Source organism: Vulpes lagopus, chromosome 12 (assembly GCF_018345385.1).
Source record: "Vulpes lagopus strain Blue_001 chromosome 12, ASM1834538v1, whole genome shotgun sequence".
Lineage (NCBI taxonomy): Eukaryota > Metazoa > Chordata > Mammalia > Carnivora > Canidae > Vulpes > Vulpes lagopus.
Genome location: NC_054835.1, coordinates 43,111,297 through 43,253,926, shown reverse-complemented (window position 1 = coordinate 43,253,926; position 142,630 = coordinate 43,111,297). Strand labels below are relative to the sequence as shown.

Here is a 142,630-nt window from a genome sequence, read left to right as displayed (position 1 = left end):
CTTCCTGCGGGGAGCCCAACGCGAGACTCGATCCCGGGACACCCAGGTCATGATCTGAGCCGAAGGCAGATGCTCAACCACTGAGACACCCAGGCGTCCCTATAATTTTAATTTTAAAGGACTGCAGAGACTCTAGTGATCATTTAGTCCAGTTGTTTTCAGACTTAAAAAAAAACCCCACAAACAATGAGCAAACAAAATCTAACATAGAAGCTCAGTAGTAGGACAAGTCATGGCTGATCCAGTTAAAGTGTAAATAGGGGCTCTGAGCTCCCTGGACTGAGCCTCCTTCTCCCCAAAACCTGCCCCCCAACTTCCTGCCATCTTGTGATATCTGACTTTTGAAAGTCCTGCATCCCAAGAAATCCCTCAAACATGGGTAAATTGCAGCAGTCGGTTGCCCATATTTGGGAAATGGAGTAGAGTAAAAAAACCACTGATAAAATCCTTTTGGTCTACTGAAGACACTGAGGCCAAGAGAGGTGATGTGGCTTGAAGTCTGGGTCATGGGTAGATTTCCCCATACCTTGTGGAATAAATCCTGACCCTCTGCCCTGTGCCCCTGTGAGAGGTAAGATTGACTACCTTCAAATCTCTCTTCTCTTTCAATACCCTTTCTTATGCAGTCTTCCTTGATTCCTCTAAAGAGTTATGTTCTCTCTTCTAAGTCTTCTTTTAGAGCCCCTTCGGGTAGTCTCTTTTACTTTGGGTCCTTCTCCTCATTTAGACTTGAAGATCTTGATTCCATGTTGTATTTATTTCATGTTCCTCAGTGACTAGTACAGTATAGTACAGCAGCAGGCATTCAAAAGATGTTGATAGATAGATAGATAGATAGATAGATAGATAGATAGATAGATACATGTCTTGAGGGATAGATGAATGAATGGGTAGATGAATGGATGAATTGGAAGATGAATAGATGGAACAAATGAGTGGATAGAAAGATGGATGGATAGAAGGCTGGGTGTTGTGTTGAAGCCCTGGGATGGAACAATTGGGCAGCTTCTAGGCAAGTTCCTCTCGCATCAATTCCCCTTAAATGGCCATTTTGCTTGAATTAGATTTTTGGAGTATCTAACGCACCTATATTCAGATGCAAGGACCAAAGTAGCTTCCCCATCAGAAGTCATTTAAATCGATCATTTTTGGATTATTTGTGCCATTGCTTTCCTTTAGAGAGTTATGGTTTAAGTACACAAATACAATATTTGATGAAAATACCTCAAATAGGCAGCTGATGGCAGTGACGAATACTGTCTGAAAATAAAACTGTTTAAAAATATCAGACAAGGGAGAGTGTAGGAGGCAAGGAGAGAGGGTGAGCAGTTGGTGAATGCAGCGAGCAAGGCAATCAGGACTCAGGACTACAAAGGCTGGAAGACTAATAGGAGGGATTCGAGGTGGGCGTTCAAAGGACTTCCCAATTATCAGGATCAAGAGACAATAGGATAGAAAGTCTTGAAAGGAAAAGGGGAATGTTGTTGATCATGTTTGGAAGTGAAACATCAGGCTAAATAATTATCCAGGACTTTTTCTGGACCTACTATTCATTCAACTACAATTTTTTGAGCATCCATTCTGACCCATGTGTCAGACTTATGTTATCTCAGCCCACTGTGCCTGTGGGCAGAAAAAGGATGTCTACACATTCTCAGACATGCGTATTCTCCTTGGGCCATTTCATCCATATCCATGGTTTTAACCACTGCAGCTACACTGACTCCCGAGTGTTCATCTCTAGTCCAGACTCCTTGAGTCCCATACCTTACTTCCACTGCATTGCCAAATCTCTCTCCTTGGACGTCTGCAGGTGCCTTAAACTTGAGAGACATCATGCTGAACTCATCTGCTTCCTGTCCAAACCTCCTTCTTTGCCCAGATTCCCCATACCCATTATTTTGACCCATTCAATACCCAAGTCAGAATCTGGGCATCACCTTCTTCTCCCTGTCCCCTACTCTGTCCCTTCATGCAGGTCACCTCGTCCAGTCATTCTAGTTCCCACATACCTCACAGATCTGTGTCTTCCTCTTCCTCTCATGGGAATGTCCCTAAGTTCAGATCACCATTTGTCACTGGGCTATCACCTTATCTATCCTCCTCAGTGGTCTCCTACTCTCCCAACTTGTGCCCTGGGGATCCATCCCCACTTAGTTGACAGTGGGGAATTTTTTCCCCCCAAAATTCAAATCTGATCAACCACCTCTTCCTAAAGTCTAATGATAAAAGCCCAATTGTCTCTAATTTTTTTTTAAATTTTATTTAAGTAATCTCTACCCCCCAACATGGGGCTGGGACTCACAACCCTGAGATGAAGAGTTGCGTGCTCTTCCGAACTGAGCCATCGGGCGCAGATGTTCAATCACTGAGCCACCCAGATGCCCCAAGTCCCGCTGTCTTTCTTTCTTTCTTTCTTTCTTTCTTTCTTTCTTTCTTTCTTTCTTTCTTTCTTTCATTATCTTTCTTTATTTTTCCTGCTGTCTTTAAAATAACATCCCAACCCCTTCGCAATTGTGACCAAAGCCCCCATACTCTGACCACTCCTCTCCTTCGCCCTTCCCTAGGTTACACCAAATCACGGGTCCTGCTGGCAGTTCTGTTAGCTTCATTCCTTTGCACCGGCTATTCCTGCTGCTTCAGGGTGCCTCTCCTGTCTCCACTGATCTAATTCCTCCTCTTCTTCACGACTCAGTGTGTTGAATGCCACCTTCTAAGGGCAGACTCTCTGCCCGCCCTTTGCTCCTGAGTCTGGGTGAGGTGCTCCTCCTCCGATCTCTTACTATGTCTAAGGCTCCTCTCTCTCTTGCCACTGATTGTGCTACAGTCGCCTTATTGATGGGCCTGTCTCTCCCACTCCAGAGTGAGATTTCCCAGGAGCAGGTATGCTGTCTTTCACATCTGCCTTCCCTGGGCTGAGTGTGTTGCTTGGCACGTAGTGTGCCCAGTAAATGTTTGTGGGCTGAACGTGTGACCTCCTGTAGTTCTCTGTCATGGGTAGACTTTTGATCTCGTCCTCTCTCTTGGGGAGGCCCACTGGGTACAGTTTAAGATAAGACTGTGAGATAGGGCTCAGGATGTGCTGTAGCAATCAGTACATTCTCTTTTTCTCCCTCCCATCTCTCTCGGATTTTGCTGGTGGCCACACCCTTGGCACGGACACAGACAGCTCAGTCTGCAGAACGTCAGCTGGCAGCAAACAGCCCTTCCCTTCCTCCCTGGCTCTGTCTTTGCTCAGCACAATCATTTTTTCCTTTTTGGGTGTTCAGAGCTCTGATAGCAGAGGGCTGGGTGGGAGGGTGGCAGCATCGGCTGTCTGCAGGGAGGCAGAAAAGGGGGTGCAGGAGAGCCAAGACGTGGGTGGAAGCATGCTATTGGGCCCTTTCGAGGGAGAAAGAAAATTGCGTTCTTTGGGACTGACCTGGCTGAGCAGCTGGGATGCTCTTGTCCCCTTTTGCTCCCTGGGAGCTGAAATTGCCCTGTTGATATTTAGACTTCTAACTATTGGTGGGCTTTCTAAGGAGGGAGGGAGGGAGGGAGGGAGAAAGAGAGACAGAGAGACAGAGAGGGAGACAGAGAGATTTTCAGAACTGGTCCCATACATTCCCTTGCCACCAAACCATAAGACAGAATCCTGAATCCTTGGTTTCTTTCTTTTTTTTTTTTTTTTAAGATTTTATTTATTTATGAGAGAGAGAGAGAGAGAGAGAGAGAGGCAGAGAGACACAGGCAGAGGGAGAAGCAGGCTCCATGCAGGAAGCCCAATGTGGGACTCGATCCTGGGACCCCGGGATCATGCCTTGAGCCAAAGGCAGATGCTCAACCACTGAGCCACCCAGGCATCCCTGTTTCCTTGTTTTGAAGAACACAGGAAAAGAAAATTTGCCACCTACCTCATTCATTTTTTCACTTGTTTCCTGGTTGATGCCAGATGCTGGGGCACAGGGATAAGGTTCAGGGCTCCTGGGGGGTCACAGGTGAAGGGGATGGGCCTATAAGTAAATATGTCATAACCTAGCATCCTAGTATAGCCTGGGATGGCTGTGAGAGTAAGGTCTTGGTGAGACCGGAGAACAGGTCACTGTCCACAGAAAGGCAATGGCCAAGAAGGTGACATCATCAGTCCACCAGGAGACATTTCTTGTTCTCGCAACATCTCCAACTTCAACTCCTCAGAGGAGACTGTTGAACTCTGGCTGAGGACAGCAGTATTACATATGATAGAAACAGTGTCGGATTCAGAGAAACAAAAGGCATATTTCAGGTTCTGGTTCACCAACTCATCCATCCATCCATCTGTCTGTCCAATATCCAAGGGTATTCAGTAAATACCCTTGATCAGCTGTGAGACCTTGAAAAATTGACATTAATTCTCTGAGCTTCAGCTTTCTCGTTAATATAATTGGGATACTGCGACACCCAACTCATCATTCTTTCTGGAGGATTATACACACTGCTGTAAGTGACAAAGCTTTGTTAGCTGGAATGTGCTTTGCAATTGTGACCTGCTATTTATCCTTCCACTGATGTACTCATTCGGTGAGCCAGGGACTATGGAATGGCCTCTAGTAGGGTCTAACAAGCCCCTCCTTGAGTCAGGAGCCTGTTCTGCACATGTGGGTGTGTATGCGCGTGTGTGAGGGTCTGTAGTGTGCCTTCATCAGCAACAGCCATCTGTTCTGTCTGCAGGGAAGTCCTAGCTTTGCCAGCCCCCAGCCCTCACCCCCGGGGGTGCAGGCGGGAAGGGACATTTTCTCCTTCCTCTCCCTCTGCCATGGATGCTGGTGAGTGGAGGAGGCCAGCAGGGGCGCCTGACTCACCAGCCTTAGTCACGTTGCCGATGGGGCTTCCCTTCCTACAGGTTGAGGACCCAAAATAAAAGTGTGGCTGGAGAGCGAGGTAATGTTCCAGGCTATGTCTCTGCAGGGCATCTGAGCCACCAGGAGGGGAGCCGAATTCATCATTTTGCTCCTCCCTCAGCCTCCCCACCACTCACATCAGAGGCATCTGGAGGAACCCCAGGGTTGAAGGGTGGTGGAGGAAGAGGCCCTCTGGCTTCGTGGTGGGTGGGAGACTGGAAATTGCTTTCCCACCGCCTGTCATGGTCTCAGCAGATCTAGGTCAGCCACATCATCAGCTCCCATGTTTATAAAGCGATTTCACATACTTTCTCTCTTTGGATTCCCACAAGAGGTTGTTACCGGAGAGACCAGAATAGCATAGAGGTGCAGCCTGTGGCCTCCTGGAGTCAAGCTGCTGCATCTGAGTCTGGCTCTGCTGCTTTCCAGCTGTGAGACTGAGCAACCCCCTTGACCTCTCTATGCCTCAGATTCTTCATTTAAAAAAAAATTTATTTACTTATTTATTTGAGAGAGAGAGCACAAGAGAGGGAGCATGAGCAAGCAGCTGGCGGGGCAGAGGGAGAGTGAGAATCCTCAAGCAGACTCCTCACTGAGTGCAGAGCCCAATGCAGGGCTCGATTTGAGGACCCTGAGACTGTGATCTCAGCTGAAATCGAGAATCAGATGCTCAACTGTCTGAGTGCCACCCAGATACTCCTCAGGTTCCATTAATTAATTAATTATTAATTAATTAATATTTTAAATTTGTAAAAAAAGATTTTTAAAAAGATTTAAAATTTTTAAAATAGATTTTATTCATTTATTTGAGAGACAGAGAGAGAGAGAGCACGAGCAGGGTGAGGGGCAGAGGGAGAAGCAGACTCCCTGCTGATCAAGAAGCTGGACACAATGCTCATGGTCTGGGATCATGACCTTAGCTGAAGGCAGATGCTTAACTGACTGAGCCACCCAGGCATCCTATTTTATTTTTTATTTTTTCTTCTTTCTTTCTTTCTTTCTTTCTTTCTTTCTTTCTTTCTTTCTTTCTTTCTTTCTTTCTTCTTTTTCTTTCTTTTCATCCTTTCTTTCTTTCTTTCTTCTTTCTTTTCTTTTCTTTTCTTTTCTTTCTTTTTATTCATGGGAAAGAGATATATATAGAGAGGCAGAGACATAGGCAGAGGGAGAAGCAGGCTCCCTGTGGGGAGCCCGATGTGGGATTTGATCAACCCACGCATCCCATATTTTTATTTATTTTTAACTAGGCTCCACACAGGAAGCCAACATGGGGCTTAAACTCACAACCCTGAGATAGAGACCTGAACGGAGTTGAGTTGGATGATCAACTGACTGAGCCACCCAGCCTCCTATAGATTCATCATTTTAAAAATGGGGATCATTGGGGCACTTGGCTAGCCCTGTCAGTAGAGCATGGGACTCTTGATCTTAAGGTTGTAAATTTGAGGCCAATGTTTGGTATAAAGATTACTTAAAAATAAAATCTTAAAAAAATTAAAAAAATAAAGAAACATATATTGGGGATCAAAAGGGGCACCTAGCTGGCTTAGTGGGTACACCATGAGACTCTTGCTCTTCGGGTTGTGAGTTTGAGCTGTGAGTTGGGTGTAGAGATTACTTTTACAAAAATTAAAAGTGGGGATCATGACAGTACTTACTCTATACAGTTTTTTGTTTTTGTTTTTTACTCTATACAGTTTTTGTTAAGACTAACAGTTTACTTGTTTATTGTCCCTGTCTCTCCAAATTAGAGCACACATTTTAGAAAGAAGGGATCTTTGTCTTGTTTGCTGAGTGTCTGGAGTGTTTAGGATAGTGCCGGACACAGAGAGGTTCGCAAAAGATACTTATAGAATGAATGAACGAGCCCAGTGCATGGTATGTCCTACATGTCAGCTATTGCAATCAGTTTAGGCTGCCATGACAAAAATGACATAGACTGGGTGGCTTCAATACGAAAATTTATCCTTCACAGTTCCGAAGGTAGGTGAGTCTAAGACCAAGTTGCCCACTGATTTAGTTCCTGGTGAGATCCTTCTTCCAGATAGCAGAGGGGTGCCTTCTTGCTGTCTGCTCAGGAGGCAAAGAAAGAGCTCTTGTGTTTTCCTTTTTAAAGGGGCCTTAATCTCATCATGGGGGCTCCACCCTCATGACTTCATCCAACCCTAATTAATTCTTGTAGGCCTTCAGATACCCTTACACTGGGGACTGAGTTTGGACATTTGAATTTGGCCTGGAGGACATGAACATTCAGTCCACAGCAGCTACTCTAATAGGATTTTCCCTGTTTGGAGGCTGTCGAAACAGTCTTTTTTTTTTTTTTTTTTTTTAAGATTCTAATTATTTATTCATGAAAGGCACAAAGAGCAAAGCAGAGACATAGGCAGAGGGAGAAGCAGGCTTCCTGAGGGGAGCCTGATGTGGGACTCAATCCCAGGACTCTGGGATCACAACTTGAGCTGAAGGCAGATGCTCAACCACTGAGCCACCCAGGTGCTCCAAAATGGACCTTTAGAGCATTGAAGTGAGTTGCCCAAAGTCACAAAGCTAAGACACAGGGGAGCTGGAGCTCAAAGTGGGGCTGGCTACTCCAAACTTAGGGTCTTTTCTTTTCCATGGTCACTGCTTCAACTTCTCCTCCTCTTCCTGCAAGAGGTCTCTTACCTCTCCTCTTGCCCTCCCCAGGCAAAAGCTCATCAAAGTTGGGTTGCTTGAGTTAACCCAGTTCCTTTTTTATTTCTGTATTTCTAAGCAATCTCTATGTTCTCACCCTATTTCTTTTCTGCAGAGAGCTGTAGAACTTGCAGCCAGTCACTTAACTTCTGTGAGAACAGTTTATTTCTTCAAAGGACAGCATAATAGGACCTACCGATCACTTCTCTGTCTTTTGGCTAAGATCAAGCGCATCATAGAACCCACCTCGTCAGTTCCAGTTTTGTGAGGATTAAATGACAATGTACAGACAGTGACAGGCACATAGTAATAGCTTGTACATATCAACTGTTTATAATCGTTTTCATTATCTTTTGGGGCCACTAGGCAGGATTTAAAATATATCTGAGATTTAGACTCATAGAATGTTGGAGCTGCAAGGGATCTTAAGGAGAATAGTCCAATCTTTTTATTTCATATGTGAAAAAATAAAAACCTAGAATCATTTGACTTGCCCAAGGATATAATACTTCTTTAAAAAAAATCTCCCCAAGGGGCACCTGGGTGGCTTTGTCAGTTGAGCATCCAACTCTTGAATTTGGCTCAGGTCATGATCTCTGGGTCATGAGATCAAGCCCTTAGTTGGGCTCTGTGGTCAGCAGGGAGTCTGCTTGTCACTCTCCCTCTGCTCACCTCCTCCCCCTGCGCACTTTCTCTTTCTCTCTCAGATAAATAAACAAAATCTTAAAAAAAGAAATCTCCCCTAGAGGAAACAGGGTAGAGGGACTCTTTTTATTGTTATAATTTTACAACTTTTTTGTAAATATAAAAATATTTAAAATAAAAACAACAGCAACAAAAAAACCATTGCAACAACTTCTGAAACATAATCATGGAAATGATAAGGTTGGGAGAGGACGGAGGGTGGGTAGGGGTTGAGAGAGAAGAGGTGGGGAGGCATTTAAGAATATTGTTCTCCAATTGCCTTATTTCTCCCCAAAGAGACTGTGATTGTATTTTAGTGCACTTATCCCATCTCTGCTGTAGCCCATCTGTTAAACTCATCCACTGCTTTCTTATTTTCAGGGTCAATTTGAATTTTTCTTATAAAATAACTGTTTGATTTTTTGTTCTTATTCTGTTGAAGTTCTCCATTTTCATCCATTTTGTAATCTTTTCCTCTATTCCCAGAACAGATATATATGTATATGTTCAGAATATATAATATATATATATATTTTTTTTGAAAGGAAAGTGGGGAGGGGCGCGCGCGGGAGTGGGGCGGGGGGAGAGAGAGAGATTGAGAGAGAAAATCTTAAGCAGTCTTCATATCCAGTGAGAAGCCGAACTCGGGCTCGGTCTCACCACCCTGAGATCATGACCTGAGCCAAATTCAAGAGTTGGATGCTTAACCGACTGGGCCACCTAGGCGCCCCTATTTTCTGAACATATTAGTAATAATTATTTAAAAGTCTGTCTTAGGAGCACCGTCTGGCTTAGTCAGAAGAGTGTGAGACTCTAGATCTCGGGGTCATGAGTTTGAGCCCCGTGATGGGTAGAGATTACTTAAATAAATAAAACTTAAAACAAAACAAACAAAAAAACCAAAGGAAGACCTTCAGGAAGATCATTCACAAGGAAATGCCAACCAAAATCATTTATGGGGATGACCGGTGTCTTGCTTCCCATGACATTTCCCCTGAAGCTCCAAGACATTTTCTGGTGATACCCAAGAAACATATATCCCAGATTTCTGTAGCAGAAGATGAAGTGAAAGTCTTCTTGGACATTTAATGATTGTTGGCAAGAAACATGGTGCTGATCTGGGCCTGAAAAAGGGTTATCAAATGGGGGTAAATGAAGGTTCAGATGGAGGACAGTCTGTCTATCATGTTTGGTTTTTTTTAAGATTTTTTTTTCATTTATTCATGAGAGATACACAGAGAGAGAGAGAGGCAGAGACACAGGCAGAGGGAGAAGCAGGCTCCATGCAGGGAGCCTGATGTGGGACTCGATTCCGAGTCTCCAGGATCATGCCCTGGGCCGAAGGCAGGCACTAAACTGCTGAGCCACCCAGGGATCCCCTATCATGTTCATTTCCATGTTCTTAGAGGACAGCAGATGAATTGACCTCCTGGCTAAGCACATTTTAGGGATAATTTTTCTCTTCTCTAGGCAATGAGCAACATTTGAAGTTCCAATATGTTAAACAATATGCTTATTTTTGCCTGTGTATGGAGAAATTGAGAAAATACTTTAAAAAACCCATGCATAATAAGGGAATGTTGCATGATTAAAAAGTAAGTAAGTAAGTAAATAAATAAAATAAAAGTTCTTATTTTATAACTCCAGTGTCTATATCACCTATGGACCTATTTACAGCACATATTTTTATCACTGGATTATTGCTCATACATTCCTGTCTCTCCACATTCTTTTTTTTTTTTTTTTTTTGTCTCTCCACATTCTTTTTTTTTTGTGTGTGTGTGTCTCCACATTCTTAATAATTTTTTTTTTAAACTAAGCTTTATGCCCAACATGGGGCTTGAACTCACAACCCTGAGATCAAGAGTCACATGCTCCACTGACAGAGCCATCCAGGGTCCTCATACTTAGTAATTTTTGATTGAATGTTAGAAATTATATATGAAAGCATTGTAGAGTCTCCATGAGATGGTTATTTCCCACCAGAAGCAGTTCATGCTGCCTTCCGAAAGATGTGTGGCTGATCCTCTTAATCCAATCAAGATCTCAGCTGGGTCCAGGCTGTATCACAGGTTGGGTGAGCCTTAATATGTAAGAAATTTCTCAGATAGAGTGCTGGAAAGGCTCATGGACTGAATCACATTAAATAGGATTACAGTTTTTCTTGTCTCTTCTTTCTTTTTTTAAATTTTTTTGTTTAAGATTTTATTTTTTAAGTAACCTCTTCCTGCAGTTTGAGGCTCAAACCTACAACCCTGAAACCAAGAGTTGCGTGCTCTACCAACTGAGCCAGTCAGGAGTCCTAGGATGGCAGTTTTCAAGGTTTATTTGTTTACAGTTTTATTTTAATTTTTAATTTTTTAAAAATATTTTATTTATTTATTCATGAGACACAGAGAGAGGGAGGCAGAGATATAGACAGAGGGAGAAGCGGGCTCCTCACAGGGAGCCCGATGTGGGACTTGATCCCCAGACCCGGGATCACGCCCTGAGCCAAAGGCAGATGCTCAACCTCTGAGCCACCCAGGTGTTCCTGTTTACAGTTTTAAATGCTAGTTAACCAAACAATTCTACAAAGTCTAGATTGATGATAAAATAACTATTCTTTTGCCTTATATTATCATTTAAAGGTTCATAAATGTTTCATGGCTCAGAAAGGCTATCCTGTTTTCTGTCAACTTTTCTAGCTCATCATTACTCAGTGTGGGTCCCTCAGACCGACAGGATCATTACCAACTTGGAGCTTGTTAGAAAGGCCAATTCTTGGGCCAGTCCAGAGACCTAGCAAATAAGAATGTTCGAAGATAAGCCTCCTGGAATCTGTATTTTAATTAGCTCTCTAGGTAATTCTGATTGTCTCTAAGTTTAAGAAACACTGATCTAGGGGTGCCTGGCTGATTCAGTTGGTAGAGCATGTGACTCTAGATCTTGGGGTTGTGAGTTTGAGCCTCATGTTGGGTGTAGAGATTACTCAAAAATAACGTCTTAAAAAAAAAAAAAAAAAGCACTGGGGCGGCCAGGATGGTTTAGTGGTTTAGTGCCGCCTTCCACCCAGGGTGTCATACTGGAGGCCCAGGATCGAGTCCCACCTCAGGCTCCCTGCATGGAGTCTGCTTCTCCCTCTGCCTGTGTCTCTGCCTCTCTCTCTCTCTGTTTCTAATAAATAAATAAAATCTTAAAAAAAAAAAAAAAGCACTGACCTAGCTAATACACTGTCCTTATATTTACATAGTTGTCTATTTCTTTAGACCACCATTTTGAAGTTCTACAGTTTTTGTATATAAAACTGCCAGTTTTCATGTTGTTAAAGAATTGTTAAAGCATTTTTACCTTGAGACAGTAATTTCAACACATAGGGGTACCTGGCTGGCTCCGTTGGAAGAGTGTGCAACTCTTGATCTTAGGGTCTTGAGTTTGAGCTCCAACTGGGGTAGAAATTACTTAAAATCTGGGGGTGGTGGTGCTTGGGATGCTCAGTTGATTAAGCCTCTGACTTTGGCTTGGGTCGCGGTTGGGGTTCCTGGGATTGAGGCCCCCCCTACTCAGCAGGGATCGAGTCCCACCTCAGGCTCCCTGCATGGAGCCTGCTTCTCCCTCTGCCTGTGTCTCTGCCTCTTTCTCTCTGTGTCTCTCATGAATAAATAAATAAAATGTTAAAAAAAATCTTTGGGGGAACCTAGGTGGTTTAGTCAAGTGACCGACTCTTTTTTTTTTAATGTTATATTTATTTATTTATTCATAAAAGACACACAGAGAGAGGCAGAGACACAGGCAGAGGGAGAAGCAGGCTCCCTGTGGGGAACCCGACGCGGGACTTGATCCCAGGACCCCAGGATCACAATCTGAGCCAAAGGCAGACGCTCAACCATTGAGCCACTCAGGCGTCCCAAGTGACCGACTCTTGATCTCAGCTTAGGTCTTGATCTCAGGATTGTGAGTTCAACTCCTGTATTGGACTCCACATTGGGTGTGGAGCCTACTGTATAACAAAACAAAACTTAAAAAAAATAATTCCAATACATAGAACACAGAAAGAGATTTTCACTCCCAGTTACACTGGGAATACTTGACTGCATAGAAATTGAATTTTCACACGTATCAATAAATTGGAATGACATGCCCTGCTTGTACTACTGATGGTGTTGTACTGGGAAGATATGATGGCAAAATATGTGGCCACATGATGTCCAATCACATACAAGTTCAAAAATGCCATTGACGGAGACATTTCACAGTTCAGTCTTCCAAAGGCCAAGAATGTAGCTGAAGCAGAATAGCAATTTTGGTCCTATATTGATATCAAAGCAGAACTTTGAGGCATCCTAGTAGCTATTATTAACTAACAAGGTGACATCATGCTATTCAGGGGACTGGAGGGGGTTCAGTATTTTCAGCACACCCACCCCTGCTCCGCCAACTCCAGCTCCCAGGGAAGTTGGAGCTCTTCATCTCTAAGTGGCACTTCCATCTATTTAGGTGCCCGAGCCAGAAACTTCTAATTTGACACTGAATTCTGTGAACTTCATGTCTTAACTTTCTTTTTGCTGCATCCATTTCTCTCCCTGAGCCCAGCCCCGGTTATTTCTTACAGCTTTCACTCTTCCCATCCTATAATCTACTTTTCACACAGCAGCCAAAGCCAAAGTCTATATATAAACCAGATCCTGTTATTGCCCTGCTTAAAACTCTCCATTGGCTTCCCATACTTTGAATATGAACTTCAATCTATGTACTCTAGCTTATCAGGCTCTCCTAGCTCCTGCCTACCTTGTCCATCTCCCTTGGGACCACTCTCCCTCTGAATCAGAGGCTGAACAGGACTCTTTTGTTCTATGAACACTTCCGAGTGCTCTCCTGCTCTGATACTGTGCTCCCCTCTACTTGAAGGCTCCTCTCTGCTACTCTTCTCTTTGCTGAGTCTTCTTGCTGACTCCTTGCTGACAGGATGGGCCAACATAACATCCTTTTCGTCCTTCAACTCTTTGTTAAATGTCACTCCCAGGGTGCCTGGGTGGCTCAGTCGGTTAAGGGTCTGCCTTCATCTCAGGCCATGATCCTGAAGTCCCAGGATCGAGGCCCATGTCCTGCTCTATGCTCAGCGGGGAGACTGCTTCTCCCTCTCCCTAGGCCCCTCCCCACTCATTCCCTGTCTCAGATAAATAAATAAAATCTTAAAAAACAGTCATTCCCTTCGGGAGGTCTTTTCCTTTTCTGATAATCCACTGTCTCCCCACTTAGTCAATAAGTGCCACGAGGAAAGAAACCACTTCTCTTTCGAGCTTTACTGTGCCTCCAGTACCCAGCCCATAGCAGATGTTCAATAGATACTTGCTGAATGTTGGAGGAGCCCCTGTCTCCAGCCTGGAGCATTGTGGGTGGTATCAGGCTCTCTGTGGAGACAGTGCCTCCGCCTCTGAGCAGGTCTTCTTTGGTCTTGGAGCAACATCCCACACTGTTTCAGGTCAAATGCCCCTTCCTCTGAGAGGCCTTCTTCATTATTCTCTGTGATAGTACCTGTTTTTTTGAAATCCTTTACCATAATCTGAGATGATCTTGTTCATTGATTTGTTTATCTACTTGCTGTCTTTCTTCCCTGACTGGAAGGAAAAGTTTGGCTCAACTTTGTACGCTAAGCATCTAAAATGTAGTACGTGCACATAGTATCTGATTGTTTCTACATCATCTGACCTTCCTAGATTTTTCTAGGTATATGTAGGCTTAGGGAGAACTACTTTTATTATACGAAAAGTCAACAAAGCCATTCCACTCAGCAAAAGAGGAAGGATACAAAATTGTACATGATAACATACTGTTAACCATGTAACAAACACATAGAAAAAGACTGGAAGGAAATATGCTAAAATGTTAATAGGGATTTTCTCTGGGGGGTAGGTTATGGGTGATTGCTGCCTTTTATTGTTGTTAATTATTTTCTCTGCTTATTCAAATGGTTGAGGTTTATAAGAAAAAAAATCTGAAAAAAATTGAAGTGGATAAATAAAATTAAAAAGAAAGTGGACCCAGCAACAAGTGCGGAGACCTACAGCTATTTCTGCCCTGAGAGGCTTGGGTCTTAAGAATCTATTGCTCCACCATCTCAGTGGTGCTTAGGTTGACTCCACTGCCGCAAGCGGGAGTGTCTCCAGGGAGGATGTGCCAACATGACATCAGGAATCTTGAGGCCAGATATAGGCTCTATTCTGAATGTCTGGTCAATTGGGGCTGGGAATAAAGAAACCTAGGCAAAGCATTTGGTTGGCCCGAGGATAGGTTCAAACTCTATACCCAGCAGCTTTGCTTCTCCTTGGGATGTGTAGTGTTTTTAGAGGTGAAGATGGCTTTGCTAAATGGAAGTAGTGTGTTAAGGGAAGCAGAGGATATTCAGAGAGGCAAGGGAGTAAAGTAGAGGGAGGATTGGGCTTGACTCAGGGTCCAGTCATGGATTTTTATTTACTTGTTGTGCAAACATAAGTAGGCATTTTGTTCCTTTGAGCTAGTTTGTTTGAGTTTTTGTTTTTTAAATCTGTGAAATGGGAAATGTAATCCCTGTTGCAGGATTAATTCATCACAAATGGGAAGGGGATTCTCTGTCTTGATTACATCCCTGACAAAGGGAGGAAGTTCCTTACTGAATCTGTTTAGGATTTCATTTGGTTTATTTCCTCTTGTTTCCTGACCTATTAAGGTGATTCGGAATATTGCATGTGATACCAGGTGTGAAGCGACTTTGTAATCCAAAGGGGATCGGGAGGGGGGCCCAACCAGTTACCTTTCTATCAGAAGGCATGATCCCAGTGGCACACCATCCACACCTCCCCTTGACCCAAGGACACATGGTGGTTCCTGAAGAAATGCCCTTGGTGGAGTGTTTTGTGGTCAGAATATATTCTCTACACCTTCTCATTCTTTTTTTTTTTTTTTTTTTTTACACCTTCTCATTCTTTCATTCATTTGTTTGTTTGTTCACATGGCCAACACACCTTGAGTATAACTCTATGTTAGTCCCTATCCTGCGCACTGGGCAGAGTAGTGTGAAAAAAGGCAAATGTGCTCCTTACCCTCAGGCAGCAAACAGTCTATGAGACAGAGAATCTCAGAGGATTCCAATGCTGTGTGATTGATGCCAGGGTAGAAGGACACATTGGGGCTCTAAGATCACAGAATCTTCATATCAGTCCTTCTCAAATTACGGGTGGGGGTCTGGTCAGCACCGCCTGCCCTAGACAACCCAAGATATCCTTTTGCTCTAGATCATGGGTCCAGAGTGAACAGCAGATGAGGAAGCTCTAGGAAGGCCCCACAGTAGGAACCCAAGCTGGGCACATTCCTGCTATAACCCTCCTGCTCAAGACACCTGTATTTCCCTCAAGATGTCAGAGAGCAGAGCCAGTCACACCTTTGCCTTCTGCAATTAAGCATTGCAGAGGCAGGGAGATTTGGAGTGCAGCCTGGCCAGTGGATTATTTATTCCATCACTTGAATCACAATACATCTCCAAATTTCCCTTGATTTGGCTAATTCAAGAGATTAAGGCCCAGATGTGATGGGGGCAGGGTTGCCACTAAGTGTCACAAACCCTTCATTTTGTACCAGCTGATGGGAGACCATAATTGCCCAGATGGTAGGAGAGCATGATTTAGTCTTTCTTTTATGCCAAGTCCCAAGGGAAATGGAAATTAATCATGGAGCCAGGGTGGAAGGAGCTCTACTATCTCACTCTCTCTCTCAAGCTGGCAAGAAGGTCCCTAATGAATATGCAGGAGAGGAAGCTGGTCAAGTCTTCCTGCTTAGCTCCAGTCAGGTCTGGCTATATCGCTCAGGATTTTAGCGACTCTGTGCTCAATATAGCTTTTCCCTCCAAGGTTTTTCCCTCTGGCTGCATATTCTGTTTCTTCCATTTGCTTGCACACTTCACTTCTTTACCTCCCACTCACCCCTTTCAATATGTTTTTATGTTCTTGGCAACACTCTTACCAAGGTCAAGAGTGACCTCCTACTCACCAAGACTAATGGCCTCCAGGATTGTCCTCAACTATTTGACCTCTCTATAATGTTTGAAGCTGTTGGCCACTTCCTCCTGGGAACTCTCTTTTCTTGGCCCCTGGAACTCCTGCCTCCTGCTTCTCTGATCTTTTCTCTTCCATCTCTACCTTTCCACCCCCATCCTGAAAATGTTGACAAGTTCCCAGTTCTCTGTCTTTGGCCTTTGTCTATTCTCTTGGCTCCTTCAGGGAGAGGCAGATAGTGTTGGAGGCCCATTCCACATTATCTTTTCTTCTTGTTCAGGGAGGAAGACCCCTCCTCTCTGCCAGAGGATGAATCATGATTCATCATGATTGGCCCCCCCAAAAAAATCACAATGAAAAATTTATCTTTGCACGTGATGTGTTTAAGGGTGACACATGACATAGCCTTGGACAATGGCTCATGAGTAGGAGTTTGGATGGGAGGGATTTCAGGAGATCAACGTGCAAGGAGAAGCAGCCCTTACTGCTTTTAATCAAGTGATGAAGAAAGGGGCACCTGGTTGGCTCATTCGGTAGAGCATGCAGCTCTTGATCTCAAGACTGAGTTTGAGCCCCATGCTGGGTATACTATTACTTTAAAAAAAATCTAAAAAAAGAAAGTTATGAGGGTATAGTGCCTGAAGCTGCAGCATCTATCTTTTGAACTGTGGAGAAGACCCACAGGATCAATCACAGCCATGCTGCCCTAGAGCTGTGATCTAGTTAAGGCAATGAATGCCCCAGTCCTGGCCTGGCCCTGCTAGTCTCATTTTTAAGCTGCCAAATTATCCTTGACTTATATACTGAGAAATGCTAACATCTCCCATGATGTCAACTACTGGCTTTCCACTGATACCCTCCAAGTTTGTATGTTTAACTCAGACCTCTTGCCACAGCATCACAGACATCCTCACCTGGATATTCCTTGAAGCTAATGTCTAAAACAAAATGCCATCTATATATCCTTTTATTCTCAGACCAAGACTTTGCCTTCTGTCATCCTGCAGTACTTTATTCTTACTTCTGCTAGAGCACTTCTTCTGTGGGTCTATTTTTTTTTCTGTTTGTTTTGCCTGTCTGTCTTTCCATCTAAAATTTATGCTCCCAGAGGGCTGATAACTCATTCATCTTTAAATCCATGGTATCGGGGATCCCCGGGTGGCTCAGCAGTTTGGTGCCTGCATTTGGTCCAGGGCGTGATCCTGGAGACCCGGGATCAAGTCCCACATCGGGCTCCCTGCATGGAGCCTGCTTCTCCCTCTGCCTGTGTCTCTGCCTCTCTCTCTCTTGCTCTGTGTCTCTCATGAATAAATGAATAAAATTTAAAAAAAAATCCCTGGTATCAAGTAGGAGCTCATTAAGTTTTTGTTGAACAAATTAATTTGCAAATGTTTAGAATGTTCAGCCCTAAATGATACATTACCTAAAGAACAGTCACTCAAATTGTTTTTTTTAAAGAATTGTATTTATTTATTTATAAGAAAGAAAGAGAGAGCATGTGAGCAGGGTGAGAGGAACAAAGGGAGACAGAGAAGCAGGCTCCCAGCTAAGCAAGGAGCCTGACATGGGGCTTGATCCCAGGATCATGACCTGAGCTGAAGGCACATGCTTAACCAGCTGAGCCACCCAGGTGCCCTCAGTAACTCAATTTTTTTTTTTTAATTTTTTTTATTATTTTTATTTATGATAGTCACAGAGAGAGAGAGAGAGAGGCAGAGACACAGGCGGAGGGAGAAACAGGCTCCATGCACCGGGAGCCTGATGTGGGATTCGATCCCGGGTCTCCAGGATCGCGCCCTGGGCCAAAGGCAGGCGCCAAACCGCTGCGCCACCCAGGGATCCCAGTAACTCAAATTTTAAAGGCATTTATTTATTTCACAAAACGTGAGGTCTGGAGGTAAGCGGTTCCAGGATTAGTTAAGCCTCTCAGCAAGGTCAGGGCACTGAGTCAGAATCTCTGAGATTCTCTTGGCTCAAGATCTCTGAGGATCTGAAATTCTTCATGGTTTTAAGGTAGCTGTTGCAGCTCATCCTCACACAACAGCCTCCAAACAGGACACAACGATGAGGATGGTCAGGTCTTGGTGGCAGGAAAATGGCTTCTGCCTCACATACTTCTCTCTTATGGGCAAGGCAAATCCATTTATTGTTGATAGCTATGACCATGTATATGCTCTCTTGGACCGATTGCTGGCAAGGGGACAGAAAGTAGCAGGAATGACTGAGACCAGTTCCAAATCATCCTTGGTGCTGGACACACTGCTATGTGGGAAAAGCAGGGTTCTGAATCAAGGCAGAAGAGGGAGTATCTGCTGGAAAAGTGATCAGTGATGCTCACCACTGATGTGTTGTGTCCTGGTCCCAGGTCTTCCGGGACCTTCCCTGCTTTCTTGGGTGCTTCCAAAATATACATAGCTCTGCGATGAAACTGTTCCTATGCTGGAACAGTTCCTACATGCTCCATGCTTAGTGACCCATAGCTGAGGTTGATTATGGGTGTTCCTACAACTTTGTGGACTTGCCATATAGTAGGATGCTGCAGATACTTGTTAAGATTGGTTGTTGGTGTCAGGGAGAGCAAGACAGGGTTGAAAATCCAGCTTCAACTCTGCTTGCCAAGCTATCCTCTCTGGCATGGGGGTCGGTCTACTTGGAGATAGGGCATCTTGCTCCAATTCTCACAAAGGCACCCTAAGGGCTAGGGTTGCTTTGCCTTCTGGAAAGGCTGTGTTTATTTATACACCCACCAGCAGTCTGAGAATGTGTGTCTCTCTGCACCCTCTCCATACTTTAGAAAATGTTTAATAATCTCTTATTTGGTCCCCTGGCTCCTCTATAAGCTTGCTGTCTACTCTCAGATTTATCTTCCTCCAAATCTTAAATCAGTCACCTCCTTGCTCAAGATCTTCTATGACTATCTCTGAGGTTTATGTTAAACCCCTCGTTTGGCATTCTGGGCCCCTCGAGATCGGGCCCCACCCGATGCTCCCAGCCTTATTTCTCATGACGAATCTTTTGCCTAAGCCAAATGTGTCCTTATGGCATTCTCCACCCTCAAATTCCTTTCCTCTTCTCTGCTCATTCTTGAAGCCATGGCTCAGATCCCATCTCCTGCAGAAACATTCTTGGGCCACTCCGGCTTATCCTCTTATCACCTTTGAATTCCATCAGTTCAGTGATTCTCAGCCTTGGCTGCACGTTGGGGTCACCCAGGGAGCTATAGAACCTTCAATGTGGGGCACCTGGGTGGCTCAGTTGGTTAAGCATCTGCCTTCGGCTTGGGTCATGATCCCATAGTCCTGGGATTGAGCCCTGCATCAGGCTCCCTGCTCAGCAGAGAGTCTGTTTCTCCTCTCCCTCTGCCTGCCGCTCCCCCTGCTTGTGCTCTCTCTCTCTAACAAATAAAATCTTTAAAGAAAAAAAAAATCAATGCTTGGGTTCACCCACAGACATTCTGATTTAATTCTTCTGGGTGCCAGACTGGAGACTGAGATCTTTACACTCTCCAGGTGATTCTAACATGCAGCCAAGTTCCAGAACCACCTCTTGAAATCACATGGACTATTGCCTTGCATAACGGAGAGCTCTCTGGGGTAACTTTATTTTATTTATTTATTTAAAGATTTTATTTATTTATTCATGAGACACACACACACACACACACACACACACACAGAGTCAGCGACACAGGCAGAGGGAGAATCAGGCTACATGCTGGGAGACCAACGTGGGACTCAATCCCGGGTCTCCAGGATCAGGCCCTGGGCTGAAGGCGGCACTAAACCACTGAGCCACCCAGGATGCCCCTGGGGGAACTTTAAAAATCAAATTCCTGGGGTGCCTTGGTGGTTCAATTGGTTACGAGGTTAAGCATCTGCCTTTAGCTTAGGTCATGATCTCAGGGTTCTGGGATCGAATCCTGCATTGGGCTGCCTGCTCTGCGGGAAGCCTGTTTCTCTCTCTCCCTCTGTTGCTGCCCTTGCTTGAGCTCGCTCTCTTTCTGTCAAATAAATAAAATCTTTTTTAAAAGCCACACATTTGTTTGTCAGTAAATATTCTTCTAGAACAGAAGTAAGCAAACATTTTTAAAGATTTTATTTTTTTATTTATTTAGAGAATGTGTGCTTGTGCCTCAGTGTAAGTGAAGGGGCAGAGGGAGAGAGAGAATCTCAAGCAGACTCCCCACTGAATGCAGAGCCTTCTCAGATTCTGTATCCCTGAACCCATGAGATTATGACCTGAGCCAAAATCAAGAGCCAGATGCTTTACTGACTAAACCACTCAGGAGCCGCTGAACTTTTTTTTTTTTTTTTAGGATTTTATTTATTTATTCATGAGAGACACAGAGACAGAGACACAGGCAGAGAGAGAAGCAGGCTCCATGCAGGGAGCCTGACGTGGGACTCAAGCCCAGGTCTCCAGGATCAGGCTCCCGGCCGAAGGCGTTGCTAAACCGCTGAGCCACCCGGGCTGCCCCTCGCTGAATTTTTTTGATAAAGGTCCAGATAGCAAATATTTTAGACTTTGCAGGACATAAAGTCTATTGCAGCTACTACTTACATGCAACGTAGCACTCATAGACAAAACACTCATAGACACACAAATGAATGAGCATGGCTGTGTTCCTATAAAACTTTATTTACAAAAGCAGGGGCAGGTCCATTTGGCCTGTGGGTGTGGTATGCCAACTCCTGTTCTATGACACTATATTTTAAGAGCTTACTAAGATCTCTTTACATGTCTACTCCACAATTTTTATTCTCTTGTCCTTGGACATTTTAAAATACTACAAATAGGGATGCCTGGGTGGCTCAGCGGTTAAGCATCTGCCTTGGGCTCAGGGTGTGTTCCTAGGGTCCTTCGGTCAAGTCCCACATCCGGCTCCCTACATGGAGCCTGCTTCTCCCTCTGCCTGTGTCTCTGCCTCTCTCTCTCTCTCTCTCTTTCTCTTTCTCTCTCTGTGTCTCTCATGAAAAAATAAATAAAATCTTTAAAAAATAAAATAAAATTCTGCAAATAGGGATGCCTGGGTGGCTCAGTGGTTGTGCATTTGCTTTCTGTTCATGATCATGATCCTGGGGTTCTGGGGTCCTGGGAGTCTCACATCGGGCTCCCTGCATGGAGCCTGCTTCTCCCTCTGCCTATGTCTCTGCCTCTCTCTGTGTGTCTCATGAATAAATAAATATAATCTTAAATAAAATAAAATATTACAAATATCACTGCAAGTAGTATCTGTGCGCCTTTGATTCCCCACCCCTGCCTCGGGATAAATTCCTAGATGTGCGATTGCTGTGGCATTGGGATTTGCCTAATTTTTAGGGCTTGTGACACAACCTGTCCAGTTGCCCTCCAGGAAGTACAGCAGAAGAGTGGGCTGCCTACTTCTTGCATTCTTGCCAACACTGGGTGTTAGAATTCCTTTTAATTTTGGTCAGTTTGATAGATTTTTTTTAAAGACTTTTTTTTTTTTTAACTGCAACTGTAATTCCATCGTGTCTCCACTTAATGGTTTGTTTCCACCTCAAAACCAATGTTTGCAGGTCATGGTGTAGAGATACACTGTGGTTTACCAGTCCTTTGTCTCCAAGGCTGTTGCTTCTGACACACTGTAAACCTGCAGTGTGGACAGTTAGATAAACAAATGACTTGATCTGGGTTGAGAGTCCTCAGATTCCTGCTCACAAATTGAGAGTGAGGTATTTGGTGGAGAGTAAGGTAGGAAGATTGCTAGAAGTCTGAAGTTAAATATCCTCTCACTCCTCCTCCAATAAAGGGAGGAAATATTTTGGAACCTACATAAAAACATCTTTGTGATTTTGCCTAAGCAAACAAACCCGATTCCCAATTTTAAGTCCAGGACCTGGTGATCCACCCCCAGGGTAGATGTCCTGTCCTTTCACACAGGAAATGGTGCCTTTGTGTGGCTTCCAGGCTTGGCTGGCGATTTGGGAGTTTGATTTGGCAAAGACGGGAACAAAAGATGACTTAAATTGCTGCCCTCTATCCCCAAGATGAATGGCTACGTGATGATGCTGATGAACAATTTGCATCTAAGAGGCGGTTTGGGAGTTTGATGAATAGCCTATGATTGCAGATAAACACCACCTGCCATGCTGGCCCCCACAGCCCCCCTTCTCCTTGGGAGGGAGAGTTTTCTTCTGGGCAGAAAAGCTCTGCTCCTTTTCCTCCACTTTCCAGTCTTATATGCTAATGATTTGGAGCTCTTGGAGAAAACTAGATTTACAGGAAGTCTAGCCGGTTTGTCTGGGGAGAAGGAAGAGCCGTTTCCAATGGAGGCTTGTCTACATTTTGATTCGGTTGCAAAAGTGGTGGTTGTGAGGCCTTTTCCAGTCCCCAAAGGTCACCTTTGTGTGCTCTGTGGACTGCTTGCCTGTAGCGATGCACATCCCGTGGGTCCTACACCAAGCCCCAGGTAGGCAGGGGGAGGGGCAGAGGGAGAAGCATACTCCACTGAGCAGGGAACCTTATGCGGGGCCCAATCCCAGGACTCTGGGATCATGACCTGAGCCAAAGACAGATGCTTAACCGACTGAGCATCCAGGCGCCCTAAAGCAATGGGTTCTAAATTTAGGTGATCCTCATAATTACCTGGAGGGGTTAAAAACCCTAGCTCCTCAGGCCCTAAGCCTTGAAGATTCTGATTTCATAGACCAGGAATCTGTGTATGGAAAGTGGGAAGTTTTCTCCCAAGGGATTTTGGGAAGCAGCCAGGTCTGGGAATCACAATCCTAAGGAATATATCAGAAGTGAAATACTGGAGCAGCTCCATCATTCTATAGTATTTGGAGCCAAAAGGCAGGGCAGGAGCCTGAGGTGCTGGGATCCCCTGTGGTGGCTCTTTGCCTACCCTACTTCTTTGACCTGAGCTGATTACTCGGAGTGAGATAGTTGATAACTCCAGAGCCTCAGAGGCCCTCTGCACCAGGGCCTTATGTATTCTTAGGTGGGAACTACGTTCTACAAGCTGGTTTTAGCACTGAGCATATCTGAGCAGGGGGAGGCTACGGGGTGGGCTGAAAAGAGCACTGAACTAAACAGGTAGAAAACTTTCCTTCTAAGTTTGACCAACGCCATGAACTTGGGCAACTTTAGCTCACCTCTCTAGTGGAGTTTTCACGTTTAAAATGAAGATAATAATTACCATTCTATTTTTAAAAAGATTTTATTTATTGATTCATGAGAGACACATAGAGAGAGGCAGAGACATAGGCAGAGACAGAAGCAGGCTCCCTGTGGGGATCCCAATGGGGGACTTGATCCCAGGACCCTGAGATCACGACCTGAGCCTAAGGCAGACTCACACCACTGGAGGCCACCCAGGCGTCCAATATTTACCATTCTACACACTGTGCACAATTATTAATATAAGGAGGAATGCAATAATAAGCAGCAGCCAGAAAATGCATGAAATTAAAGAAATTTAAGCCAACTTAAGATACCACCACTTCACATATGTGGACAATATTTTTTTTTAAGATTTTACTTATTTGACAGAGAGAGGGCACAGCAGGGCGAGTGGTAGGAGTGGTAAGCAGAAGGAGAGGGAGAAGTAGGCACCCCACTGACCTGGGAGCCTGATGTGGGGCTCCATCCCAGGACCCTGGGATCATGACCTGAGCCAAAAGCAGATGCTTAACCAACTGAGCCACCCATGTGCCCCGACAATTATTTTTTTAAATGAAGAGTCCTTGGGGCATCCCAGGGGCTCAGTTGGTTAAGTGGCTGACTCTTAATATTAGCTCAGGTCATGATCTCAGGGTTGTGGGATCGAGCCCCACAGGGACTCCGCTCTCAGCATGGAGTCTGCTTGAGATTCTCTCTCTCCCCCCTGCTCATAGTCTCTCTCTGTCTCTCAAATAAATAAGTAAATCTTGGAGGACAAAAAGAAGAGTCCTTAATACTGGTGAAGTTGTGAAATTAGTGCACTCATAGACAGTCAGGAAACAATGTAAATTGGTGCTTATTTTTTGGAAAGTGATAGGGAATTTTGTTGCAAAAGCCATAAAGATGTCCACACACACTGCCTCAATAATCCCATTTCTGGAAATTATCTGAGTAATTAAAGCAGAAGCAGAGTTATGCGCATAAAAATGTGTATTGCACATTGCTGATAAAGCAAAACACCAAAACCCAGTAAACCTGGAAATTAGCTAAACATTTAGCACTTGGAAGTTTGCTTAAAATTAAAGTAGATCCTTTAAAAATGCTGAAAAAAGATGTTGCTAAGGACCAAAATCATCATGATCAAAGTAGATCAGTGTGATGGAACACTATGCAGAAGACCATGTAGCAACATGGAAACCATTTATAAATTTCAGCTGAAAACAACAGAAGCCCAGATGGTTGCTCTTTGACTATAACCTGTACACTGTGAGAGGGAGTGTGGATAGCAAATGGATGTAACATGCAAAACAGAGTATTTTTTTTTTTAAGATTTTATCTATTTATTCATGAGAGAGAGAGGGAGAGAGAGAGAGGCAGAGACAGGAGAAACAGGCTCCATGCAGGGAGCCTGATGTGGAAGTTGATCCTGGGACCCCGGGATCACGCCCTGAATTGAAGGCAGACACTCAACCTCTGAGCCACCCAGGCGTCCCCAAACTGAGTAGTTATTCAGGGAGTAGGATTACGAATATTTTTCACTTTCCCAAAATTTAAAAAGAAATTTTTTTACTGGTGCATTCTTTTTTCATAATAGAAATGACTAATTTATGAATTGTGAAAGCTGTTGTATGTTTGTGAAGGGCTGTTGGAGGTGAATCTACCATGTATGACTTATATTTTCATCCCTATTACTTTAGGTTGATAAGACTGGACACCTTCATTCATTCAATGCTCAGCCATATCCTGGAGGTGAGGACGGTAGGCACCTTCAGGCTCTAGGCACAATGCATGCTCTACACTGTGGAGTTAGTACATACACAGATCCTTGGGACAGTTGCTAGGGGAGGAGGAAAGGAAGACACATGGATATTAGGTCTCAAGGGGCTCACAAAATAGAGAGGTAGACATTTTTTGGGGTTGTCTATTCCAGTGGTTCTCTACTGAGGCTGGTACTCTCTCCTGGGAGCATTTTGATTGTCACAATGATTGGAATGATTAATACTGGCATTTAGCAAATAGAGTTGAGGAAGCCCAGTACAGTAAATTATCTGACCCTCAATCCCCATAGTGCCCCTGTTGAGAAACATTGGTTTAGTCCTATTCCACAGGCAGGGCTACTATATATGGATATACAGGTTGCCCGCTGCACAATTCTTTAAAAGCTTCATTCATGGGCAGCTCTCAGGGCTTAGCGGTTTAGCGCCGCCTTCAGCCCAGGGCCTGATCCTGGAGACCCGGGATGGAGTCCCACGTCTGGCTCCCTGCATGGAGCCTGCTTCTCTCTCTGCCTGTGCCTTTGGCTCTCTTTCTCTGTGTCTCATGAATAAATAAATAATCTTTAAAGGAGGGGTGGAGTATCATTCACATGGTGGTTAAATATGTGGATTCTGAAACCAAACTGCCTGAATTTATTATTTATTATTTTTTATTTTTTTACTGCCTGAGTTTAAATGCAGGAAGTTTCAAAGGTTGGAAGACTTTGGACATCTTCTGTGTATCTTAGTTTTTTCATTTGTGAAATGGCAACAGTAATAGTAATGTACCTCATATTAATAATGATGATGATGATGAAATAATAACCTCATTGGATTAACATGCAGGATTTAGAACAGTGGCTGGCACACGGCAAATGTCCAATTAGCATTAGGTGATTATTATTCTCTGAGTCCTAACTTCCCCATCCACTAGGGTGGGGCCCCAGTTTTTACTCCCTGATCTTATATTCCCGGATTCTGCTCTCCTCAAGGTTTACCTTTTCCTAGTCCCATCTGTAATCTTATTGTAAACTCCCTCATTGCTTAATCTTGAGTTGGTTTTTGCAATCTGCAACCAAAAGTCTTAATAACTAAAACAGGGAGAGAAGACTCACCTGCATCAAACAACAGTGGATAATACAAAAGTGCCTTCAATTAAGTGTGGGATTACTTCCCCAATAAAGTCCATAAATACCACAGGCAATAGCAAATCATAACTGAAATTTCAGTTCAAACCAGTCATTAAGCGATTGGAAGGCTGCTAGCTACGATCTCATTCTCTGTTCTGATCCTGGAAAACAGGATCCAAATGATCAGGACCTGTACAGACACATGCCTGAAAAGTCAAGGGAAAGAGACTCTCTTCTCCCAAACCACCCTTACTAGCATCTGAAATTCTATCCTTAGCCATTCATGTTTTTGTTTGACATCTGGTCTTCTTTGAAAATGTGACTGTCCCTCGGAAGGATGTTGAACAAAGCTTGCTACATCCTACTGAGAATGGGTTTATTAAGTGGTTCCTCCCCTCCTCCTCCACATTCTCATCACCAACTACCATTGGGGGCAGTGAGAGAGCCTGAGCAGGATGGAGGAGGCATGGCACTGCAGAACATACTCTCCTTGAATTGTTGATGGTCTTATCAACCACATGTTTGTGGAGAGAGCAGTGGCCCTTAAGGAACTGGAAGGAATGTTCTAATTTGTTTCTGTCCAGCTTGTGAACAGCAGGAATGATTGCATTTGTTCTTTTGGCCAAGGACAAATCCGATCTGACTTCTCTGAAGTGAATTGGGGGAGAGGACTGACTTTTGGCTCCCTGGAATGATTGTTCATCAAGTATTTGCTAAGCCAGTGGTTCTCAAAATTTTTTAAAAGATTTTATTTATTTATTCATGAGAGACACGGAGAGAGAGAGGCAGAGACACAGGCAGAAGGAGAAGCAGGCTCCATGCAGGGAGCCCGAAGCGGGACTCGATACCCAGTCTCCAGGATCACGCCCTGGGCTGAAGGCGGCGCTAAACCGCTGAGCCTTCCTGGTTCTCAAATTTTGCTACATGTTAGATCACCCTGGAATCTTTCAAAACTCTCAGTACCCACCTTGCACCCCAGATCAATTAAATCACAATGTCTGGAGGTGGTTGCCAGACATCAGAAGTTTATAAAGACCTCCAAGTGGTTCCAACGTGTAGCTACTTGGGCAACACTCTCTTAAGCATTTAGTGTGTGAGACACAAAACAGGCGAGAGCTTGGTTCCCTCCCTGCAAACACAAATGCTACTTTTATTAAATTTAATTAAAAATGTTTTCTGTTGGGCACTTGGGTGGCTCAGTGGTTGAGCATTTGCCTTTGGCTCAGGTCGTGATCCTGGGGTCCTGGGATCGGGTCCTGCATCGGGCTCCCCACAAGGAGCCTGCTTCTCCCTCTGCCTGTCTCTGCTTTTCTCTGTGTCTCTCTTTTTAAAATTTTTTTTTAAATTAAAAAAAAATTTTTTTTTCTGTGTGTCTCTCTTGAATAAATAAAATCTTAAAACAGTGTTTTCTGTTGGTGTACATACAGTTCTATGAATATTTTTGTCCATATAATTCACATACTATGAAATTTACTCTTTTATGGGGAAGAGGCAGAGAGAGAGAAAGAGAGATAATCTCAAACAGTCTCCATACCCAGCATGTGAGCCTGATGTGGGTCTCGATCTCACAACCCTGAGATCACAACCTGAGCTGAAATCAAGAGTCAGATGCTTAGCTGACTGGGTCACCCAGGTGCCCCTTACCCTTAAAAAAAAGATTATTATTTTTAAGAAATATCTCCACTCAAAGTAGGGCTCAAATTCACAACCTCAAGATTGAGAGTCATGTATGCCACTGACTGAGCCAGCCAGGAAGTCCAATTCACCCTTTTAAAGTACATAATTCAATGACTTTTAATATGTTTGCAAAGTTGTGTAATCATTGCCGCTAATTCCAGAACATTTTCATCATTCCCAAAAGAAACTTTGTACCCTTTAGTATTTACTCCCCATTTATCCCTCCCCACAATCCCTGGCAAATATGAGTCTATTCTCTGTCTCTATGGATTTGCCTGTTCTGGACATTTCATATAAATGGAATTGCACCACATGTGATCTTCTGTGTTGGGTTTATTTCACTTAGCATGTTTTCAAGACTCATCCATGTTATAGCATGTATCAGCACTTCATTCCTTTTTATTGTCAAACAATATTTCATTGTATGGGCATACCACATTTTGTTTATCCATTCGTCGGTTAATGGACACTTGGGTTGTTTCCACTTTTTGACTATTATAAATAATGCTGCTATGAACATTTGTAAGCAAGTTTTTGTGTGAACATATTTTGATTCTCTTGGGCATATATCGAAGAGTGGAATGATGGGGTCATATGTTAACTCCATATTTAACTTTTTGGGGAACTGCCACATTATTTTCCAAAGTGGCTGCATCATTTTACATTCCCTCCCTCCATGTATCAGGGTTCCAATTTCTGTACATCCTTGTCAACACTTGTAATTCTCTTTCTTTTTGCTTATAGCCATCCTAATGGGTAGTTCTTTCTTTTTTTTATTTGAAGGATTTTATTTATTCATTTTATAGAGAGAGTGTGCAAGTAGGGGGAGCGACAGAGAGAGAGGGAGAAGCAGGCTCTCCACTGAGCAGGGAATCAGAGGTGGGCCTGGATCTCAGGACCCTGGGATCATGCCCTGAGAGGAAGGCAGATGCCTAACTAACTGAGCCACCCAGGTGCTCCAGGAAGTTTCTTTCTTTCTTTTCTTCTTCGTCTTCTTCTTCTTTTTTTTTTTTTTAAGTTTTATTTCTTTAAGTAAGCTCCCCAACATGGGGTTCGAACTTACAACCCCAAGATCAAGAGTTGAATGCTCTTCCAACTGAGCCAGCCAGGCACCCCCTAGTGGGTAGTTCTATAAATTTTGACACATATATAGATTTATATAACCACTACCAAAATCAGGATACAGGATTGTTTCATTGTCCCCCAAAACTCCCTTGTGTTATCCCTTTATTGCTGCCCCTCCCCTACCCCTATCCCTTGGCAGCTCCTGATCTTTTCTCCAGCCCTCTAGTTTCACTATTTGAGAATGACATGCAAATGGCATCATACAGCATGTAACCTTTTGAGGCTTGCCTCTTTTCCTCAGCATAAATGCCTTTGAGATTCATCCAAGTTGTGTGTACCAAAAGTTTGTTCCTTTCTATTGCTGAGTAGGATTCTATCGTTTGGATGTTCTACAGGTTTTTAAAATCCATTCAACCACTAAAAGACATTTGAGCTATTGTCAGTTTTTGGCAATTATACATAAAGATGCTATAAATATATGTTTACAGGTTTTTGTGTGGACATAAATATTCATTTCTTCAGTGTAAATGCCCAAGATTGGGAATATTGGGTTGCAGGGTAAATGTACGTATGCTTAACTTTATAAGGAACTGTGAAACTATATTCCATTTTGCATTCTCACCAGCAATGGAGGAGAGAGCTCCATATCATTGCCAGACTTGGTTTTATCTGTAGTTTTTATTTTAGTCATTCTAATAGTTGTCATGGTTTTATTTATTTATTTTAATTTTTTAAAATTTATTTATGACGCAGAGAGAGAGAGAGAGGCAGAGACACAGTCAGAGGGAGAAGCAGGCTCCACGCACCAGGAGCCCGACGTGGGATTCGATCCCAGGTCTCCAGGATGGCGCCCTGGGCCAAAGGCAGGCGCCAAACCACTGCGCCACCCAGGGATCCCTAGTTGTCATGGTTTTAATTTGCATTTCCCTAGTGACTAATGATATTGAAAATATTTTCATGTGCTTGTTTCCTGTCTTTATAATATCCTCTTTGGTAAAGGATTCATGTCTTTTGCTCGTTAAAAAACAGATTTATTTATATGTATATATTTTTAAGATTTTATTTATTTATTCATGAGAGACAGAGTGGCAGAGACAGAGGCAGAGGGAGAAGCAGCCTCCACGTAGGAATGGGACTCGATCCCGGGTCTCCAGGATCAGACCCTGGACTGAAGGCGGCGCTAAACCGCGGAGCCACCGAGGCTGCCCAATTTATTTATATTTTAGAGAGAGAGAAAGAGAGAGAGAGAGCGTGTGAGTGGGGGAGAGGGGCAGAGGGAGAGGGAGAGAGAGAAAGAATCCTCAAGCTGACTCCTTGCTAAGCATGGAGCCCAATGAGGGGCTTGATCCTACCACCCTGAGATCATGACTGAGTGGAAATCAAGAGTCTGCCACTTAACCAATGGAGCCACCCATGCACCCTTATCTTTTGCTAAATTTTATTTTATTTATTTATTTTTTTCTTTTGCTAAATTAAAAAAAAAGATTTTATTTATTTATTTTGAGAAAGAGCATAAGCAGAGAGAGGGAGAAGCAGGTTCCCCACTGAGCAGGGAGCCTGATGAGAGACTCAATCCCAGGACCCTGAGATCATGACCTGAGCCAAAGGCAGACACTTAACCAGTTGAGCCACCCAGGCACTCCTCTTTTGCTAATTTTTAAATTGAGTTGCCCTGTTTGTTCAGTTATGAGAATTCTTTATATATTCTGGATACAAATCCTGTGTTGGGTATGTGACTTGTAAATAATTTTCCCCGATCTGTAGCTGAGACACAATCTTCTTTGTACATATGTCTGAGTGAAGAAAGGAATGGCGTTAATATTTATTGAGCACCTACCACCTACTAGACTTTGTACTGGGTTGCTGGAGAAATGGAGGTATGAGTAAGTCCTGGGCTCAAGGGAGCTTTCTCAGGTGTGGGGGTGGAGAGGTGATGCTGGGACACTACCAGCCATACCACAAGTACAAATGTCTGAGCCACCTGAGAGCACAAAGTGAAGCAGAAGAAAGAAATGGGAGTGCCTAATGGCTCAAAGCGAGGGCTCCAGATTCAGGCTGGTCCCAACTGCACACTTGTCCCCTGTGTGACCTTGGGCAGGTTACTAAACTTTCTGTACCTTGGTTTCCTCCTTTGCAAAACTAGGGCAAGTAATAACGCCCACCTGGAAGGGCTGGAGGCACTAAACGAGATGATGCAGGTGGCATGTGGGAAATTCTCCACCAATGTTAGCTATTTTTTCTTTTCTTCTTCTTCTTTTTTTTTTTTTTAGAGAGGGAAAGAAAGAGAGAGGGAAAGAGAGGGAGAGAGAATCCTAAGCAGGCTCCATACCCAGCACAGAGTTCGACTCAGGGCTTGATCTCACCACCCTGAGGTCATGACCTGATCCAAAATTAAGAGATGCTTAACCACTGAGCCACCCAGGCACCCTGCTGTTATTTCTTCTTGTAGCAACACGGTTCTGTGGCAATCAGTGAAGTCTTCCTGGAGGAAATCCTTCCCTCAGCAGCCTCAAGGACAGGAAGGACTTCCAGAAACTGGGATGGGATTGGTGAAATGTGAAAGCTGCATCTTGAAACCACATATTTTGTCCCAAAGCTTCTATTTCTTCTTTTGGTTGATCCTCTCCCCTCCCTCCTTTGCCTACCTCTCCCCTCTTCTCCTTCTTCCCCAATGACAGCCTCTGTGGGCCACTCTGGTGTCCTTGGCCTCATGAGGTCGCTGATCGCTGGACTGCTGCTCTGAGGCTGCAGGGCCGCCTTTGACCCCTTGATGGGGACCCTGCACCCCCACTGCAAAAGGAGGCTGGACACTTTTGCCCCTGTAGCCAGGGGCTGGCACTCAAGGAGACATGGATTTAGCCCTGGGTCCGGTCCAGTACAAATCATTGAGCAGTTTTCCATGTGGACGTCAGGCCGATGTTGGAACAACAGCTGTACCAGCTCAAGCTTGTTCTGTTAATAATTTACTGCTGGGGAAATGGGAGTTAAATGAGCCAGGAGACATATTTTGTGTGAACTTTGAAATACCTCTGACAGCAATTTGTGTAATTTTTCCAGGAAGATACTAAAGCTGTCTGAATCCTAATGTTCGGTCTGCCACACTGACCCTCTGGATCCACTTTATTAACATGGTTGGTTTTGATTTATGTTTATTTTATTGCTTTGGTTTCTCTTCTGAGCTCATGACCATGGCAGCAGTGAGCATGGAAAATGACTCTGTGAGGATGTATATTCCCAGGTGTCCTTGTTTGAGGAAACCTACTAACAGCCATGGGTTTTGTCGGCTTTGCAGGGCTGGCTGGCTGTCTTGTGGCGAAACCACCCCTTCTTTCATGCTTTATTTAATGTTCCACAGCTACTCCTTTGAAATTCTTAATATTTTATGAATAAGGAGTCAACATTTTATACTGGGTCCTGAGAATCATGTATCTGGTCCTACTTTGTACCATGTTTTTTTTTTAATATTTTATTTACTTATTCATGGGAGACACAGAAAGAGAGGCAGAGACATAGGCAGAGGGAGAAGTAGGCACCATGCGGGAGTCCAATGCAGGACTCAATCCAAGGACCCCGGGATCATCGCCTGAACTGAAGGCAGCTGCTCAACCTCTGAGCCACTCAGGCTTCCCTGTTTGTTTGTTTGTTTATTTAAAAGATTTTATTTATTTGTTCATGAGAGACAGAGAGAGAGAGAGAGAGAGAGAGAGAGAGAGAGGCAGAGACACAGGCAGAGGGAGAAGCAGGCTCCATGCAGGAAGCCTGATGTGGGATTCCATCCTAGAACTCCAGAATCATGCCCTGAGCTAAAGGCAGACGCTCAGCTGCTGAGCCACCCAGGAGTTCCTGTTTTTATTTTTTATTTTTTTATTTTTAAGATTTTAAAATGTATTCATTTGAGAGAAAGAGAGAGACAGTACGAATTGAGGGGGGTGGTGCAGAGGGAGAGGCCCTGTTCCCCGCTGAGCAGGGTGATCATTGCAGGGCTCCATCCCAGGACCTCACCATCATGACCTGACCTGAAGGCAGATGCTTAATTAAGTCACCCAGGTGCCCCTATGCCATGGTTCTTGATGTTGAACTCAAGTGACCCCCATCTCCTGCCTCTGGGAACATCCTGAAATCGTGATTGTGGAAGACGCTCAGGGAGGCTATGAAGACTCTGTCCAAGAATCTTACAGTCCCACGAGACAAGGTTTTTTAAAACACACACACACACACACACACACACACACACACACACACACAAATAATTTGTTTAAAAGGGATCCCTGGGTGGCGCAGCGGTTTGGCGCCTGCCTTTGGCCCAGGGTGCAATCCTGGAGACCCGGGATCGAATCCCACATCAGGCTCCCGGTGCATGGAGCATGCTTCTCCCTCTGCCTATGTCTCTGCCTCTCTCTCTCTCTGTATGACTATCATAAATAAAAATAAAAAAAAAATTAAAAAAAATAATTTGTTTAAAAATAAGTAATGTATGGGGGCACCTGGGTCATGCAGTGGTTGAGCATTTGCCTTTGGCTCAGGGTGTAATTCCAGGGTCCTGGAATTGAATCCCGCACTGGGCTCCCCGCGGGGAGCCTGCTTCTCCTTCTGCCTATGTCTCTGCCTCTTTCTCTGTGTCTCTCATGAATAAATAAATAAAATCTTAAGAAAAGAGTAAGTAATGTATGGGTAGATTTCAAAATGCAGAAGGTGCAGAAGGGTATACATTGTGGCACCCTTGTAATCCCCCAGTTTTCTTGTACCCCTTCTGTAGAAACAAGCACCTTCCATGGACATATATGTACATATCTCTATATCTCTTTCTTTACCAGAAGGTGGGATCATTTGTACACTATTTCAAGCCTTCCTCTTTTCACCTAACTACGCATCTTGGAAGTAATTCCAAATCATAATATAGACCTACCTTATTATTTTTTTGGTAATAATTTCCTATGGCTTGGGTTTACCATAATTTATTTAAGTCCCCTGTTGATGGGCACTTAGGTTGTTTCTGAACTTTTTCTCTTACAATGTTCTTTGAATTTTGTCAGAGAGCAAATTAAAATACAGCCTTCCCAGTTAAATTTGAACTTTAGATAAACAATGAATATATATTATTAAAAATTTATTTGTTTTATTTTAGAGAGAGAGCGAGAGAGCGAGAGAGAGAGCACGTGCATAAGAGCAGGCATGGGCCAAGGGAGGGCACAAACGAAGAGGGAGAGAAGCAGACTCCCAGATAAGTCTCCCAGATAAGACTCCCAGATAAGTGAGGAGCCCATGATCCCATGACCCTGAGATCATGACCTTAGGCAAAATCAAAAGTTTTAACACTCAACTGACTGAGCCACCCAGACACCCAACAATGATTTTTTAAAAAATGTAAGTATCTCCTATATTTATGCCCTAAGAAGATAGGACACTGGGACATAGTTATACTAAAAAAATATTGTGTTTATCTGACGTTCAAATTTAACTGGGCAGGGGCACCTGATTGGCTCAGGAGGAAAAGCATACAATTCTACATCTTGGGGTCATGAGTTTGAGCCCCTCCTTAGGTGTAGAGATTGCTTAAATGAATAAACAAATTAAAACTTAAAAAAATAATCAACTGGGCAGCCTGTAGTTTATCTGGCAATTCTCTCCTAGAAAAATGCCTGGCACAGAGGAGGGGTCAGTAAAGATTCATTGGCGGGATGAATTAATGTTTTCCTCTCTAGGATGAAAGCTCATGAGGGCAGCTATTTTGGCCTGGTTCCTACCATATCCTCAGTGCTTAACAGGTATTTGTTCATTAATAGATATTTGTAGCAATACAAATGCGACGATGACTGTCTTTGTGAATGTTTCCTTTGGCCCGGGAGAGAATATATTTGCAGGACAAATTCAATTCCTTTAAAAGTCTGGTAGATTCTACCAAATTGCCCTCCACAGACCTCTGAGACTTCTCGGCTGAGTTGTCTCATTGTACTCCTGCTCATCACCTAAAGCCATTTAACCTTAGGAGAACTTCCCCCTTGAGGTTGCCCTAAATGGAGGTCAGAAAGGAGCTGAAAGTACCAACCTCGTTACATCACCCCTTTATGCTTCCTCCATCAATCCATGCCAAGAAATGAGGAATTTTAAATGTAAATGGCGGTAGATAACATCTGGCTCATCAGGGTCCCCGGGCTGTCGGGTCCCCAGAGACATTGGAGGAGTCCATCGGGCCCTGCCAGCAACTAGTAATGGATGACTCTCATTGGTTGGTCTGTCCCTGAGGCACTCTTGGGTTCACAGTCCACCTGCCTCCCAATCTTCCAATCTGTCACCAACATAGGACGATTTAATCATTGTAACAAGGCTGTCACTGAGGATGCATTGCCATTTCTCAAAGCCGGGTCCATATCTTCTGTGGCCAACCCAAGCACATGTGGTCTCTGTCTACCATCCTCCAAGATCTGGGTGAATCTGAAGTTAATTGGAGCAGAGAGGACAAGGTGTTAAGATTTTGGAACTAGGAATCTGGATGCTTGGATCTGTGGCTCTATTTCACCACTTCCTGTATTAGCTGGGTGACCTTGGCCAAGTTACTAAACCTCTCTGAGAATCAGTTTCCTCTGAAGTAAAAAAGGAGCCAATAATCCCTACCTATTACCTGATGGGTTTGTCATGAAATTCAAATCAGTAATTTATGGGGGACGGGGAGTGAAAATTATGATGCACTTTGTAAATATAAAATATTTTGAGGTTGGCAGTGTGGATGGCAAAGGGTCAGAGTGGTTTTTGAGTTATTATTATTATTATTATTATTATTATTATTATTATTACTGTTATTATTATTTTAACCAGCATGGCTTCAAAATTTCTCTCCAAGAGGGATTAAAGGGCAACCACATGGACAGTGGGAGTAGGGGCTTGCCCTTTAGAAAAGACTAGAAAAACAGTCAATGTCAACATCCCCATCAAGACCAGGGAGCAGAGCAAATCGCTAACAGGGAATGGGTGAAGCCTCCCTAAGCTGCCCTTTGGGGTCCCCATTGTCTCCTCCTAGGACTGGGATCTGGGGTGCCTGTTCCTCTGGGTTCCCTGTTTCTCTATATAGAAGACCATCTCAAGTTTGTTCATCAGGATAGACGACACTGACTCTGCCATACTCTAGCAACTTGCCATTTCCAGAAAGGCAACTGTCCAACCTCATCTCAGACGGAGCTTCTTCGAAGTTCCTACCTTGACACCTCTCAGTTCCTGGCAGCAGCTCTTGTAGGGCCCAAAAGAAGCCAGTTTGTCAGCACTTTGAGGTTAGGAGAGTCTTCCCAGAAGTGGCTGAGGAAGTGCTGAGCCCTGGGGCAAGGGAGGGTAGTTCGTTCTTACACCTGGAGGAGTGAAGTCCTGACCCTCCCCTCTCTGCCTGCCAGCTCTTGGTTTGTGTCTCTGAACTGGTTTTTTTCCCTCTGAAGTAAAAGGTGGCAAATCACAGTGCGTGTGTGTGTGTGTGTGTGTGTGTGTGTGTGTGAGAGAGAGAGAGAGAGAGAGAGAGAGAGAGAGAGATGCAAAAGGCATTACTGCTCTGGCCCCTTACCATGAGAATCAGCGACTTTTGTTACCGTGTGAAGTGCCAGTGAACTGCAAATTAAGACCGATTTCCCACATCTACTTCCAGTGCAAATTACCCCCCAGAGCACCATGTTACACCTCTGAGGCTGTCCTTGTAGGGATGTTTTTCTTTGCCAGTTGTTGGGCCTGACAGCCTCACACCCTGAGGTGGGAAATCCACGAGAATGAAAGTGGGTTTGTCCAGGCCGCTTGGGGTGGGGGCGGGGGGATTTCCCCAGAGATAGCAAACCCCGGAGCCGACCAACGCTTCATCTCACGTTCAGCACCTGGGGGCAGAAAATAGATTCTGAACTCTAACAAAACAGAGAAGTAAGAGGTGACTGGCACTTGGATGCTGGAAAAATCTAGTCTAACCATTATAGCACTTGTCCTGGTGCCTCCATTCCCTCCAGCAAGGGAGGTGTGCATCTGGCAGAGGGAGTCTCCCAAGTTTGGAGAGGGTGATTGGGTCCTGCCTGGTGGGTGGTGGCCCAGCAGTGTTTCCTCACCGGAACTCTTACTTCCTTGGGGGTTCAGATTAGAAGGCTGGATGAGTCCCTTTCAGGGTTGTGTTCCAGGCAGAGGGAAATGGGCAAACGGAAGAAAGAAGTGAAAACCTTCCCATCCTCCAAACCCATTCCCATACCCAGTGTCTCAGGACTCTCCAGCCTACCTGTAGTTCTGAAGTTTGGAAACCTGTGGACTTTTCCAGAAAGTGTCAGTTCCCTCCTGCTTTGCTTCAGCTTCACTGACCTCCTTTCTCTTTCTAAAGCTGCCTATCTGCCTCAGGGCCTTTACATCTGCGATTCTCCTGCAAGGTTCTTGGAGAGACTTCTTTTTCAAATCAAAAGTCCCTTAAAGAGTCTTTCCCCTGACCATTGCTTCTAACAAAGGATCTCTCCTTTTATTCCCGCACTCTTTATCCTCAGGAGCTGGAACTTAATGTCCGTTGGGTAGGGATCTCTGTCAGGTTTTGCTCATTGCCATATCTCCAGCACCTAGCAGTGCCTGACCCATCCCACGTGTTCCTATGTCTTGTCTGAATTGAACACTAGATGAATTGATCCCCCTGCTTTATATTCCCCATAGCCCTTATTTCTATAAAACATCTTCCAGGGATCCCTGGGTGGCGCAGCGGTTTGGCGCCTGCCTTTGGCCCCGGGGCGCGATCCTGGAGACCCGGGATCGAATCCCACATCGGGCTCCCGGTGCATGGAGCCTGCTTCTCCCTCTGCCTGTGTCTCTGCTTCTCTCTCTCTCACTGTGTGCCTATCATAAATAAATAAAATTAAAAAAAAAAAAACATCTTCCAGTTTACTTATTTATCTGTTTGCTTGTGTGTTGTCCACAGGCACTATTATTATCTCACTTCACAGATGACAAAGTTGAGGCTCAAAGGTGTTAGGAGAACACTTGCAGCAGCAAAGGAAGTAGCCGGCCTTTGGGCGGGAATGGGGATGTAGATCTATACCTTTTCTTGGCTCAAAAGATTTTTCTTTTTTCTTTTTTAATATTTTATTTATTTATTCATGAGAGAGAGAGAGAGAGAGAGAGAGAGAGAGAGAGAGGCAGAGACACATGCAGAGGGAGAAGCAGGCTCCATGCAGGTTGCCCAATGTGGGACTCGATCCTGGGACTCCAGAATCAGGCCCTGGGCTGAAGGCAGGCATTAAACTGCTGAGCCACCCGGGCTACCCTCAAAAGATTTTTCAAAATGTTTTCTCCTTATAATTTTTCTAGAATCTCTGAGGACAAAAGCATTTTTTCCAGACCTGTAGTCTACCCACATTTGAACTGGAAATCAGGACAAGGACTGAGAGCCAGCCTTCCCCTTTTACTCACCCAGCATCTTACTAGCCTGCAGTTAGTAAACCTGTCTTATATGCAGAACCTGCCACATGTCCCTGGTTTTCCTGAGTTAGCCAGAGTCAGGCATCTCTATGTGACAAGGTGAGGCAATTGGATGCTACCGAGTGACTGAGGAGCATAGGGATTACCTGCAGGAGTTGCTGCTGGGATGTTTCTGCTTACATCCTTCTGGGAGGGCTACTGTCTCATTTTAGGCATCTTGGTCCATTGTTCATCTGTTACCCTCAAGGGCTCCCGATTAATTTTCAACTGTCCTGATGCTTTATAAGAGGGTTACAAATGCCTCCCTTCCTAGTGTCCTGCAAAAATCTTTCCTTTTTAAAATAGTACCCTGTCATGGAGAAAACAGCTATTTATTTATTTATTTATTTATTTATTTATTTAATTTTATTTATTTATGATAGTCACACACAGAGAGAGAGAGAGAGAGAGAGAGGCAGAGACACAGGCAGAGGGAGAAGCAGGCTCCATGCACCGGGAGCCCGACGTGGGATTTGATCCCAGGTCTCCAGGATGGCGCCCTGGGCCAAAGGCAGGGGCCAAACCGCTGCGCCACCCAGGGATCCCAGAAAACAGCTCTTTAGAGCTGAGTAATAGATGAAGGACTTTTTGTTTTGTTTTGAGGAGGGAGAGGGTCTAATTTACCAAAATTCCAATGGCTGTTATTGATTCTGCTTTCAGATTGAATGCCTTCCAAAGTGGGTATTTGTTTTTGTTTTATTTTATTGTTACCATTTAAAAAATAAACTGTGGGAAGCCTGGGTGGCTCAGCAGTTGAGCACCTGCCTTCAGCCCAGGTCATGATCCTGGAGTACCGGGATCGAGTCCCACTGCTTCTCCCTCTGCCTACGTCTCTGCCTCTCTCTCTGTGTGTCTCTCATGAATAAATAAATAAAATCTTTTTAATAAATAAATAAAAATAAAAAATAAACCGTGATCTGATGGCTGCGTGAAGCATAATTTAGTAACTTGTGGTTAAATGCACCTAGAATCAACCATCTTAACCATTTTGAAGTGTAAGGATCAGCGGCAGTAAATATGTTCGTTGTTGTGCAACCAGCACCACCATCCACAGAACTCTTTTCACCTTGCAAAACTGAAACACTCTACCCGTTAAACAATAGCTCCCCATCCTACCCCCACCCTTTCTTTTGACAGTATGTTTTAAGATGGTCAGAAGGAGTATTAACAATGTGGATTTGTCCCCCTTAATTGGTTCAGGTCTCTTGTTTATCACTGTTTCTAGGAAGAAATGATTGTACAACCACATGAATCACCCACCTATAATGGGGTCAAATGATTGAACATTTTCCCCTTATAGATGTGGCCAGGGAAGGGACCTTGGAGTCACAATTCACAGAAGCCTATCAAGTTCAATGGCAAGCTCACTGGGAAATTAATGGTCCAGACAATGGTCAGGTGGGACAGATGCTGGGCTGACATCATTCTGAAAAAAGACCGAGGAATAGAATATATTTAAAAAAAAAAACAGTTAAAAAATTGAAAGATAATGGGAGGATGGGGTAACTGGGTGATGGGCATTAAGGAGGGCACGAGATAGAGCACCTGAGTGGCTCAGTGGTTGGGTATCTGCCTTTGGCTCAGGTCGTGATCCTGGGGTCCTGGGATCAAGTCCTGCATAACGCACCCCATGGGGAGCCTGCTTCTCCCTTTGCCTGTGTCTCTGCTTCTCCCTTTGCCTGTGTCTCTGCCTCTCTCTCTGTCTCTCAATGAATAAATAAATCAAATCTTTTAAAAAAAAAAGAAAGGAGGACATGTGATGTGATGAGCACTGGGTATTATATGCAATGGAGTAACTGAACTCTATATCTGAAAATAATGATGTACTACATGTTGGCAAATTGAATTTATTTTTTTTTTGAATTTATTTTTTTTTTTTAAGATTTTATTTAGGGCAGCCTGGGTGGCTCAGCAGTTTAGCACTGCCTTCAGTCCAGGGCGTGATCCTGGAGACCCAGGATCAAGTCCCATGTCAGGCTCCCTGCATGGAGCCTGCTTCTCCCTCTGCCTTTCTCTCTCTGTGTCTCTCATGAGTAAATAAATAAAAGATTTTACTTATATATTCATGAGAATCACACAGAGAGAGGCAGAGACACAGGAAGGAGGAGAAACAGGCTCCCTGTAGGGAGCCCGATGTGGGACTTGATCCCACGACCCTGACATTATGCCCTGAGCCAAAGGCAGACGCTCAACCACTAAGCCCCTCAGGTATCCCAGCAAATTGGATTCAAATTAAAAAATTTGTGGGTGCCTGGGTGGCTCAGTCAGTTAAACATCTACTTTCAGGTCATGATCTCAGGATCCTGGGATCAAGTTCCACATCGGGTTCCCTGCTCTACGGGGAGCCTGCTTCTCCCTCTCCTTCTCCCTGCTGCTCCCCCTGCTTGTGCTCTCTCCCTCCCTCTCTGTCAGATAAATAAATAAAATCTTTTAAAAAAATTAAAAATAATGCTCTAGCTTAAACTGAATACAAGGATATCGAAAAAATTAGTTGTCCTTTCTTAATTCTCTCTCCTGTTTCCTGTGCTTCTTTCTAGATTAGATATGTATAAAAACATATGTTTCTAAGTGTGTTTATATCCATCTGTATCATCTATTCTTTAAGAAAGAAAAAAAAATGATGGTATCATACCCCTCTGCCAATTCATGGCTACTCACCATATGGTTGTACTGCAACTCATTTAACCATTTCCCTGGTGATGGGCATTAGGGTTATTGGTAGCCTTTCACTATTCTAAGCAGTGGGGCCATGAATATCTTTTGCTTTTGGAAATGTAGCCTTGCATGCTTCTGTGCACATGTCTATAGGATATATTTGTAGAAACACGATTTAAAAATTATTTGGATATTGCCAAATACTGAAACAATAAAGTTTTTAAGAGAACCGCTGGCCTTTTGAGAAGCATTCCTCAGGACCTCAGGACTCTATAAACCTAAGAGATCCTCACCCAGTAGGTCAGGACCATCCAACTGATAGAGGTGCCATGTGGTCCAGGCACCTGCATAATTTCAGACTGGAGTACTCCTAGCACTGGGAAGGTTCGTGCTCATTGTAGAGGGTCAACTCTGGCCTCATTCGGTCAGTCTCTTGGTGACTTGGGTGAGTATTTTTTTTTTTTTAAGATTTTATTCATTTATTTGAGAGAGAGAGAGAGAGAGAGAGAGAGAGAGTAGGAGTGGGTAAGAGGAGGAGCAGAGGGAGAGGGAGAAGAAGGGGCAGGCTCCTTGCTGAGCAGGGAGCCTGATGTGGGGCTCCATCCCAGGACACTGGGATCATGACTTGAGCTGAAGGTAGATGCTTAAGCGACAGGGACACCCAGGCATCCTGATTTTGGTGAGTATTAATAAATTCTCTGGATGCTGTTCACCAACGTAGGTGGACCAATGCCATTTACAATCTCCTTCCTTCACTTGAGGTTTGAGGGGGTCAACCACAGGGTAGCTGCACTGCTAAAGCGTTTATCCTGCACCACTCAGTTGCTTTGCTGCATTGCTGGCTTGAATTATGCAGTGCCTGGAACTACCCTGGGACCTGTGATAAGTCTGAGTGCTCATTTTCTCCAGAGCCCAAGAGAATACCAAGTTGATTGTGGCTGACTGACCTCCAAAGAGGCTGCCTTAAGAAACAAATCATCTTCCTCTGGGATTTATTCTATTTATTTCCTCGGGATTGGGTCAAGTTGGAATCTAGCCAGGTACTCTGATTGTCCAAGACAGATTTGAGTTGGAGACTCACACCCAGCTGATCCTGCCTGCCCAGGGAACAGAAGCATCTGTCGGCGCAGGGGGAGTCAGTGACAGATGGCTCCCAGGGGGTGCAGGAAGAGATTCTGCAACTTCAGCTGGGGGAGACTCCCCAAGTGACAGCAACGCCTTCATCTGCATTTAAATTTTGATCTAATTTTTGCATGTGATTTCTGAACTGATATTCTTCTGGTGACAAGGGAATAAAGCAATGACAGGCCTCAATCATCTTCACGTGCTCAGCAGGAGAAATCACGTTTTCTGCTTCTGGGTTGCCTACCATAGAAGGGCAAGGTTTTCGCCTCCCTTTTAACACAACTTGGGCAATGGAATGTCCTTCTGCCTCCTCGAATTAGCTTCGCATGCCACTGAGAGTAGCAGAAAGGGAATTGGGACTGCACGCTGATCCATAAATCACTCACTAGCTCCTACAGTAACCGCTCTTTTTTTCTTGAGCATTTTTGTGCTGCAGTCTGAGGTTTCTGAAACAGTTTGCTTGGGAAACAAGACCTTTCAATGCTAGGAGGTCTAATATTGTCTACTTTCTGTAGGGCTGGCCAGCCTGAGAAGTAACAAAAGGCACTGCCTCTCTCATGCTGTGGAGAATTAAAGTCTCTGAACTCGCACTACATGAATTCATGAAGGGTGTAGAAATGCTCACAGCATCTTGTAGGCAGATGCAGAGCAAGACAACCCAGGTTTCAGTGTCTCCTCTGCCCTTTATTAGCTGTGGCACATTGGACAAATCACTTCACGCCTTTGTGCTACATCTTTCATTCATCAAATGGTCACTGAACATCTGAACATCAGCAGCACATAAAGTGAAGGAATGAGTTTAATGAACACCTACTATGCTCCTGGCACAGGAGTACATATCTTTTCATAGTCTTCTTCTCTGTCAAGTGTAGGTTAATATGCGCCTGCTCTCTATCCCTCTTGGGTTGCCATGGGACCCAACACAAGATGATGCGTGGGAAGGGACTTTGGGAGCAGTAAAGCATATAACCATGGAGAGGCCTGTTATCTTTGCCTTTAGCTCACATTTTCTGCTTTAAAAATATATTTTATTTATTTATTTGAGAGAGAGAATGAGAGAATATGAGCAAGGGGGAGAGGTAGAGGGAAGAGGGAGGAGGAGACTCCTCCTGGAGCACGGAATCCCATGCGGTACTCGATCCCAAGACTCTGGGATCATGACTTGAGCTACCCAGGTGCCCACCTTTTCTGCTTCCTTTATTTTCCCTTCCCATTCTTTCAAGCCTACATGAGTTTGTCTGGGTGTGGCTCCAGAGGGCTGATTATTCACCAAGCCACCCAAGTCCAGTGTAGACACATAGCTAGGAGTATAATATTTCCTTGTGAGCCATGCCCTTAGGTGAACCTGTCATTTTTAAAGGTACAACATCAGCGGGAATCAGTGTGGGCTTCCCCCACACTGTGGGAAACTGAAGTTGAATATGTGTACGAATCATGCAAAGCTGAAGGTCTGGGTTTGGTGCCTTTGTGCTGTTGATTCTCACATTGTTTAGGGACAAGATATGAGCAATCGAATGTACTTGATCTACTATAGCAAACAGAGCATGGGCTCAGGAGTCAATCTCTTTGTTACTTACTAGTTACCAGTTGCATAAAGATGACTTGACTCAGCTTAGGCAAAAAGGAGGAATTTAGTGGAAAGATCCCGAAGCATCTAGAAGGGGATAACTGGAACCAAGGACTTATTTTTTTTAAAGATTTATTTATTTATTCATTTATGATAGACATAGACAGAGAGAGGCAGAGACACAGGCAGAGGGAGAAGCAGGCTCCATGCCGGGAGCCCGATACGGGACTTGATCCCGGGTCTCCAGGATCACACCCAGGCAGGCGCCAAACCGCTGAGCCACCCAGGGATCCCCTGGAACCGAGGACTTCAATGGCTCTAGGACACTCTCTCCCATGGATTTCTTTCTTTCTTTCTTTCTTTCTTTCTTTCTTTCTTTCTTTCTTTCTTTCTTTCTTCCTTTTTCTTTCATTTTCTTCTTCTTCTTCTTCTTCTTCTTCTTCTTCTTCTTCTTCTTCTTCTTCTTCTTCTTCTTCTTCTTCTTTTCACCCTCTCTAATGTGTTTGGCTTTATTCTAGTAGCTCTTGTGTCTCATGGATCATAACTTTACCATTAGAGCAGGCCTGGTCTCTTTTCTCTATTCCAATACCAAATATCCTAGAAAAGAAGTCTGATTGGCCTGGCATGGGTTAGGTGTCTGGTGCTAGACCAATCAAATGTGGCAAGGTTGGGGAGGGAGGGTGTCAAGCAGCAGAGACAAAACCATTTCCAGAGATCTGGGAGATTCACCATAAGCCTGGCTGATAACCCAGTGATGCAGTTACTTCACCTCTGAGGCTCAGTTTGCTCATGATGTAAAATGAGACCTGTCATACCATCCAACACCACGTTGACATTTTGATGCTTCCATCCTGCCCTTAGATCTAGCTAGGACTGGGAGCAGTAAAATAATGAGACAAACCAGAAAATGTATTAATATAAAGAAATCTGATGACATGCAATATTTACTTTCACAATCCAAAAGTATGCAGTTACTTAAAAAAAAAAGATTTTATTTATTAATGCGAGAGAGCATAGAGGGAGAGGGAGAAGCAGACTCTCCACTGAGCAGAGAGCCCAAGGAGGGGCCAAATCCCAAGACGCTGGGATTCCTGGGATCATGACTTGAGCTGAAGGCAGATGCTTAACTGACTGAGCCACCCAGGTGCCCCTCAAAGCAGTTACTTTTAAACAAATTATTTCCTGGGCAAGACCTAAATTCTAGAATCCAGTGATTCAGTGTCTAATTAAACAATACCTTTTAAAAATAGGGGATCCCTGGGTGGCTCAGTGGTTTGCGCCTGCCTTTGGCCCAGGGTGCGATCCTGGAGTCCCGGGGTCGAGTCCCGCATCGGGCTCCCGGCATGGAGCCTGCTTCTCTCTCTGCCTGTGTCTCTGCCTCTCTCTCCCTGTGTGTCTATCATGAGTGGATGAATAAAATCTTTAAAAAAAACCCCAAAACACAATACCTTTAAAAATGGTGGATGGAATTCTGTGACTATTAATAAATGCAAACTAATCTGAAGTGTATTATTACAGAATGGACAAAAAGACAAAAAGCACTGGTGTACGTGTAAAAGAACATAACTGACTGAAAGTGAAATCTTTCTGTTTTATGTAAACCAGATTTAAATCGAGTAAAGGTGGGCGGGTGGCTCAGTGGTTTAGGGCCGCCTTCAGCTCAGGGTGTGATCCTGGACACCTGGGATCGAGTCCCTGCATGGAGCCTGCTTCTCCCTCTGCCTGTGCCTCTGCCTCTGTGTGTGTGTGTGTGTGTGTGTGTGTGTGTGTCTCATGAATAAATAAATAAAATCTTTAAAAACAAACAAACAAACACGAGGAAATGTTAAGGTAAAATGTAGAAAATTATAGGGAAGGGACGCCTGGGTAGCTCAGTGGTTGAGTGTCTGCTTTTGTCCCCAGAGTTCCAGGATTGAGTCCCGCGTGGGCTCCTGTACAGAGGCCTGCTTCTCCTCCATCTGCCTGTGTTTCTGCCTCTCTCTGGGTCTCTCATGAATAAATAAATAAAATCTTTAAAAAAAAAGAGAAAATTATAGGGAATAGTTTTTTAGTGAATCAGAAATTTAATTTTATATATGCAATTTGTAATCTATAAAAATATGTGCCATTAATCAGTCTTTCTTTCATATTCATATAAATAGCTAGTGATACCCAAAGAGCATCTTCCCTTGTTCTCTGGAGGAAGAAAGGTCTCCTTGTAAGCTGGAGTGATAATAACATGAGCACCGTCTCCTAAGTGGCCAAAGGGATAGTTTCTTGATCGCAAACTCAGCTGGAATTTACGTGTAGCTCTGAATGACTAGTACAGGCCAAGGCAATTGGGGCAAATAGCTTTTAGAAAGAGTTGGAAAATATAGTTCAAGGCTTAAACCAGCCATGCTTAAATCTACTTCCAAAAAACAGTGAAAATTGGAGGCTCCATCATTTGAAGCCTGGCCAAATGGCCCTGCTGCCTGCCTCCCCACTTTCTCATATCTTGCAGTCCCTACTTATCTCCCAGGGCTCTGATGATAACCACTGGAGCATTTAACCACATGCCTAAGTAGATACTCAATGAATACCAATTCTCTTTCTTTTTCTATAGCTCAAAAATCTTTAAAAAAAAAATCTTGGATACATAAACAAGGTTGGCTACAGCATTCAATTGTAAAAGCAGCCATAGGGCTCAAATATTGATTATGGTATCTTCTGATTTGCTTAAAATTGCCCTAGAGGATCCCACAATGATTCTTTTTTAAAAAAGATTTTATTTATTTATTCATGAGAGATACACACAGAGAGAGGCAGAGACATAGGCAGAGGGAGAAGCAGGATACCTACAGGGAGCCTGATTTGAGACTTGACCCCAGGACCCTAGGATCGTGATCTGAGCCAAAGGCAGACACTTAACCACTGAGCCACCCATGTGCCCCCCATAATGATTCTTAATTTCAAAAATATCTCAGGATTCTAAATACTTCCTGGCCTACAAAGAATTAGGCAGGCTTGAGCATGTTTGGGTGAAGAGTCACATCTACTCCATGAAAATACATGAAATGCTTATATTGTATCTTGTATTACACAGACACACGAATATAATTATAGTGCATGGTATGCCAAAGGCTGAAATTGGCAGAACACTTATTTAAATTGTAGTTTAGAATTTCTCAAATCACTACCTTTTCCTAAGAAAGCCTGTGTCCTCATGACATTTTCAGCCCCATAAAAATCCAGGAAGTTGTCTATCATCTGAATGTGCAGTTTCTATCATACAGCAAAACATTTCTAACTAAATGTGTGGCTTTGGGCAAGCCACTTGATCCCTTCAACTTGAGAAACTTTTTTGTGCCTACCACATGCATGTCTTTGGGTTGGACTTCTGTGGGATGACTCAGATGTGCCTTTAAGATTTGGAGCCCAAGGGATGCCTGAGTGGCTCAGCGGTTGAGCCTCTGCCTTCAGCTCCAGGGGTGATCCCGGGGTCCGGGATCCAGTCATGCGTCGGGCTCCTTGTATGGAGCCCTCTTCATCCTCTGCCTATGTCTCTGCCTCTCTCTCTGTGTCTCTCATGAATAAATAAGTAAAATCTTAAAAAAAAAAAAGATTTGGAGCCTCAGTAACTTGAAGAATGGGATGCCTTTTAAGCAGCACTAGCGAAAATAGCAGGACAAGTTAGTGAGAGGTTTAGATATATAAAGTTAAAGATCCTAGTTGGGTATCCAGTTGCCACTCCCTATAGATAACTGAAATGTGGACTCAGACCTTGGCAGAGTTGCAGCGGCTGGAGACAGATCTGAGAGTTGCTGGAAGTGATAGTTGAACTTGACTGAATCTGTTTTGATTAGGTTGCAGGTTCAGCTGATGTAATAGTGACACCCAAATAATGGTAGCTTAAGTCAGACAGAAGCGTATTTCATTTTTTTAAGATTTTATTTTCCAGTAATTTCTATGCTCAAAGTGGGACTCAAACTTACAACCTCAAGATCAAGAGTTGCATGCTTGATAGTAGCCAGCTAGTCTCTTGAGAAGTGTATTTCTCTGTCACATAACAATTTAGGAGTAAGCAGTCTAGAGCTGGTATGATGGCTCTGGGAGGTCAGAGGTCTTCTTCCATCTTTTTGCATCAGCAACCCTGGAGTCATGACCTTGTTCATATGATCCAAGAGGACTCAACACTGCCACATCTGCATATCCAGCCAGTGGAAAGGGGAGAAAGTGGAAAAAGACATGATCATAGTATTATAGTACTATAGGACCAGTCTTTAGCTAGACATGGCTGCCACAATGAAGGTCACATTTCTTATCTCCCTTGCAGATAATTGGTTAAGAGAGGTGAGCAAAAGACATGTGAGCAACTTCTATGTCCACTCTGTAAACATGTTTTGAATACCAATATGTCCTTATACTGAGTCAGAGGGCAACATTGAGAAAGCCAAATTAAGGAGAGTCTTCTTAGGGAGGGTTTTTACAATGCTACCCACCGGTCAAGGAGGGTAGGAGCCGAAGACATTAGGGGGGTGGCTCTTAACCAGACTGATTTTGCTCCCTAGATATTTGGCAATCTCTGGAGACATTTTTGATTTTTGTGAACGAGGGGCAGGGGATGCTATTGGCATCTACTAGGTAGAGGCCAGGGATTCTGCTAACCATCCTACAATGCGTTGAAAAACCCCCAACAACAAAGAATGGTCCTGGCCCCAAATATCAATAGTGCTGAAGTGGAAAAACCTTGCATTAGGAGATTAGGGCAGTGGTTCCCAAACTTTGCTATTTAGTAGATGCATCTGGGAACTTTTCACACTCAGACCAATTATCTCTGTATCTCAGAGTGAGTTTGATTACATTATTTCTTAAATCCCTTCCAACTCTAAAATTTCATGAGTAATACAAATGATTGAATACTGCATTTAAATCCAAATTTCTGACTAGCTGACAGGGTGACTCCAACTGCTCTATGTCCAAATACATGGGGATAAAACAGAATGGGGATTTCTGCATGTGCTCAGTGGTGAGGATGACCAATCAATATCAGATCTCTATGTCTTTCAAAAAGCTTCATATAGGGTAGCCCTGGTGGCGCAGCGGTTTAGCACCGCCTGCAGCCCGGGGTGTGATCCTGGAGACCTGGGATCGAGTCCCACGTCGGGCTCCCTGCATGGAGCCTGCTTCTCCCTCTGCCTCTCTCTGTCTCTCATGAATAAATAAATAAAATCTTTAAAAAAAAAGCTTCATATAAATTCTACTCATACCAATATTTGACTTATTTCTTTTTTTTTAACTAGGCTTCACACCCGGCATGGAGCCCAACTCGGGGTTTGAAATCACAACCCTGAGATCAAGACCTGAACTATGATCACAAGTCAGACGCACAACCCACTGAGCCACCCAGGTGTCCCACTCATACCAATATTTGAGTGTGGGCTGTGGAAGTTAAGGAAGATCAGTCTTTCTGGGTCATGTAAAGGCAAATATATGACTAAGAGAAAAAATATCTTTGCCCCACACATACCCATGTGAGAGAGGTTTATCCTTACTTCCCCCTTCCTCTCAGAGATTTGCAAGAAAAGAGGGTAAAACAGCTGTCCTGGAACAAATGACTTTGAAAGGTGGAACCACAGGCTTGTGTTTACAACAGGACTAGGGGCGCTATAGAGGGGCAAAGGGGATGCCTGTTAGGACTTGTGATCATTATTGAACCAGGCAGGGGAACCTGGACCCCTGAACTCTGTCCCGTTCTGCTGAGCTCTGAGAGCAGGAGCTCGGCTCTTTAATTGCCCCATATGCTCATTTTATTTGGTGGCTCAGCTGGGTGGAGTGAACTCTAGGAAGAGATGCATTCATTTTTAGTTACCTCACCAGATTGCTAATTTTCACTCCAGAGGCATAAATCACCATAATTGCTATAAACCCCAAATGGAGAGGCAGCTCTTCTGACACCAGGGCAGCAGCTACTGCTCTCATCAAAGCTCTTTTACCAGAGGCTCAGCTTCTGGGGAGTCAGGGAAGGAGTCTTGTACGGCTTGCTCTGCCAAGCACTCCAGGTTTTGGATGGAAGCCATGCTAGAAACTCATCCTCCTTCATTTGGGGGAAGAAGTGGAGTTTCCAGAGGAGCAGTTCCTTTGAGTTAGTGGCAAGAACATGCAGATTAACCCAGAGTTTTGGTTCTGGACTAACTGGACAGCTGTTTACATGCTTGGCTTGCAAACGGAATGTCAACCCTTTTATTCTGGTCTCTTCTCATCAATACACTTCTTGGCTGTGCTTGTTTTTTCCATCACTTCTGAGGAAAGCCTTTAAAGTTCCTAAAGAATTACCTCAAACAGAAACCAGAGGCTATAAAAATCACTAGAGAAAAAAGAAGTCTTTTTTTTTTTTTAAAGATTATTTATTTATTCAGAGAGAGAGAGAGAGAGAGAGAGAGAGAGAGAGAGAGAGAGAGGCAGAGACACAGGCAGAGGGAGAAGCAGGCTCCATGTACCGGGAGCCCGACGTGGGACTCGGTCCCGGGTCTCCAGGATCCGCCCTGAGCTGAATGTGGCGCTAAACCCCTGCGCCACCGGGGCTGCCCGAGAAAAAAAGAAGTCTTAATGTAACTTGTCACTTTTTGCCCATATTTGTAATATTCACTTATAAAAATTTCTTTTGGGGTGCCTGACTGGCTCAGTGGTTGAGCGTCTGCCTTTGACTCGGGTCATGATGCCGGGGTCGGTCCTTGGGTCAAGTCCCACGTCGGGCTCCCTGCATGGAGCCTGCTTCTTCCTCTGCCTGTTCTCTGCCTCTCTCTCTGTTTCTCTAATGAATAAATAAATAACATCTTAAAAAAATAAAAAATAAAAAATTCTTTTTAGGGGCGCCTGGGTGGCTCAGATGATTAAGCATTTGCCTCTGGCTCAGGTCATGGTTCTGGGGTCCTGGAATCGAGCCCTGCGTTGGGCTCCCTGCTTGGCAGGAAGTCTTCTTCCTCTCCTTCTGCGTGCCGCTCCACTTGCTTGTGTTCTCTCTTTCTCTGTCAAATAAATAAAATCTTAAAAGAAAAGAAAAGAAAACTGACCTAGGAGTGCCTGGCTGGCTCAGTCTGAAAAGCATGTGACTGTTAATCTTGGGGTCATGAGTTTGAACCCCAAATTGGGTGTAGAGATTGCTGAAAAATAAACAAACTTAAAAAAAATAAAGAAAACCAACCTAAATTAATTTTAAGAAGCAGGGTCACTTAAAGGATGATTAACTCATAAATAAATATGTGAAAATTCCTTGCCATTCTCACAGAAGATAAGGATGTGGAGATGGGAGAAATTTTTTTTTAACTAAGCTCACATTATAAGGGTGTTTGGGTGTCTGATTTTTTTTCCCTTTTTCCTGATATTTAAAGATAGCCCTGAAAGTGAGGAAGGAGGAAACTTGATTTTTTTTTGGGGGGGGGGGGAAGCCTGTTGAGAAGAAATATTTTTTGCCTAATACTATAAAGCTTTGGAGAATTTGTAGCCAAAGCATCCATTATTACTGATGGTAGGTTGATGGCCTAACAAGAGGTGGAATTTCAGGTCAGGGACATTTAGGGCAAAATTGAGGCTTTGCCTGGGCATAAAAAGATAAGCTGACAAATAATAGATTGCAGCAGGAGAAACTGCCCTGTGAGATGGCTCTGGCCCTGGTCAGCCACCTCCCCTCCCCCAGCTGCCCCCAGATGACAGGGAGCAGACCTGCTTTGTTTTTGTCTTCCAATCACCTGCCCTCATGTTTAGGCAGCAGAGACCAGAGTTATAAACACAGCTCTGCCACCAGCCACGAGTGCAGCATTTTGAGTATTCTAGTTCTTTCCTGATAGGTTTCTACCACCTTCCAGATCCCTGAGGGTCCTTTCCAGAAGCTACTAAAGTGTTGAGACCCAAAGTAGATGTTCCATATGCATTTGATGAATTGATTCAAATTTGGAGAAGAATTTGTGGGCAAAATCAAAGAGGTGTTTCACTACCTCGCTTTTTCTGGGGTCCTGTCCCTATCTGAGAGGACCTCAGATGAAAGGGTTTATTAGGCCATTTTCGTCAATGTCTTTAGACTAGGTCAGGGCTCCAGTGGAGTAGTGAAGAAGGTGCCATTTTTTTCCCCTAAAGTCCCCCTGCATTAATAACAATAATAGCGGGATCCCTGGGTGGCGCAGCAGTTTAGTGCCTGCCTTTGGCCCAGGGCGCAATCCTGGAGACCCGGGATCGAATCCCACGTCAGGCTCCCGGTGCATGGAGCCTGCTTCTCCCTCTGCCTGTGTCTCTGCCTCTCTCTCTCTCTCTCTCTCTCTCTCTCTGTGTGACTATCATAAATAAATAAATGAAAAATAACAATAATAGCTGAGTGGCAGTTAATATGCTTAGAAGCAGGGACACCTGGGTGGCTCAGCGGTTGAGAGTCTGCCTTTGGTTCAGGCCATGATCCCAGGGTCCTGGGATGAAGTCCTGTATCAGGCTTCCCACAAGGAAGCCTGTTTCTACCTCTGCCTATGTCTATGCCTCTGTGTGTCTCTCATGAACAAACAAATAAAATTTAAAAAAATATATATTTTTTGCCTTCCAGAGCAGAGGTGCTTCCCCTAAGATCGGAGTTTTACCCCAGTAGAAACAGCTAGGACTGTCTTGATTGTAGCAATACCTTTTTTTTTTTTTTTTTTTTTTGTGACAGGAAGTCCTGTGATTTTCTCTTCCCAACTTCCCAGAGGATGCCACCTTTCTGCTTCACACACTTAAGTGATTTCTGCCCTCTTCCATCCAATCTGGGGTTGCTAAGGGTTCAGTACCTTCTTCTCTGCTTCCTACCTTCCCCCACTTCTTATCCAAATGCCAGCAGCTGTGACCAGTTTGGGGACAGAGCAAAAATAATGTGGGGACTGCGGTTAGGGCCGGACACATACATCAGTCTAGGAATAGGCATCAAAGCAAAGTCCTTGTTACAACAAAGAAGGTGGTGGAAAATCATTTCTTACCACAATGGGTGGTGTGGGTGGTCACTAAGCATAGACTATTTGTTTTAATATATTTTCTGGTGAAGGTAAATTATTTACTGGGAACTGTCAATGGCTGTGTTACAGGGACCACATGGAAGCTATCCAAGGAAAGCAATATAATAATAACAGGCAATTAATTGTATCTCATATATTAAAAAATATATATTATAACCAAAAGACAATTAGAATGCATTCACTCTTGGTTCACTCTTGGTTAGTCACTCTTGCATTCACCAGAGCCTGCATTTAATTCAGTGTCTCTTAAGGGGAGAAGAGGATTCCATGTGCATCCATGTTTGGGCTGTCAAGTTATCCATTATCTATGCTTTTATTTCTTTTCCCTTGGCTTCAAAAAATTCCTTGGTGTTATAGGAAATATGTGTATTATGTAACAAACTTGGACTCCTGAAAACATTTATGTGTAAATAAAATTTATTAAGTTTTGCTGTTAGTATTTACTATTAAGTTGTATGTTCAATATTTCCCCGAATAATTCTAAGAGTGCTAAAAGTTAAACTTTATTTTTAATTTAATTTTTTTGAGAGAGAAAGCGTGCTTGGGGGTGGAGATACAGAAAGAGAGGAAGAATTTTTTTAAAAAAGATTTTATTAATTTTTTTAGAGAGAGAGAGCACAAGTGGGGTGGGGACAGAGGGAGAGGGAGAAACACAGCCCATACCCAATAGAGAGCCTGATATCCCAGGACCCCAGGATCAAGACCCGAGTCAAAGGCAGGCATTCAACAGACTGAGCAACCCAGCCACCCCAATCCTAAGAGTTCTTACAGTATTTACTGCTACTACTACTACCACCACCAGTTGTAGTTCTAGAGCCTTTTCCCCGATAGCTTTTTCTTTTCATAGCACTTTTAAAACAAAACAAACTCCATGTTTCCCTTCCCTTCCAGTTAAATACTGGAGAAAAGCAGAATATAAATGCAAAAATTTTAAAGGCAAAAAAAAAAAAAAACAGAGAAAGGAAGTGAAATGGAATACATCCCTAATATCCTAACTCCACACTCACCAGTTGAGCACATTGAGTCAAGAGCAGGATTTTCTTTTCCATTCAGGAGGAAGAAGAATCAGTGCAGTACTGATTCCTTAGGAACCTGGAAACATGGAGCTCTTGGAGTCAGTGGGAACGACTGCTCAAGGGGTTTCTCTGTCATTTTTGCAGTCCATGGGGAGATGAGGGAGGGACAGAGTCCAAAGGTGCAGCAGTGTAGCCTGAAGGTAAAAGCTAAAGGGTCTGATTTCCTCTCTCTTGCTAGATTGGAGGGCCACTCACTCTGGGGTGCCTTAGATTACTTATTCATCACACAGCAGTGCAGCGTGGGAAAATTCCTCACCTCACCTTAGGGTTGTCGCAAAGGAGAAAGGAGATCAGAAGCAGAAGTTGGGAGACCCGAGCCTAGGACCCTAGGTTCACAGCACAGGGGCTACTTGGTGGGCACAAGTTCTGAGGGTACTGGCACGGGAAAATCCGGAGTTGAGAAGCCGTCTTCACAAGAGATGAGCCACGTAGCTCCCTGGGATCTCAGACTGAGGGGATCTGTACCCGACAGACGAATTTTACAGTGATCATTGTCTCACCTTAGGATGATAGTAACTGGCATTTATAGCATGTTTACTATCCCAAGGTTTCTTGCACAATTAAAAAAAAAAAGATTTTATTTACTTATTCATGAGAGGCACACAGAGAGGCAGAGACGCAGGCAGAGGGAGAAGCAGGCTCCCTGCAGGGGAGCCCCATGTGGGACTCCATCCCAGGACCCCAGAACCACGACCTGAGCTGAAGGCAGATGCTCACCACTGAGCCACCCAGGTGCCCCAGATTCCTTGCACAGTTATCTTATTTAGTCATCACCTAAAACCAGTTACATTATCAAAAAAACTAAGTCCCCCCCCAAATTAATTTGGCCAATGTCACTTAGCTAGATAGTCGAAATGTCAGTTTCCTCACCTATACAATGAACTACTAACAGAACTAGACTATCGCCTGATGGTTTGTCACAGAATCGCTCGAGATGGTCGCGAGCCACGAAGAAGCAAAAAACCCGGGGAACAGAGAGAGCCGCTGTAAAGCCAGTTCTGCGTTTCCCAGGATTGAATGGAGATTCCTTCTTCAAAGCGTAGGCGCAGGCGCGCCAGGGGTGGGGGGCGTGGCCTCCCCGGCGCCCCTTGCGCAGGCCACGGTCGCCCTCTGCCGACGTCGGGCGGGAGAGCGCGAAGACGGAACGTTCCCGGGTCTGAGAGTCGACGGAGAAGCTTGCCGGCCAATAGAGGACGCTGCCGGCCTGCAGCGTAAACCCCCTGGGCCGTCCTTTCCTTAAGCACTTCCTGTGTGATCTCTATGGCTCTTCGGTTGCGTCCTGGGAAGTTCCTTTAGTTTATACTGTACTGTAAACAAAAGGCGGCCTGCGCCGACCCGGAAGTGGAAACCGGAGCAGGCCCGGAATAGCTCCGGAGGCCGGCAGTCAAGTGGGGTGGCGGCGGCTGTAGCCATGGCGGTGGCGGTGGCCGTGGCGGGAGCCGTAACCGGCACAGAGCTGGGTCCCGCGGAAGAACTCGCCAAACTTGAGTATCTGTCTTTAGTGTCGAAAGTTTGCACCGAGCTGGACAATCACCTGGGGATCAACGACAAGGATCTGGGTAAGCCCGGAGAGGCCCCTGCGAGTGGAGAAAAGCGGAAGCAGAAATGGGGTTGATGGGCTGAGTACGTGTGTCCCTGTGAGTCTCTTTCTCTCTCTGTCGCAGACACACGGGCCCAGGGAACCCGCGGCCGTGGCCACACATGAGGACTCTCCGGGCTGAACTGTTAGAAACTATTGCCCAGAGCCCTCGGTGAAACCGAGCGGCTATCGCTCTTGCGCTTTCCCCTGTCCCCGTCCCAACCTAGTTAAACAGCGCTAACAGCAGCCGCCGCCGCCGCCGCATCGTAATGCTGACAATAATGGCCGACATTTGTTGACAGGGCAGATATTATGCACAGTGCTTTACTTATATTATCTTACTTGGTCATCACGCGACCCTATGAATGGTTATTTTTTTTTTTTTCGGTGAAGAAAACAAGACTCTGAGTGATTAATCCCTCTCAAAATTACATCTCAAATGTGAGCCTGATCTGGAATCCCCCAAGTCTTTTGAAGTCAGCCTTTAACTGTTCTCAACCACTTTTTAGGGGTCTGGGGACAGAAAGTTCATGTGGAGAACCCAAAACGAGGAACTGAGAAAGGCTAGGGGCCCAGAGCTAAGGCCACAGGCAGGTGGAGTCCTTGTGAAAGCAAAGGGATAGATAGAATCAAGGGTATGAGTGGAGGGATTGACCTTTGATAGGTAAAGGGATGCTTGATCCATTTTAATAGGACAGAGAATGTGATTGTAGATGCAGATAGGTTTAGGGATTGGTGGTAGGAAAGGTGAGGGAGAGACTTCCATTTAATTGTTCTATTTTTCTAAATGAAGATGAAATCATCATCTGGAGGGATGGAAGGAAAGGGCTTGTGATGAAAGGGGTCAGGGAGGTTAGATGTGTGACATTGAGTAATTTCTCTGAAGCTGTTTTTCTCATCTGTGGAATGGAAATGATGATTTTTTTTCTTGAGGTTACCATGTAGCACACAGAAAGATGCCCTGCTGCCGGTATGTTTTAGTTCATTCTTTTCTTGCTTCCCAGTCAAGATACGTTTGTCTTGTATTCTTTTTTCTTATTCTCCTTCTCTTTTTATTTTAAAGATTTTTAAAATTTATTTATTCATGAGAGACATACAGAGAGAAGCAGAGACACAGGCAGAGGCCGAAGCAGGTTCCATGCAGGGAGCCTGACGCGGGACTCGATCCCAGGTCTTCAGGATCAGGTTCTAGGCCCAAGGCAGTGCTAAACCGCTGAGCCACCTGGGCTGCCCTTCTCCTTCTCTTTTAAATGGTGATAAGTGGCACTCTTGTCGTTTGCTACCTAGGTTGTCTGTTCCTTCATTCAGCAAACATTTACCAAGCCAGTGTTAAATTGTTTTGATGTTAATCTCATTATATACAAAAATAAAGTGAGGTATAAACTCCAAAATTTTCTAGCTTGTGTATAAAGACTCCATTTAATTTGGAAATAAACCACAAATAATGCTTTTTTTCTGTTTGTAGTTCTGACACTATTTATTTATTTATTTATTAAAAATATGTATTTAAGTAATCTCTATGCCCAATGTGGAGTTTGAACTCACGAACCTGAGATCAGGAGTCTCATGCTCTTCCGACTGAGCCAGCCAGGCACCCCTGACACCAGTTATGATGTGTTTTCTCCAGTATTGCTTAGCAGTGCTATGACACTAACTGGTACTACATTGAACTGTGTTTTGATACTGTCTTCCTGAAAATAGCATCAGATGCCCCAGGTTAAAGACTCAGACCTGTAATACTGCCCCACCCCAAACTTCAGTTGCTATTTGCAAGATCGGTTGTCAACTTGTGCTGACTCAAGTCACTGTAGATCAGAGGTTCCAATGACCCCCTCCTTGGGTTTGATTAATTTGCTAGAGCAGCTAACATTTTACTTCCTAGATTACCAGCTTATTATAAAAGGATATAACTCAGGGACAACCAAATGGAAGAGAGACGTAGGGCAAAGTATGTGGGAAAGATTGAGGAGCTTCCATGCTCTCTGAATGCCCCACTATCCTCAAATCTTCGTATGTTCACCTACCCAGAAGCTCACCAAACCCAGTCCTTTTGGGTGTTTGTGGAGGCTTTGTTATAATAGGGATAATTGAAAAAAACTGGCATAGTTGATTAAATCATTGGCCATTGGTCATCGAACTCAATCTCCAGCCCCTTCCCCCTCTCCAGAGGTCAGGGGTAGGGCTGAAAGTTCCAGTCTGTAATCTGCTAGTTGGTTTCCCTGGCAGCCAGGCTCCAGCCTCACCCTTATATAGGGGTTTTCCTAAAGTCATCTCCTTAATGTAACAAAAGACCTTTTTCACTCTCTGCACTGCAGAAATTCCAAGTTTTAGGAGTGCTGTGCCTGGAAAGGGGATGAAGACCAAACACATATTTCTTCTTATAATAAATCACAATATCACAGTGTTGAACATAGAATTATAAAATCAGTAATGTTAAAATTACTAAAGTTGGAAAAATGTGATAGTATTGTTCTGTTGAAACTAAATTGCCAAAGTGGATTTAATAACAAAAAGGTATATATTTGCTACTTTTTTTTTTTAAGATTTTATTTATTTATTCATGAGAGATACAGAGAGACATAGGCAGAGGGAGAAGCAGGCTCCATGCAGGGAGCCTGATGTGGGACTTGATCCTAGTACTCCAGGATCACGCCCTGGGCTGAAGGGAGATGCTCAACCACTGAGCCACCCAGGCGTCCCTATATTTGCTACTTTTATATTTTATTTATTGACTTCATTCTTTTGATTTTGGTCTTAATATGTTATCTTTTTAAAATTAAATTTTTTTTAAAGGGAAATAAGGGGCAGAGGGGAGGGAGAAAGAGACTAAAGCAGGCTCCACACCCCCCATGTGGAGCCTGACAGGACTTGATCTCACCACCCTGAGATCATGACCTGAGCCAAAATCAAGAGTCAGATGGTTAACCCGAATGAGTCACCGAGGCACCCTGATGTATTGTCATTTATATCGGTGTCATTATTTCATTATTGTTCCTGCTTTTCAGCATTGAACTTGTTTTTAATCACTGATTGATCTTTGGGGCACCTGGCTAGCTCAGTTGGTAGAGCTGTGTGACTCTTGATGTCCAGGTCATGATTTCTAGCCCCACGTTGGGTGTAGAGCTCATTTAAAAAAAAATCTGACTCACTAATTCATCTTTGATAGTTCAGTTAATTTAATGATATCCCCTTATAATTCTGAAAATTTAAAAACCCTGATTAAAGACAGCTGCAATATGAATGTGCTGCTGATTGCTTTGGAATAGTCTCTTGAGGGGCACCTGGGTGGCTCAGTGGTTGAGTGTCTGCTTTTGGCACAGGGTGTGATCCCGGGGTCCTGGGATCAAGTCCTACATCAGGCTCTCCGCAAGGAGCCTGTTTCTCCCTCTGCCTATATCTCTGCCTGTCTCTCTGTATCTCTCATGAATAAATAAATAAAATCTTAAAAAAAAAAATCCAGATGAAATCAGTAACCATTTTCTTGTGGGGTTCACCGTGTGAGGCTTATCTCAGCCCTCATAAAATGCACTTCTCTCCCAAAAGTCTCTTAATAAATAGCTCAAATATTAGAAATTTCAGACACTGGGCAGGTTTCTAGAGAAAAATCTGGGGGGCAAGTGAGTCTTTGATCCACTTGGAGATTGTACCATCTAGCAGCTGCCTGGCTCTCATAGATGGATTGGGTCAGACCTACCTGAAAGCATCCTACCGTGTGCATCCATGGCAGTGGGAGGGAGAGGGACCTTGCTTTTGGGCATTGATACCTCTGGAGTCTGTATGGCAATGCACACAGCTAGTAGTCTCATGAGAAGAGTACGATGATCTGGGACAGGGAGATATTTCTCCCTTAGATGCACTGAAGGGCCCACTGAGCCTTTCTGTATTAATATCTTTGCATTTTGAAAAATTAACTGGAACATACGTAGATAATCTTGGTACTCTAAATTCTCTTATTTGACTCTCACTTGATGGGACTCTTTGGTTTTTATGACTGGTAGATAGGCTAATTGGTTTTGCTTTTAATGTACTTGAAAGTAATTTTTTGCTTGTCTCCACTCCAGTTTTAATTCCTTTTCTCCTCTGCAGCTGAATTCGTGATCAGTCTGGCTGAGAAAAATACCACTTTTGATACTTTTAAGGCTTCTCTGGTCAAAAATGGTGCTGAATTCACGGTATGTGTTCTTGGAGACCCCGGTTTCGTTTTAATGTCACTATTGAATTTAAATTTTGATAGGATTTCACATAGGATTTTAATGGAAAAGGGAGATAATTTGTACATACCAATCAAAGAAACCATTAAGTGTGTAATGTTTCATGCCACTGAGCAGTGGTAATATAACCGGATTTCCTGTGACACTTTTCTAGGAAAATGGGGCAGGATTTCCATCGTTAAGCCTTTTATGAGTGTTTATATTCTTGTTCTATGAAGTCAAAAACAAAAGAGTCTAGGTTTTGGAGGTAGTTCTAAATGGTGGAAAATAAAAACGGTTGACTGGAACTAAATTACTTTCCCCTCCCCCAAAGAGTCCTAAATATTAGCTTTCTCTGAAGCTACTTTGCTAGGTTCATGCCTATCAAGTTGAAACTCTGTGTTTCATTGTTTCAGTTGCTTCCATTCAGGTAACAATCACCTTTTCTTAGTTTTTTTTTTTTTTTAAAGATGTATTTTATTTATTTATTTATTTTTTTTTAAAATTTTTTTTTAAAGATGTATTTATTTTAGAGAGCACTTGAGCTGTGTGTGTTGGGGGGGTGGGTGAGCAGGAGAGGGCCCCCAGGGTTAGAGAGAGAGAGAGTCTTAACCCTGTGTTGAGCATGGAGCCCAGCATGGGGCTCAGTCTCCCAACCTTGAGGTCATGACCTGAGCGGAATCAAGAGTCAGGTACCACCCAGGTGCCCCCTTTTTAAGTGTTTTTAAGCACTGATTTAAGGGTTGATAATTTTTGTTTTGTTTCTTTTCAAAGGATTCTCTTATTAGTAACTTGCTGCGCCTCATACAAACCATGCGGCCTCCAGCAAAGCCTTCTACTAGCAAAGGTGAGTAGAACATCTGGCTGTGCTTAGCCTCCAGAATGGTTTAGAATGTGTAGACTGTGTTCCTTTTTTTTTTTTTTAAGATTATTTATTTATTCATGAGAGCCACAGAGAGAGGGCAGAGACAGAAGCAGAGGGAGAAGCAGGCTCCCCACAAGGAGCCTGATGCAGGACTTGATCGACCCCAGGATCACACCCTGAGCTGAAGGCAGACACTCCACTGCTGAGCCACCTAGGCGTCCCTGTAGATTGTGTTCTTTCCCTAGCAGCTGCTGGGCCAAGTATACAATCTAGTAAAAATTTCCAAATGATTTAAAATTAAACTCATAAGACATAATAAACCAAATGAATTCTGATGTATCCCCTCCATACCCCCACCACATGTGCAGATAGTTTGTTGAGGGTTTTGTCATCAGTGTTATTTTTAGGAAATTAAATTATGTTTATAGTAATGTGTATGAATAATATGTAGAAAAATGTCATGTTCAGTTTTTAGTTGGATGCAAATCTGATATTGAGGTTCTTTGTTTAAAATATTAAATCTTTTTTTTTTTTTTTAACTTCTTTATCTTTGATGAAAACAAGATCCAGTTGTTAAACCCAAAACCGGAAAAGAAAAGCTAAAGGAACTCTTCCCGGTCCTTTGCCAACCAGACAACCCTTCTGTCCGGGTACTGATCCCATTTTGAGAATCTCTGCTATCACTGGGTATTTCTCCTCCGTGTCCCTTTGCTTTGTCTTATTAGTTCCTAGTTTTAAGTTTATGTTCATTATATTTTTCAAACTAAAAGTGTTGGGCTGTTCTCTGAGCATGTACTATGTTCAGAGAATGATGTTTCAGGGAAGTGGTGTTGAGAATTGTGGGAAGCCATAATTAGGGATATGGAATAAGTATAAAACAGCTTAAGGTACTAGAACAGATACCTGATATGTGAAATAAGATTTTTTTTCTCTATTACATGTTAAAGGGTCTAATTTTTTAAGTGTTTTGATTTTTATTTAGCAAAATTATTTGTTTATTTATTTATTTGGCTAGTGCTCTTCTTTCATACCTGTGATGAGCAGAATTTCTTTTATCACTGGGGATTTTCACATATTATTTTCTAAGATTTTATTAATTTGAGAGAGAGCTAGTGTACTAGCCAGGGGAAGAGCAGAGGAAAAGGGAGAAACAGACTCCCTGCTGAGCAGGGAGCCCAATGTTGGGCTTGCTCCCGGGACCCTGAGTTCTGACCTGAGCTGAAGGCAGATGCTTTAACTGACTGAACCACCCAGGCACCCCTTAACATTTATTTTCAATTTATAATCATCACACAATGCTTTAACAGGAGAGATGATAGCTAATTGCCCTTTGTGAGCTTGTATGAAGGGCAAAGGGAATTTGCTAAATGTAGCAATGACTTCTAAGAGCCTTTGCGCATTCCTTTTGCCTCTCTCTCAAATTGTGTTGGAAATCTCCACCTGCTTCTGCTTCCTTCCCATAAGTGGTTAGTGATGTAGGGGCTGTCAGGTTTATAGATGGACCTAGAGTGCAGATTCTCACATGATCATCTTCTCTCCTTCTAACTTTGCTGGCCTCTGCTGTTGTAGACCATGCTGGATGAAGATGATGTGAAAGTTGCTGTGGATGTCCTGAAAGAACTGGAGGCCTTAATGCCCAGTGCAGCGGGCCAGGAGAAGCAAAGAGATGCTGAGCACCGGTTTGTCCTTAGTGTCTTATCCTTTGGAGGTTTAGGGTACTGTAATAGTTGAATTTTGTGGACCAGCTAAGCAAAATTTTGGGCAAGTTTACAGAATCTAGGCTGCCCATGTACCACATAGTTAGATGTATTTCATTGCTCCCTGCAAAGAGTACTTAGGCAGGAGATGCCAAGTCATTCATAAGCTAGAAATCTGGCTTGAAAGAGGCTGAATATGTTTGTGACTTCATCTTTTACTGGACTGTAGGGGTTGTTGTAGTTAGGGAAACTCTCATTCAGTTCCACACTTACTAGGCACCTGATGTGTGTGGCACTGTGCTAGGTGCTTGGGGATGCAGAAATGAAACTGCACTGGTTTCTTTTTCAAATAGTTGTTTGTTGATTTGTTAGGGACAAGGCAAAGAAGAAGAAGCGGAGCCGAAGCCGCGACCGTGACCGAGAGCGGGAGCGAGACCGTGATAGAGAACACAAGAGGAGACACCGGTCCCGCTCTCGGTCGCGTTCCAGGACCCGGGAAAGGAATAAAGGGAAGTCGAGGTATCGGTCCAGGAGCAGAAGTCAGAGTCCCCCCAAAGACAGGAAGGACCGGGACAAGTATGGGGAGAGGAACCTGGACAGATGGCGGGATAAGCATGTGGACCGTCCTCCCCCAGAAGAGCCTGCCATCGGGGACATTTACAATGGCAAAGTTACCAGCATAATGCAGTTTGGATGCTTTGTGCAGCTGGAGGGATTAAGGTAATGGCTGGTGCTCTTTCACACCTGTGATGGGCAGAATTGCTCTGATCACTATGGATTTTCACATTATTATTATTATTTTTTAAGATTTTATTTATTTGAGAGAGTGAGAGAGAGAGTGCACATGCACAAGCAAAGGGAGGCAGAGAGAAAGGGAGAAGCATACTCCCTGCTGAACAGGGAGCCCAACATGGGGCTCAATCCAAGGACCCTGCCATCATGACCTGAGCTGAAGGCAGATGCTTAACCGACTGAGCCACCCAGATGCCTCTGGATTTTCGCATTCTAAAATGTTATGATTAATATTGCTTTAATCAAATCAACCATATCAGGTTGTTAGAATTTGACCTTTTTTTAAAAATAAGATTTAATTTATTTTTATTTATTTTAGAGAGAAAGAGTATGTGTACGGAGGGGAGGAGGATGAGGATGAGGGGATGAGCAGAGGGAGAGGGATAAGCAGACTCCATGCTCAGTGTGGAGCCCAACACAGGGCTTGATCTCACAACCCTGAGTTAAGAACCTAAGCCAAAACGAGTCAGACGCTTAACTGACTAAGCCACCCAGGTCACCCTACTGTTTTATTTTTTGACCAGCTTTGGGTACTTTCCTCTCAAATTTTTGAGTTTAACACTATTTCCTTTTGTTGAGTTCCAACAAGGGTGGAAATCCATTGGGGAAAAGGTATTTTAGGCATGCTCTAGATGTGTGTGACTCTCCCTTAGGAAGCGGTGGGAAGGCCTGGTGCACATCTCTGAGCTCCGACGAGAAGGTCGTGTGGCCAATGTCGCTGATGTGGTAAGCAAAGGCCAGAGGGTGAAGGTCAAAGTACTGTCTTTCACTGGGACCAAGACCAGTCTGAGCATGAAGGTAGGTGAGATATGCAGTCTGTTTCTACATCTGTTGGCCAAAGAAACAAAAGAGGGCAGCAAGTTAGTTCCCTTGTTTATATATGTGCCTTAGGATGTGGATCAAGAGACTGGAGAAGATCTAAATCCCAACCGACGACGAAATCTTGTTGGGGAGACCAATGAGGAGACTTCAATGAGGAATCCAGATAGACCCACTCACCTCTCCCTCGTCAGTGCCCCTGAAGTAGAAGATGATTCACTGGAGCGCAAGCGCCTTACCCGCATTTCTGACCCAGAGAAGTGGGAGATCAAACAGGTTGGGGCCATTTGCCATGGTGTGCTAGGCACTGAGTAGATGCTAGGCTACTGAGGCAAATATATCAGGGTGCCTTACTCCTGAGGGACTGAGAGTCCAGTGAAGGAGAGGGATGGATACCTAATTGTCAAAGTTGGATATTATGTAATCTGGAATATGCACCATGCTGGGAAATTCCCTGGTGTCCTGGTAGCACTTCCTGGGGTGAAACCCTTGCCCTGAGTCCTGTTTGTAGGCACCATGTTGTGCCCCCTAAGAATGAGATGTGTGATGTTTGAGGCCCTGCAGTCCCAGGTCAGAAGACGACAAAACCTTGGTTTCCTATGTGGAACCTCTGTATTAACTCCTGTAAAACAAGGGTTTCTATCCTAGCAGGTTACAAATGATGCCTTCTCTCCTTTTACTAGATGATTGCTGCCAATGTCCTTTCCAAAGAAGAGTTTCCAGACTTTGATGAAGAGACTGGCATTCTCCCTAAAGTGGATGATGAAGAAGGTAACTGACCACTTGGATCAGGCAGGATCATGGATTAGGACAGTGGACAAGTTGAGCAGTTGGATAGGATGGTTTATTTTTTAATTTTTTAAACATTTTATTTATTTATTCACGAGAGACCCAGAGAGAGGCAGAGACACACAGGCAGAGGGAGAAGCAGGCTCCATGCAGGGAACCTGATGTGGGATGGGACTCGATTCCTGAACCCTGGGATCATACCCTGAGCCAAAGGCAGATGCTCAACCACTGAGCCACCCAGGCATCCCGGATAGGATGGTTTAGATGTACTTTAACCTACGTCTAAATCTGAGTGGTTAGATTTAGCTCATTTGTTCCTTAGGGCTTACCACTCATTATCTCTGAGAACCAGGGTTCTTCTGGGATGGAAGCAGAAAATGCATTTTCGTTTCATAGACATTTGTATATTGTAATGCTTTTTGGTTGTGATACTTTATTTTATTTTATTTTATTTATTTATGATAGCCACAGAGAGAGAGAGAGAGGCAGAGACACAGGCGGAGGGAGAAGCAGGCTCCATGCACCGGGAGCCTGATGTGGGATTCAGTCCCGGGTCTCCAGGATCGCGCCCTGGGCCAAAGGCGGGCGCCAAACCGCTGCGCCACCCAGGGATCCCCATGGTTGTGATACTTTAAAAAAAAAAAGATTTTATTTATTTGGGAGAGAGAGAAAGCATGCACACACAAGTACGGGGAGGGGAAGATGGGGAGAGAGAATCTCAAGCAGATTCCCCCTGAGCATGGAGCCTGATGCAGGGCTCAATCCCAGAAGCCTTAGATCATGACCAGAGCTGAAACCAAGAGTTGGATACTTAACAAACTGAGCTACCCAGGCACCCCTGTGATACGTTTTCAGGTTATAAGAAGCTGTAATTGTATTTTGGGTAGTAAATTTCATCTCATGTTCTTAGTAATTGTTCTGAAAACCTGGGATCCAATTAGATTGCCTCTGAGTTGCCAAGGAAACCATTTTTAACTCGACCTATTAACAATTTCTAAAATAAATTCAACAACGAGACTTAATTATGTAGCAGTAATAAATGAACGCTCATGTACCTACTACCCGGGTTACATAGAATTTTATCTGTACATTGTTTTTTGTTTGTTTTTCTTTTTTTTTAAGATTTATTTTTATTTATTTATGATAGACAGAGAGAGAGAGAGAGGCAGAGACACAGGCAGAGGGAGAAGTAGGCTCCATGCAGGGAGCCTGACACAGGACTCGATCCCAGGACTCCGGGATTGCACCCTGGGCCAAAGGCAGGCGTGAAACCACTGAGCCACCCAGGGATCCCCTTTGTTTGTTTTTTTAAAGTTTTATTTATTTATTCATGAGAGACAGAGAGAGAGAGGCAGGGACATAGAGTGAGAAGCAGGCTCCTCACAGGGAGCCCGATATGGGACTTCATCCTGGGACCCCAGGATCATGCTCTGAGCTGAGCACTCAACTGCTGAGCCATCCAGGTGTCCCTTAATTCCTTTTTGTAAATCATTGTTTTGATATTTGTCTATGATGATTTTTATTGATTTTTGTTTTCACTGCTGTAGTGTTTTCTGTATATAAACTTCCTGTTATTTATCCATTTCACTTTTGATAGGCATATAAGATATTTCTATTTTACAGATGTCTTTTTCTTTATTTTAAAAATTTGTTTATTTTTTTAAAGATTATATTTATTTATTCATTCATGAGAAGCACACACACACAGAGAGAGAGAGAGAGGCAGAGACACAGGCAGAGGGAGAAGCAGGCTCCATGCAGGGAGCCTGATGTGGGACTCGATCCTGGGTCTCCAGGATCATGCCCTGGGCTGAAGGCGGCGCTAAACCGCTGAGCTACCCGGGCTGCCCTATTTATTTTTTATTTTTAAAGATTTTATTTATTCATGAGAGACACAGAGAGGCAGAGACATAGGCAGAGGGAGAAGCAGGCTCCTTGCTGGGAACCTGATGTGGGACTTAATCCCTGGACCTGGGATCACATTCCGAGCCAAAGGCAGATGCTCAACTGCTGACCCACCCAGCTGTCCCTTTTTTCTTTATTTTTTATTTTTAAGATTTTTATTTATTTGAGAGAGAGAGAGCATGAGCAGGGGCAGGGACAGAGGGAGCCCAGACTCCTTGCTGAGCAAGGGCTTAATCCCAGGACCCTGAGATCATGACCTAAGCCTAAGGCAGACGCTTAACTAACTGAGCCACCCAGGCACCCCCCTTTTATTTTAAGATTTTATTTACTTAGAACATGAGTGCAGGGAGGGACAGAGGGAGGAGGAGAATATTAAGCAGACGCCATACTGAGCACAGAGCCTGACAACAGGACTCAATCTCACAACCCTGAGATCATGATCTGAGACTAAATCAAGAGTCAGCTGCTTAACTGACTGAGCCACATAGGTGCCCCTGTTTCTTGCTTTTTGTTTACCTTTATGGACAATATTATTAGGAAATTCCTATACCTGTCTCCTAATGCACACATGCAAGACCTTCTCTTTTCCCTGTATGTATAAGAAAAGAATGGATAGTAGGAAATGTGTATTTTCAAACTTAGCAGGCAGTCCAAATTGCCTTATAACATTTTTATACCAATTTACACTTTAAGATTTTATTTTTAAGTAATCTTTATACCCAGCATGGGGCTTAAACTCACAACCCCCAGATTAAGAGTCTCATGCTTTACCAACTGAGCCAACCAGGCGCCCCTAATTTATATTTCTATCATGAGTGTGAGCTCCTGTTGATCCACATCCTTGCTGATATTTGGTATTATCCAGTTGTCCAATTTAATTTTTTTGCCAGTCTGTTGTGGGTTAAGTTACACTATAATGAAGCTGATGGCAAATACCTTAGTACCATTTAGAATGTTAGACTACATTTTTCCACAGGCTTAACTTCTTTTGAAAGTAGCTCCCCCAGGGTGCCTGGGTGACTCAGTTGGTTAAGCGTCTGCCTTTGGCTCAAGTCATGATCCCAGGGTCCTGGGATCGAGCCCCATATCAGGCTCCTAGCTCAGTGGGGAGCCTGCTTCTCCCTCTCTGCCCGCTGCTCCCCCTGCTTGTGCTCTGTCTCTGTCAAATAAATAAAATGTTTTAAAAAAAAAAAAAAGGAAAGAGGAAATAGCTCCTCTGATCCGTTCTTGAGCTGGACCATAAATGCCCAGAAGCATCTAGAGGGCAGGGGAAACAGTCGTCTTCATTAGAGTTTCATTTGAATTGCTGTCTTTTTTGACTTTGGAAGGTGTCTTTGTGTGTGTGTGTGTGTGTGTTTTTTTTTTTTTTTAATACTGTTTATTCATGAGAGACACCGAGAGAGAGAGAGAGGTAGAGACACAGGCAGAGGGAGAAGCAGGCTCCATGCAGGGTGCCTGATGTGGGACTTGATCCCGGGTTTCCAGGATCATGCCCTGGACTGAAGGCGGTGCTAAACCACTGAGCCACCCAGCTGCCCTGGAAGCTGTCTTTGATAAGGATCGCTGGTGCCCATGGAAATCAGTTGTTTTGGTGAAAATGATTGCTTATTTCTCTCCTGTATTTTTCCTAATTCTTCTTTTGGGGGGACTTTTAGATGAAGATCTTGAGATCGAACTGGTTGAAGAAGAGCCTCCATTCCTAAGAGGGCACACCAAGCAAAGCATGGACATGAGCCCTATTAAAATTGTTAAGGTGAGAAATGCTGGGGCTCTAACCTGGATGTGTCAAGTGAATTTTTTTCCTTAAAGTAACTAGTTCAGCTAGTTTCTCAGAGTAGGTTATTACATCTGTGGAAGCAGAACTCAGGCTAGAAGGTGTATTGGCTATTGGTCAGGGTCTAGAATATTTTTGTTTTAAAGGGTGATTGACTTGGCTTTGTTACTCTTGCCTTTTTAATTCTTTTGTTCTCATTCTGCTGTATTTCGGGATGAAAGAGGGAAATGGAGTGCTTGATATATTACCACTGCCTTTGCTCTTGTCTTAGGCTTGAATCATTCATTACCTTGCAGATTCAAAGGCAGTTTTGAAGGGTTCACTTCATCAGTTGGGACTGGCCTTCACTAGAAAGCTGTAGCACTGGGTGCTCTGGAGGCCAGAGCTGTGAAGAGAAGAATTCCTGGAAAATTAGGATAAATTATTAGGTTTGGAAAAGGGTATTTTAAAGATCTCCCAGCCCAGTCACCCATCATTGCTTATAATTCACTCATGTGTCCTTCTGCAGCACTCTTTCCCTGTGGTTTTCTGTTTGCTTGACCTTGTTGGTAACAGTAATTCACCAGCCGTTAAGGAGACCCATTCCATCTTCACGGGGATCTGATCATAAGCTTTTCTGTAGTTGGAGCTAAAATCTCTCTTACTGAGGCAGCCATGTTAGTCTTAATTTTAGTTCTTGGGATCATCTAGAGGAAGTCTTACCCTTTTCTTGTGTGTCCCATCTCTCTTGGGGTTCTCATCTGCAGGCCAAACCCCTCCAATTCTTTTATAGTCTGGTACATGGAGATGAACATCCTTTTAGGTGGGTCTCATTTCTTAGATTCAAGAAGTTTAACCTCTGCATTTTATTTTCTGGACATTTAATGCATGGTGAGATCTCATTCTGATGTTGCATGTCTTCTGTTGCACTAGAACCCGGATGGTTCCCTCTCCCAAGCAGCAATGATGCAGAGTGCCTTAGCCAAAGAAAGGCGGGAACTCAAGCAGGCCCAGCGGGAAGCTGAGATGGATTCTATTCCCATGGGGCTCAACAAACACTGGGTTGATCCTCTGCCTGATGGTAAGACCTTGGGTGGGGTGTGTGGACTTTTCAAAAACAATCTGAGCTTTCAGTGGTGGGTTAAGTGTCCGACTCTTGATCTCAGCCCCACATTGGGCATAGAGCTTACATAAAAGAAAAAAAGAATTATTATTTTTGTATTTTTAAATATTTTATTTTTAAGCAAGCTCCACACCCAACATGGGACTTGAACTCACAACCCTGAGATCGAATCGCACACTCTTCTGTCTGAGCCAGCCAGTTGCCCCAAGAATTTTCTATGCTAAAGATAATACAACTTTGAAGCTTCTTTTTTCACATAATTCTTTGTGCAGTAAATGCTAAGTCAGTGCTAGATACAGTCATAACGAGTACTTAGTAATTTGGGTGAGGCAGTTGGGGAGCTTGAGGCATGCTGTGAATTAAGTAGATGTGATCCCTTCTCTTATGAGGCTTATAATTTAGTAGGGAAAATGAAGATTAATGAAATAGTTACCAGCTAACTAACCACATCACGACCAGTGCAGTGTGAAGAAGTACGGGTAATGTGTGTCACTTCTCTGAGAAGTTGAAACCTGAAGCATAAATAGGACTTTGTCAGAGGGGATGAGGAGTCTGACAGGTTGTCCCAGGCTGAGGAGTAGCCTGGAGTAGGGATGTGAGGTGGAAAGCAAGTCTGTATGGCTGGAATGGAGTGGTGGGCCGAGTAGTGGGCATGAGGTGTGGGGCACTCAGGTCTTAGGAATTGGGACTCACTTCTAGAGTTCACTCAGAGGTGTTGCCAGGTGCTAAATGGGAGGGGCACGATCAGAGTTGCATTTCCAAAGGATTGTTGAGCATGCCCTGCAGAATGGATTAGATGGGGTGAGTGTAGACACCTGAGCTGACCTTGGACGCTTTTCTGATATAGGAGAGAGGATGGTGACTTGAACACAGAGATAGCAGACAGGAGGGATCAATTGGGGAGATGGGGTTTGTTGAATGTTGGGGGTTGGGCACCGAGGTAACTGGAGGGTAATACCGTCCCCTGTTTCCCTTTGCAGCGGAAGGCAGGCAGATTGCTGCCAATATGAGAGGTATTGGGATGATGCCCAATGACATTCCCGAGTGGAAGAAGCATGCCTTTGGGGGCAACAAAGCTTCTTATGGGAAAAAGACCCAGATGTCAATCATTGAGCAGAGAGAGAGCCTGCCCATTTACAAACTGAAGGAGCAGCTGGTCCAGGTGAGAAGCCTCTTTATGATGTACTGGTATGGCAGTAGTGGTGTTTTCTAAAAGAAAGATGATGGGCAGCCTAGGTGGCCCAGTGGTTTAGCACTGCCTTCAGCCCAGGGCATGATCCTGGAGATCCAGGATCGAGTCCCACGTCAGGCTCCCTGCATGGAGCCTGCTTCTCCCTCTGCCTGTGTCTCTGCCTCTCTCACTCTCTGTCTCTCATGAATAAATAAATAAAATCTCTTTAAAAAAATAAAGATGATATGTTTGAATTAAAATTAGCTGGACGGGTATGTGTACATTTGAAGTGGCTTTTCCAAAGAGGATAGGAAAAAACAACATGTGCAAGTACTTTAAATAAATATATATATGTACACATATACATATGCACATATATATATGTTAGTATATACATTTTAAAAATTTATCTAAGTAATCTCTATACCAGTGTGGGGCTTGAACTCATGGCCTTGAGATCAAGAGTCCCATGCTCCACTGAGTTACTGAGGCAGCCAGGCACCTCTACATTTTTTTTTTTTTTTCCAGTGAGGAAATAAATCTGAATGAGGAGCTCCTGGAGTGGTTCTGAGTGGGCAGGGGTGTTATGTTGCACAGAGCAGCATCTCCTGCCAGTAAGAGAAATGGGCATGCTTGGCCAGGGATCCCATATGGGCAAGATTTTGCTCTGGGTACTTATTTCCATTTTTTAGAGATCGGATTTGAAGACCAGCAAACTTTCCCTAGGCAACCGAGTTTACTAGTACCTAGTGAATCCTTTCTGTGTGATCTCAAACATACATAAGCAAGTACAAATACATATGTACACGCATACATAAATGTCATGTCTTAGATATACTGTATGTTTCTAGATGGCAGCATATGATGCATATGTTCTGCATCTTGCTTTTCCCCTTAATGATATAGCTCAGAAAATCTTTTGTTTTTTTGATGGTGCTTCATTATGTGGATGTTTTCTGGCTTACTTAACTAGTCCCGTACTAATAGACATATAGATTATGTCAATACTTTGCTATTATAAATGGTGTAGAAATAAGATGACTTTTGGGGTAAAGTACTAGAGATTTGGCAGTGGAAGGGAATGCTTTATTTTATTTTTAAAGATTTTATTTATTCATGAGAGACACAGAAAGAGAGGCAAAGACATAGGCAGAGGGAGGAGAAGCCGGCTCCATGCAAGGAGCCTGATGTGGGACTCAGTCCCAGGAATCCGGGATCATGTCCTGAGCCAAAGGCAGGTGCTCAACTGCTGAGCCACCCAGGTGTCCCAAGGGAACACTTTATGTACCCTTTCTGTTTACTGTTGAATTCTTTAACCACATGCATATAGTACTTAAAATATATATATACATAAAATCAGTGATAGCTAGGTGGTAGTTTATTTATTTTTAAAGATTTATTTATTTGAGAGAATGCACGCACACAAACGGGGAGGGGCAGAGAGAGAGGGAGAAGCAGACTCCCCACTGAGCAGGGAACCTGATGCCGATCTTGATCCCAGGACCCTGGGATCATGACCTGAGTCGAAGGCATCTACTTAACTGACTGAGCCACCGAGGTGCCCTTGGCTGGTGGTTTATGCTTATAGCATCACCTTTATGTTTTTATGAATGTGAGAAAACCAATAACATTTTAAAAAATTAAGTTGAGTCAGTTAAAAAAAGAATACCTGTAAAATTTCAAGTTTTTGTTTTTTGTTTCTTTTTTTTTTTTTTTTTTAAAGATTTTATTTATTCATGAGAGAGAGAGGCAGGGACATAGGCAGAAGGAGAAGCAGACTCCCTGTGGGGAGCCTGTTGCAGGACTCGATTCCAGGACCCTGGGATCACAACCTGAGCCAAAGGCAGATGCTCAACCATTGAGCCACGCAGCCACCCCTCAAGTTTTTAAGTTATACTTGCAGTTCAAATAAGGAAGAGCATTGCGCATAGAAAATCACCAGTAGGGACCACCTGGGTGGCTCAGTGGTTGAGCATCTGCCTTCGGCTCAGGGTGTGATACCGGGGTCTCGGGATCGAGTTCTATGTTGGGTTCCCTGCAGGGAGCCTGCTTCTGCCTCTGCCTATGTCTCTGCCTCTATTATGAATAAATAGATAAAATCTTTAAAAAAAAAAAAAAAGAAAAAGAAAAAGTTGCACAAATTAAAAAAAAATCACCATTAATATTTTTTCTTTGCATGATTAAAAATAACCTGGTTGTAATTTAGCATGTGTACATTATTATATCTCTTCTTTCTTCTTTATTTTTTTAAGTTTTTATTTTATTTATTCATGAGAGAGAGAGGCAGAGACACAGGCAGAGGGAGAAGCATGCTCCATGCAGGGAGCCCGATGTGGGACTCGATCCTGGAACTGGGATCACACCCTAAGCTGAAGGCAGATGCTCAACCGCTGAGCTGCCAAGGTGTCCCAGCCCTCTTTCTTCTTTAGTATTAGAACGTAAACATTAATTATTTTCCTTTTGAGTAATGTGTGGGAAGTTTTAATGACTGTATTTACATTCTGTTGCTTTCAGGCTGTCCATGACAATCAAATCCTGATTGTTATTGGAGAGACAGGATCTGGGAAGACAACGCAGATCACCCAGTACCTGGCAGAGGCAGGCTATACTTCCCGGGGCAAGATTGGATGTACCCAGCCCAGAAGAGTAGCAGCCATGTCAGTGGCCAAAAGAGTGTCGGAGGAGTTTGGTTGTTGCCTGGGCCAAGAGGTACGTGGGTAGTGAAGCTGTTCTCAAAATACCTAAAGAGAGTGTAAAGGCTCAGATCTCTGTACAGTGGGAATAGTCTTGTCTTTCTTCAGGTTTCTCTTGAGGGGCAGAGGGTTCTCGTCATCAGTGATCCACTCAGGATCAAGCCCAAGGCAGATTCACTGTGAGGAAATCACTACGAATCTTGGTTAAATTCTTACCTCTTAAGATTACAGGTAACAGTCTGACCAGGCTGAAGTCTTGCCTGGTGATTGCAGAAGGAGAGGTTTGTGTCTAAGGTTTTCAGCTTCACCTCTGCTTTAGGTGGGCTACACCATTCGATTTGAGGACTGTACCAGCCCAGAGACCGTGATCAAATACATGACAGACGGGATGTTGCTCCGCGAGTGCCTGATTGACCCCGACCTCACACAGTATGCGATCATCATGTTAGATGAGGCTCATGAGAGAACCATTCACACTGATGTGCTGTTTGGATTGTTGAAGAAGGTAACTATGTTCTCTTTGGTTGCCCTTCCACCTGTTGGGGACTGAATCCTGGGAATCAGATTTGAGGTTCCTGTGCCTTTTTGCTTAGTCCTTAGTGAACCACATTGCATTTCCCTTTAGACGGTTCAGAAACGGCAAGACATGAAGCTAATTGTCACCTCAGCCACGTTGGATGCAGTGAAGTTTTCTCAGTACTTCTATGAAGCCCCCATCTTCACCATTCCAGGTCGAACATACCCAGTGGAAATACTATACACGAAGGAACCTGAGACAGATTATCTGGATGCCAGCTTGATCACTGTCATGCAGATCCACCTAACAGAACCACCAGGTAGGAAGAAGGAGCGTTTTCCCCTCTTAGGCCAAAAGTCCTGATGGGGGGGGGGGTAGCTTTTCTCTCATCTTTTAAAAAATGCCTATTAAGGATCAGTCTCTCTGTAAGCCTAAGTCTTGCATGTTTGAAGCAGCAGTAGAGATATAAATAATGGTTTACAGGGTTTAATTGTACTCTATTTAAGCATGGAGACACACATGCAAATAAGAATGGACACAAACTTTTAAAAAATAAAAAAATATTAAAAATAACACTAAAAATGAAAAACCAGAATAAACACGGACAGATGAAAACCTCTTGATTTATTACGGATTGGAATAGAGTATGTTTTCCATCATCTGGCATTCTTTTCAGGTCTCTGTGGCAAGAGTGCGCACACAGGAAGTAAATGTTCTTTTCTTAGGTGATATCCTGGTCTTCCTCACTGGTCAGGAGGAGATTGATACTGCTTGTGAGATCCTATATGAAAGAATGAAATCCCTGGGACCGGATGTTCCAGAGCTGATCATCCTGCCAGTGTACTCTGCTCTTCCCAGTGAGATGCAGACCCGAATCTTTGACCCAGCTCCACCTGGCAGCAGAAAGGTAACAGTGGGCAGGGATGAAGCTCCCGTGTGCTCTGGAACCACACAATGTGTGTACCTGGCCCTAACAGGGATTGCCTAGGTGCACACACACACTGTGTTTTCTTATGTCTTAGAAAATAGTCCAACCAGTTTGTTAAGGAATAAGGATCTTGTATATAGCCCCTGCTCCTCTTCCTCTCCTGTATTCGACAGATATTTTTTCAGCATCTCCCAGGCTTTGGGGTACACAAAGCTGCAGTGTAAGGCCAGGCCTCTCTCTGCTGTGGGGCATCCACCAGTAAATAGGCCGTGAACATATGGTATGAAAGAGCTGCTGGGGCTGTGGATACCCAGGAGGGGAGCCCCATGCCCAGAATTCTCAGAGGAAGTAAGGATCTAAGCTTGTCCTAAAGAGCATGTGGCTGTTCCTCTGGTTAAGAAGGGCTGGAGGACAAGCATTCTGAGAGGACAGCATGTGATAACCTAGGGACAAGAGAGTGTGGCCATTTCAGGGAGCTGCCTACTTCTGCAGCTGGAGCTAACTGCATGGGTATGCATGTAAGACAGTGGGAGAGGAGACAGATGGATTTTTTTTTAAATAACGGCCTTACCAGGATACAATTTACATATCATACAATTCATCCCTTTAAAACATACAATTCAGGGGGCAGCCTGAGGGGCTCAGCGATTTAGTGCCACCTTCAACCCAGGGCATGATCCTGGAGTTGCGGGATCGAGTCCCATGTCAGGCTCCCTGCATGGAGCCTCTTTCTCCCTCTGCCTGTGTCTCTGCCTCTCTCTCTCTCTGTGTGTCTCATGAATAAATAAATAAAATCTTTAAAAAGTAAAATAAAATACACAATTCAGTGGCTTTTAGTATATTTACTGGATCGTTTGACCATTAATTGCCATTTTTCATGGGAATTAATCATTAACCATTAATCACTATGGTTAATTTTAGAATAATTTCATGACCTCTAAATGAAACCCTGTACCCTTTAACAGTGGACCCCCCCCCCATTCAGCCCTGTGCTCAGTCCCTGGAAGCCGCTAAGCTACTTCCTGTATTTCTGTATTTGCTTATTCCTGACAGTTCATATAAATGGAATCCTTTTTTTTTTTATTGTTTTTTTTTTTTTCAATTTTTATTTATTTATGATAGTCACAGAGAGAGAGAGAGAGAGAGAGGCAGAGACATAGGCAGAGGGAGAAGCAGGCTCCATGCACCGGGAGCCCGACGTGGGACTTGATCCTGGGTCTCCAGGATCGTGCCCTGGGCCAAAGGCAGGCGCCAAACCGCTGTGCCACCCAGGGATCCCTATAAATGGAATCCTAATGCTATCCTAGGTGACTGGTTTCTTTCACTTAGCACATTCTCAGGTTTCATCATGTTGTAGCATTTTTAGTGCTACTTTTTTTTTTTAATTGCTGCATAATATTCTATCATAGAATGATATTCTGTATCCAGAATGTGAATGTACCACATTTTGTTTATCTTTTCCCCAGTTGTTGGATATTCAGGTTGTTTCCATGTTTTAGCTATTATGAACAATGCTGCTGTGGGCATTTGTTTACAAGTTTCTATGTGGACATGTCTTCATTTCTCTTGAGTACATATACCTAGGAATGGAAGACTTGGATTTGAATAACACTGAAGAGTTAGAATGGACAAGACATAGTGGGTGGTTGGAGGGGTAGGAAAGAAGGGCAGGGAGAAATCAGAGTGACTCCCTGCTTTCTGGCATGGACAGCTGGATGGAAGATAGTGCTGAGAACAGAAACATGGAGGAGGAGCAGGTTTTCGGGGGGCTGGAAGGAGAGAGATGGCAATTCCTCCTCTGTTTTGTTCCTGATGATTGGACTTCTTTTTAAGAGGGCTCTGCAGCTCTGTGGCAGGTGGAAGCCTTTCAGGGCCAGTGAGATGCTGGCATGATGCGAGATGTTCTGGTGCTTCCTCGCAATGATTTTTCCAAGCAATTGTGTTTTATTAGCTGAACCTCTGGGTAGAAGAACAGTGGTAGTGCCAAGCCGAGACCAATAATCTTCTAGACCACACATACTGCTACATACACACAAACTGTGAAATTCCTCTGCCGCCTCGTTCATTTTATGATCAGAAAAAAAAAAAAAAAAACAACAAAAACATCTCTCTCTTGTTCCACATACACTAACAGCCCATTTTGTAGTCCAGATGTCCCCATGGGGGAAGAAAAATCTCATTTTGCACTGGCACATGTGATGCCAGGAAATCTCTGCTTTCCCAGGGTGCAAGAAAATTAAAATTGTAGTAATCAACGTTGGATCTAGAAAATGAGATATGTGGCCATTAGCACCAAATGAAATTGGCTTTGATTGGCCTTTGCTTTTTCCTGTTCTCCTTCTCCTCTCAGGTACCGCTACCTTGTCCCCAATTTGACCTTTAAGATGAAGGCACTTCCCCTTCCACCCATTTGAGGCCAGATTAAGTGCTATCTAATCTAGAGAGGGAGAGAATGGCACACTCCTTCGAGAAGATGTCTGAAGTCAGATGTCCTAATTCACACCTCAGGGCTGAGCCTGGGCAGCTTAATCCAGCAGTGTCCCTTTTGTCTGTAGGTCGTGATTGCCACCAACATCGCAGAGACCTCGCTGACTATTGACGGCATCTACTATGTGGTGGACCCTGGGTTTGTGAAACAGAAAGTTTACAATTCCAAGACTGGCATTGACCAGCTTGTGGTCACTCCGATTTCTCAGGTATGGTGGCTTCTGAAAATCCTTGTTAGGGTGTCAAAATTTTTTATGGTTTTGTATTTTGAACTTCATTGTTTCTTTTATTTTTTTTAAGAGATATTCTTTTTAAATATTATTTATTTGAGACTGAGTGAGTATACAGGCAGGGGGAAGGGCAGAGGTAGAAGCAGAAGCACACTCCCTGCTGAGCAGAGAACCTGATATGGGGCTCGATCTCAGGACCCCAAGATCATAACCTGAGCCAAAGACAGACGCTTAACCAACTGAGCCACCAAGGCGCCCCTGAACTTTATTGTTTTCAAAGAGGATCCTTTAAGATAACTGCTTTTGTGAGATAAAGGACATTTTGTGTGTAGTTTATGTTCAATATTTTGGATAGTGTTTCAGCATTAAAAAGCTTGCTAAAACTGGAACTTAAAAAAGTTTCAATTCTAGCACCCTAGATTATAAAACTGTATAAGGACATATTTTTAAAAATATTGTACTTATCCACAGACATCTGAGATAGTAATAATTCATGAGATGTTAATGGATTTCTTTTGTAATTGTGTAATAATTTCCTGCCCAAATTATATTTAAAAATGAATAACTTGATCAGCCTTTTTGAGGGCATTTTGGCTACAAGGCATCCAACATTTAAAAGTTCATTTTTTGAAGATAACAGTTCCACTTCCAGGAATACATTTGAAAGTTTAGCAAGCATACATCTGAAGGTAAGGGAAAAGGATGTTCAACAAAGTATTATTTATATGAAAGGAAACCTGGGAAAATTCTAAATGAACTCCAAAAATGAAGTCGTTTAATAAAATATGGTATATGCACGCCGTAGAATGTTGTGTGGCATTAACATGGTGGTGGGCATCTATATTTAATGACATAAGCATATAATTGTGATATATTATTTGAAAAAAGTAAACCGAAGCATAGTATGAATAGTAGAGTCCAACTTTTGTTTAAAAATAAATGGTGCATGCTTGTGTACAGCATATGTGTGCATGCCTGAGACAGAAAGTGTGTAGTCGGCATGGTAGTTGGGGTTACTGGTCGGTGGAGCTGCTGGTTACTATGCTAAGGGGCGAAGTGCATTATTTTCTTTGGCTTTTACATATTATTTTAATATTTTATAAGAGGGATGTGTGATTTTCATAATCCATAAAAATCATAAGGCTGTTGTCATTTTGGGCCTTAAGAGATACCAGCTACCATTTGCAGAGTGCTTACTAAATGCCAGTCACTAGGTACTTGCACATACATGAACTCATTTGCATTCTCTCATTCATTCTTAGTGGTAGATGTTGCTGTTTTCACAGATGAGAATGAGGCACAGAGAGGTTAAGAGACCTGCCTAAGGCTACACAGCTGGTGGAGCCAGGATTTGAAGCTGGGCAGTCTGGCCCCTGCCTGTGTGCTCTGTACCATTTCTTGGGGTGGTGCTTGCCACTTGCAGTGATTGAGAAATAAGCTGTATTTGTTCTCCCTGATTTGGAGAGAGATGTCTGTAGAATGCTATTTGTGATTGCTGCCTGCCTTAATGTGGTTAGTGACCTTTGATACTCTCTCCTTTGGTTTGGGACTGGAAGAGGAATTTGTAAAATCCTGAATTGTAAGACAGATGGTTTTGTCAGCAAATGGCCGTCTTCAGATTGCCGTTCATGGTTTCCTAGCAATCTATGGCTAAACTACATGTATTTTAAATTAAAAAAAAATTTATTATTTTTTTTAAGATTTTATTTATTTATTCTTGAGAGATAGAAGGAGAGACAGAGCCAGAGACACAGGCAGAGACAGAGCCAGAGACACAGGCAGAGGGAGAAGCAGGCTCCATGCACCGGGAGCCCGACGTGGGATTCGATCCCTGGTCTCCAGGATCGCGCCCTGGGCCAAAGGCAGGCGCCAAACCGCTGCGCCACCCAGGGATCCCCCTTTTTTTTTAATTTAAAAGTTAGTTGCATTTAATTCAGAGCGCTGGCTGGTTTGTTGGAAGAGGGTACAACTCATGATCTCAGGGTCATGAGTTTGAGCTCCACCTTGGGTATAGAGATTACTTAAATAATTTAAGAAAGAAACACTTGGGGATCCCTGGGTGGCTCAGCAGTTTAGCGCCACCTTCAGCCCAGGGCGTGATCCTGGAGACCTGGGATCAAGTCCCACATCGGGCTCTTTGCGGGGAGCCTGCTTCTCCCTCTGCCTCTCTTCTCTCTGTGTCTCTCATGAATAAATAAATAAAATCTTAAAAAAAAAAAAAAAGAAAGAAACACTTGAAAAATTAGCATCCCTCTCCCCTACGTAGTGTAGAGAAGTATTATATTATTTTGGGGATAAAGAAGAAAAAAATTTAAATTGCTCATAATTCTATTGCCACCACTTTCTCATTTTGATGCTTTTCTTGCCCATCTTTTGTTTGTTTCTTGTTATCAAGTCTAGTAGTCTTGCTAAGTGTGCAGTTTTGTGCATTTTTTTGTTTAAATATTTAATTTTCTTGATTATTAAGGTATAATACATGTTCAATACCAGATATTTGATAAAAGTAAATAGAACTGGTCCGCAAGCCTACCATGAGAGTTAGTCACAGTTTTAGCGCTTTTTGTTCCCAGTTTTTCCTTCTGGTAGTTTTTTTGTTTTGTTTACAAAATTAGTATTGTTCTGTATCTTGCTTTTTCACCTATGTACATGAACATTTTCTTCTGTTATTGAGAGTTCCGAAGCTGATTTGGGAGGGGCACCTGGATGGCTCTGGCCTCGGATTAGGTCTTGATCTCAGGGTCTTGAGTTCATGTTCCACTTTAGTCTCCATGCTGGGCCCTGGAGTAAGTGGAGCCTCCTTAAAAACACACAAAAGAGCTGCAGAGTCATCACTGGTAGGATCAACACTACCTTTCTTTAGTTCACTTACATTTTTGATCCCAACTGTGGGGATGGTGTTTCTCATATTTTCTTTTTTTTAAGATTTTATTTATTTATTCATGAGAGAGAGAGAGAGGCAGAGACACAGGCAGAGGGGAGAAGCAGGCTCCATGCAGGGAGCCCGACATGGGACTCGATCCCAGGTCTCTAGGATCAGGCCCTGGCTGAAGGCGGCGCTAAACCACTGAGCCACCTGGGCTACCCATTTCTCATATTGTGTTACGCTTTTTCTCATATATTGTGCCACACTATTTTTAAATGTGTATTTCTGCGATCTTTCAGTGTTTCTTCCATTCACATTGCTTGTATCTGCCTCACTTGAACAAACTTTCCTGAAATGCCGAGTTTTAGAAAGGGGATGATAAGAGCCTCAATAGTCTTGGGAATGGTCCTAAAGGAAGTGAAATAAACCCCATTTCGGGTTCTGCCAGCTGCTAAGCGCCCCGCTTTTAGCAGATTTCCTGGGTAAAGCTGTTAAGCAATGTTCAACAGATTCGTTACTTTTATATGCCCTCCCCTCCAGGCTCAGGCAAAGCAACGAGCTGGCAGAGCTGGGCGGACGGGCCCAGGGAAGTGTTACAGGCTGTACACTGAACGTGCCTACCGAGATGAAATGCTGACCACCAATGTGCCGGAAATCCAGAGGACCAACCTGGCAAGCACGGTGCTCTCGCTCAAGGTAGAGATCACTGTCTTGTTAGGATGGGCTGGTGGAACAGTTTAATCGTATGTCCATAGTAAAGGAGTGTCGGTTTTATGAACCTTGTTAAATACTTTAGTAACCTCATGGAACCAGTCCCTTTGAATGGAATGCAAATGGCTGTGATAACAGCTTCTCTGCTGTGGGGCTAGGGCTAAGTTGGCATGTCTACTGTGAGCACACGTTTTTTTTCTGACCATAATAACCAGCAGGATATTTGGTTATAAAAGATTTGGTTAGGGGCATTTTCTAAAAGGATATTAGAAAAATCTAATTCATGCCAAACCGTGGTCAGGCAGTCACACTTCCTTCAACCCTGATCTAATTCTCTTTTATAATGGAAGTGAAACCCCCAATCCAAAAAACGTTGCAAGGGAACTATCAGTACAGGTTTCAGACTGACCCTCAGGGGGGCTGGGTTTTCATTCTGAATCATTGCTCTTCCTCTCTAGGTCCCCAGTGAGGACCCTCATTCTCTTTTGGCAGGGGGAGCTGCATGAATAATTTCCCAGCTGATGGCATCCCCACCCCCTGACACTGATGCTGCCCTGGGGCCCTGGCACTCTCACTCTGCTGGTGCAGAGTGCTCTGTTATAATTTATTATTCATTCTCTGTAAGAGAGGCTAACACAGAGCTTCAGAAAAAAAATTCTGCTTTAGTCTTTGGAGTGAGAACAGAGAGGCATCTGTGGCTCAAACTTTTGCTCTGAGCTCTATGTCCTTGGCAAATTTATCTGCTCAACCGACTTTTCTATATTCTCCTTTCTAGAAGTGGGCTATTAATAGTATCTATTTTGAAAATAAATGAGATAATACAGGTAAAGGCCCTTGGCACAGTGCTCGCTGATTGCTAACATAATTCCTTGTAGTTATTATTCACACAATAAGCATTTATTGGACACCTGCTGTGTTTATAGTCACAATCACTTTAGGGAAAAGAAACAGAAGGCTTAAGTCCTACCACATCCCCCTTAAACATGCTTGGATAGTGCATCACTCATTTGTTTTTTCAATTCATCAAATTAGCCAACACACATATCAAATGCCGACTCTTTGCCCGGCATACAGCCTGCACGGTGTTACTGGTGTTTTGTGTCTGTGTATCTCACCATTGTGAACTCTCTGGGAGCCAGGCTATGTCTTAGTCATCTTCCTATCCCTGCCACCTGATGCGATATGAGGCACTTCCTCAATGCAAGGTAGAAATTATGTGTGCAAGAGATAGGACAAGCTGGTATGTTGTCCTTTTTAAAAAATATGGTAAAAGACACAACCTATTACTCTTGTAACCTTTTTAAGATGTACAGTTCAGCAGCAATAAGTACTTTCCCAATATTGTGCAGCCATCACCACCATCTATTTGTGGAACTTTGTCATCATTCCATAGAGAAACTCATTACATGGCGCCATCCTTTCTCTCCACCACCACCACCCCAGCCCCCATGACCATTATTCCACTTTCTGGTCTCTCTGAGCTTGATTTCCATACCAATGGAATCATGCAGTGTTTGTCCTTTTGTGTCTGGCCTATTTTGCCCAGCATCGTGTTTTCATAGTTCATTGTGTTATATAGCATGTGTTAGAATTTCATTCCTTTTTAAGGGTGAATAATACTCCTGGTGTGCATATACTGCATTTTGTCTATCCCTTCATCTGTTGATGGATATTTGGGTGGTTTCTGTCTTTTGGCTTTTGTGAATAATACTGCTATGAAAATTAGCGTACAAGTATCTGTGTCCCTCTTTTCAGTTCTCTTGGGCATATCTAGAAGTTGGAATTGTTGGGTCATATGGTGATGTATGTTTAACTTAACAAGAAGTCACCATTTAACATTGCCACTGGCATTGCATAAAGGTCCCTGTTTCTCCACATCCTGGCCAACCCTTGTTCTGTTCCTTTCCCTACTATAGCCATCCTAGTGGGTAGGCTATTATCTTGTGCTTTTGACTTGCATTTCCCTGATTTCCGTTGAGCATATTTTCATGTGCTTTTTGGCCATTTTTATCACTTATTGGGAGAAATGCCTCTTCACATCCTTTGCCCATTTTTGTTTACTTGTATTTATGTTTTTTTTTTTTTTAAAGATTTATTTGTTTACTCATGATAGAGAGAGAGAGAGAGGCAGAGACACAGGCAGAGGAAGAAGCAGACTCCATGCCAGGAGCCCTACGCGGGACTCGATCCCAGGACTCCAGGATCGCGCCATGGGCCAAAGGCAGGCGCCAAACCACTGAGCCACCCAGGGATCCCCGTTGTGTATTTTTTTAATGATTTATTTATTTAAGTAATCTCTACACCCAACGTGGGACTAGAACTCAACCTTGAGGTCAGAAGTTGCGAGGTCTTCCAACTAAGCCAGCCAGGTGTCCATTTGCCCATTTTTAAATTGTCATTTTTTCGTTGTTGAATTGTATCTGCATTTACTTTGAAGGCGCCATTTTTAAAGTTTCCTGAGAGAGTATATACTTTCTACCAGTCTGAGTTTTGTGTGACTCAGCCCTGGAGATGACTGCTAATCTTGTTGATGACTTCCTCCTTGTAATAGAAGAAATAGGAAAGAAATGGACAAGTACTCTCTCTCCATGTTAACACTAGCAGGGCTGACTGTCCAATCACATGCTTTCTTTCCTTCTGTTCTAGGCCATGGGCATCAATGACTTGCTGTCCTTTGACTTCATGGATGCCCCACCAATGGAAACCTTGATCACAGCCATGGAGCAGCTCTATACGCTGGGGGCCTTGGACGATGAGGGCCTGCTCACTCGTCTGGGCCGCAGGGTAGGAGCCAGACTGAATTTCATGTTTTTTTAGTCCCTGGCCAGCCTTCCATTCTCTTCTTCTGTGCACAATTAAACTCTGAGGCCCTCAGTAGGGGCCTACTCTACTTTGAGTAGAATTCTAGATGCCCGTTTTTATTTATTTATTTATTTATTTATTATTATTTTTTATTTTTTTATTTTTAGATGCCTGTTTTTAAACTGGGTTTTCCACTGTCGCTTAAAACTATTACAACTTTATAGGAAAACAGATTTTATCCATAGTCAGTTTTATTTCAGGATATATTATTGAGTCTAGCCTTAATTTTAAAAGATGTCTGCAAAATTCTCATCCACTCCTGGAGTAGTTAACATTCTTGGTCACATACATTTTGTTGACGTTGATTTGGGAAAATAAAAGACAACATTCTTGTGATAGAGACCAGCACTCACGTTGTTGTGCTCAGGTGAACCGTCCTGTGGTGTGTTACCCACTCTGCTCGGTGTCTGTCACTGACATACAGATGGGTCTTCTGAGGGCAGCAGCTGTAGTCTCCTCTTCTCCCTCTAGATGGCAGAATTTCCCCTGGAGCCAATGCTGTGCAAGATGCTGATCATGTCCGTGCACCTGGGCTGCAGTGAGGAGATGCTGACCATTGTGTCCATGTTGTCAGTGCAGAATGTCTTCTATAGGCCCAAGGTAAGGAGTTCAGACTTGTTCAGGTACAGGCGTGGCAAAGTTGGTAGAATCAGCCTCTTGCCACCGCAGTACTTCACATAACCACTCGACAGGGCCAGTTGGCAGTTCTCCGGAACTGCTAGGCTGTCACTTAGGAGCCACTGGACAGAGAGTGATCCTGTCCCACCTCTTGGCAGGATAAACAAGCCCTCGCAGATCAGAAGAAAGCCAAATTCCACCAGACCGAAGGGGACCACCTCACCCTGCTGGCCGTGTACAACTCCTGGAAGAACAACAAGTTCTCCAACCCATGGTGCTATGAGAACTTCATCCAGGCGCGCTCCCTGCGCCGGGCCCAGGATATTCGCAAGCAGATGTTAGGCATAATGGACAGGTAACGTCTGGTGACTGGCCCCATGTTTGAGTTGAGTCTGCCTGACTATCCTGTCTGTTCCTCTTTTGGTGTACCTGAGAGGTTATAGGCTTCTCTCATAAGCCTTTTCCGTCTTTGTTATAGCTCTCCCCAGGCAAGGGTGGAGCTGAGAGTGACTTCAGAAAGTTTCTAAGAAGTTTACGTATTAATAATAGAAAACTGCTTTGTTTATAAGCATCTGGAACATTACAGGTTGAATTGAATAAAATCTCTGGCTCTTCCTGCATCCATCCTGCCCACGATGGAGCTGCCCCTGTGGTACATTTAGGGCTGGGAGAGGGGAACCCCAGTCAGTCTCTGGGGACCTGAAGTGGGGGTGTGGGGTACCATCATTCTGGAAGATAGAACCTCTGAATGCAGAGGTGTCTCATATATTTATCCTCTCTCAATCTGTTCTGTTAGACACAAGCTGGATGTGGTCTCCTGTGGCAAGTCCACAGTGCGAGTGCAGAAGGCCATCTGCAGTGGATTCTTCCGAAACGCTGCCAAGAAAGACCCACAGGAGGGCTACCGGACACTGATCGACCAGCAGGTGGTCTACATTCACCCTTCCAGTGCTCTTTTCAACAGACAGCCCGAATGGTAGGTGGGCCGATTGAGGTCTGGGGGCAGTCGTGTACAGAAAGAACCTGTAACTCTCCTGGGCCTTAGCATTTGGGTCTTTGCCCAGCCCAGCACTTTCTCCTCCAACATTGCTTCCGTTTCTAGAGCAACAGAAGCCTGAAGTAGGCACAGTATCAGGCCCATTTGATAGAAATAAAGTCCTAGGGTTGGGAGCCAAGGAAGATCTTAGAGATTGTCTAGTGAGATGGTTTAAATGAGTTTTTTTTAAGTAGCACTTAAAAAAAATTGCAGTCTTACCCACTGTAACACTAAACTGATCTAAAAACCACACAGTGTTGTCATACTAGGAGGGGTTGGAGATGCAGAGCCTTGCTGGTTGGCCTTCCCCAGTGCCTGTGGCAGGCCCCAAAGCTCTTCTTTCAGAGCCCCAGAATTCTGTGGAGACAGCCTTAAAAACCACCCTCCCGGTCCACATAGGAAACCCAGATCCAGAGAAGGGGTGTTACTGGCTTCATGTCACTTAACTAGTTAGAATCAGGACTAGTTAGAACAAGGACTAGAATACATCCTGACAGCTTTCTTATAGTTAGAGGTGTGCAGACTCCTCAGTATGGGAGTGTGGCTCATGAACAGAGACTGCAGCCTCCTGAATGGTCACACAGGGGAGGTAAAGGGGTAAAGTGCAAGCTCCTGCGGCCCGCCAGGGACCATGGGGACTGTGAAGTGAGGCCTGCACAGGTGGCTTGAGCCTTATCTCTGTCCCCCCACCTAGGGTGGTGTACCATGAACTGGTGCTGACGACGAAGGAGTACATGCGTGAGGTCACCACTATTGACCCCAGGTGGCTTGTGGAGTTTGCTCCAGCCTTCTTCAAGGTCTCCGACCCGACCAAGCTAAGCAAGCAGAAGAAGCAGCAGCGTCTAGAACCCTTGTACAACCGGTATGAGGAGCCCAACGCTTGGAGAATATCCCGGGCCTTCCGACGGCGCTGAGAGGCGAGACTTATCTGCCTGCCTCTCTCCTGCAGTGGTGGCCTAGGGCCTGGACTCAACTCTTAGCAAGGAAAAGCTGGTCCTGGGGATACAGCTGTCCAGTGACTAAATATCTTCACTGGCCAATTTCTAAACTTGCTTCTTAACTTCTTCCCTGGTGGTAAAATAGAAACAGGGATTTACGCCTGGTTTGACCAGAACCCGCAGCTCTGACCCCATCAAGACACTGTGGCCAGCTGGGGCTCACAGCCAGTGTGGGAGTACAGGGCATTGTCTCCACGAGACGGACAACTCATGTAGCCCTAGGATGGGAAGAGTCGTGAGCATCTGAACCCAGATGTAGCGAGGGCCTGATGCCCTAGCTGGGACTCTGGAGAAGGGAGCCATGAAGCTCATTGACAGTTGGCCCCACCTCCTGCCTCTGTCCAGCCCCTGTGCTTTTGTTTAACCTCCTAGAAATATTTATTTTCCTACGGAAACATAAATGGTTTTCTGTGGCTGTTTCTTCTAACTGAAAGGTTAGGATATTGGCCTGGGCTCAGGGTGGGTGGGGAAATTGGTGGCTTTGGTGCACATGGTAGAGAGTCCCCTGTAATCAGAGCTCTGGGGCTCTTTGGTTTCGGGGGTGACACATAGGCCAGGCCTGCAGTCCTATCTGTTGACACCCGCGTGAGCCCAGCTCTGCCGCATGGCCCCATGATTAACCACATCCACTGCCCCTGTCTGGGCACTTGAGTGGTAACAGATGCAGCATATTGAATACAGAACGCTTTCCCTAGCTCCCTCCTCTGCATGCCACACAGTGCGTAGCATGCCCCTTTTTCCTTTTGAAATATGCAAGCAACGTCACAGCTTTTGTTTTTATTCCCCCCACCCCTGTCCCCAGGTCTTCAATGGGCATTCACAGAGGGGTTTTTTTTTTTTTTTTTTAAGATTTTACTTATTTATTCATGACAGACACACAGAGAGAGTGGCACAAACATAGGCAGAGGGAGAAGCAGGCTCCCTGCATGGAACCTGACGTGGGACTGGATCCTGGGTCTCCAGGATCATGCCCTCGGCTTAAGGTGGCGCTAAACTGCTGGGCCACCAGAGGGTTTTTGGTTTTATGGTCACAGCCTCTTGTCCCCCACCACAAACGGAAAACCTATGGAACCCCTCTCAGCCAGTTGGTGCTGCTATTGCCAAGTGAGTTTCTCATAGCATTCGGTTGGAGAATAGCCACCTCCCAGTGGCCCTCTCACAGTTCCTCAGGAAGTGCTCAACTCAAAAGAACACCAGACACATGCTGCCCGGCCAGGTTGTGAAGCCTCTGGAAAGTGGGTCTGGGTGTGGAGCTTGTGGAGAAGCCCCTGGGGGATTGGGCACATCAGATATAATGGTCTCCACTGCCTTTTTCGTCCCGACTCTAGTAAGTTCTGGAATGATATAAGTACTAGAGCTATGGAATGGTACACCAGATGCTAAGATTCTAGGACATTCTAGGATGTAATAGAATGTAGGCTGTCTTTGGGCAGCAAACTGACCACCCTAAAGACAGTTCAGAGGATCCAGCCCAGAGGAATAAAGGCCAGGACATCTGCTGACTGAGGTCCCTGCCTCTTCCTTTTTTTTTTTTTTTTTTTTTAATTTTTATTTATTTATTTATGATAGTCACAGAGAGAGAGAGAGAGAGGCAGAGACACAGGCAGAAGGAGAAGCAGGCTCCATGCACCGGGAGCCCGATGTGGGATTCGATCCCGGGTCTCCAGGATTGCACCCCGGGCCAAATGCAGGCGCCAAACCGCTGCGCCACCCAGGGATCCCCGGTCCCTGCCTCTTCCATGGGCTGATTTGTTCAAGTGTTCCTCAGGAAGCCAGGCCAGTAATTATGGGCAGGGGATCTTTGTGTGTTTACCTTTAAGGCCTTATCAGGAGAGAGAGGCAGGGGCCTACAGAGGAAACCCAAAGTAAAGCAGAGGCTGGGCACACAGCTCCCCAGTCTCCACTTCAGGGACAAACTCAAGGCTTGGCAGCCACCTGCCCCAGTTGAGTGACCAGCCCTGGAGGCATCGCCCTGTAGGAGGTTGTTAAGGCAGTGGGGTGGAGAGGTTTGGGATTTGAGCTGAGGTTGAGAAGAGTGAGAGACCGCAGGCCTAGTCATCTTTGGTGGATTAGTTGAGCAGAAAAAAGGACACTAGCTCTATGGGTGTTCCTTGAACATCTACCCCATGAGCTGGGGTCACTTCTCTGCGCTGTCTGTATGGCTAGGGTCTGACCTTGAGACTGTCCATCAGGAAACAGCATGTGGGCAGCATTATTGAGCCTGCTCAGAGGGAGAAAAGGCCCAGATTGGGAAGGAGGACTTGCCTGCTGCTCCCACACAATGGGGCCCTTGTTTCTCTTCCTTGAAACAATATTTCCCCGAGATTGAGTGACAGCCTAGGAGAGGATGTGGGTCTCCTGCAGAGAGCTGGAATCTTCTAGGCCACTCACCACAGCCCTGCAGGAGCCTCGCTCAGAAGTTTCCTGCCCCTGTACATGTGCTGAGTGTGCTTGTGTATGTGGGGGAACCATCCCAGCAGGGCTCGTGTAAACTCTCCAGCTGCATCAGGCTTCTCAGTCCAGGGTTCACCTTCATCCAGCCTGGAGCTTGACTGCCTCCTCCCAGTAGTGGCCCTCCAAGGTTAAGGATTTGAACAAAGAGCTGTGAGGAGTGGCGTGTTAAACACTTGAGAGGGTAGAGGTCACATGTCTCAAGCTGTGGATACTGCATCTCATCCAAATCTCTGTCACCCCTTTATGCAAGACTCAAGACCTCAGGGTTTCCACTGACTTCTCCAGCTTCCCACTGAGATAACCTGGCTTTAATGTGGAATTAAATTACGTATTTAAAACATTTATGTATTTTTAAAAAACATGTATATTTTCGAAAACTTGCATTTTAAAATGTTCTGTTCCTTGCTCTGAATTTTAAAAGTAGGTTGATGTTTTCAGTTTCTAAGAAAACAATGTTGCCTTTTATTTGTGGGTAGTGGTTGACAGGCATCCCTTCCTTTTGAAGGCTCGGACGCTAGGGATCCAAGCTGGTTGTCTTCATGAGGGCTGGGCCAGCGCAGCCTCTGCAGGGCTGGGCCAGCGCAGCCTCTGCAGGGCTGCGGTTCTGTTAAGTGGAGTGCATTTTCACCAGAGCCTTCCATCCTGCCCCTCACACCTGAATCCCTTGTCAGGTCTATTGTCTCCCTAGGTGTTAACTGCTTTCTCAACCTTGCCTTTCCCACTCATCCACAGAGAAGGGCCCCAGCATTTAAATCTGGGGAAGTAGCACATGTTTTTCTACTCTCCTTTCCCTGAAGATCCAGTGTCCTCTTCCTTCATTGGCCAGAACACAGGACTTGCTCCAGCCTCTCCCTGCACCCCCTTGCCCGGGTGCCTTCTCCCCCCCATTCTCCAGACCATCTCCATTATAAACACTTGTTCCCAGCTTCAGCAAAAACAGAATCCTGGAGTCCCAGCAGAAGGGGGGCAGGAGGGCAGCCCAGGTGGCTCAGCGGTTTAGCGGCCGCCTTCAGCCCAGGGTGTGATCCTGGAGTCCCACGTGGGCTCCCTGCATGGATCCTGCTTCTCCCTCTGCCTGTGTCTGTACCTCTCTGTCTCTCATGAATGAATAAATAAAGCCTTAAAAGGGGGGGGGGCAGGGCACACAGTTGGGGCGTACACGTAGGTAGCTCAGTCATGGGAACAGCAGCACAGAAACCACAGGCCAAACTCTGCCTGAGGGAGACTCAGAGGGCCTCAAAGCTCAGTAGCCAGTGGCCTGGGAGCACCAGAGGGGGAAAGAACAGGTATCACTGAACCCATTTTTCACAGGAAAAGTCAGAGGTTAACTGGCTTCCCAGATCCATCTGGGAAGTGTCAGGGCCAGACCCCAACCCTGGTCATCTGTCCCAAGGCCAAAGCTCTTTCTGAACCTCCAGGTCCTTCTCCCATGGTAGTAAAAAGGACACAGGACAACTAAGAGGAGAAGCAGGGGCCTTTATTGGGGTCTGGCAGATGAGGTGGAGGTGGAATCCTAGGCAGAGAAAAGGCAAAGGGCCCTAGAAGCAGGAACCCAGCCCACCTGGCCTCCACCCTGCAGCCCCTCCCCTGCCCCTGGCCCCTGACTCCAGCCTCCTGCCTCTCAGAACACGGAGCACCAAGAATGGACAAGCAGGACCCTCCAGGGCCACAGCTTGGAGCAGAGTGCAGGATGCAGGCTTCTGTCTGCCCACCATGGAGACTCTGGAAAGCTTAGTGCACCCCTTTCCACCATGATAAAGTGGAATCCTCCTTCTCTGTCACCCAGAACAGAGTGAACTCTTGTCCTCTGTGTTGGGGGAGAGGAGTGCGGCTTGGGCTTCTAAGCAGGGCCTGGGAAGAGGCTGGAGGCGACACCCCCAGAGGAGCTCCTGGACCCCACCTTTGCACTTGCAGTGTCTCCATTTTTCCTTCCCAACGACTCTGGTGAGCAGCTCAGAGTCTGGGCAGGGGCGACAGGTGGGCCAGTGGGGATCTGCTCCAAACACATCTGTGGGTTTCAGAGTGAGGGTTTCCCCAACACCAAATGCATCTATATGTACACAAGATAGCACCCACCCGTGGCAGGGGAGCAGCGGCCAGGCCTAGTAAGAGTAGCCACCCTTGGGGCCAAAGGGCTGGGTGGGGCCAGCTAGCTCTGGGAGGTAGGCAGGGCTCTCGTCCAAATGGGACAAAGGAACTGTGTCCTCCTCACTGACTGGCCGGTCAAACTCGGCCTTCAGGGCTGGACGCTGATTGTCCGGGAAAGCCAGAGAGAAGAGGGCCTCAGGCTCACACACAAACTTGTACACGTAGCGCTCGCCGGCCACCTGTGGGGAGAGAGGGGCTGGGTGGGCCTAGCTCGCCCTCCGGGTCAGCATGGGGTGGGGGACGGGGACGCAGCCCGGGCCAGGGTGGGGCAGATGGGGGGGGGGGCGGCGCAGTTCTCGTGCTCCCATCTCACTGCCTCCACGCTCAGGCCTTTCTGGTTACCGTGTGGCACTTTTTTGGGAGCAGGAAATCTTGTCCACTACTTCTCATTCCCTCTGACAAGTTCATTACCTGCTCCCACAGACTTGCTGGAAAATGCTCCCCTGCCCCCCTGAGGCCCCCATCCCTGGGCCCGCAGCCCCCCACCTTCTGCATGATGCCCTTCTCATAGTAGTATCGGAGCGAGCGGCTCAGCTTGTCGTAATTCATGGCCGGCCGGTTCTTCTGGATGCCCCAGAGCCTGGCGACCTGGAGATAGGACAGAGTTTTGGGACAGTGGTGCTAGCTTAGCAGGAAAAAATAGGGGCAGGGGAAGACAGGTCAGAAAGAGCACCTGAGATACTTGGAACAAATGGTGAGCTGGCCCTGCAGAGTAAGCAGCGGCCCAGAGACCCAGGTCTGAGAGGAATCACGTCCTGGGAAAGAACTCCGATGGGAAGGCATCTGCCACGACCCCAGGTGCTAGTGTCTCCAGGCCCCGGAGATGCGGGGAAGAGAGGTCGGACATCTGAGAGGCCTACCTCCTCAGGCTCGATTAGTTTGAACTCCATCCCCCGGCCAGTCCAGGCAATGAAGTGGGCGTTGGTTGGGTCATCCAGCAGGGCCACCAGGAACTGCCACAGCTGCAAAGCCCCCCGGCGCTGGTAGGGCGGTCCCTCTCTGAACGCCCCAACCCCTTCCTGCTTGATATCTCCTGGGGAATGCAGAAAACAGGACGTGTCAGTTTTGTGCCTTCTGGTCCCCTAAGCAAGCCCTTCTCTCCCCAGGGGTAACGGGATCCCAGGGCTGGGGGCAGGTGGAGGGACGTGACCACACAGAGGGCATGGCTACGACCCTGATCCTCTGATGAATAGTTCTTCTATTCTCTGACCTTCGAATTTCTCCGGGACGACGCAGACATCATCTGGGAATGGTCTCAGAGGTTTCTCGTAGCCATAACCTTGAGGAGGAGGTTGGGGGCCACTCAGACCTGGGGCAGGAAGCTCACTGCTATGAGCCCCCAGAGTCCAAAGGGATTTGTGGCCAGGAGACCCTCCCTGACAGCAGGACTCCCCCCTCCAGCCTGGAGGGCTCGGTAGAGAGGAGGGGGTGGCCTTACCCACGGTCCTGTCCCCTGGAGAGTGCCCAGAGAAACCCTCTGTGTGAAGGTACATTGACGCACACCCGGGGACATCTGGGACAGGAGGGAAGAAGAAAAGATGGGGTTGCAGGTGGCTGCTGTGGGGGTGGCAGTCCTGCCCACACTTAAGAACGTCTTCCTGCCAGCCTGCATTCCGGTTCTTTCCCCAGCTGCCTGCCAACCACCAAATCCCAAGGCAAGTTCACCCAGAGGGAGCGCGAGGCTGGAACCGCTCAGCTTGTTGGGCCAGAGGGCACGGGCCGCAGCAGCTGGCTGGGCAAAGCTGTTGCACAAGGCCCAGGATTCCAGGCAACAGCTGTTTCCTGTGAGTTTAGGGAGGGGTTGGGGGAAGGATGAACCTCCGGGGAAAGAGTTCAGTGTCCACGCCTAAGACTCCCTTGGAATGGGCTAACCTCCGGTCGGCAGGTCAGGTTCCTAGCCTCCTAGCTGCGGTGCACACACGTGTGTGTGCGTGTGTGCATGTGTGTAGGGAGGGAGAAACCGGAGGTTGGGGGCTGGAGGAAGAGCACACCAGAATGTATCTGTATTTGGGGAAGAGGCAGTGGGCACTGGGCCGTGAGTTTTCAGATCTGACACCAGGGCGCCTTCGCTCCCTTTTCATTCGGTTCCAAGGGACTAAAATAGCCGCACTCCACCTGGAGGGGCCGGGTCGGCGACGCTGCGCGTTCCAGTTCCAGCCCCTTCCCGCCCTACCCCCTCCACTCCCACCTATGAATGAGATGGTGAAACCCGACACCTCCGGGAGGAGGCGGGAGGGTGGGCTCATTCATGCCTCCATTTTGTGAATGGAATTCCTGACTCCATTGAGAGGAAGCCGAGGGGGGAGGGGGGAGTTCAAGGGCATGTAACCAGATCTCCTCCGGTCTACAGCCTTTGAAGGTCAGCAGCAAGAGCGTTTCCCTCCTCTTTCCTCCACCTCGCTGCCAGGCTTGGCTCAGTTTAGGGCCCGGGTAGGAGAGGCGCACCCCTGTGGTTCTCACTTGGAGGTGGGGGTGGGGGGTGGGGAGGGGGGGTTGTTGTTCACCGCTGCTGCCCCCAAAAGACTGGACATCAGGAATGGGAAATCTGAAAGCTCTAGCCAGCTCTGCGCCTAGTCTTATCTAAGTATTTTTTCTCACACAAGCCTGCAGATAAACTCAAATTTCAGGATGGTAACAATGTAACCGAAGCCAAGGTTTTCTGGGTCCCTCTACCCTCTGCACTTTAGGCTTTGAATTATAGCTGTTCTAGAATATGGCTGAGCACACCTCACTCCTGTCAACAGGAAGGTGGAACTAGAATTTAAAAAGCAGTCTTACTTCCAAACCCAGTTCCAAATCAGCCTGGAGGCTGGAACAGAATGTGGAACCGTGCATTCCAGTTGGAACCATGAGCCTGGCTTGTTTCAAGTTTGTGTTTCTCTTCATTCAAATCTGATATTTTTTAAAGCTTCTGTGGGGACTGGGATCAATGACATATCCTATTCATCTTTGTGTCCTCCAACTCCACAGGACTCATGCTCTTAGGCCAGCACTTGGGTCTCAGTAGGTAACACTAACCTCAAACACTTGCCAAAGAGAAAAAGGAAGAGATACCTCAACTTTCCTATTAAATCGCAAGATGCCTGAGGACACCCCCCCCCCCTTATCTGCTGAGTTTGCTAACGGAAAAACGACAATTCTGGGGCACTTGGGTGGCTCACTTGGTTATGTGTCTGCCTTTGGTTCAGGTCATGATCTCAGGGTCCTGGGATAGAGCCCACATTGGGCTCCCTGTTCAGTGAGGAGCCTGTTTCTCCCTCTCCCTCTGCCCCCTACTTGTGCTTGCTCTGTCTAGTGCTCTGTCTCTCTCTCTAATAAATAAATATTTTTTTTTAAAAGAAAGATGACAATTCTTTTGAATCTATGAAAAAAAGCCAAGTAGTTGGGTGGGTTGGATGTATGAACTGGTAAATGGGTAGGAACGTAAAAACCTTGTAGGGACTCATTCTCGATTTAATGGAATGGTTCATGTGATCACATGCCAGCCTCCCCAGCAATCCCACCAAAGATCCTCCAACCCCTTCTCCAGGAGCATTTCTTACCTGAGTCGTAGGCGAAGTCCGTCTGTTCCTGTTTGATCACCACCCCCGCCCCTGGGTACCTGTGCCCATTGGCTCCACCCTGGCCCACTGCTGGCTGGCCGGCCTGTTCGTACAGGGGATCAAGGTACTCCTGCTTGAAGCTCTGCTGGGGGTAGGGTGGGCAGGGCTCCGACAGCTGGTGTGGGTAAGGAGCTGTGAGGGGTTCCCGGCCCCCTCCCTGGGAGGATGTGAACGAGTGACAAATATCCAAGGGTTGCTGGAAGACAGAGCTGGATGTGGTCGGACAGAGAAAGAAGAGAAGATTAACTTAAGCCGTCCCTGTGCCCACCACTCCCAGGCTTGCAGAGTGGGCTCTGGTGTGTGCGTGTGCATGTGTGTGTGTGGGGGTGTCAACGTCCCTTCTTCCCTACCTCCCCTCACGCCAGGTCTCTTCAGGGACAGCTGGAGAACACTCAGGGATTGGGGAAGCACTGGGGAGACCTGGGCCCACAGGTTCTGTGGATGTCCTTACCTCTGCTCCCCAAGGTACCCATGGCCAGGGTGGGGCTGGGAGGTGCCAGAGGATCTCAGGAAACTCCGTTGTTCTGCCCGGGGGAAGGGCTGCAGGGGCGACTGTCCGGGGGCACCGGGGGCGGGGGACTTGATGGCGATTTGTCTAGGGGGGTCATAGGCACTGGAGTTGAGGGGGAGACGGGGGTGAGGGGGCAGAGAAGCTGGGCGAGCATCTTTGAACCTTTTATCCTCAGGGAAGGAAGAACAGAGCATGCAGGGAAGGGAACAGTAGGAGTGACAGGGCCCCAAAGGAACTTCTCCTTTCTGGTCAATCTGGAGAATGGTGGTGTAATCCTGAGAATGCCTCTCCCCAGCCCAGGGCAACTGGGCTGTGCTCTGTGGCAAGCAGGCCAGTGGCTTCCTCCCAGTGGAAGGCTCTACCCAGGCCTTCAACACACACCCCTTGAACCCACTGCTGTGGTCTCCCTCCCAAGCACTCAGAAGGAAACCTGAGCTGTGCGGCAACCTTACAGGGGCTCAGAAACCCTTTTCGCTGTCTAACTTGCGTCAAATTGCTGCTTTTACCCGTCCTTCCTCCTCCACTCTCCCCTCCCCCAGGGCGGGGCTGGGGCTCACCTGGCATAAAGGCACTGCTCTCCATGGTGGTAGGGGAGTGGCAGCTTCCTGCTGCAGGACAGGGCCGGGTCTGTGCGGGGGCTCTGGGGCTCCTTCTTGATCCTGGTGGTGGGGCTGTGGAAAGCTACTGCAGGGTGGGAGGAGGCAGAGCAAGGCCAGAGGGGGTCATGGAAGAGGCAAGGAGAGCTCCCTGCCACCTTCTGCTCTTTGAGGACCAGCTGGGTGATTCCCTGGGTCTCAGTTCTCAGAGACGCAGGTGCAGACGCTTTTAAGGACAGTTTGGCTATTTACACGACGTCTAGTTTTATGTCGGGCTAATGTCAATGTCCAATATTAACCAAAGAAACTGTCTAAAATTCCACATTTACTACAACCCCAACACCTCCCCCCCAACACCTTTGTAGGAGAGTGAGCACCTCCAGCCTAGGGTCTGTGGTTTTCCTGAATTTCCTGTATTTCCAGGAATTTCCTGGAAAGTTCCAAGGGACAGACATGTTTTCTTCTTGGGTACTCTAAAGAATCTTTCTTTTTCTGGTTCAGGTTGGATATTAGCCCACTTGCACGTCAGCGGACTAACATTAAGCACATGCTCCTAATTATCTGTGAAGAACATGGGTCTTTCCTGTGGCCCCTGCTGGGTCCACAAACCCCAGTCACCAGACCAGACGGAGCAGCAGAGCTGGTTCCCAGCGAGTGTGAGATTCCTTCTTACTACAGTGAGTCCAACACCAACGACTAACTGTTCAGTTATCTGCTGTTTTCCATTATTTGTGCCCTATTTCATTTCAATGGTGAAGACAGTTGAGAACTGAGGATCTAACATTTAAAGCAGGGTTTCTCAACAGTGCACTGAGGATCTTTGGGCCAGATCATTTTTGTGGTTGTTGGCGGGGGTGACTGTCCTGAGCATTATAGGGGGTTTATAGCATCTCTGGCCTCTACCCACTAAGTGCCTATAGCATCCTCTCAGTCCATTAAATGCCTATAGCATCCTCTCAGTGTGACAGACATTGTCACATGTTTCCTGGGAGGCAAAATTATCCCCTGCCCTTTAGTTTCATGAAAGTAACTTAGAAGGATAGAACTGGACCTTGCTGAACTGGTCCAAACCCCTCATTTCAGAAATCAGGAAATGAATTAAGTTTAAATAAATAAATAAAATAAAATAAAATAAAATAAAATAAAATAAAATAAAAATCAGGAAATGGAGGGCCAGGGAGAAGAAGCGTCCACTCGCAGGTGTGTCCACACAGAGAGGACGAGGCAGGCTCTGATTTGAACCAAGGTCTCCAGCTCCCCGGTGCTGGCTTGGCCTTGGGAGTCCAAACCCAAGAACCGGGAGCCCCGGTTCTTTCCCCCTTTTCTTTGGGAGAGAACAAGTTGATCTTTTGTGATTCTCTATCCTTATGACTCATTTCCTGCCCTCCCCCACTCCCCATTCCCTCTACCCAGGGCCCTCCACTCACAGTTTTCTGAATGGAAATCAGGAACAAAAGGCTCATCACTGTCCGGTACCTGGGCTGTGGAGAGAGGTCAGAGGTGAGTCTGGGTGGGGACCCTGGACAGCAGCCCCCGGGAGACACCGGTATTACAGCCCTGCAGATTAGCACCAGCCCAAAGGGAAAACTAGTTTTCCAAGGACCGAAAGCAACCCCACCCAGGTCCTAGCGCCCTCCATCTCAGGGCTCTGAAGACCCTCGAGGGAACACTTCCAAGTTCCCAGAACCTGTCTGAGCAGATTCCAGCATCTTTTCCTAGATGCTTTGTCTTTACTCTCTGTTTTCGGAAATGAAGGCAGCCCTGCCCCTCAGAATTCACAAAGCTCCCTCTCAGAGCTCCCAGCAGTCACATCTGGGATTGGCAGGAATGACAGTGACATCCTATGGACCTAGAATAACATAGGGAGGAGATTTTGAATGTAGGCTGGGCCTAGGAATCCGTGTTTTATACAACTTCCTGGGTGAAATCTAGAACACGGGAAAGAAGATGGAATGGAGAAAAGAGGGTGGCTCAAGGGAGGTGAATAGGATGACAGTAGGAGAGGAAGTGGCTAGGGACAGGGACAGGTCACCCTGCCTCATGTCTTCAGCATGTAGCTAGGAGAGAGGGGAGAGAGATTCCCAAACTTGGAGGTCTGAGAAACACTCCCAGGGCGCCAGAGGGGGCGGGGCTGGGTTTGGGGGTTAGGCTGGATTATCAGTTCATCCATGGCCTCCAACCTGGACATTCAGGCTTTATTTCTAGTGTTTTTCATGAAGAGGGGCATGTGCAGAGGGTGAGGGAGAAGCAAACACCCCACTGAGCAGGGAGCCCAACACAATGTAGGGCTCCGGCTGGATCCCAGGACCCTGAGATCACGACCTGAGACAAAGGCAGATGCTTAACCAACTGAGTCACCCAGGAGCCCCTTATTTCTAGTTCCTACCCTGCCCTCTCTAACTCCTTCAGGTGGGCATATAGCTAAGTATCTCCCCTGACTCCAGGAACTTTGGCCACTATTGCCCCTCTCTCAAGAATAGATCAAAGCAGGAATGGGAAGGGTAGACAGCAAGAACTTCGGGATAGTCCAGGAAGAGAGTGGCTTGAAGCCAAGGAGACTGATCTCAGAGTGGACAATGGGGAAACTGATGGATAAAACAACCAGAGTTGAGAAAGGCTGGTAAGCATGAAGGACACAAGGAGATGGCTGGGGAACACCTCCACTCCTAGCTCTGCACACACACACCCTAGCCTTGACAGGTTCCCCAGAGTCTCCAAAGTTTCTTCCTGCGATTTCAGCCAGAGCCTCTGTTGGAACTCCCTCCTTCCAGGCTCACCTCCTACAGTAGGTGCTGCACACAGCTGTCAGAGTGGTCTTTCTGTAAGAGAAGTCCACTCCCTTCTCTCCTTGCTTAAAGCACGAACCCCTAATTCTTCCTCTTGGCCGGCCTCTGAGGCCCCACATGGTCTGGCCTGCCTCTCCATGCCTTTCCTCTCCAGAGCTCTTGCTTCCTCTTCCCCACACTTTTGCCTGCCTGTTTTTCTGGCCACTTTGTCACTTCCACAGATGTCTTCTCTGACCACCCACACCAAAGTGGTCCCTCCTGGCTCCTATCTCAACCCATGTTTATTTTTGCCCTAGTATGTGTATTTTACCTGGATGCATCTTTTTTTTTTAAGATTTTATTTATTTATTCATAGAGACACACACAAAGAGAGAGAGAGAGAGAGAGAGAGGCAGAGACACAGACAGAGGGAGAAGCAGGCTCCATGCAGGGAGCCCAACGTGGGACTTGATCCTGGGTCTCCAGGATCACACCTCAGGCTGCAGGCGACGCTAAACCACTGCGCCACGGGGGCTGCCCTGGATGCATCTTTTTAAAAAATATTTTATTTATTTATTTGAGAGAGAGTGAGAGTGAGAGAATGAGGAAGGTGGAGAGGCGGAGGGAGAAGCAGAGTCCTCACTGAGCAGAGAGCCTTATGTGGGGCTCAGTCCCAGGACTCTGGGATCACAACGTGAGCCAAAGGCAGATGCTTAACTGACTGAACCACCCAGGCACCCTTGGATGCATCTTATTTATTTAAGCATCTTATTATTTTTTTTTATTTAAGCATCTTATTAATATGTTTTCATTTATGTGTTTGCTGTCTACCTTCTTTACATGAAAGTTAAGCTCCCTGAGGGCAGGGGCTTTATCTGTCTTGATTCCCTAGCACAAGGAAGCAGGGTCTACCTCCTGGCAGTCCTCTCTGGTGGACTTGGGAGCAAGAGTGAAAGAGATCCTAACCAATCAGCTCTTCCCTCTCCCTGGGGGCTTTCCCCCTCCCCACACACAGGGTCACCATAGAGCAGTTACTCCCTCCAGAGAAAGCACATCTCATGAGAGATACTTTAGGCTGTGATCAATTGCTTGGCAGGATTCTTCATCAACTTGCTTTGAATAACAGAGGTATCAAGTGCTTTAAATACACATTCATAGGTAGCTGACTTCTTGACAGAGGGATTGGACTTAGGGGTTTAAGAATCAGAAGCCACCAGCAGCTAAAGAACTCACGAAAAGTCAGCAGAAAACTATTCTAAAGTGATTGAAAAATGAGTAGGACACGAAGTTCCTTGGCAAATACACACAGGCAGCTCTGTTCAGGAGCACAACCAAAGCACAAAGGCAACCATTCCCAAACTGACCCAAATCAAGAATCCCTAGGATGTTGTTAAAAAGACACATTCCTGGGGCATCTGGCTGGCTCAGACAGTAGGTGGAACATATGACTCTTGATCTTCGGGTCATGAATTCGGGCCCCACACTGGGCATAGAATTTACTCAAATAGAACACACACGTTCCCAGTCCCCTGGGAAGACTCTCCTGGAAGAGTCTTATTCCATAAGCCTGGGTTGGGGCCCAGGTATCTGTACTTTTTTAACAAGCACCCTGTGTGGCTCTTAAGAAGAGGCAGGTTTGGGAGACACTGGATAAAGCAAAGGAGCAAAATCTGCTCAGGGGCACAAAGGCCAAACTCATCCCTGATGTGCCCTCTGACCCAGCCACAGGCGATACCCCCTAAGTTAGCAGGATGGGGGTGATGGGAGCAGGATGAGCAACATTTCCATTGCTGCTACCTAGGCAAGGAGGGTCCCGAGGGCAGGGGAGGTGTAGAACATGGGGGAGGCTGACGCATTCTAGGCCCCCTTTGGGGCTTCATTAACCGCCAGTTTCCATTGAGGTAATGGGCTGGGGGCATCTCCTGCTGGCGTCACAGGCCAGTCATAGGCCAGTTCACATGATGCTACAGAGCCCTAGGGGTCAGCTTCCCTTTCTTCCCACCTAAGGCCTGAAAGTCTGACCAGAACCCGCACACCCCAGCAGTCCCAGAGGAGGCTATCCCCAGCACACAGATCATACCCTGTAAGAGGGTCCATCCTCTTCCCAGGGCCAGGAGAAGTCAGCCAAGACAAAAATGGGCTGTGGTGTGAACTCCAGTCACTGCTTGGCTCCTCCCCAGAACACACTGGCTTCTCAAACCAAAGGGACAGGATAGGGCCTCACTCAGAGACTGCCAACAAGAATAGAGATGGGAACAGTAACACCAAGCCCCAAGTTCCTGGAGAGCAGGAGAGTTTCTAATTACCATGTTCGGTCTTGAGAATATGCCACTCTATTTATTTGTTGACTTGGCTAAGTTCTGGCTGCCAAGCTAGTGTGCCAGGGTCTGCCCCCCCCACCCCACCCCGACTCCATCCTGGCACTGAGGTGGAGCTTATCTGCCTGGGGACATGGCAGATGATTTAGGAGATGGGGAAAGGGCCACACCAGCATAATGCTCAGAGAGAGCATTTTAGGGAGCCTCCCAAGCTGGGCTCCAAAAAAAAAAAACGAGAGGTTAAAACAGCCAAGCAGCTAAGCCCACCCCAGGCTGGCCATCTATCTACACCATATATGCCCCATCACCTTCTCCCCTTCCTGGGGTCCAATCACAGGGTGAAGGGGCCTCTTTAGGAGTCCACTGGAAGCGGCGGGGGAGGTATTCTCCAGAGCTTCTGCTCCATTGTGTCACCACTGGCCTTGTCTCTCACCCTTACCCTGCCCCCACCCTGGCAGCCTCTGTACTGGAAGGAACCAGTTCTCTATCTATGGAGGGACATTTGTCCCCAAGAGCCTTCTGGAAGGGGAGGAGACAGAAAGATGTAGAAGGAGGCATTGTAGCTAGGAAAAACTGGGGGAGGGGATTAACCCCATCTCGTCCCACAGACATGCTGAGGCACCAGCGTGCATACACACGGATCCACACACACCCTACTTGCTTTTTACTCTATGGCAGCACACGGGTAAAACATATCTTCCGTGAACACCCTTCACACACCAGCTCTCTCTTTGGACTTGTAGATGTGATGGGGGTGGGGTGGGGGAGACCAAAGGGCAAAGGGACTGGAGACCTTGGAGGAAGATTTGGGAGCAGTAAACCTTCTGAAAGGGGGAACACAGACCCACTCCTTTAAGAATCTCATAAAACCTATGGATCTTCTCTTCCTCAAAAAAAACCACATTCCTTTGTGTATGGTGCACCCCTAACAATTTCCACACAATATCGGAGGGTGGGCACAAGGACCCCTGCAACCTACCCACAGAGCTTCTGTGAATCCAGACTCTACCTTATAGACCCCAGACTCATACAAAGGACATACATGGCCCAGACTCAATGTTCCTTACTACCAAATAGATCAAAGTCATTGTCCCTGAGGGTTCCCATGGGCTCCCAACAAGCCAGGAAAGGAACCTTAGACCAGAAGAAGCAGCACATTTTTGACTCTAACCAGACACAGCTTGAGCTCAGCCGGCCTGAGCCCCGGTCTCCCTACAGCAGATTGATCCTTTCTGTAGCAACTCAACAGATCCCAGGCACCCGAGACAGACACACCCTCTTAGCCTTATTTATACCCACCCCCCAACTATTTAGAAAAACCTCAAACCCAAAGATGTCTAAGCTGTCTACAACGCCCCACCGACACTCACCCCTAAATAAGTCTAGGCACCAGACTGAACCCACAACCCCATCCTTGTGGATCCAAACTGGCACCTCCCAAATTCTTCACAGCCCCACCCACACTACAAGAATCCACTGCTTCTCTCCAAACTGGGGCTTTTAAAAAGATAAAAATCAAACCTGCGGTGGGGAGGTTGGGTTCCGGCCCCCATTCCTCCTGATGCACCCCACCACTGGCAAGTTTCCAAAAGAACTAGTCCCCTCCCCACCACCCCAAAGCTCCCTCTGGGCCGTGGGGATCACTGACCTGGTGGGAAGAGGCAGGAGAGGAGGCTGGGGTGGTGCTGGGATGGTGCAGGGGGACAGGGCCCCGGCAGCTGCATCTGTCTCCGCAGAGAGAGTGAGAAGGAGCGAGTGGCCTCAGCATCCCCCTCTCAGGCCTGGCCATCCATCGCCAGCTGGGAACCTGAGCTGCTCCCTCAGAAGGAAGGAGAGGGAACCAAGGAGATCCCCACCCCCACCTCCCCACCCACTGGATTTAAATGTACAGGGACTCCCAGGGCAGCAGCATGAAACACACACACACAGACACACACACTTGCCCTCACACCCCTCACACTGACACATGCGGATAGACACACGTACAATCTCCAGACCCCCACCGCCAAGGGGTGGGGCTTCCAAGGTGGAGAGAACGTTTTTCCCCCCTTCCCATTCCAGACCCAGGCAAAAATGGACCAGCTGCTGCCAACATGCCAACCTCAGCCCACCCCTACATCACAGTCCTGGGAGCTGCCCACTGCGGGGAGCACAGGGACCCTCCGCTGACAGACAAGAAGCCTGGCAAGCCGGAGAGAAATCAGGCATTGGGAAAGGAAGTCTTTGAGAGACCGTGGAAATTGACACCTCTACGTTCTTCAGCTCCAGCCCGGGTCCGGAGCCTCGGGAGGAGGATGGGCAGACTGGGCATATACTCTGTACCTAACTCAGAGCTGGACACCCAGGGCTTGCAGAGTCGGGGAAGGTGTGTGTAATACCCCCCGGATCCCCAGATCCCTCCGGCACCCATATAGCCAGCCATTTGGTCATGAATTTCACAACATGTCTTGAGCTTTTGCTCTATGCTAAATAGTCATTCTGCTTACATACATATTTTGGGGTTACCACGGTAGTCAAGACAGATGGTCTTGCTCTAAGGATCTAGTCAGGGGTCTTTGCCTTCTACCTCCTGCTTTTAAATTTTAAAGATGGTTCCAGAGGAGCTGGGTTTGAGCTTAAAAAAATGACCAATGAACCCAGGTGGAGGGATATCCTTTAGGGAAATCCTAAAGAAAAGGCCTTAGAAGGGGGTTCCTAGTATAGTGGTTTCTAGGTTTTCATAGTGTTTAAATAAAGGGATCCTAAGATGGGGGTATTAACCCTTCCCTCGCAGACTGTCTAAACATAAGCCTTCTACCTGCCACCCCACCAGCGACACCCTGAGGCCCCACCAAAACGCACCAAGGGATCCAACCAGAAGACCCTCAGAACACAGCTCCCTATCCAGAGGAGGCCCCGCTCCAGACTCCACCTCAGCCAGCTCAGGGCTAACCCCCCAGCAGATACCCTAAGCCAAAGTAGGGGGAATTTGCCTGGGGCAGAGGTATTCAGGAGAGAAGGAGGGAGGATCACTTGCCATCAGAATTACAATCAAGGCTATGTGGGGGGGCGAGGGGTGAGCCCAGGGCCCTCTCTGCCAAAGCGCTGCAAAAAAGAATTATTTACACTTTTGTTGTGCTTTTGGCTCAGACAGTAAATTGTTTAGCCCTGGGGGTTGAGAAGAAGAGAAACCAAGGGGGTGAAAATCAATGTTTTGGCAGCTCCTGAAGATAGGTTACAAATTAATTGCTCTTTCTCCTCATCCTCCTGTCCCTTATCCGCCCCCCTCCCCACCCCAACACACCAACACACACCTCGGCCTGGCGGCTGCAGCCAAACAAACTTTGCAAATGAAAATTTCAACCAGGAAAACGGGCCTGGGGCCAAGTTCCATTCAAATAAGCAAATACCCCACACAATGGTCTGATTCATCCCCAGGCCTAGTTACACAAGCCTGGCTCAGGGCAGAGAAAATAAATATCAATATAAGTGTCCACATTGGGCGCTGGGGAGAGAGGGGAGTAAGGGGGCTGGGAGGGGGGTCCTTGGAGAGCTCCTTTGGGCAGAGACTGAGAAGTGGGTTAGGTTGGAACATCAGGGGTAGAGAGCATCCCCCACCCCAATAACAGAAAAGGTCACAAAACTACTCACCTTCAGCGAGCCACGTCTCCTGGAAGTGACTGAGATCCTGGAAGAGATCTGAGGAGTGAATAATGGAACTGGAGGTGAGATGAAGGAGATGGTGAGAGGGAGGGAGCCCTAGAGAGCCGGGTGACCCTCCCACACACACTCCTTGAGGGTAGGGGCCCAAGAATAATCAAGAGTCCCTTGGAGGGGAGTCTTTTGGGGAACAGGGCGGTGGCTCCAGGATCGGCCCTCGGGGTGTGTGAAGTGAGGAGGGTCACGGTTTGTCTCTCCGGCTCTTTAGCTCTTTACCTTCAGAGTCGGGGGGCGGCAGGGAGCCCGGGTCCATGAGCTTCCCCTGCGGGACCATCAGCGCTTCGCGCAAGCTCCCATTTCCGGGCGATTTCTGCGGGGAAGGGGAAGAATGCCCCCGAGTCACCCTGAGGCCCCCGGCCTGGGGGGCGGGGCTGGGGTCCCGGGGTGACACAGGGGCCGGGCAGCGCTGGGCCCCGTTGGGGCCGCAGGGCAGGGCTGGGGGGGGCGGGGTGCAGGGCGGGGGCGGGCGTGGAGGCCGGCGCGGAGCTCACGCTGCAGAAGGTGTAGGGCACTTGCTGGTCCAAGTATCCGCCTTTCATCCTCCGCTCCATCCGGCCGCTCCCTCCGGCCGCACCGCCCGGGCCCCGCGCGGGGGCAGAGACCTGGGGAGGGGGGGCTGCGTTCGCACACCGTCCAGGGAAGGCAGCGGGGTGGGGGCGGGTAAGGGCAGCGGGGAGGGGCAGTCCCGGGGCTCCGGGTCCGACAGCAAAACTTCTCCGACTCACTCAGGCGCTGGGGAGGTTTCCGCCTGCCGAGCTGAGCGCCGTCACCACTCCCCTCCCGCCAAAGGAGGTCCCACCTGCTCCTGGGCGCCGGGCTCGCCGATTCGGCTGCTTTCTGCAGCCCTGCTCTGCCCAGGCTCGGTTACATAAGACGTGTGTGTGTGTGTGTGTGTGTGTGTGTGTGTGTGCGTGTGTGTGTGTGTGCGCTCGCGCGCGGAGGAGCGGGTAAGGCGCGCACCATTCGCACGCCCACAACTCCCGCGCCCCCTCCAACCCCGAATCCCAGCGCCTCCCACAACCCCCCCCCGCCCGCCCTAGAATCTGCGGAGGCGGCGGTTGGAGAGCGCAGCGTGTGTCGGCGGCGAGGCGAGGAGTCACCGACGCTCTCCCTCCCTCCCCCTCCCGCAGCCTCACCTGAGGCCGGGGCGTCTGAGCTGGAGCGGCGGGGGGTCGCGAGCTGGCCCCGGGGCCTCACCGAGGGCCGCGGGGCTAGGCCGGAGCGAGGCGGCCCCGGCCCCGGGTCCCCCGCGCACCGGCTTGTTTTCCGGGCGCCGCCGACAGTTGTGAGCCCGGGGGAGCCGCTGATTGGTGCATTTCCTTGCCTCCCTCGGCTCCCTTACCTCCCCCCCACCACCCCGTTCCCTTTGTTTCATTGACTTTTGTGAATGAAACCCTAGGGCCGGGCACGCCCGCCAATCCGGAGACTCGCCCGACCGGGCCGTGGGGGGGCGGAGTTTCCCAGAGGCGGGGGCCAATCAGAACGCAGGGGCTGGCTCCGGGCTTCATTCACGGCTCGGGCTCCCATTCATAAAAAAATAAACTCCTCCGCGGCCGGAGTTCATTCATAAAGAGCTGAGAGAAAAGGAGCGAAGCCGAGGGCCCGACGGCTTCCTCGCGGGGCTCCGCGGTGTCCCTGTGTGAAGCTCGGCGAGCTCCTCGGGCTGGCCCGGCTGCGTCTGCACACGTCTCTGCATCTGCGTGTACGTGGGAGTGTGAACATGTCTGTGTGTGCGCCCTGCGGGGAGGCGAGCGGACTTGTGCCCAGAGGAACAATAATAACTAGCATTTATGAAGCGCTCCGCTTCCACGTGCTCATTTCATTCCCATAACCTGGCGAAGTGATTCTATTGTTTCCATTTTACAGAGATTGAGAAGGAAAACTCAGGGAAGGGTGGTGACTTGGCTGCGGTAACTCAGCGCAGCTGGGGTTTACAGCCCCCAATCTCCCACATTCCCCCGTCCAGCCCTTTGAGGCCACAGCTAAATGAATTAAGGCTTTGTGACAACAACTGATACACAGTAGGCCCTCAATAAATGTAAGTTAGCACGGAATCCAGGCTTTTCCTCAAGGGTCTGCTCTGCGGAGCTGTTCTGTGACCCACTTTCTGTTGATTGCCGCAGAAACCGGAGGGCCCCGCGTGGACCTCTGAAAGTGCAATTCCCGCTCAGCCATCTTTCCTCTTAATCTTCAGAGCAAACATAGGATCTTAGGGAGAAAAGCCCCAAGGCATCTGATGACCTGGGGGTGGGACTCAGTTAAAGAGCTGGTCATAGGGACTCCTGGGTGGCTCAGCGGTTGAGCGTCTGCCTTCAGCTCAGGGCGCGTGGATCAAGTCCCACATCGGGCTCCCTGCGAGGAGCCTGTTTCTCTCTCTGCCTGTGTCTCTGCCTCTCTTCTTGTGGGTCTCTCATGAATAAATAAAACCTTAAAAAAAAAAAAAAAAGAGCCGGTCATAGGCTCTGGTCCCTCAGTCATTCACCAGTTTGGTCAATAAACATTTATTGTGCCAGACACAGTGCTGGGTACCCCCAGGAGGCAGCTATGACCAAGGCAGACACCTGATAAGAGCTGGGCTGTTTAGGCTGTAGTCATGCGGGCACACAGGACATGAAGTACCCCCAGGTCTTTTTTCTGAGATGCTCTCTGGATCTGCAGTGCATACACTTCTTTGAGGAGAGCCTGAATTTGTCCCCTGCTTACTTGTGGTGCACACTAGACACTAGCTGAACCCCAGGCCAATTGGGGTTGCTTTCAAAAATCATCTAATCTGGGGCGCCTGGCTAGCTCAGTCTGGTAGAGTGGGGCTCTTGATCTTGAGGTTGTGACTTTGGACCCTATGTTAGCTGGAGAGTTTATATAAAACAAGCCACAAAATTTGTCCAATCTAACACCTCCTCTTTACAGATGAGGCAGCAGGGTTTCAGAGAAGGAAATTATACTGGTAAGCTCTTTTGGGTGCCGAAGATTAGAAGTGAGACTAGAATACCAAACCTCTAGCACCTAGGGCTATTTATTTTATTTAGTGCTTATTCCAGGAGATCATCGTGGGCTGATGAAAATAAACTTCTCTCTCTTCTCTGAGGAATTATTCTTTGAGGCTCATGTCTATTATCCCTCTGCTCCAGGAAGCCTTCCAGATAACCTGAGTCAGTTCCTTAAGGACCACATAACATTCTTGCCTGTATCTCTGTTGTAGGTGTCTTTCATGCTGCCTCAAGGTGTAGTCATCCCTAAGCATGGAGAACTCTCCAGGTCCTGAGGGGGTCTCATTTGTCTCTTAAAATCTTACCCAGCTGTTTCAAGTTTAGGAGGGTCCTGTGAAATACTAGTTCAGTGAATAGGTGCAAGCTAATCAAGCTTAGCAGGAACCCTGCCCAGAAAAGGAGAGACAAGCCCCAGCAAATCCCAGCTTTGGGCTGGATGGCACCAGTTTAGGGAGGAGCTTGTGTCTCAGGGCCCAAAGAAGTGGGGGAGGAGGACAGAAGATTCTTCAGGAAGGCCGCTCCTTTGCAGTCTCCATGACAATGAAGAAGATTCCTGTGGGTCCCAGAGCGGGCACTCCAGGTGGGGGCTCTCATAGGGGTGTCCTCGGGTTCTGAGCTTTAGCATTTCTCTGGAAGGCCCCTGGCTCTCTGAGGAGTAAGTGTTCCGTTTCTATTCCCCATCCGGGGTCCCAGCTGAAAGCTCCGCCCCTCGTCTTCCTCTGGCTCTGGCTCTGGCTCAGCAAGCTGACTGAGAGAAAATGCCACTCGCTGCCGTGGACTCTGCTATCACTTGGCCTCTGATTCAACACCCAGGCTGGACCCAGGAGCAGCGACATCTCCAGCGGGAATGTTCCAGCCTCTTCCAGGCCTTGAGATTGTTAGAGAAAGGAATAGAGGGGCCAGAGGTTTCTGTTGGAAATCACATCATGATAAGCAACATTTCCTGAGCATGTCCAGTGCTTGACTTGGAATTAACTTTCACAGTGGTCCTGTGAGGTGTCTTCTCCACTTTACAAATGAGGAAATTGAAGCCTTGCAAGCACACATCTTTTAAAAATAATTTTTAAAGTTTTTTTTCTTATGACTTTATTTATTTATTCATGAGAGCCACAGAGAGAGAGAGAGAGAGAGAGGCAGAGACACAGGCAGAGGAAGAAGCAGGCTCGATGCAGGGAACCCGATGTGGGACTCGATCCTGGGACCCCAGGATCACAACCTGGGCCGAAGGCAGGTGCTAAACCGCTGAGGCACCCAGGCGTCCCTTTTTCAATTTTTTTTTCCTTTTAAAATTTTTTTAATTTAAATTCAATTTGCCAACATATAACACCCAGTGCTCATCCCATCAAGTGCCCTCCTTAATGCCCATCACCCAGTTACCCCATCCCCCCACCTACCTCCCCTTCTGCAACACTTTGTTTGTTTCCCAGAATTAGGAGTCTCTCATGGGCAAACACACATCTACCCCAGGGGTCCACTCAACAGACTGAGGACATCCCCAACAGACTGTCACAGAGACTATACATTGAGGGGACACAAAACAGGTTGGTTTGAGGACTCTCCTAAACCAGGACAAGGACACGTGGACACACCCAGATTAAGGATATTTACAGTCATCTCTTGGACACACAGGTTGGTTGACAAAGCACAACATAGTTCCTGGTGCTCCCCCAACACACCTTGGGAAGGGGTTTCCCAGGTAAATGCTTCTTTCTAGTATATTGGGGCTGGACTCTGACCTGTTTCCCAGGAGTCTAAGTTATAAAATGTCAATGTGGGTTTTAGATATGCAAATATTCATATAAAAGCACCCTGGGGCTTGGTCAGAGAGCTACACTAAGCGCTGCAAAGAGAAGGGAGAGGATCAGATAAGGAGGCCTAGGAACAATCAGAGTATAGTGGTGGGGCACTGGGTGACCTGTCCAACCTGTGAGGGGAGGAAAGAAATGTCTTCAAAAATCTGACTTCCTCAGTGTCTGGAAGAGCTTAGAGTCCCAATGGCATAAAGGGTGGAACCTAGAAGGTAACTCAGGGAGACAGCTCCATAAGGCCAGATGGATGAGATAAACAAGGTCAAGTGGTGTCCTCTGTCCACTGTCTTAGTGTCTCTTAGACTAGATCTGTCACCAGGGTTACTGAATCAGATCAGGGTGAGGCAGTAGGGGTGGGAAGTCATGGAGTCATCCTCATGGGCTTGGTGGGTCAAGATCACCACCAACAAAGTGCCACTCGTGGGCTTCCTTTTGTCCTTTACTCCCAGGCCCACTTTCACATTGCTGCCTCAAAGCATAGGAGTTCTGAAGCCAGGGTTTATGACTGTGTTCGCCTCTGAAGCCAGCTGCCTGAATCTCTGTGTGCATGCATGTATGTGCTTTGCTGAGGAGAGGGGCCATGGCTTTTTGGGGGTCATCCCAGAGCAGGTCTGTGATCTCCCCACTTCCTCCACCTTTAAGTCAAGAACCACTGTGCTGGAATGCCTGGGTGGCTCAGTGGTTAAGCGTTTGCCTTTGGCTCAGGGCATGATCCAAGAGTCCTGGGATCGAGTCCCGCATCAGGCTCTCTGCATGGAGCCTGATTCTCCCTCTGTCTCTCTCTCTCTGTGTCTCTCATGAATAAATAAATGAAATCGGGATCCCTGGGTGGCGCAGCGGTTTAGCGCCTGCCTTTGGCCCAGGGCGCGATTCTGGAGACCCGGGATCGAATCCCACGTAGGGCTCCTGGTGCATGGAGCCTGCTTCTCCCTCTGCCTATGTCTCTGCCTCTCTCTGTGTCTCTCATGAATAAATAAATAAGGTCTTAAAAAAAAAAGAGGTACAAACATCTTGTCACTATATATTACCTTAAAAATGGTTGAAAGGATTTTTGGAGGATATATTTGGGGGGTGGTGTGTGTGCAATTGCTTCCCTTGTTCATATCTACCTTCCACTTAGCCTGAGACCTTTCTTGAGACTCCACAGAAAAGGGAGCCCTACTTCTAATCATCTGGCTGGGAGCATGTCGGGCTAAAGAGGAAAGGTACAGGTAAAGCTGATGTCTTAATTCCAGAGGGCACCCTGGTAGAGGAGAGCTGTCTCAGGAGAAATTCCAAAAGATGAAGTCTTAGAAGGGTCTTTTGGGTGGTATAGTTGGCTAAGCATCCACCTCTTAGTTTCAGCTCAGGTCCTGATCTCAGGGTTGTCAGATCAAGCTCCACATCCAGCACTGTGCTCAGTAAGGAGTCTGCTTGGGATTCTTGTTCCCTCTGTCTCTCCCACTGCTCATACTTTCTCTCTAAAATAAAAAAAATATATATATATATATATATATATATATATTTTTTTTAATGAGAACTTGGAGACCAGGCCTCTCTTTCTCTTGGGTATTGTAGAGTGGGTTATACTCAAGAACCTTGGGAAAAATAGAAGGTGATCACACCAGCCTGACTGCCAGTGTTGGGGCATGGGAGTTGGGGGGGAGATGGAGCTGGCAGTCAGGAATTTGAGGTGGGAGATTCCAGTTTCCAGGAGAGAATTTTATCTCAGTGTAGCAGCTGTGATATTCTCAGGAGTAGAGAGATGGACACAGTGACCTCCATGAGGCCAAGCCAATTCCTGGGAAGGGCTGATTTTAGGATTCCTCCTGGGGAGCCATCTTTTGGGGAGCTGTATAAAAAGTTGTCAGAAATCCAGTGAAGAGCATTTCAATTTTATTTTTAAGTATTTTTAAGTAATCTCTACACCCTCTTTGGGGCTCAAACTCATGACTCTGAGATCAAGAGCCGCATGCTGTACCAACTGAACCATCCTGGTGCCCCACCCTGGCTTGGTTTGGTTTTTTTGTTGGTTAGATATATATAATATATAATTATAGGGATCACCACCAACAAAGTGCCACTCGTGGGCTTCCTTTTGTCCTTTACTCCCAGGCCCACTTTCACATTGCTGCCTCAAAGCATAGGAGTTCTGAAGCCAGGGTTTATGACTGTGTTCGCCTCTGAAGCCAGCTGCCTGAATCTCTGTGTGCATGCATGTATGTGCTTTGCTGAGGAGAGGGGCCATGGCTTGATATTTTATTAATATATTTTATTTTATTAATATATGATATAGAATTAATATTATATAATATATATTTTGTATATATAATATATATTTTTAAAGTAAGCTCTCTATATTTTTTATTTTTTTAGCTCTCTATATTTTTAAGTAAGTTCTCTCTCTCTCTCTATATATATATTTTTTTAATTTTTAAATTAAAATTAAGAGTAAGCTCTACACCCACCATGGGGCTCAAACTCATGACCTTGAGAGCAAGAGTCACATGCTCTACTGACTGAGCCAGGCAAGTGCCTCTAACATCTTTTTTTTTTTTTTTTTTTTTAAGATTTTATTTATTAGAGACACAGAAAGAGAGACACAGGCAGAAGGAGAAGCAGGCTCCATGCAGGGAGCCTGACGTGGGACTCATCCAGGGTCTCCAGGATCACGCCCTGAGCTGAAGGTGGCGCTAAACCGCTCAGCCACCAGGGCTGCCCTCATCTTACTATTTTTAAACAAGGCTGAATACATGTGTCTTCCTTTCATCTAGAATACTGTCCCAGGAAGAAAGGTTGAGCCTGATGCTGGGAAGAATCTGGAAGGCCAAAGAAAGACCCACCGGGCTCTGAGGAGAATAGTTTTTATTTTTAGAAGGTGCTGGTGCCTTCAGCTTTTCATACTTGCTGCCTGCAGCCACTTGGGGCTTCCCCAAAATGCAAAACCTTCCTTGACCTATTTTGTCTCTTCCCCTATTAATTTAGCTTTCAACCCTCTAGTTACAGACCAAGTGCCCCAGCTCAAGTTCAGACTCTGTCTGAAAGCAGCAGGGTAGAAGACTGTTTTTCTCTTTTGATTCCCCCCTGCCTTTCTGTCAAAGAGAGACAAACAGACAAATGTCAGCAGCCTAAAGGATTAGAATGGAACTGGTGCCAGTTGAGCAGAGTCCAGGATGCTCCACTTTTTAATTAAGTGCAGACTTGAATTATGAGGGGCCGCAGCTCCTACTGGGCAGGGCTCTACCCAGGAAAGGCAATTTCTCTCTTTAAAGACTAAACCCCCTTATTTCCCTTAGTCTCTCCTCAGTTCGATGCAAGTGTCTCTATTTGCTCTTGTCATCACGAATAATGGGCACCTGGGGGGGATGCCCCGACTGGCTGAGGCTGCAGCAGGGAATGCCCCAGCTGGCAGAGGCCTGGGCACTTGACTCACTCTGGACTGTTTGGTGGGGGGAAGAGTGGTGGCGGTGGGGATTCCCGATTTTATTTCTGAGTGTTTTTGGTTTTCAAAACAAATTCCTCTGTCACCCCCAGCCCCTGACTGCCCTCCCACACCCCCCGCAGGCATCCAAGGGCTCCCTGTGACTCAGGGAGCCCTTGCTGAAGATTTAATTCTGTTGATGCTCATCTATCCTGCTGGTGACCCCAGCCCAGAGTTATCTGGTAATTTACAACCATATTTGTTAATTTACGGTCCCCCAGACTGTGGAGCCCAGAGCCCAGGAAATGACACTCCCCCCACTGGGTGAAGCTCTGCTTTCTTCTCTCTCTCTGTGGGGATCAAGAGCCTGGGTGGAGAAAGTGTGTGGCGGGGAGGAAGGCCGGTAGAGCATGCTGAGAGGATGTGGTATCTAACCAGAGGGCACCAGGCATTCTGGATCCCAATTTGAGTTTCCAAAATACAGTTTTTGCACACACGCTTTACACTTTATCACTTTCCTAAGTGTTTTAGGATGTATTCTCCTACATTTGCCCAGCACTCCCTGAAGTTGATTTTTTTTTAAGATTTTATTTATTCATGAGACACACACACACACACACATGCACACACACACACAGAGACAGAGACAGAGAGAGAGAGAGAGAGAGAGAGAGGCAGAGACACAGGCAGAGGGAGAAGCAGGCTCCACGCTGGGAGCCTGACCAGGGACTCTATTCCAGGTCTCCAGGATCAGGCCCTAGGCTGAAGGCGGCGCTAAACTGCTGAGCCACCGGGGCTGGCCCTGAAGTTGATGTTTTTAGGTCCCTGTAATAGTTGAGCACTCTAAAATTCAGAGAGCGATTGGCCAAATGTCACTGGGGCTGAGGACCAAACACTCCCGGCTCTGGAGTCCCCATGCAAGCTCCACTCAGTTCCCAGGGCTAGCTACTACTTCTGAGGGGAGAGAGGAGACAAAACCAAGTTGTCCCTAGCCGCAGATTTCTAGTCCTTCGTACCCTGACCCACTTGACCCTCCCTCCCTGACATTTCCTTTTTATGTTCTTTTTTTCCTCCCTACAAGTCCCACTTTCCTGATAAGAAATACCTGTTAGGGGCTTGTTAATCGTGGATCTTCTTAGGGGGTGTTTCAGCATTTTCTTAAATTGTGCATCAGACATGAATGTCTCCCACGAAGGGAAAACTGATAGGGGGGTTGCATTTTGCTCCCTAGAAATTGAGAATGTAAAGTATATTTAATTAAAATGATAAATCTGATTTTCAGTTTTGTTTTTACTACTGCTTAAAACTAATCTATTTTATGCACGTTTGCAGAAGGCTGCAGCCATCAAATCAGAGAATATTAGAGCTGTGAGGCACCTGGAGATCTTTCTGGGCCAAACCCTTCATTTTATAGACAAAGAAACCGAGTCTCAGATTGGTGAAGGGTCCCCTGAAGTTCCAGTGATGTGCGAGGGGCTGGTTCTCCATGGCTCCACCTTCCTCCCCTGTTTCGACTTCCTGGTGTATCTCAAGGGCAGGAATCCCCGGCTGGGCTCCTCTCTCTTTAAATGTCTCCCTCCCCTTCCCTCCCCCACCCCCACTGCCAACTCACACTGGGAGGGGCTTGGCCTCCAGAGCCCCCTCCCCCGCCTCCCAACTTGGTACCAGATCTCTTCTCTGCCCAGTTCCCTCCCTCTCGCTTTCCTGGCTTCCCCCGCTGGATCCTCATTCTGCACAAATCTCATTTGCTGAGCCTTAAACTGTATTGGGTGCTCTGTATTTTTCTCTCTGCATTGCTCTGAGACAGTTACCAGATTTTTGTTTTTGTTTTTGTTTTGTCCCAGGTATGTTGGGAGAGTTGAACACAGAAGCTACTGGATTCACATTTTATGTTGTTTTTGCTTAAAACGAGGTTGTAAACATTGCAAAGCACTTATTTATTTATTTATTTGAATAGGTAAGACATCTCCATGGTACAAAATTCCAAAGTCATATAATATTATCTGGTGAGATTTTATAATCGCTTCCCTGGCAACCCATTTGGCCTTCCTAGAGGCAGCCAAGATGTTTAGTTTCTTGGGGGCTCTGGGTGGCGTGGACCATGCGTATCTATATACAACAAACACAGACCTCACACACGTGCATTCATCTCCTCTCCTTTGTTTACACAAATGGTGTAGGACTGTGAGCACGGGAGGCCTGAATGTATCACGAGCCAAATAAACTTCATCCCTGACAGAGCCTGGCACAACCAGGGAACAGGTAGTTCAAGAAGCAATTTGTGCAGCTGGACTAGAATTTCTGGAGATTGTTCTGTGTATCGTTAAGATGGTTGTGCCCGGTGTCCCACCTGCCATACAATTAAAAATACAAACAATAGAAACCATAAAATAACTTAGAGGAAGTCCAGAGTTGATTTTTTTTATCCTACCACTACCAAAGTATTTCTTTATTATTTTTTAAAGGTTTCTTTATTTATGAGAGAGCATGCATGCACGTGCACATACGCAGGTGCACGAGTGGGAGGAGCGGCAAAGGGAGAGAGAGAGAAAGAACTTCAAGCTGACTCCCAGCTGAACCAGGAGCCTGATATGGAGCTCCATCCCAGGATCCTGGGATCACGACCCCAGCTGAAACCAAGAGTCTGCAGCCCAACTGACTGAGCCACCCTGGCACCCCAATACCTAAGTATTTAAAAGAAAAAATTTTGGTGTCTCTGCTTAGGCCCATGGGTTTTCAGATAGGCCCAGATCCAACTCCTGGTTGTGTGTCTGATTGGCTTTGTGATCTGGGTGAGTCAAACAATCTCTTTGAACATCAATTTCTTCATCTGTACAATGGGGATAATAAGATCTCCCTTGGCTCTTGAGGTCAATGACCTTATGTAGGAGCGAGAGCATTAGAGATAATGTGTTGTAATGCCAAGTTAACAGGAACAAGCCAGTCTTTTCCTTGTACACCCTCACTTCACTGCCTCCTCCACTTCAGGCTCCCAGTGTATGTATGGGCTGATTTTTGGAGAGGCAGCACGACCTGTGGGCAGTGGTGGGCTAGCTTTGGGGTCAAGGCACCCAGGGTGGGAGGGGCTGAGTTCCAGTCACCTGAGAACTCCTCTCAAGGAGGCCCGTTGGCCTTGGCGGGTCTCTTTTCAGCCCATCCTGACTATTCCTCCCAGTTCTGCATGCTGCTTGGACACACACCAGTAGCTGCTCAGCCATGGTTCTGGTTTGCCGGCTTTGAGGGAGTGACCTATCTCATTCACTGGGTGTTGGTGGCCAGGCTTATTTGGATTCTAGGAAAGTTGGCTTTGAGGCCCCCAGAACCCAGTGTGCTATGGCTATTGGGATGTCTAAGGGACTCTACCTTTTTTGACAGAGAAGTGGAGGGCCCAGTTAAGAGGTGAGAGGTGACTGTCAGAGAAGGAAGGATTATGGGTCCTCATGTATGTGCATGTGTGTACACACAGAGAGATTATAATAGTTGCTGCTTCCCTTCTCATTTTCAAGACATTGGAAGGCTGCGGGCAGCCCGGGTGGCTCAGCATTTTAGCGCTGCCTTCAGCCTAGGGTGTGATCCTGAAGACCTGGGATCGAGTCCCACGTCGGGCTCCCTGCATGGAGCCTGCTTCTCTTTCTGCCTGTGTCTCTGCCTCTCTCTCTCTCTCTCTGTGTGTGTATGTCTCTCATTAATAAATAAATAAAATCTTAAAAAAAAAGAAGAAGAAGACATTGGATGGAAGGCTGCAATAATTCTTCCAGAATGAGGAGACTCCTTTGAGACTTTTCGGTTGTGCCCAAGACAGCTGGCCTGTTCCCTAGAAAATGCCTTCCTGGGGTCTGGGGCGCTGGAGGAAATAGAGGAAAAAACAAAACCTAGTTGGCTCAATTTCCATCCAATCTGTCAGCCTCAGGGTGCCTGGGTGGCTCAGTTGGTTAAGTATTGGACTCTTGATTTCTGTTCAGGTCATGATTTCAGGGTCTCCATGCAGTGGGGAGTCCGCTTGAGGATTCTCTCCCTCTCTCTCTGATCCTCCCCCGACTCACACACTTGCGTGCTCTCTCTCTCAAATAGATAGATAAATAAATCTTAGGGATGCCTGGGGGGCTCAGCGGTTGAGCGGGTGCCCCGGGAGTCCTGGGATCGAGTCCCAAATCGGGCTTCCTTCATGGAGCCTGCTTCTCCCTCTGCCTGTGTCTCTGCCTCTCTCTCTTTCTCTGTGTGTGTCTTTCATGAATAAATAAATAAATATATTAAAAAAAGATAAATCTTAGAAAAAAAATCTAGGGCACCTGAGTGGCACAGTCAGTTAAGCATCCGACTCTTGGTTTTGGCTCAGGTCACGATCTCAGGGTTGTGAGATTGAGCCCTGCTTATTGGTTTACATATTGACCGATTGCTTTCATGCTACAACAGAAGGGTGGAATAATTGTAGGGAAGATGGCATGTATGACACTCAAAGCCTACCATATCTGCTCTCTGTTCCTTGACAGGATAAAGTCACCAAGCCTTGCTCTAAAGTGTAGATGGGAAAAAAAATAAAAATAAAAATAAATAAATAAATAAATAAATAAATAAATAAAGTGTAGATGGAGGACTAATTCAGAGAGCAGGAGTCCATATTGACAGTTGGGCAGGCCAAGGGAGGGGGCCAAGCATCTCTGCGCAAGTCAGGGGCAAAAATACCCCATGATCCATCTTCCCAGCAGGAACCCTGCCCAGGGGATTGAGAAGGACCCTTGCAGGTGTATCTTCTCTAGGTTAGGAGAGCTGAGCTGAGCAAGGGGTGGGGGCTGGGGAGAGTTAGGTGACAGAGGCGCAGGAGCTTTGGCCAGTTCTCAGCTTCTCCCCAGAACCCCTCACCCTCTCCCGTGGGTATGGAGGAATGGGGAACCTGCACAAGGTGAAGAAAGGGTTCCAAATAACACCATGTTCTTACTTTCCTGAAATCTGACATGCAGATGAGATGAAGAAGCAAATTTGAGAATCCTCAGGGAAGAGCCCTGCCCATCACCAGAAGCTGGATCCTGAGGCCACAGGATGAGAAATGACAACTTCCCTCAGGGTAGGACTCAGCCACCATGTCACTGGAGTCAGGGCTGGCCTGCCCTCCGCCACCTACAAAGAAGGGGTTCAAGCAGGGTGCTTTGTGCTCCCCTCCTCATTCCTGCACCCACATGGGGGGGCCAGGCATCCGGAGACACTTGAAAAACTGGCCTTCAAGAACTGCCAATGGGCGCAGTTGGTTAAGCATCTGCCTTCAGCTCAGGTTCTGATCCCAGGGTCCTGGGATCCAGTCCTGCCTAGAGCTTCCTGCTCAGCAGGGAGCCTGCTTCTCCCTCTCCCTCTCCTGCTCCTCCTGCTTGTGCAACTGTGCTCTCTGTCAAATAAATAAATAAAATCTTTAAAAAAAAAATAAAAGAACAGGCCAAGAGTCAGAGAGATGAGCAGAAGACCCTGTGCCTGAGTGACACTTCCTCGGGACCCACGGTGGTCACTGTTTGGCTCAGCCCCTGGGAGATCACCTTGAGCAGTGCTGGCAGCAACTCTCTGGAACCCTCTCACCTGTATTGTCAGCCTGTCCTTCCCCATTTGTCCATATGTTCATTCAACACACATTCATGCAGTTCCTTCGTGGGTTGAGTTTACCCTCTGGCAGGGAAGATCGACAATCTCCACTAAGGGGAGGGATGTTATAAGTAAAATAGAAACAGCTCACATTTAGTGAGAGCTTACTAGGTGCCAGACATTACTCTATGCCTGTATAGAATAATTTAATCCTCGGGAAAGCTCTGTAGGGGAAGAGGAGGGTCTGTCATTATCCGCTTATTACAGATGGGAACACATAGGCTCTGTGAGGAGAGGGAACTTGCCTGAGGTCGCCCAGCTGGGAAGGGGCAGAGCCGGCCTATTAACCCAGGCTTGTCTGATTTCAGAAGCTAATAAATATTTGTGAGCGAAGGAAGGAAGAAGTGAGTGGGTGCTGGGGGAAGGGGTTTGTCCGTGGAGATGTAGAACAGGCCTCTACCTGCCAGAGGCTTCCTGTCTGGTCGGGGAGGTGGGTGGGGAGTGGCAGTATAATGTTATAATAATAACATTTTTCATAACTCAAGTTTGAGGCATGAAAGGCAATCCAGGCAACTATATGTCAACATGAGGGTGGGGAGCCACTCTCAGAGGGGGCATCTCCAATTCTAGCCCGAAGAGGATCTGAGCCCCCTGCTCCGCTCAATAGTGGTTTTTCCTGGAGGTCCTTCAGGGGCCACACTGGAACCCTCCACCCGTATTTTGGGGTGTCAGGCCCCATTTGGTCTTTGCTGCACTCAGCTGAGGAGGGAGTAACTTTAGAGCCACACTGATCTGTGTGTCTGTCCTCCCTGGGGAGAAAGGAGGGGGCCTTGAGATGTTGGGTCCCCCATGTTCCTTCTCTAGGAGTTGTTCAGACAGTACTGGAGAAGGAAGTTGTGCCTTTTGTTCAAACCCAATTCCGGCAAATGCATTGGACAGGGAAGTGTGGCAGCCCAGAGCCACACTTACGGTGCCTTGTCACATAGGTCCCCCTGGTAGGACAGTGTCTGTCCATGCCCTCCAAGTCACCCACCTTTCCAAGGCCAGGGTAATGGTGGTGGCTCTGTATCCCACCCCTCTTCCCTGGTCCCCTCAGTATCTCAAACCCCGGAGACCCCAAGGTATTTAGCTCTGGCCCCGCCCTACCCAGTCTCCCAGGGCAGGCAGCTGTCACAGGGAAGGGGAACCATCAGAATAATCTCTGTGTGGCTTTACATTGCTGAGTCTCACCCATCAGTATCATACCACAACCTGGGGATTCAGAGAGGGTGAGTGACTTACCCAATGTCACACAGCCAGGAATGGTAATTGGAGCCAGAACCTCTCTGATTTTATCTAGCCCTTTTTCCCTTATGTGAATGGACTCAACAGACGGAGAACAGGAAATATGCAGCCTGAACCAGACACCTCCATCCTGAGGAGCAGGGCAAGGAAGCAGAGTGCTGATCATAACCAGAGCCAGAGAAAGGAAAGTGAACAGGAGAGGGATGGCCGGTGGCAAAGCGGCAAAACTCTGGGTTCTCCAAATCTGGAGGCAGGACATCCTGGACAGTGGCCCATGCCTGTGGCTCCTGGCTCAGGATGCCCTCTGCTGCCTGCTTTATGGAGTAGAGGAGGAGTGGGGACTTGATGTTAATTTATGTGGAACCCCGAAGGCCCTGCCCCCTCCCAGAGGAAATACCAGGCTAATGGAAACTGTGAAGAGATCCACCGTTGGGGTCCCAAACTTGGATGCACAGCAGCATTTCAGGGGCTGGATGGAGGGGAGAGAGTAAGGGGGTAATTAATTAATTAGATATTTTACCCATTTTATTTATTTATTAAGCAACTACTGCAGGACAGGTAGTGTGCCAGGAGATGGGAATCCATGGATCATGACAGCCAAAAATACAGCCAATCTTTCTTTTGGTGCTCACCCTGTGCCAGGCTAGACATTTCATGTGTGCTGCTCACTTGTTGCACATCACACATGTGGGGTTCAGAGAAATCAGGTTTCTGAGGTCACAGAGCTAGTAAGTAGCAAGGGGAGACAAAGGAGGAAGCTCATGCCAAGAATACAGCAGCAGGGTCAGGCGTTCTTCCCAGAGAAGTGTGTCCCCAGTGTCCTAGGAGGTCTGGGGGAGTGGAGAGGCAGCCCTTGAGCTGGGCCTTGTGAAATTGCATCCAGAAAGGAGGGAGAATGGTTCAAGGTCGAAGAAACAGCATTGACAAAGCGGTAGAAGCCCGAAAAGAAGTTTGTGTCCCAGGGTAATGGAGTTTGGGGCATTAAAGATGGGGCTGGGGAGTGTGAACATTCCAGAAACTTTGTTAAGGACCTTGTATCCTTTTTTTTTTTAAAGATTTTATTTATTTATTTGACACAGAGAGCACAAGCAGGGGGAGTGGCGGGCAGGAGAGGGAGAGGGAGAAGCAAGTTCCCTGAAGACCAAGGATCCTGACTTGGGGCTCGATCCCAGGATCCAGGGATCATGACCTGAGCTGAAGGCAGACGCCTAACCCACTGAGCCACCCCAGCGCCCCAAGGACCTCATATCCTATAGATAACATGGCATCACGGGGCAGTGGGGGTGTGGAAATGTGGGGGATATTAAAACGATTCTGAGGATCAAACCTTGGGCAAGAGGGGCGGAGGGAGAGCACTGCGTTGGAACCTTCCAGAGTAGCTCATCCCTCATCCTGTCCTCAGAGGCCTCTACCTCCCCCATCTTGCCACATAAGCCATGATGTCATCATTCCACTCAGCCGGTGGAGGCATTACCACGGGGCAGATGAAAGCGTAGACTTTGGAGGCTGACTCTTCTTGCTCTGCCACCAACAGGCTATGAGGACCTGAGCAAGTGAATGCCTCTTTGCCTCAGTTTCCTCATCTGTTAAAGACTGGTTAGTAATAGTACTAACTTCAGAGAGTTGGGTGTGAAGACAAAATTTGATGACCTAGGGGAACCCAGTGTCAGGCTGTCAGTAAGCGTTCAATAAATGCTGGTTCTTTTTAGCAGATGTCGCCTCCCCACCCTGCCCTGGTCCAGTCAGCTCCTTGGGGTCCTGACTGTCAGGAATGTGTCGGGTCTGATCTAAATCCCTCTCGCTGGAGATGGATTCCAGCTTCCCTGACAGCCCTCAGAACCAGGAACATTCTGTGTTCAGTGCTCCTTTACCTCATCCCGCCCCTCTAATCTCGGCTCTTCCCCTCTCCCCTCCCCTGTGATTATCACAAACCCCCTGGAGCTAGCTAGCAGGCAGGCTTGGCTGGGCCCCATGCCCCTTTGAAGTCCGAAGCCAGGTTCCCAGTCCCACACACTGACTTCTGAGAAAGCTGCTTCCCATCAAATCGTACCGCCAAAAAGACTCCCCCCTTAGGTATTCCTGCCAACTCCGTTTTATAATCTCAGTGCTGGGGAGGGAGGACAGACAGTACAGGCACTTTGTGCGCAGGAAGGAAGCAATTAAATTATTAGCACTTTGAGAAATTAAACGACATAACTTATGGCGGAATAAGTTTAGCAAAAAAAAAAAAACCCTTGTAATGTGAGAAAACAATTAAAAAGAATTATATAAGGTTGGGCTCGCTCCTTTATTGCAATAGAGTTAGCAGTTCATTGATTATCGTCTTGTTATAATGCAGGAGGATGGTGCGGGCTGCCACGCAGGCAGCGACATTCAGGAAGCAAGGCGCTTAACTGGGTCCTGCAAGAGGACACAGAGGAGGAGCTGAAAGGTTTTCTACAAGGGAAGGGGGAGGGAGGCTGGGGTCAGGGGAAGACCAGGACAGCCACTCTTCCTTCTCCTAGCTTCTGCTTCGGTAGAACCTGTCCGTTTCAGCCTGCCCAGATCCTGGGCCTGGGTAATTCTGCTCCTGGGTATTCCTCTGGGGGAAGCGTACACACAGCTCCATAAGGGGAGGTGGATGAGGAGGGTCGTGGGGGCATCCCGTGTTGTCCCTTGCTGGCAGAATGGGAAGGTAAAGTGGATATGCCATGGAGCAGCAGTGAGAAGCAACAGACAGGACGCACACAGAGCTGCGTGGCTAGATCTTAAAAACCAAGTGCCACATGGCAGTTGAAAAGAGCAAACCACTGCTACCCACACCACACGTAGATATCTCCCAAACAAGTGGAGCGAAAGAAGCAGGACAGGAAAGAAGACCCACCAAAGGATTCCATGTAGATAAAGTTCAAGAACAACCTGAACTACTAGGTGGGGACAGAGGTTGGAAGAGTGGTTATCTCTGGCAGCAGATGGGGGAAGGGCAACCAGGGAAACTTCTAGCTGGAAAAATGTCTTATTTTGATGTAGATGGTGATTACACAGGTATATTCATGGATAAAAAAATAGAGTTTTATACTTAAGACCAGTGCACATTATACATTTTACCTTATGCATGTTATACCTGGGCAGGAGAGTAGAGAGCAAAGTGTGTTGCCAAGGGAAAAAGAAGACACAAGAAGAAATGACACAATATCATTTAAATAAAAAAAAAAAAAAACACACACACATATAAAAAAACACGACTCATTCTGTAAGAATGCAGTAAGCAGAACGATAGACACTATCATATGGACTTGAGCTATGGGGATAAAAGAGAATGAATGAATGAATGAATGAATGGGGCCAAGAGCATGGCCCTGCAAAAACTTATTATGATAATGGGCCAAGAACAGAGAATGGTTAACGCAAATCAGAAGGTCTTTAGGCTGGATGTGGTATGTGTAGCGTGTTGGGGCGTTTTCATCTGAGAGATGTGTGTAGAATCAGACACTGATGACTGCCAGGAGGCTAGAGAGGCAGCCATCTCACGTTCCCCTCCTCTGCTGTTGGCCAAGCAATGCCATCATGCCCACTGCCTTCAAGGGTCTGGCATATGGCAGGTAACTCCCTGGAGTGGGTAGATTGGAGCCAGGTGCCTACACTTAGCTTGGACCTCCTGCTCTCAGCTGGGCCCTTGGTAGTTTTCTTAACTGTTCTGTATCTCAGGTTCCTTATCAGTTACGTGGGGACGATCAAAAAGAGTGCCCAAGGTGAGGGTGGTTTGGAGTAGGGGTCAGCAAGCTTTGCGTATAGAGAGACAGATAGTAAATATTTTCAGCTTCGTGGGTCATGAGGTCTTTGTTACAGCTGCTCTGGAAACAGTCACAGATGTAAGTGAATGTGCATGGCTGTGTGTCAGTAACACTTTATTTATGGACATTAAAATTTGAATATCATAGTTTTCATGTGTCACGAAATATCATCCTTTTGATTTTTTTTCAAGCCATTTAAAAATGTGAGAATAGTTCTTAGCTTGTTGGGTGTATACCACTAGCCGAGGGGCCAGATTTGGCCCACGGGCCACAGTTTGCTGACCCCTTGTCTAGAAGATTAAGTAGGTTGGGGCAGTGCTTGGCACCCAGCAAGTGCTCATGAAAGTGTAATTATTATTATTCTTATCCCTTCCTGCACAGGGGAGAAAACAGACGTGCAGAGAGACAAACCGGCTTGCCTAGGGTCACCAGAGACTTAGGGGCAGAGCTGGGACTCTGGCCCAGATCTCCTGAGTCTGCATTCTGTGCGGTGGTTTCAACCCATTTTGAAAAATGTCCAAGGAGGGATAGATCTGGTTGTACCTCGTGTCCTTTTTTCTAGGGCCTGTGTCTTATAGCAGATCTGACTTTACTCTGAGCAGCTAGTTTTGCCTGATGGGTCAAAGAACCCCTTGCATCAGTGGATTGCATTTTTACTTTTCAAAGCCTTTCCTAATTCCTTTTTTAAGTGGTTTGACAAATGCTACTCTGTATACCTGTTTCCTAATCTTCTTTTGTCCTATTGTATCAATGTTATGAATTTTTTTTAATTTTTAAATTTTTAAAAAATTTTTTAAAAACAGATTTTATTTATTTATTCATGAGAGACACACAGAGAGAGAGAGAGAGAGGCAGAGACACAGGCAGAGGCAGAAGCAGGCTCCAGGCAGGGAGCCTGAAGTGGGGCTCGATTCCGGGTCTCCAGGATCATGCCCTGGGAGAAGGCAGGCACTAAACTGCTGAGCCACCAGGCATCCCTAATTTTTAAATTTTTATTTAAACTTTACTTATACATTTTTATGTATGTGCATATGTATGTATGTATGTATGTATTTAAAGTAGGCTCAACACCCAACATGAGACTTGAACTCACAACCCTGAGATTAAGACTCAGATGCTCGGGATCCCTGGGTGGCGCAGCGGTTTGGTGCCTGCCTTTGGCCCAGGGCACGATCCTGGAGACCCGGGATCGAATCCCACATCAGGCTCCTGGTGCATGGAGCCTGCTTCTCCCTCCGCCTGTGTCTCTGCCTCTCTCTCTCTCTCTGTGACTATCATAAATAAATAAAAATAAATAAAAAATTAAAAAAAAAAAAAAGACTCAGATGCTCTACCAACTGGGCCAGCCACGGGCCCCCTGAATCTCTTGATGTGGTTGTCATGATGGAGTGTCAAAGTGAACTTCTGATTTCATTTATATAAAATTCAAAACCAGGAAAAAAAAAAGTTCAAAACCAGGCAAAGCTAATCTAGGCTGTTAGGAGTCAAGAGAGTGGTTATCCTAGTGGAAGAAGGGATATGGGGGCCTCTGGGATCAGGAAATGTTCTGCCTCTCTCTCTCTCTCTCTCTTTTTTTTTTTTTTTTTATTTTTTTTTTATGTTCTGCCTCTTGATCCAAGATTGGTCTTAGGGCAAAGGCATCAAACCGACACTTGTGATCTGCGCATATTTCTGTGTAGCTGTTCTACTCCAATAAACTGCACATAAAATAGCTCCAGTGGCATCTTGGGACAAAGAATGAGCTTTGGTGAGTCTAGCTGTGGGAGCAGGAAGGCAATGCTCCCATTACCCAAGTCCTATCCAGAGGACAGATACTACTGAGCAGACTGGAAGTTTACCGGCTCGTACACACTTTTCCCTCTGATGTGTGAGGTGCTAGTGTTGTTTCCCTGGAATACAGACAATGCGTGAGCGTATGTGCGCACGTGTATATGTGTGGGCATGTGTGGCTGTGTATATGTGTGAGTGGGTGTGATTGTGCTTATCAGCGTGTGTATGAGGATCTGTGTGGTGTGAGATGTGTGTGTATGTGCACGGGGTCACGTGGTTTGTGAATGCATGAGCAGAAGGTGTGTGTGAGTGTGTGAGATGCATGTGTATGTGGGAGTGCATGCATGTGTGGTGTGAGATGTGTGTATGTACAAGTGTTTGTGATTGTGTATGAGCAAGTGTGTATGTTGAGTATGTGTCGTTATGTGTGAGATGTGTGTGAATGTGTGTACCTGGATGTGATTGTGCGTAAGAGATGTGGTGTGAGTGTGTACCTGTGCATGGCTGTGATTGCCGGTATGTGCGAATGGTAGACATGTGAGAGGTGTGTATGTGTGAGTGAGCATGATTTTTGAGCGTCAGTGTGTGAGAAGTGTGTGTGTAAGTGTGTGAGCACCACCTTAAAACAAGGCCCAGAAGCCGTCCTCTCTTCGGAGTGTGGCTCTGGGACTTAGCAGGCGCCTGTGTGAACCCACACGTGTGGCATGTGCCGTACGTGGAGGGGCTAGAACTCATCTCTGCGGCGGGAGTGCCTGGCAGGCGCCCACTGCTGCCCCTCTGGGGAACAGCCTTTATGTGTTTTTGTAAGGCACGTCCCTTGATTGCTGCAGATTTATGCAGACCAAAATGGGTTCTGGTAACCGGCCGACCCTTTTAGCTGTCGCTCATTTGGGTGGATCTCAAGCTCTCTATTTGTTTCTGGAGGGTTTGCTGGAATTCTTTCTGAAGTGTGCCAAGCTTCCTGCCTAGGAGCAGAAATTTGTTTAATTTATTAAATTCAGATGACTTAATTTTTTCATCACAGAGAGTAAAACACAGATTCTGGGGCACCTGGGTGGCTCAGTGTTGGAGTGTCTGCCTTTGGCTCAGGGCAGGATCCTGGGGTCCTAGGATTGAGTCCCGCGTCGGTCACCCCACAGGGAGCCTGCTTCTCCCTCTGCCTGGGTCTCTGCCCCTCTCTCTGTGTCTCTCATGAATAGATATATAAAATATTTGAAAATATTAAAAAAATAAAACCCAGATTCTGCAAGACAGGGGTCTGAAGGAGAGAGAGGGATGAAGAGGGTTGAATACAGTGATTCTAAAGCTGAGGAGAACTTCTCTCCATCAGAAGAAGCTTCACAGACATAATGGCCTGTCTTTGGGATCTTTCTGTAAAAAGAGCTGATCTTGTTGGCCAGATTTGAGGAATAACATTCTTGTTCTTCCACCCAATGTGCCCCTTCTGTTCCCCCTGCTGGCAGAGCTCCCCTGGTCCCCACCTGCCATCCGTAGCAGTCCCTGCCCTCTGCCATCCATCCCTGCCCACCTCTCTCCTTCCCTTGAACCTGACTGTTCTGGTTCCAAGAGCACATCATGCCCCTGCATGTTTCTCTCTACCACCTGGAACATCCTCCTTCACCCTTGGCCCACTCAGTGAATGCTTATTTGTCCAGAACTCCGCTCAGAGGCTGTGTTTTACCAGACGCTTTCCTGTCTCCTCTCCCTTGCAAACATCTTGACCGTGAGGCTCACCACCGCGGCTCTAATTCTTAGCACATGTGTTTTTCTCCCGCGTTCCACCATGGATGTCTCCTGGGTAGAGACAGTGCCTGTTCATCTCTGAATCACCGGATCCCAGGACAATGTTTGCCACAGAGAAGATGCTGAGGGAATAGAAACTTCCCGAATGACAGAATGAGCACACAAGTAGGGGAATGGACAGGAATAACTCCATGGGCCTCAAACACAGACACACAAACACGTTCACGGTCCCTTGTGTGCTGAGGCTGTCACTCAAATGGTTACCCATGCAAATACGTGCTCCCCGCCACCTGACTCGTGGCTTTGCAGTTGGATCTAATTGATCAATTCTTGTTCTGCTCATCCTGGCCTTTTACTTTCAGAAAGACTCTGGGTAGCAGCCGCTGTCCTTCCAGACAAGGTCTGTCTGATTCCAGGACAGGACAAGCTAAGAGTGAGAGATGGCACTGGAGGGGCATTTTGATTGGGACCAAGATCAAACTGGGGGATTTGGTGCTTTGGGGTTCTGGCCGGAGAGGGGCTGCTCCAAATGTGGTCGCAGGCTGAGGTGGGAAGGCCTATGCGGGGGGGCGGGGGGGAAAGGTTAGGCCAGTGACCCAGAAGAGAGAAGGCATCTCTTATCATCTGCCTGGACAGATGCCATCCCCACATGAATGAGGATTCCCACAGGTGAGTGACTCTTCCTTTGCACTCAGGTACTTGCTCACCACATAAGCTCTCATGAGAACACACACTAGTGCCTGACATGGAAAATGAATGAATGAAAGACTTTATTGTGTGGATTGGGCATGATCCTATATCCCTGGGACTTGTTCTTCTTTACCTGTCAGTTGCGGGGTTTGAACCAGATGCCTGCTGGAGCTTTTTCAGTCCTGTTCCTTTGTGCTCCATCCCCTACTTTGTCTGTTAGTGACACATGCACTGCACATACATAAATAATCTTATACTTACATTAAATATTAACTTCGCCTTATACCTCTGGGTATCCTCTTGGGCTCTTTGCATAGAAGGATGGAGACTCTGGAGTCAGACAACCGAAGGCTTAGTTCTGAGTTTGCCACTAGCCAATTGTGTGATTTAGGGCAGGTTTCTTTGGCCTCTGGTGCTTTATCCCTGAAGTAGGGGTAATAATCATCTTACTTATGGCTCAGATTGGTGAGCATCAAGTGAGATAATAAATCCAAAAAAGTTTTGCAACCTGTAAATGTTATGAAGGCATTATTTATGATTAGCACACATAGCAGGTACTCAGTAAATGCTCAGTAAATGAACTGATGACTTTCTGGATTTAGTTCTATCTTTATTCAAGACCTTGCTAACACTAGTTCCTGTGTGTGTGTGTGTGTGTGTGTGCGCGCGTGTGTGTGTGATCCTTATCTTAATGCCTCAGAGATCTTGAGGCAGTACAGCCAGAAATTCCCTGTCACTGCATAAAGCTCACTACCCTAGTGCTCCAACTTTGTCCCTCTGTCCCTCTCCTAAGTCAACAGAACAAGTGGGGGCTGGGAGGGGAAACAAAGGAGCTGTTAGCAGGTAGGAGCAAGCTGGCTCATCTCTGTGCAAGTCACCACCAATAAAACCTAATCAATGCAGCCCCTTTTAAGTTGGTTGGATCAGTGACCCAGAAGATAGCTCCCCTGCAGAAAAGGAAGTGATAGTCAATAAAGTGAGCCGTCAATGGGAAAAATCTATTAAAGTGAGTGAGATTATCAGGAGACCTCTGGTGTTAACGGAGACCTTTTGGAACAGAGCCATGGAGGAGAGTGGGTTTTTTAACCCTCTGGAGGCTGGAGTCGCCTCTGCCCCAATTCAGGCAGCAGCAGAGCCTGGGGCTTCTGCAGGTTGGCCTGGCCCTGGGTCTCCCCAAAGGGCGGGTTTTGAGGAGTCCATGCTATGCTGAGCTCTTTGTGCTGCTGGCTCTTTGGGGGCCTGTGTGTCAGTTGGTGGGGGGGATGCTGCTCTGAGGCTCTGTCTGGCATGCTGCGCTTAGAGATGACACCTCTCTGGCCTTACAGGGGAAAGAGCTGGAGGGGTGTGTCTCTGCTCCCTGAATCATAAAAGCTGCTCTGACCTGGACATGGGGAGCCAGGGGGCAGCACTTCACCCCGACACCATCACCACTTCACCAGTTAATCAGAGCTTGCTGGGCTGGCTGACACCACCCTGCCAATTAGCAGGGCTTCGCGCCTCTCCAGTTTACAAGCAAAAGAAAGCTATCCCCAAGAAAGTGTTTAGTGATGAGGTAAAGCCTTCCCCTGGCTGGCGCACGGTTTTCCATGGCTCTCCAAGCTTCCTGTGATCAAGTAGGGCAGGGGAGGAGGGACGTTGTGGTGTGCTGGCAGGGTTTCAACGTGAAACTGAAACCCTGTGTTGAACCCAGAAAAAAGTAGGAACTCACAGGCAGGAGAGGAATCTCTCAGAACGGGGTGTCCTGGTTCCGGAGATGCTGCACAGCCTACCCGTGACCCATAATGGTCCACACTGCTAGCACCAAACTGCATACACTGGGTTGTATGTGGGCTCCTGGGCTCGTCTCATGGAGTGATAGCTGCTGTTAAGCAGATTCACCATTGTATCATACTTTTTTTTTTAAAGATTTATTTATTCATTTATTCATGAAAGACGCAGAGAGAGAGACAGAGAGAGAGGCAGAGACACAGGCAGAGGGAGAAGCAGGCTCCATGCAGGGAGACCCATGTGGGACTTGATCCCTGGTCTCCAGGATCACACCCTGCGCATGAAGGCAGGCTCTAAACCGCTGAGCCACCCAGCGATTCCCCTGTATCACACTCAATAGACAGTGACAACGTCTCAGATAAAGGACATTTGGGTGTGCTGATATAGTACACATAAATGTGAAAGTGATAGAGTAAGTTTAAAGGGGGGGCTTGTGGAACTGGGGTGAGCTAGCCAGGGACAGGCTTAGGGGCAGAGGGTTGCATGGAGTGAGACCTTGGCTGTACTCTTCCCTTTCCATTTGTTTTCAGACAGAGCCTTTTCCTGGTTAGCTCTGCATCCAGTGAACTACACGCATCCTTTATGTTATTATTCTTATTGTTACTGTTTAATCTTTGAGTCCTACAGGCTTATTTTGGAAGGGGTAGAGTCCTGGAGCCATTGTGTTTATGGCATCCTGGTGTCGGTGGGCTCCAGAGGAGATACTGGCAGCGTCTTGGTCCGTTTGGGACATTTCCAGGGCCTTTGGGTGAAAGCCCAGAAGAATAAGATAAGATTATGGGATGAGACAATTACAAACAAATATCTCCAGCCTGGGGGGAAAGGTCATCACTGCAGCTCTCCATCCATCTCTCCTCATGACACCCATGTTGTTTGTGGGGTGTTGGCTGTTACGGGGGTGGGGGTGGTTACATGGTGGCGATTGTACAAGATGTTCTGATGGGTTCGAGGAGGTAACTGATAAGGAACTGTGAAAATACAAACTTTGGAATTGGGCTTGTCTTATTTGCAGGAAATGTGTCAGGAAGAGAATCACTTTCAGAATGTTCCCTGAGATGCCACGAAGAAACCTCCACATCCTAAAGAAGGCATGAACCTATGACTCGGAGGAACCAGAAACTCAATTAATGTGTCTGTGTCATATTTGTGAATTTATTCTGTCACCACTGGTGGCAACCTTCCTACCACCTCCCAGAGGCTGTGATCAACCTATGGGGGAGAATGAAGACAGAAAGTCATATGGTTCTTGTATTCTTAGGAAAAGTGCCCCAAGTCAGCCTAGTGAGCTGAGAGCCTTCGGTGAGATTCCATTGATTCCCATCCCAGGCGCAGAGTGAGGGTGTTCAGAGACCTTGATCCTTTGTCCTCTCAACTCTCCAGCTTTTTTTTTTTTTAAAGATTTATTTATTTATTCATGATAGACATAGAGAGAGAGAGGGGCAGAGACACAGGCAGAAGGAGAAGCAAGCTCCATGCAGGGAGCCTGACATGGGACTCGATCCCGGGTCTCCAGGATCACATCCTGGGGTAAAGGCAGGCACTTGAACCGCTGAGCCACCCGGGGATCCCCTCAACTCCCCAGCTTAAGAGGCTTGTGAAGATGGATTCTGAGAGACCTGGAAAAAAAAAAAGCTATTATTCCTGGTGGTGAGGCAGTGGAGTCTGGTGATCTTCGTCTCTGAGTTTCAGGGTAATATATATATCTTTTTAAGATTTTATTTATTTATTTGAGAGAGAGAGAGAGAGAGCGAGAGAGAGCAACAGCTGGGGGCAGGGAGAGGGAGAAGCAGACTCCCCCCTGAGCAGAGAGCCAGATGTGTGGCTTGATCCCAGGACTCTGGGATCATGACCTGAACCAAAGGCAGCCACTTAGCTGACTGAGCCACCAGGTACCCCAGTTTCAGGGTAATCTTGTTCTAATCTTTACCTCTTGGACCCCTAATCTCCTCATCTGTACAACAAAGGCCAATTATATCCTCCTCACAGCATTGTTTTCAGGATCAAGAGAGAATATGTGTATACCATATTCTCACCATTGTAACTGGCACATAGTAGGAGCTTGGAAATGGTAGTCCTCTTCCTCTTCCAAGACAGAATCATATTTGCAACAATGAGTGTCCTTTGTTACAGACTCTAGGAGAGAGATTTTTCAAAACAGAGCTACTGTTTTTTTTTTGTGTTTTTTTTTTTGTGAGCTCTATGCCCAATGTGGAGCTTGAACTCATGGTCAAGAGTCGCATGCTCTACTGACTGAGCGAGCCAGGTACCTTAAAACAGAGCCACTGTTGAGAAGAATGAGTCTTTGCTATGAGGTGTGGGTGGGGAGATGGGTTGAGGGGACCCGGTGGACTTTGGTGGCTTTGACCAGGCTGAGAAATGGAGGCCTCAAGAGGGAATTGTGTGTTCCTGCCACTGGGTGGCAGTGTTGGCAAACACACCACAACCCCACACGCTGCAGAGAGCCCCAAATCAGAAGAATTTTACCTCCAATTTAAATTATTTTTAGAATGGGAATGCTCTCCGAGATCACCTAATCCTGTGAGTCTACATCTCGGTAAATGGAGGCTGGGAGAGGTGAAGATCCTTCTCCAAGAGCACAGAGCAAGTCAGTGGCAGAACTGGGTTCATCACTGTTCTAAAACTTCAGACTTGATTCATTTGGTTAACATCCATTTGTCATCTGTGCTTTCCCATCATATTCCTCATCTCAGGACTGGGGGTTGGAGGGAATTATGTGGGCTTGAGAGCCCTTGTTTTCAGTCTTAGCATCCCTGTATTCAGAGGTACCCAGAGTCTCAGAGATCTTAATTCTATATTTTGCACCTCACTTACTGCTAATTCCTATCCAGTGAGAAACAATGAGAAAACCATTTTTTCCCCTCCTCTCCATGCAATAGTCTGGTATTTTCTTAAATCGGGGGTGAATGGGTGGCTTAGCTCTGGTTTACCTGCTCTTTTACAGGATTAGAAGGACTCTGGTCTACCTGTCTGTGTGAAGACTTGGCCTGCAGTACATCTGGCTTCTGCTCCATTAGGAGCTAGGTAAATGCTAATGGCCTGACCTTCTTCAGGTGATATTGAGAGATGATGAGTACAAGGCAACTCAAGCTGAGAAAGCTGAGGCTCAGAGAGGAATAGTAGTAACTCATCCAGGTCACACAGGATTTCCAGATTCTGAGTTTCAGCTTTTTCTGGGCTGGCCCAGTAGGGTGAGGGAGGACTGAGATGGCTCACCCTTATGATCTGCATCCTCGGGCCAGGGGTTTTGTGCTGCCAGGGCAAGTCACTGAGCAGAACGTTCTTTACACAGACTCCTTCCGTCCTCCTATCTTGCCCCCTCCTCACTGCAGCTTCCCGAGAGTTCCTTTCCAGAGCAGTCACTTGCCGAATCGGTTGCTAGTGGAAATGTGGTTTTCAAATTTGGGAAATCTCCATTAAGTCCTTTTATTTAAGGAGGATGTCATTATCGCGCCTCCCTGAGGACTATTACGGTTCTATTAGGCAAGGCCGCAGACTTCCTAGGTACTGTCTGGGGTCTGATTCCTGGGCAGGAAAATGTGAGACAGGAAGAAGGGGAGGGGGGAGGAGAGAGAGTAGCGGGATGGAGGAGAAGGAAGAGAGGCAGAGAAAGAATGAAGAATAGGAGGGAACAAGAAAAAGGAGAGAAAGGAGCGTGGAGTGGAGAAGGGAGGCAGAGGGCACAGACCTTTAGCTCCCAGGGCTGGGAAGGAGGGCAGAGACCCCTGTCCCGTGGCCACCTGCTAGTCCAGACCATTTAGGGTTAAACTAGAGGGAGATGCTAGTCCTTCCTTCCCCCTTCTGAGCAGGCCTTGGGGGAGTCCAGATGACACAGGCCTTCGTGCCCCCAGCTGGCAGTCCAGCCCTGGGCCTCTCTGAGGGACTGAGGAAGAGGGTGCCCAGGGTGTGTAGTTCTGGGAACTGGGGCTGGGCCGAGGGCTTTGGCTTTCCTGACCACTCCAGTGAACATACTGCTTTCCTATTCTCTGCTGCTCTCTCTAGAAGGTGAGTTGCAGGAGAACAGAGCCTTCTCTCTGCTTTCTGCTGTCTCCCAGGCAGCTCGAATAGTGCCAGGCCCGTGGTAGATGCTCTGTGAGTGTTCACAGAACGAATGATGAGCAGAGGACGAAGAAGCAGTTCCACGGCCTCCCCATCCTCTCCCTGGTCGAGTTAAACAGTCTATGGTTCGAATGGATCTTCTCTCTATTCTCAGCAAAGCCTGGTGACCATTGATGGTTTCAGAGTATCCTCTGATACATGTGAGCGTGCACACACACACACACACACACACACACTCTGGATGGGGTTTAGGGAGGGTCAGGAACTGCCTGGCAAGCAGCTGACACTTGCTTGGCCAAATGAGAAAGAAAAAAAATATATGCTTCTCCTGGGACCTGCCTGTTAGGGGGTTACCAGCCGCAGGCTGGAAGCGGTTTTTAACCTCCGGGCAGGAAGACTGCCGCTGGCTCTTCGGACAAACATCCTGGCTGGGAAATCCCCTGGCCTGCGGGGGTCCCTAGGGCCTGGCAGCTTCGATCAGTGCCATCCTGGCCTCTTCAGGCCTTCCCCTGGCTCTGGGCTGGAGGCCAGCAACTCCCCCCACCCCGCCCTCGGGGAGCCCCGGGTGAGCCTGAGCCCCTGGGGCGCCCCTCCCTCGAGCTCCTGTGCAGAAGTGATTAATGAGGCAGACGGGGCCTGTCTTCCCAGCTGTGTCAACACGCCCCTGCCCACCTCAGAGTGGCCCCGCTAGCTGCGGGTATGGGAAACAGCCGGGGCCCAGGGCTGGGGGCTCCTCCACGCCTGTTGTCCCCCACCAGGGGCTCCCTTTGCGGGCCTGGGCCTCCTGCTGGGCCCTCAGAGTCTGATGGTGATGATGATGATGATGGTGATGATGACTTTATGGTGCTGACAGCACTTGCTATTTGCAGAGAGCATGGCCCTCCTGTTTCTCAGCTCCTTCCTGCGGCTTTGAGCCAGAGGGTTGGCTGTGGCTAGCTGTGGGTCACAGGGAGCAACCCGGCTGTAGTCGTGAGAGCTTATACCACCTCCTCTGCGAAGCCTTCCTTGGTCACCCCAGTAGGCACATCCCCATAGGCCAGTCACTGCCAGGTATTGTCACCGTGTGGGGAGCACATCTGTTTCCCTCAACAGCTTCCTCAGGGGAGGAGACTGTACTTCTCTGGGTCTTACTCATCTTTGTACCCGTGGCCCTCTTCCCCCCACGTTCGCCTTCTCACAGCAGCCTAGTACGACCCTTGGCGCGTGCTATGATAAATACTTACTAAGTGAACAAATGACCTGTAGATCTGGAATGATCTGGAATTCCAGGGCTTTGGTCTGACTGTGGTTCTGCAGACTGATTCCCTTGTGTTCAAGCTGGCTCAGATCTGCCCATGACCACACATCCTGCCTCTGGTCCTAGCTTATCCTTGTGAGGCTCCTAGCGGTTACCACCCAAGGCTCCCTGATGAAGCCAATAGTGAACTTGTGAGGCCTGGAGTTTGGGGGGTCGGGGCGGGGGAAGGAAGCCAGAAGCCATCACATGTTTAAAAAATTTTTTTAACTAAATTTTCTGTTTTGGAATAATTTTAGATTAATAAGAAAGTTGCAATGATAGCACAGTTCCCATGTGAAAATCCTATAGAACCATGTTACTTTCATCAAAACTGAGACGTTAACCCTGGTGCCTTACCAACAATTAAACTCCAGTGTTTACTTATCTTCCTCTGGTGTTTCCATTCGTGTCCTTTCTCTGTACCAAGATCTAATTGTGGGCACCATGTTATATTTCCGGCAACGTGATGTTGAAGGCAGTATTTTAAAAATTCATGCAAATCAGGCACCTGAGTGGCTCAGTGGTTGAGGGACTGCCTTTGGCTCTGGTCGTGATCCCAGGGTTCTGGGATCGAGTCCTCCATCGGGTTCCCTGCAGAAGAGCTCTGCTTCTCCCTTTGCCTATGTCTTTGCCTCTCTCTGTGTGTCTCTCATGAATAAATAAATAAAATCTTAAAAAAAAAAATTCATGGGACGCCTGGGTGGCTCAGCGGTTTAGTGCCTACCTTTGGCCCAGGGTGTGATCCTGGAGTCCCAGGATCGAGTCCCACATTCGGCTTCCTGCAGGGAGCCTGCTTCTCCCTCTGCCTGTGTCTCTGCCCCTCTCTCTGTATGTCTCTCATGAATAAATAAATAAAATATATTTTTTTAAATAAAATCTTTAAAAAAATTCATGCAAATCTTGCCTTCTTCCTCGTAATCTATCTGCGTTGATATGATGTGAGAACAAAGGTTCTCCCTGCCATTCCAGTAAATGACTATCACAATGTTTGAGCCTTGTGGCTTCCCAGGCTCTTCTACACTGTGCCGCATGCCTGTGGGAAGCAGAGTGCCCCTCGGAGGGGACAGTCTCAGGTCATCTTCTGGGTTCACACCATTCAGATCTGCTGACTGCAAGTCTGCTTTGAACAAGAAATAGGAATTGTTGAGCCAGTATAGGACTGGGAACAGCATGGAAGGGGGAGGATGTATGTGTGTTTGGGGGGTTTTTGGGGGAGGTGAGCTCTCAGGGTACCAGCGTGGGGTCTCCGGGGAGGCAGAGACACGATGCTTGGGCTTCCCTGGTTCCTTGATCCTCAGCCTTTGCCTCTCTCTCTCTCTCCTATCTTTTCATAAGTGGATCTGTTTACTGCATCCCAGTTGGCCTTGGCTTTGCATTCCTGGTCAGCAGGTGGAATAATTAGAGTTCAGTTTTCAATTAAAATGTTACCGGATGTTCTGTTAATAGCAGAGGCGAACATTCCCCCTGCTTGAAGGAAGACAGGATCTTCCTGTGCAGCTAAAGCTTTGGAGGCCCGAAGGGCTGGGGAGAAAGAAGCCGGAATGCGGCAGGGCGATAGGTCAGTTAAGGTCCTACTCTTTGGCCCCCTCCACAGACCAGCTCCCCTTCTGGTGTGAAGGTCTCTAACCAATATCCGATGATATAATTTTCTGTGCTTGCTAGGTCTGTCTTTGCTCCAAACAGGGACAGGCTGGTGGGGCTGTGGGACGATGGGGAGGTAAAACATTTGGAGTTTGCTTTGGGGATTCTTTCTACTTTTAAAGGGATAGCCAGTGACTTCAGGGAGAGGCCTCCGCAGGCTGTGTGTGTGGTCAGGGGCTGGATGGGGTGGGAGGTGCAGAGGGAGGAGGGGAGAATGGAGAGAAACCTCAGTGACCTCTCCCTCCTGCTGGGGACAGGGCGCCCTGCTGGGTGGGCCTCCTGCCAGAGGCTGAGGACACACCCTCAGGTCTCCACCCCAAGTCTCCCAGGGCCTGACCCTTGTTGGAAGGAAGGGCCTCCAGAAGGGCAGCACCAAGTCAGCTGGCAGGAGAGGGCTGGGAGCAGGGATTCCCAGATCCCACAGACACTGGTGCATTAAAGGGGCAACTCCTCTCACCTCTGGGTGGAGGGAGCCATGATGTGTGTAGTGGAAGCAAGGGACACTGTTTTGGACAAGGACCCCATCTTAGTCCATTCAGGCTATTAGAACAAAAATACTATAGGCTGGGTGGCTTACAAATAACAAAAATTAATTTCACAGTTCTGGAGGCTGGGAGGTTCAAGATCGAGGAGCCAGCAGTTTTGACAGCTGGTAAGAGCCTACTTCCTTGTTCATAAATGTCCATCTGTGTCTTTTTGCCATGTTCTTACATGGCAGAATGGGTGAAGGAGTTCTCTGGGATCTCATTTTATAAGGACATCGATCTCATTCATGAGGGCTCTGACCTCATAACCTACTCATCTCCCAAAGGCCCTACCCCTACACACTATCAAACTGGGGATTAGGATGTTATCTTTTTCTATTTCTTTTTTTTTTTTAAAGATTTTATTTATTTACTTATCTATTCATGAGAAACACAGAGAGAGAGAGAGAGAAAGGCAGAGGGAGAAGCAGGCTCCATGCAGGGAGCCCGACGCGAGACTCGATCCCAGGTCTCCAGGATCACACCCTGGGCTGAAAGGCAACACTAAACCTCTGAGCCACCAGGGCTGCCCTCTTTTTCTATTTCTTATCTTTTTTAAAAAAAATTATTTATTTATTCATTCATGAGAGACACAGAGAGAGAGGCAGAGACATAGGCAGAGGAAGAAGCAGGCTCCCTGCGGGGAGCCTGATGCAGCACTCGATCCCAGAACCCTGGGATCATGACCTGCACCAAAGGCAGACACTCAACTGCTGAGCCACCCAGGTCTCCCAGGGATTAGAATTTTAACAGGATTTTTTGGGGGGATACAAATAGCAGATCTGCATGTGCTATGGCAGGATGTGAAAGAAGCAGCATGATTAGAGATTGGGAGAAGCATGGAATCTGGTCAAAGCATGCAAAGAGCAAGTGGTGGCAGAGGGAGTGATAAGACCAGCTCAACATTGCCCATGAAAGGCCCCTTATGCTAAAATAAAAATTTGGATTTTATTCTATTGGCAATGGGGAGCCATTGGAAGCTCTTAGGCAGAAACTTTTGATCTGTTTTTAGAAAGAAGAATGCTGGCGGCCATGGAGAGGAAGATGGAAGCTGGAAGTACCTGGAAGTAGAAAAGTAGTTGGGATATTTTGCAATAATCCAAGGGGAAAATGCTAAAGGCCTGAACCAAGACAGTCATGGTAGGGATGGAGAGCAAGGATTGGGGTTAGGAGATTTCTTCACGTATTTGCATGTCATCCTTGCGCAGGGGCCATGCTAATCTTCTCTGTAGCATTCCAATTTTAGTATATGTGCTGCCGAAGTGAGCATGGGGTTAGGGAGATTTCTGATAAGAGGCTAAACAACTCAATGACTAAGGAGATATGGAACATGAGGAAGAGGGAGGAGTTGAAATTGATTTCCAGGGTTCTAAACTGACGATTGTGTGTAGTGGTCACAGACAGCAAATAGGGAAATATGAGAGGAGGGGCAGGATGGGGAGCAGAGGATAGGCTCAGTTTAGGACTCATTGATTCTGAGCGAATGAAAGGTATTCAGATGAAATGACCAGATGAGACAGGATAGGCTCAAGTCTTAGTGAAGAGTTTAGGCTGGAGATGCTCCAGTGCAAGCCAGGGGCATTTGGGCTCAGACTAACTGAACCAGAGAGAGGGTATAGAGGGAGAAGAGAGCTGAAAATGAAAGGCCGGCAGAGGAAGGGGTGAAGGACATCAGAGGCTGGCAGGAAAAGAGTGATATCCACGGGACCAGGAGAGTGGAGGCACTAAAGGAGAAAGGGTTCCACGCAGCTGGAAGCGCTTGGAGTGGTAAGGGCATGAAGACAGGAACCTAATAATAGTTTAAAGACAAGGAGGTCATTGGTGACTTTAGCCAGAGAAATCTCAAAATCAGCCAAAGGCTGCATCTCCATTCAACCCATGGACTGGCATCTGTTTGCATGGAATGGAGGGAAGAGGGTTGAGAACTCCACAGGAGGTGAGGAAGTGGAGGCGGTGAGTGTGGCTGGCTCCTTCAGGAAGCTCTGGGGAAGCAGAGAGAGGGTGGTGTCTGTGGGACTGGCAGGGTCCTCCCGGAGGTAGTGAGAAAGTGAGTCTGTCTCAAACCTTACTCTAGTGTCTCTCCTTCAAGAAGTTCTGGGGAAGGAGAGAGAAGGTGGTGTATGTAAGGTTTTAGGATCAAGAGGAAAGAGGCAACAGAGGGAGACATGAGATCTCAACTGGGCTGCACAGGGCACCATGCTCAGGCCCAACTCTTCATCAAACTGGTTGTTTCAAAGTCAACACTCATTTTCCCACATAACACTTAGGTTCCCCAACTAGAGCCTCAAAGCTATTTCATCTGTAATCCACTAGAAGTGGAGGACAAATTATACATGGGAAGTATATTTCTCGCTCCAGCTCAGAGCTCTGGAATATCTCACCACTTTAAAGATGCTGAAAGGAGGAAACTGGTCTCCTAGGAGTGGGCGAGATGGACCTATTCTGATCTGGTTCATGTATCTGAGAGGCCCAGCGTCTTGCTTGAGTCATGCCAAGGAAAGGGGAGTTTATGGCAGGGACACAAAGCCTTGGAGAAGCTGGCAGTGTTTGGCCCCTGTCTGGTGGTTGCTCCATTTCTCTCTGGGCATCTCTGGCCCCCCAGGCTATGGTCTTTGCCTTCTAGCGGTTTGCATGGACTAAGACAAGTTCCTTGTCTGGCACAATTCTATGTGAATGGAATTCAAGGTCCTGCTCTGCAACACCTCCCCCTACTCTCTAAATCCCCTCCTTCCTTGGCCTCTAAAGAGCACACTTCATTCTGCATCACAGTTATTTTTCTATGCCTGCCCGACTCTGCTAGTTTGTAAGGGTCTTAAGGCCAAGGATCGCATCTGATGCAAACAATGCTTGGCAGCAACTGGTATAGATAGCTATTCAGCAGATGCCTGTTATTGAATGAATGAATGAATAAATGAATGAATGAATGAATGATTTTGGTCTCTGTCTGGGCCTAGCTCTTCCAAATCTGTGCATATAAACTGTAGTGGCGGGTAGGGGATTGGGAATACATTTCTCACCATGCTGTTTATCACCATCTCCCCAGGACAGTGCCTGACACATGGCATGGGTTTGTTGTTGGTGGACTGCTTGTACAAAAATTCCTGGGTATGGGTCCTGGCCTAGGGCTGACTTAGATACCTTTGAAGTGAAAAGCAACAAAAATCATTCCTCTCTCCATTACAGATTAGGCAACTGAGCTTAGAAAGTTTGCACAACCAGGGCGCCTGGGTGGTTCAGGTCATTATCACAGGGTCCTGGGATCTTGAGCCCCACATCAAGCTCTCTGCTCAGTGGAGCCTGCTTCTCCCTCTGCCTTCTCCCCACTTGCCCCCTTCCTGCTCTCTCTCTCTCTCTCTTTCTTCTTCTTCTTCTTCTTCTTCTTCTTCTTCTTCTTCTTCTTCTTCTCCTTCTCCTTCTCCTTCTCCTTCTCCTTCTTCTTCTTCTTCTTCTTCTTCTTCTTCTTCTTCTTCTTCTTCTTTTCTTCTTCTTTTTCTTCTTTTTAAAGATTTTATGTATTTATTCATGAGAGACACAGAGACATAGGCAGAGGGAGAGGCAGGCTCCCTGTGGGGATCTTGATGTAGGACTCTATCCCAGGACTCCAGGGTCACGACCTGAGCCAAAGGCAGATGCGCGACCACCGAGCCACCCAGGTACCCCTCTCTCTCACTTTCTATCTTCCTCAAATAAATAAAATAAAATATTAAAAAAAAAAAGAAAGAAAGAAAGTTTGCATAACCCTTCCCAGGTGCATGGTAGCATCAGATTTTCCAAGCGATGGGGTGCCATGTCCTGTAGGGCCTCTTGGTTCTGAGTTGCTGGTCAGCATGGAGCCCTCAGGACACATGAGCTCAGAGAGATCTCAAACAGAATTCAAGCGGGTATGTTATTCTCTGCAGGCTGGAGGTTCCTTGCTGGGGCTTGTATTCCAGGAAGGGGCTCTCTTTGGCAATCCCAGATCTAGGGTGAGGGCAATGAGGCACTTGTCACAGGCTCAAAATGCAGTAGGGCACCAAAAAACTCAGTAATCAAGAGCAATACAATTTAACACAAAATTTTAAGAAAATCAGGGCAGCCTGGGTGGCTCAGCGGTTTAGCGTCGCCTTCAGCCCAGGGCGTGATCCTGGAGACCCCGGATCCAGTCCCATGTCAGACTCCCTGCATGGAGCCTGCTTCTCCCTCTACCTGTGTCTCTGCCTCTCTCTCTGTGTCTCTCATGAATAAATAAATAAAATCTTTAAAAAAAAGAAAAAAAGAAAGAAAATCAGTCCGGCTGCCTGTTTTTTTATTTTTTATTTATTTTATTAAAAACATTTTACTGATTTTTTTAAAGTAATCCCTACACCCAACGTGGGGCTCAAACTCATGACCCTGAGATCAAGTGTCGTCAGAAGCTCTATCAGCTGAGCCGTCTAGGCCACCCTGGCTGCCTGTTTTTTAAAATAAAGATTTTGTTTGGAACCAGAGTTGGGATTAGGGTGAGGTAGATGAGGCAAAAGACTGGATGTGAGGTTGGATCTTTATTTAAAATTTTCATATTTTTTTCTATTGTTAAGTTTTTGCATTAAGTTTGGTTTAAAAAGTACTTCGTTAAAATAGGATCTATCTTGATTTCTGAGTTTGGAGCATCTCCTTAAACTCCGTGCCCCAGGAAAACACCTCATTGGAAACCCTGGATTCCAGGACAGGTCAGGGCCAGGCCACTGAGGTTCACTTCCCCTGGGTCCCTGGCTGCCTGAAGAAGCAGGCATGGGTCTAGGTGCTTTCTGTCCTTCAGACATTATGGCATGAGGTTTTGCTTTGGATTCTCTAGGAAGTTAGGTCTCCCCTTGCCCACTGATGTTTAATTGCTGAACTCCCATCTGCCAACTACCATGGGTATTCTAATCCCAATTAGATTCCTTTTTTGTTTTTTAAAGATTGTATTTATTTATGCGAGAGACAGACAGTATGTGGTAGGGAGCATGCGTGGAGGGGTGGGCAGAGGGAGAAGCTGACTAACCGCTGAGCAGGGAGCTCGATGTGGGGCTCGATTACAGGACCCCAAGATCATGACCTAAGCTGAAGGCAGATGCTTAACTGACTGAGCCACGCAGGCCTCCCTCTAATTGGGATTTTAAATGTCCTTTAAACCCTGCCCTTCTCTCCATCCCTGAGGTCCTGATTTATCAGCCTCTGGTCCCTCTGCCTTCAGCCTCATCCCTTTATACCCCAGCTTCCATAGTAGCATAAGGGTCACCTGGACAAAGCATCCATCTGGCCTCAATGTTCCCCAGCTAAACTCTCCAGCACCATTGGCATAAGTCCCAACAGCCTCAATAAACCCCCCTTCCTGAGCCAGGCCAATTCTCAGATCCTATCTATGTCCTATCTTATCCTATCAGGCACACCAGACTCCTCGGGATGTGGGTGTGTGTCTGCCCCCCCTCTTTCCTGCTTCTCTGTCCTTGCACACTTGGTTCCTTCCCCCTGGATCTACTTGTCCCCTTCATCTTGTCCCCTTTCATCAACTTTCCGAGCCAGCCCAAGGGGCTTCTCTGTGCTTTGTGACTTTCCCGCTTACCCAGGGTGACCCCATTTGCTCCTCCGTACGGGAGTTAGGACAGTGCAGTTCTTTATTTACAGGGCTAAGCCCCCCACCAAATTGTGAGCTCCTCAAGGGCAGGTCCTGCCCATTTTGTATCCCCTCTTCCCGCTGCCCCCCCGCAACCCCTAGTACAGGGCCTGGCACAAGATAGGCTCTTAGGGAATGAAAGAATGCACGCATGGAAAGGACATA

The 142,630-nt window shown here is 46.5% G+C and overlaps 2 protein-coding genes and 2 non-coding genes across 8 annotated transcripts; 1 reads left to right on the top strand and 3 right to left on the bottom strand.

Moving 5' to 3' along the window:
- The first annotated feature begins 55,174 nt into the window (after positions 1-55,174).
- DHX8 (DEAH-box helicase 8) lies at positions 55,175-86,872 on the top strand. The gene is made up of 23 exons (XM_041726704.1): positions 55,175-55,386; positions 59,493-59,578; positions 60,371-60,443; positions 61,026-61,111; positions 62,031-62,140; positions 62,531-62,878; positions 63,604-63,748; positions 63,842-64,045; positions 64,453-64,540; positions 68,119-68,216; positions 69,150-69,297; positions 70,320-70,501; positions 73,025-73,219; positions 73,523-73,708; positions 73,829-74,039; positions 74,446-74,627; positions 77,204-77,344; positions 80,769-80,924; positions 83,586-83,723; positions 84,273-84,401; positions 84,578-84,774; positions 85,216-85,395; positions 86,150-86,872. The coding sequence occupies exons 1-23, from the start codon at positions 55,239-55,241 to the stop codon at positions 86,367-86,369; spliced, it is 3,651 nt and encodes a 1,216-aa protein (XP_041582638.1). The 5' UTR covers positions 55,175-55,238; the 3' UTR covers positions 86,370-86,872.
- TRNAR-CCU lies at positions 56,927-56,999 on the bottom strand. Its single transcript has one exon. It is a non-coding gene; the product is annotated as a tRNA-Arg (tRNA).
- Positions 86,873-90,383: 3,511 nt separating the features above from the next.
- Positions 90,384-105,875, bottom strand: ETV4 (ETS variant transcription factor 4). 5 transcript variants are annotated; one of them, XM_041727172.1, is made up of 13 exons: positions 105,683-105,875; positions 105,038-105,148; positions 104,763-104,856; positions 104,478-104,525; positions 97,192-97,245; positions 95,726-95,852; positions 95,109-95,270; positions 94,598-94,866; positions 92,494-92,568; positions 92,266-92,334; positions 91,916-92,088; positions 91,542-91,643; positions 90,384-91,234 (listed from the first exon to the last, which is right to left on the bottom strand). In XM_041727172.1, exons 2-13 carry the CDS (start codon positions 105,095-105,097, stop codon positions 91,010-91,012), a joined length of 1,458 nt encoding a protein of 485 aa, XP_041583106.1. In that variant the 5' UTR covers positions 105,098-105,148; positions 105,683-105,875; the 3' UTR covers positions 90,384-91,009. The 5 variants fall into 5 exon arrangements, with proteins under 5 accessions (XP_041583106.1, XP_041583108.1, XP_041583107.1 ...); XM_041727174.1 differs by having other exon boundaries at positions 95,109-95,252; XM_041727173.1 differs by lacking the exon at positions 105,683-105,875 and adding an exon at positions 105,272-105,546.
- A 32,139-nt stretch (positions 105,876-138,014) lies between these two features.
- Positions 138,015-138,121, bottom strand: LOC121474294. Its single transcript, XR_005983315.1, has one exon. It is a non-coding gene; the product is annotated as a U6 spliceosomal RNA (small nuclear RNA).
- Positions 138,122-142,630: the final 4,509 nt, after the last annotated feature.

Excerpts from the sequence above, each read along its gene's own strand:
- DHX8 (XM_041726704.1), top strand. The coding sequence starts at position 55,239 with ATGGCGGTGGCGGTGGCCGTGGCGGGAGCCGTAACCGGCACAGAGCTG. Across the intron at positions 70,502-73,024 it reads TGAAGGAGCAGCTGGTCCAG|GCTGTCCATGACAATCAAAT; the intron begins GTGAGAAGCCTC and ends TGTTGCTTTCAG. Across the intron at positions 84,402-84,577 it reads ATGTCTTCTATAGGCCCAAG|GATAAACAAGCCCTCGCAGA; the intron begins GTAAGGAGTTCA and ends ACCTCTTGGCAG.
- ETV4 (XM_041727172.1), bottom strand. The coding sequence starts at position 105,097 with ATGGAGCGGAGGATGAAAGGCGGATACTTGGACCAGCAAGTGCCCTAC. Across the intron at positions 104,526-104,762 it reads GCCGCCCCCCGACTCTGAAG|ATCTCTTCCAGGATCTCAGT; the intron begins GTAAAGAGCTAA and ends TTCACTCCTCAG. Across the intron at positions 97,246-104,477 it reads GGAGACGTGGCTCGCTGAAG|CCCAGGTACCGGACAGTGAT; the intron begins GTGAGTAGTTTT and ends CTCTCTCCACAG.